This window comes from Rattus norvegicus, chromosome 7, assembly GCF_036323735.1.
Source record: "Rattus norvegicus strain BN/NHsdMcwi chromosome 7, GRCr8, whole genome shotgun sequence".
In the NCBI taxonomy this organism is placed as follows: domain Eukaryota; kingdom Metazoa; phylum Chordata; class Mammalia; order Rodentia; family Muridae; genus Rattus; species Rattus norvegicus.
In genome coordinates this window covers 117,879,021-118,021,058 of record NC_086025.1, presented here as the reverse complement: position 1 = coordinate 118,021,058, position 142,038 = coordinate 117,879,021, and the positions used below count along the sequence as shown (strand labels likewise).

Below are 142,038 nucleotides of genomic sequence, written 5' to 3'. Positions count from 1 at the left end.
AGGCCCTGGGTTCGGTCCCCAGCTCCGAAAAAAAGAACCAAAAAAAAAAAAAAAATGCCTGAGTGGGAGAAGGAGGCAGAGGTCAGCCATAGAGAGAAGGGCCAGTTGGGAATTACAGTTGACTGCCTCAACTTCCCCAATCAGTTTCTGCTGGATGTTGAGAGGGCCTAATTTGATGACATCCTCTCTCACTTGGAAGGCTCACCTGATGGGGTCTTCCACCCTGCCCCGGGGCTCTCTGTGGGAAGCCCAAGGCAGCTGCTTAAAGGGCTTCCCTAGTTGGTTTCTGATGGCTGTTTTGAGTGCCTGATTTAATGTTTTACTTTCTATCTGCCTATCCATCATCTCTCTCCTATCTGTCATTTACCTATCTGGTTATCTACTATCGACCCACCATCCATCCATCTATTTACCTATATATCATCTATCTCTCTATTCTCACCTATCATCTACCTATCATTTATGTATCTACTTACCTATTTATCACCTATCATCTACATCTATCTATCTATCTATCTATCTATCTATCTAGATATCTATCTAGATATCTATCTAGATATCTATCTAGATATCCATCCATCCATCCATCCATCCAGATGGATAGATATTTATCTACCATCCCTACTTACATACCTCTTGCTATTCAGTCTTGTGCTTGAGCTTGCTATCTACCTAATAAACCCACCATTCTAATGGTTTTTTTTAAAGATTGATTTTATGTATGTGAGTACACTGTAGCTGTCCTCAGATATAACAGAAAAAGGTATGGAATCCCATTAAAGATGGTTGTGAGCCACCATGTGGTTGCTGGGAATTGAACTCAGGACCTCTAGAAGTGCAGTCAGTGCTCTTAACCACTGAGCCATCTCTCCAGCCCAAACCCACTCAATCTAAACCAAAAGCAAAGATCATTCTCCAGAAGGCATAGAACAGGGACATGAAGATGCTCTCTGGGAAAGTGGTTTAGGAAGCTAGGTCAGGGTAGCCTTGTAACAGGCCAGATCCAGCAGCACATTTAACAGATGGGGAGACTAACAGTGGGAGATCAAGACTGAGCAATACACATGTCCTCAGGCAGCTCTCACCACCATAGTTTTGAACACAGTGTCCCCACCTCCTGAGACCCAGTGTCCAACCCCTCAATGTGACGTTACCCACATATCCATCCCCTGCTTCTCCTTTCACTCTGGACATTAACACTTAAGATTTTATTTAGTGTTTTCATGACATTGAACCAAGATGTCTTATTTCACATCTGGCCCAGTCAGAGCATAAATGCATTGCTGCCAACCACAGGTCAGGGCTGATGGCTTGGGGCCAAGGATCATTTCAGTCTTGGAGCTTGCTGGAGAACACCTCCGCTCTGTCTAGGGGTGGGGCCCGGTTCACAGATGAGTAGGAAGGTTCAGAGGCCCCCAGGGTCTTGGGGACAGCCTCCTGGGTGATCTGCGAGTCGTGTGTTGTTTCTCCATCAGAACTGCCCATGTCCCTGACACGCAGAGAGAGGAGAGCCAGAATTAGGGGGCAGAGCAGACTTCGACTTCTCCAGTCGAATTCTCAGGGCCCTAATTTAGACATTGCATTGCCTCCCAGGACATAATCTCAATAAGCCAGTATTTTTGGAGCTCTTGTTGTATGCTAAGCCTCGGGAATAAGGGAAGAGAAGAGTCACCCTTCTTAAACTTATATAGACAGTGTCACATCTTGAGCTGGAGAATTGGAGGCCATTGTTCTAAGTCCTCAGAGTGCCCTGATCATCAGGGGAGACAGATCAAATTCAAGAATAATCATTCAGAGAGGACAAGTCCAGGAGGAAGGCTTCCTGGAGGGGGAGGCAGATACTCTGATCCTGAAAGAGGATCATGGGATGAAATTCGAAGACTCTGCCCTGAATGTTACAATTGCCTTCATTTTCCATATGGGAAACGAGAACCTGGGCACCTTGTTAAGATCACACAACTCCAACCCAGCTAAAGCTCATCTCCTTCGTGGGGTGTTAGGACTGAATCCAGAGCCTCCTACATAGTAGGCAAGTGCCATACCACTGAGCTACACTCCCAGCCCGAGAACTGAGGTCTGAATGGGCCCACTGCCCACAAACTGGGATGCACTTGAGTCCTTCCCTCTCCTGGGCCCCTCCCGTGCCAGCTGAAGGACATGACCCTGAGATACCAAGGCTCTGCTTGCTCTCACCAGCACCATGGCAAGCAGCCCCTTGCTTTTACTCCCTGTCCTGTCTAAGAGGATCCGGCTGCTAAGTCTTTCCAGGGAGGGTGCCACCCTGTCTCCAGGCTCCTGCCCTCCCAGCTGGCAGAACTCACACAAAGCTGAGGATGATGGCTCCAGCGAAACCCACAAGCAGGAAGAAGGGCAAGGAGCCCAGAATGGATGTAATGACAATCATGCCTCCGCTCCGACGGCCCGGCCACGTGTCGATGGCCAAGTAGGGAGAGGCTGCAGAGGATGACAGCCCATTCAATCCCCCAGGAAATGCACCACCCTGTGTCTTCTCTCAGTGACAGACAAGGTAACCCCCTGCCTTGGCTGCCGGAATCCAGGGTGACCCAGGGGCCCCAGGGCAGTAATTGCTTTCCCTAGGCTTTGGCCCAGTGGCCCCTCCGCTTCTCATGCCTTCCCGAAGTCTGAGTGTTTCTGGTATCTTCCCCTTTTTGCATAAGGTGAGGTATTTGTCACTTCTGGTGACGTGGATGGCATGCACAGTCTAAACAAGATAAAGCTGGGCATGCAGCTCTCCAGAGGAGAGGTGGCTCTCCATTTTTCTGGTTATTGTCGCCCTTGGAAACAATGGGCAAGTCCTACAGTGAGCAAGTGATTTGTGGCACTACCAATGCAGATCCTTAGAGACCTGCCTATACTGAGTTCAACCCCACTCTGGTGCCCCAGGTCTAAGCAGTCCCATATGCACACTCTCCCCAGAGGCCAGGCCTTTAGGATGGAGTCCAGGAGGGCTGGCCCTGCTGCTGCTGTTAGGGAATCCCACCAGGTTAGTCAGGCATGGAGATGGAGGTACCCCCCGATCTGTGAGGGACATAGGCCAGGCTTAGAGCCAGAACTCAGTTCTAAGGATCTCACCCTCCACCACACACTTACGCCGGTTGGTCCGGATGGGATCCGACCATAGTGTCTGGTCCTGCACCAAGCCTGTGGACGTGTTGACCAGGACATACTTGAACCTGGAAGAAGATGGAGTAAGGGTGACTTTCGTCTAACCTGTGCACCCAGCCACAGGAAACAGAAGGGAGGAGGACCATGGAGGAGCACACAGGAAGTCTTCCAGGAGACAGCCACTGCGTGAGGTCAGGACAACAGAAGAATGCTGGACTTGACCACATATCCCCTGGCTTCTCCTCCTGCTTGGCTGCACCTGCTCTGGGAAGCCTTCATGGTTGGGGCTGTTGCTCAGCCTTCCTCTGGGGGCACCCACTTTTATTTTATGCACCTGTAACACCCCTGCTGGGTGATAATCCACAGATCCTCCTGGAAGCTCTGGTCCTTGGGGGTCACAAAGAGAATTAGAAAACCAGCCCGATAGCATCCATCACCAGCACCAGTTCCCTTGGATGAGGGATGCTTTAGGTGCAAGAATCCACAAACAAGGGCTGCTAATCGGAAGAGAGGACCCAGAGACAATAAGCTCCATAGCCCACTTAGGTCCCAGTCTAGACAGTGGACTGGACAGTCTGAGGACCAGTTCATCTACAGCCTATAGTTTAGTGACCCTTAAAATTAAATCCCCCTTCGGGAACTGTTCCTGTAGCTCAGTGGAAGGGCACATGTTCAGCATGTGGGAGGCCATGGTGCACATAAGGCTTTAATCCAGGCAGCACCTCGGGTGAAACCTAGCCTGGGTTACATGAAAGCCTGCCTCAAAGCAAAAGAGGGTGTGGGGAAGAGAAAGGGAAGGAGGGAGGGAGGAAAGAGGAAAGGGAAGACAGGATTCAAAATGTTTGCAGAGTAAGGTGCCTAGGAGGGCCCTGTTGGGTCTCTGGTACCTGCTGCAAACAAGGAAGCCCATCCTCCCTGATCCCTGAGCAAAAGCTCTGAGAAGTGTGGCTTCCCCCATTTTGGGTCTCCTGACACAGCTACTGACACCCACCTGTACTCAGTGGCTGCTGTCAGGGGTGGGTTGCAGAGGCCCTGGAAGTTGGGGTCCCAAAAACAGGTCCCGTTGTTGCCCACCCTGACTAGATATGCATTCAGGATCTCTGAGGCCTGGGTCACATCTCCAACAGCATCCAGGCTGGGCAAGTCACCACAAGGGGTCAGGTCAAAGGCCACAGCTTTATAGGGGCCGGACCTCCCACCCTGGGTTTGCCGGAACGTGGTGCTCAGCGGAGCGCCAGTGCTGTCCTGCACAGACACATTCCAGGAGATAGCTGTAGAGACAATACAGGAAGTCAGGACCCTGGTCACTCCAACTCAGCAGCTAACACTCACTCAAACACCTGAGTCCAAATCTGTCCAGGTTGGTGCTGGGCACTAGGGTGATTGGCAGGTGCTCAGCGGTAACAGTGCAGCTGGACCGGGAGCGCCTCACTGTGAGGTCCTGGATCCATCTCTCACTCACTGTCTCGCAGTGTCCCTCCAACTCAACAAACCGCTGCCCCCTGTAGCTGGCGGCCCTGCATCCTTCCCCCACAAAATGGGAAAGACTGCAGTAACACTTAGATGGGTTTGGCTGGACCCATATTGGGTCTCACGGTTTTGCTTTACTTCCTGTGTGACCTTGGACCAACCACTTGACATCTCTGGGCCCTGGACTTCCGGGAAATAGAAAATACCCCAGATTGGGTGCATGTAGGCTGTAATAGAGGCCCGTGGACAGGATGGAATGCTGGGAACACTAAAAGGCTGTTACTGGGTAGTTGGTCCCCAAACCCAGGAGCTCGTACCAAAGGGTTTTGGTTTGGGTCTCAGGGAGCAATCCTGAGGAAAAAAGACCTAGGCTCAAAGGCCAGTGAGATCAGAATGTAGCTGTCAGAGCCCCAGAAAGGGACCCCACCCTGTCTTCATCCCTTACTCCACCATAAAACCCTGCATACTGCTTACAGACAGTGGCTCTAAAGTGGGCAAGGCAGCTGGTACTAGGCAGGTACTCGGAAACTGGTGTGGCTCGCTCTCACCAACCTGTCAAGGGCAGTCTGGGGCCACAGCCACAGTGGAGTCAGCATGTGTGTGAGCAGTGATGAGCAAGGACATCCGAGACCTTCACAGGTGTGCAATATCCCACCCCCACCCCTTCCTCCTCCCTCTAGACTGTCAAGGGCCCTTTTGGAGGGAAGCAGGTTCCTTACCTGAGTCTACCATGGCATAGAGGTAAACCTCATAAGCACCACTGAGCGGCTCTGAGCTATCGAACATGCACAGAGGCTTCTCCAAGGCCACGGTGGTGAGGGTAGGGTTGTTGGTGGCAAAGGTCACACTGGCCAATTGGGGCTGGAGGTTCACAGCTGAGGAGGCAATGAGGGTGGGAGCTGACGTCTAGGCATGGGAGTCATTGAGTTCTTGCTGCAGGTCCAACACTGGGTTTGGTCCTCCCAATGGGCCATCCCATGAACTTCTCTCGGAGATAACCAGTGCTGGTCATCCTGGGCAGACACATGCCTACACCACCCCAGAGTCAGACAGCTGCTGCTCTCTATCTGTCTCTAGAAGGTCTCTCTGCCGCCCCCCCCCCTCCACGGGCCCTTCCCCCCTCCCCAAGTTCTTCTTTTGAAAGGTCTACCCTAACAAGCAAACCTCATCCGTTTTCCTTTCTCTCGGACCCTTTGCAGCTCTCCATTAGCTTCCATTAGTTTTCCTAGTCTCTCAGGAAAGACAGTGAGGTCCCGAAGTTCAGGGCTTTTCCTTGTCAGCTTCAACCCTTTCAGGCTTCCCCTCACTACCTGCCTCAGTCCCGGGATGAGCCATCATCATCCTACTCCAGGAACTTGCCGTTCTGGTAACACCCATCACAAGGTTGAGGCAAGCCCAGAGGTGGACGCTGGTATTCCCATCAGTTTCTATGACTACAGATGCTAATATCTGTGTCCCTAGTGCAGGAGCCTTTGGGGGACACACACACACACACCCCAAATTAGATTCCCAGTGCCACTCCCACTCTCCTGAGTGTCACCACTCCCCTCAGGCCTCCCTGGACACGACCCGGTGTTTTTGTCCCCGGCTTACTCCAGCCACACCGCAGGCATCCGAGGGCCAGCAGGGCCCAGAGCAGGAGCATCGCCCGAGATGAGCCTCTACAGAGCAAACAGCCTGCGAGCGAGCGTGCAGCGAGCGTGCACCTGGTCCCTGCTGCTCGGCTCACCTGCCACCAGCAAGGGCATGCCCCGCCCCTCTCGAGTGGACCAATCCGAAGCCTCTCCTTGAGATATTTGCATACAGACCAGTCCTAGGCTCCTTCCACCGGTGCTAAAGGACTAAAGCTCCGGTCCTTCTCTGGGTCTTCTGCAAAGTTCCTAAGGTGTGCTGAAACTCAGCTAAGGCTTTCACAGTGTTGTCTGAGCCAACCCAATCTTCGGAACCTCAATTCTATACTGTAGAGATGCTAATTCCCACAAGCACGAGCCCATCCTATGTGCCAGATGCTGATAACATTAACAATCATGGAAAAATGAAGTCCTGGATGCTGGCTCTCTCTGTTCACAGGCTGTGCAAGACAGAGGCCCAGGGAGGCAGAGGGAGAAGGAGCCCCTTCCTGAGAGGCAGTGGACAGTAGTGACGGTGGGCTGGAGTGCAGCTCAGTGGTAGATGCTTGCCTAGGCCAAGTAAGACCCTGGCATCTGAGGGCAAAACTAAAGGGGAGGGGTGGAATAGAAGGAAGCCTGCTCTTTGGTCCTGTACCTCTTCAGCTGATGGCTCCTTCAAGATGAAACTCTATCCAGCCACTGCTGTCAGAACTCTTTGAAGTAGATCATGAATGCAAATTTCACTGGTACTATGAGAAACACACGGTCCTAGAAATAGGGCTGATGCCCCGAGTATGCTCCGGGTAAAAAGTGGAAAGGTCATGGGTCCCCCAGTCAGTGGTGGGAATAGCAAACAAAGTTTTCCCATGAAGCAAGGTGTCTTGACCCACAGCAGAACTCCCTGCTGTTGAGTAAAGGGCATACGTATCTGTTATGGCCAACGAGAATGAGGGAGGGGAATCGTAAATTCACAGATGCTTTGTGGAAAGATGTCAGTCTGAATGTTCTAACTTGATTACAGAGAGAGAGAGAGAGAGAGAGAGAGAGAAGAGAGAAGAGAGAAGAGAGAAGAGAGACAGAGGGGATATTTTTAGATTGCCAGATACTATGGTGCTTCTGCTGCTAGGAACCAAAGAGCTAGCAAAAATGTGCCAACTTTTGATCTCTCTAAAGAAGACGATGCCTGCTATCATGTTGTCAGGAAGCCCTTAAATGCACCCAAGGCTCTGCGTCTTATCACTCCATGTATCCTGCAACACAAACGCCGACGTATTGTGCTGAAGAAGTGACACGCTAAAAGAAAACAAGGGGGAGGCTGCAGAATGTGCCAAGAGAATGAAGGAAGCCAAAGGAAAAAAATTCCAGGAACAAATCGCCAAAAGATGTAGGCCGTCCTCGCTGAGAGCATCTGCTTCTAAGTCTCAGTCCAGTCAAATGTAAGTCTTTAAGAGTAACAGATAAATGATCAGACCTTGGAAAAATGGAAAGAAAAGTGATGGGGTCCTCACCTAAATTAACCAGTTCTTCCCAGTGTCAGGAGTCTGTGCACCTGTCCAAAGGCATCTGAAGTCAATTTTATAGGTAAGACATAGGATGAAGAAGCATGGGCGGGGGACCAGTAAATCAACAAAGTGGGGAACAGATACCATGATCATCTGTGTGAAAACTGGATCTGGGTGAATTTGCAACCAGCTGTCACCCTTCTTAGAGAAGACCCTAAGAACACAGGTCCTGAGATAGATCCCGGGATTTCCCGAGGTAAGTTGTTGGTAGTGGGGGCGGGGGGCTGTCCTGTGGTATCGGAGCACTGAAGATGTGCTCACCAGAGAATGAGGAAGATTTGGAAGGCAGAAAGAACTCTATGGAGCAGAACAGGACAAGGAAGATGGGCCAGCTTGTAAAACTCTTGCCTTGTAAGCACAGGACCTGAGTTCAAATCCCCAGCACCCACGTAAAAAGCCAGGCACAGTGGCACACCTAGAATCCAAGGCTGGGGAGGCAGAGACAGTAGGGTCCCTAGGATTTTCTGACTCAGTCTCAAGAAATATGGTATAAAGAGGAAGACGCCTGATGTTGACCTCTTGCCTGCACATGCAAACATACATGTACATGCTTAGAACATACATGTACATGCACAGATAAATAAGCAAAATGATGTGGTTTTTGTTTTGGTTTTTTTTGGGGGGGGGGTTGTTGTTATTGTTGTTTTTGGTTTTTTACTTTTTTCTTGCCACTTAAAGAGCCTTGCTGTACCACTCCAACCCTCCAACACTCACCCCAGCAGAGAACAAAGTTCAAATGCTTACATTCTGAAACCCACTTCCTGTCAATGATCCCCTGTCCCCTTAAAGAGGGGCTAACTCCAGCCCAGGGAAGGGAAAGGCAGGTGGAGCAGGGCTTTTGCAATCAATTAAAGAATGGTGAACATCTGTCAAAGTAGCCAGTCTGGACCGGCTGGAAGAGGTGCCCAGCACCCGATCTGGGGAACTTTGAGCACAAAATAAACAAAGGCGGTACATATTTTACATTTCGCCTATTTGATAAAATGCAGGTCTGTGAGTCAATACTGATTCTGTGCAGAGATGTAGAGATACTAGCTTGAGGCAGTGACCTAGCTGGGTGTCACCAGACAGACAGACTGCAGTGCTTCCTGGACTCACAGCAGCAAGGACACGAAGGCACCTATGCAGTGTCCTGCCAGCAGCGTTTAACCTGGTTCTACTTGTCAGGAAGCAAACAGACAGACAGATTCAAACTGGGGGCCTGTCTGCCAAACAACAGGCCACACTACTTCGAAAGTATCTGTGTCCCAAAAGACACAGGCCAAAGCCAAGACAGAGCGGAGAACTGAGGCTGACTGGGGAAGACTGAGGACACGTAGCCCCCTACACACACAATAAACTTCTGGTTTATTCATCTAAAAACAAGCAGCCGGCCCAGGCACAGTGGCACATGCCTGCAGTTCCAGCACGTGGAAGGAGAAATCAGGAGAAGCTCAAGCTTGAGGCCAGCCTGAGCTACCTGAGTCTCCACATCCAAAGGCTGGGGCTGTAGGTCACTGGTAGAGCACTTGCCTAGCATCCATAAGGTCCCATTTCTGCCTCTGGTACCACACAGATGCACACACTGGTGCACACACAGATGCACGTTCACGCATGTGCGCGCACACGCACACACACACACACACACACACACACGCACACACACAGCAATGCACAGTGTACACTGTTATAATCACCGTAACAAGGAAAGTCCTCAGCATGTGATGCATATTACAGAGCAAGAGCGCATAGAACTTAAATTTCTGGGCCGCTGAGATGGCTCCAGCAGTGGGGAAAGATACTTGCTTCTAAGCCTGATAACCCAGAGTCTTTTTTGTTATCATTGTGTTTTGTTTGGTTTTATTTTTTCCAGACTGGGTTTCTCTGTGTAGTGCTGGCTGTCCTAGAACTTGCTCTGTATTCCAGGCTGGCCTTGAACTCAAAATCCTCTTGCCTCTGCCTCCCAAGTGCTGGAAATGAAGGTGTGTGTTATCACTGCTTAGCCAGATGCCAATATTCTAAAAGGGCTTCTGTCCTTCACTTTGACTGTAGGACCATTGGGACAATGGACCCCAAGAAATTGGAATTCCCCCAGGAGTCTCATGCTGAGAGAAGAGAACTCCTATTGTCTGGGCTGACCAGAGGTCACACTTCTCTCCAGGACAGAAGCTTCTAACTTGTCAGCCTACCTTACAGAGGTGACAGCAATAGACCAATGAATGGTGTGTGGGACCTTGACCCAGACTACTTATATCTGCGTAGCGTTGGCCTTAAACTCTAACCTTACTTTAAGACCCCTAAGATGAACCTGGGGCCACTGAATCTCTTTGTCCCTCTTTCCACTGCAGTCATGTTGAAAAAAATATGGGTTTTTTCTTTTGATATTAATTTGGCAGGTTTAAATGCCTTATGAATGACAGATGCTTGAATCTGACTTGTTGGGGCACAGTCTCTGTCTCCAAATCTACCTAGAAGCAGGCAAGTGATGTGAACCAGGCTGCCCTCGAACCCAGAGGGATCCACCGGCTTCTGCCTCCAGAGTGCTGGAATTGAAGGCACGAGTGACTAAAGGTGTGTGCCACCATGCCTGGCGTGGAAAACGACTTTTCTTTATTCTTGTAAAGATGTTCAATTTTTATAGCGTTGGTGTGGTTATGCGAAAGGCCACACATGTTGGCGGACAAGGGTGAAGTGTCCTGAGTCAGACCCGATGGGAGAGAGGATAAAGGAAGTGTAGAGCATTGTGTCAACAGTTGTAAATGGAGAAGACTTTGCACACTGCTGTTCTTGCAGCATTCCTTCAGGCTTGACATTTTCAGTGTCACAATGTTATGGGGGGAAGGGCTGGGCGCGCAGCTCAGTGGCAGAGCATTTGCCTAGCGTGTGAGACTCGGGGTTCACTCCCAGCAATTAAAAAAGGGGAGGGGTTGGGGAATGTCCTGTGCTCTCCCTTCTCTGGGGCTCAGTTCCCCTCTGTGAATGGGATGGGGTTGGACACCCCTGAGCTCCGACCTACAGGGTAGATAGTTTTCCCTGGACACCTAGAAAGTACCCAGTTTCCGGCGCTCCAGAGCGGGGATGGGGTTTCCTACAGGAGTTTTTAGGGGCCGACATTTCTGGCTTTGTGGTTGTTTGTGCACCTGGGCTCTTTCGGGTCCCCGGGGTTGATCTCACTGGTGAGAGGGAAAGCGCTTGTAACCCCCTGGATTCTCTAGGCCCTGCTGTTTCCTATGAGAAAACCAAACAGAACATCTTCTCAACAGCCCCCTTCGCCCAAATAAGGAGCGAGCTTTGGGGGGAAATGTTTAAATAATAATCCACAAAGGCTCGAGCATGCTCAGCAAAATAAATAAAGCAAACACTCCCCGGGTCTGAAATCAGGTCTCCTCCTTAAACCCTCCGGCTTTGGTGCTTGGCTGGGAGATTCAGCAAGTTCACTTGGGGGTCACCAGTGCGTGAGAGACTGATGAAAAGAGGATCCCTAGCCAAGTGCCGCTTAATGCCAGAGGGCCACAAAGTCAGAAAGAACCAGCCTCGATAACCCCCAAGCCCTTTCGTAACCACGCCCCTGTGTAAAAGGTTCAGGACCTTTCTGTAAAACAGTAATATCTTGGGTTTTGGGTTTTGGCTTTTGGGTTTTTGCTGTGTTTTGGTTGTTTTATTCCTAATTTGAGATCATCTCACTACGTAACCCTGGCTGTCCTGGAACTCTGATGCTGCCTCTGCCTCTTGAGTTCTTTGCATCCTGAGTCCTGGGGTAAAAGGTGTGGTCACTGTCACCCAGACCAGGCTTTTTTTTTTTTTTTTTTTTGGCTAGGCTTTTGTTTTTTCTGACAAATCCCAGGTCTCACAAGGCCTCAAACTCTGTCTGTAATGAAAGATGACCTTGAACTTCTGACAACTCACTTACTTAGCAGCTCGACTTAAATCTGGCAGGAGGTGGAGACCAGAGGATCACAAGTTCAGCCTGGTTTTCCCATTTTAACCAAAAACTCCAAGTTGTTGAACTTCACTCCTCTCAATCTGAATTACGTACCAGGATGCAGATGGCGGACTTCCTGAACCCGGGCCTCCAGAATCAGTCTGAGGGGAGCAGCAAGTTCAGTGCTGAGAAAGGTTTTAAGCCCAGCCCAGCCGTGAGCAGCCTCATTTGAGTTCATCGTGGTTAGTTTGTGGCATGGAAATGTTTGCCCCTGGACTGGTTCTCCAATAACCATAAAGACCTGCCTTGTGGGTTTTCCACGGTAGGGAGGCTGCGGTGGTGTTGTGCAATGCTGGCTTTCCGGGTTGCTCTCACCCTGGGCACATGGACGCTGTGGGACTTTGCCACCCTAAGACAACAAGAAGACACCTTGGGAAACAGGGATCCTCACTTCACACTAAGTGTACAGGACACTCAGAGTAGGGAAATCAAAAGGGCAGAAACAGCTGGTGGGTCCATTTGAAGTGAAACTTGTTTATACTCCTAATACCTTTCCCCTTGAATTCCTCACTGACTGAGCTCTTCCGGGAGATACAATCTTTCCAGTGTGTAGCATTACCTTCTCCCCAGAGGCCCCGTCCTATCAGTTCAGGACACAAAGCCTAATCTAGTGCATATCCTGGGGCTCAAAATTCCCTTTTTCTTATCATGGGCTCAGTTACAGAGCCCGCTGTCTTCTGCTTTGAACCCTAAGATAAACAGAGCATCTACACATGTAGGAGCCAGCTATGGAAGACATGGGCCTAGTGCCTCCTGCATGTCCTGATTCTCTGCTGAGCTCTAACTGTACTTCATAGAGAGAATAGACCATCCTGGCTTATTTCTTACAACCCAAGGGAAGAAACTCAAAGTCCCAGGCTTCAGATGGTCACGAGCCTTGCTCTGAATGGCTCCAAGTAGTTCTAAACAATCTCATCTCTCTCTTGGGGCTCAACCCTCAAAATACACCCACAAACTCTCTGACATCACGGTACTTAAAAACATGTGTGGCTTGGGCTGGAGAGATGGCTCAGCAGTCAAGAGCACTGGCTGCTCATCCAGAGGACCAGGGTTCAACTCCCAGCACCCACATGGCAACTCATAACTCTATAACTTCAGTTCCGGGGAATCTTACTCCCTCACACAGATGTGCAAACAAACAAAACAAAACAAATGAACATGAAATGAGAATAAATTAAAAAACAAAAGACAAAAACCATGTATGGCTCTTGCAGAAGGCCCCAATTCAGTTGTCAGCCATGAGACAGTCGGCATCTAGAGTAGGCGTCACTGTTCCAAGCAGCTCCTATGCGGGGAACTATCTCGCTAGCAGTGGGTCTTCATCCAAGAGCAAGAAGAGTCCCTCCAGGGCAGAGACAGGGTATTGTGACAGTGACCCCTTGTTCTGTGGGGTACGTAAGCTTATTAGTACCAGACGAGTGAATATGGGTAAGTAGGTGTTTTTTTTTTTAAGTTTTATTTATTATATATAAGTACACTGTCACTTTCTTTAGAAACAGCAGAAGAGGGCATCAGATCCTGTTACAGATGTTGTGAGCCACCATGTGGTTGCTGGGAATTGAACTCAGGACCTCTGAAAGAGCAGTCAGTGCTCTTAAGCACTGAGCCATCTCACCAGTGCTCTGAGGAAGCCTTCGTGACAAACCAGAAGGGCGTGTGGGTGGGGATCAGCAGGCTTGACTAGTGCCTGGTAAGCAGGTCAGCTCTTCTGGGTTAGCAGGGCAAAACTGGTTTGTCATCGACAGTAATGAAGCTTGCATCAGACATGACTCTGTCGTTATCTGAGATGTCTGGATGCCTGAGGGCCTGAAGCCCTTTCCTGACATTCTTTTCTTCCCAATCCACCATTTATCTCATCCCCAGGGTCCCACAGGCCCCTTATCCTGGCCCAACCCTAATTGGTCAGAGCCAAAAGAATGAATGAACTGATTCTCAGAGAGTATGAACTCAGACTGTGGCAGCATCCGCCGGGGCTGCACAGGTTCAAGACAGATGTGCTCAGCAAGCACTAAGATAGGAAATAGAGCCAGGGTCTCGCCCCTAACCAAGAAGCTGTGTGTAATTGATAACACCTGGGAAAAAAGAATTAGTTTTCCTCAACGGAGTATCATCAGGCTTATTAACCACACTTTAGGGGAGACCCATGCCGAGGAGTAGGTGGCCAACAGAAAATGAACTCAGTGGTATTTTGGAAACCATTTCGTGTCATTTTGCCTTGTTTGGGCGGGGCTTTTTTTTTTTTTTTAATCTTATTGGTCTTTTGCTTGAATATTTTAGTTTCTGTTTTTGTGTTTTTGTGGGGTGTTGTGTATGTTTCCTGTTTGAGTTATTTATGTATTTATTTGGTTGGTTTTGTTTTTTCAAGACCGGGTTTCTCTGTGTATTTCTGGCTGTCCCAGAACTCATTCTGTAGACAGTGGCCTAGAGCTCACAGAGATGCCGGCCTCGGCCTCCCAAGTGCTGGGATTAAAGGCCTGTGCCACCACCACCTGGCTTTTGTTTTTCCAGAGAAAGAGGATATAGAGTTGGGTGAGAGAATCTAGGAGGAGGGGGAAAGTGTGATCAGAATATATTGTATAAAACTTCTTTTCAGTTAAAAAAATTAAACAAATAAAATTTTCTTTGAGATTACAAAATGAAGATTATAGATATATGTATATATAATTATATTTTGAATTTTTTTAAAAAAGGAATTATTGCAGGTTCTGGGAGAAGCTTTCAGTAACCGCAGGAAGCAATCTGACTGCCAAATGATGGTCACCCTGGCTTCACGGGGTAAATGCCACAGTGACCTCTCCTCCACTCTCGAGAACCTCCCATCTGGTCTCTGGTTACTGCTTGCTTCAGTGTGTTCTTACCCGCAAGGCTGCTTTAGAGGTATAGCAGAAAGAGAAGATGGTGGGGTGTCCCATATGAGGCACCCCAGAACCTTGTCCATCTGGGGGCACTTCCTGGCTGTCTACAAGGGGCTTCCAGAAACCTCTACATACAATGACCCCCACCATGGTTTGAAGAGGAAACTGAGGCCTAAAGGGAAGACATGTCCATCCAGTTAGTAGGACTGTCACAGGGTGGGCTCATAACACGTGTTCTTGTGTTTTTACTACCGTGGTTAACCTCCTGCCACGTTCCTCAGCTCAGGTGCAGGACCGCAGGTCTGACTGGATCCTTTCTGATGCTGCCCTGAGGAGACACTTCCTGCTGTCAGAACACTCTGCCAGCTGTAGAACTAATTAGTTTTCTATTTCATGTCCTTGTCCTCAGTCAACCCTCTATGCCCTTATACACCTTAAAGTCTTCCCAGGCTGGCTCGCAAGGGTCCTAGTGCATGTTGTGGCTGAATGCATAAATGACCCTGGGAAAGTCCCCGCTCCTCCCTGTATTATGTCCTCATTTTGAAATGGCCACCATTTCTCCTTTGTGGCCTGCTTGAATGATAAAACAATGTATGGGCCTGGTGGTGCTTGCCTGTAATCCCGCACTGGGTAGGTAGACACAGATCCTATCTTAAAGAACAAAGCTCCATTCATATTTATGCAAGTAATCCTGATTAAAATAAATGAGGGGGTTTGGGGTGGAGAGGTGGCTCAGTGGTCAGTAGATGGTATTTCTCCTGCAAAGCACTGGGGTTCGGTTCCTAGCACCCACACTGGGTGACTCACAACTGCCTGTAAGTGAAACTACAGAAGGGCTGATGCCTCTGGCTTCCCAGGGCACATGCACTGAGATGCACACACCCATACAAGAATTTAAAACAAACAAGTAAGTAAACATAGCATTGCTGATGATGCCTTAAATCCCAGCTCCCAGGAGACAGAGGCAGGCAGATCTGAGTTTGAGGCCTGGTCTACAGAGAAAGTTCCAGGACAGCCAGGCTACACAGAGAATCTGTCTCAAAAATAAAATAGTGGATCACACATACAAAAACCATGAAAATTGGAGGGAGGTTTGAGGGGGGAAGTTTTAGAGGAACTGAGAGGAGATAAACAGTGTAATGGAGTGAATATAGTCAAAAGATATTTTACACATGCCAAAACAATACAATTATTTAAGTCTTTTAAAAATTGGTTTGTTTAGACCAGACATGATGGCAAATGTCTTTGATCTGAGCACTCGGGAGGCAGAGGCAGGAGGGTCTCCACGAGTTCGAGACCAGCTTGGTCTACATAGTGAGTTCTAGGACAGCCAGGACTACATAAAGAGATCCCCATCTCATTTTGTTTTATATACATGTGTGCTTTGCATATGGGTGCGTGTATGTATGCAGGCCACATGTATGTGTTGTGCCTGTGCTGTATGAGTGTGGGGACTGAACCCAGGTTCTCAGCAAGAGCAGCAGATCCTCTCACCTTCTGAGCCGTCTCTCCATCCTCGCACAGAGTAATTTTAGAAAACAAAACAAAACAAAAAGGTCACTGAACCAGTATGTAGGAAGTGTTCATTCCATGTGCTGGGAATACTGTTATTCACACAGTTCCGGAAGAGACCCAGCCCTTAGCACACTGTTACTGGAAGAGTCCTGTATCACATAATTACGCAAATGTGTGTAAAACCATAACAGGGAAGGAACAGGCCCACAGGATATCATCTGGGTTTGTCACCTTCAGTGGCAGGGCAGGTCCCCGAGGGTGGTGCACCTCAGTCTTCAAAGACAGCACCATGGCCCCTGCTTCAGCCCTAGGTTGTTTTCTGCTTGGGGTCTGTTTACAGAGTGCGTCCATCAGCACCAGGGCATCTGGTGTCCGGTCTCCCAGAGGAGAGAGAGCCGGTCATGAAGGTTGTCCGTGAGCTGCTGCGTCTGGAGTCACTTCAGGTCTCATGACCAGGCACCAAACTGCTTGAAGCAAACACAAAAAGTTAGTATTGGTGACATGACATTCTTGTTTGGGGGTGGGGGTGGGGGGGCTGTGGATGGAAGACCATGGATGGAAGGCAAAAGGAGAGGGGCAGCCCAGAATTCTACTTTCAATGTTCATTTTAAATTACTTATTAATTGTGTGCATATATGTAGATACCCACACAGCACAGCTCAAGCGGGTTGGCGAGAAGACAACCTGTGAAAGTCAATTCTCACCCTCCACACGTGGGTCCCAGGGGTTGAACTCTGATCATCAGGCTTGGCAGCAGTCACCTTTACCTACTGAGCTATCTCATTCACCCAGACCAGAAACTCTTCAGAGAACCTCCAAGAAATGTGACTGTAAAAGGACACAGGAAAGAGAGAGCAGGGAAGGTGCAGGCTGCGGTGGGGTTTTGGGGAGGCTCTCATGGGAGACTGTTAAGTGGTAGGAGAAGGGTTGGACTGGTGGTGGGTGAGGTTCTTGCTTATGGAGTTCCCCAAAAGGAGACAGCAATGAGGCTTAGCTCACAAGCACATGGGCTTGGGGTTCAACATGAGCTGAAGGGGACCCTCCCGGAGGCACAGAGCTGACTAAACAAGCTATGAACTAAGCAGGATTGTGGGGGGAACACGAGGCAACCTGAGAAGAGAAAAATTCTGGCCGGGCAGTGGTAGCACACACCTTTAATCCCAGTGTTTGGGCAGCAGAGGCAAAATCTCTGAGTTCGAGGTCAGCCTGGTCTACAGAGTGGGTTCCAAAACAGTCAGGGCTAGATAGAGTGATCCTGTCTTGGGATTAAAAAATAATAAAGGAAGGAGGGAGGGAGGGAGAGAGGAAGAGAGGGAGGAAGGAAGGAAGGAAGATTGATTCTGAAAGGCTGAACAAAAGCCCCCCAGCCCTTAGATCCTCATGTCCCACCCCAGAACCTGGGGTGCACAGAAAGGGCTTGGAGCATGCTCCAGACACAGATCTTTCCCAGAAACTCCTCAAGGAACCAGCCCTGTCAAGGCCTTGCTCTCATCTGCTCAGCGGATCTGGCTTCTGCCCTGCAGAGGGAAGAAGATCAAATTGTGCTATTTTAAGCCAGGAACAGCATAATGTCTGTTACAGTAGCTAGCAGGGAACTGAAACAGAAATCAAACACCTGCAAATGGCAGTCCTTAGCTCTGGGTGGCCCGGCTTTGAGAACCCTTTTCTTTTCTTTTTTTTTTTTTTCTCTTAATTTCCATATTTTCTAATTTTCCTATAAAACACTGTATTGCATTTAGTTAGTTAGTTTGTTTGTTTGTTTGCTTGTTTTTTGAGACAGGGTCTCACTGTGTCATCTTGACCTAGAAATATATAGACCAGGCTGGACACAAATTCAGAGGTCACCTCCCTCTGTCTCCTGGGTGCTGAAATTAAAGGCATGTTCTACCACACCTGGTCTCACTTTCTTTGTTGTTTTCGAGATAAAGTGTGGATGGTTCTATAACCCAGATTAGTCTGGAGTTCACTAAGTAGCCCAGGGTAGACTCAAACCCCAGACCATCCTGCTGGTGGGGCAGTGAGCCAAGCCCTTACTAGGCAACTACTCTACCACCCCGCTTCATCCTTAGACCTCTTACTATTTTTTACTTTTATTTTCAGACAAGATTTCTCTGTGTAGCCCTGGCCGTACTGGAACTCACTCTGTAGACCAGGCTGGCCTTGAACACATAGAGATCCTCCTACCCCTGCTTCAGGAGTGCTGGGATTAAAGGTGCGCCCCACCACTGCCAGCCTCTTCTTCTTACTTTTTATTTTAAGACAGGGTCTCAGAGGGGTTGGGGATTTAGCTCAGTGGTAGAGCGCTTGCCTAGGAAGCGCAAGGCCCTGGGTTCGGTCCCCAGCTCCAAAAAAAAAAAAAAAAAAAAAAAAAAAAAGACAGAGTCTCAGAGCACCCGACTACTCTTCCAGAGGTCCTGAGTTCAATTCCCAGCAACCACATGGTGGCTCACAACCATCTGTAAGGAGATCCGATGCCTTCTTCTGGTGTATCTGAAGACAGCTACAGTATACTTATATATAATAAATGAATAAATCTTTAAAAAAAAAAAAAGAAAAGGACAGGGTCTCACTAAGTTGCCCAGGCTACCCCTGAACTCAGTCTATAGCCCAGGCAGGCCCTGAAACTTTCACTCTGCCTCTCTAGCTCCCCCAGCAGTTGGGATTGTAATACACACCCTCTTGTCCTGTCCACATATGGTATATGGTATGGTATACTTGAGACAGGAGGGGACACTCAAAACTGAAGGTTCCTGGTCACCTGTGCCATACAAGGGTGCTGATCTGAACACCCTACCCTCATGACCTCCTCTAACAATGATTTTCCAGGGGTTCCATGTCCAACAACAGTCACACTGCTGCCAGGGCTTCAGCTCATGAATTTGGGGTCACTCACACTGCCAAAATTTGGGAGTGGAAAGATGACTCAGGTTAAGATAGCATATGGCTCTGACAGAGGATCCGAGCTTAGTTCACAGTGTCTTAGTCTGGTGGTTGACAATGGCCAGTAACTCCAGCTCCAGGGGAATCTGATGCCTCCAGGAGCTTGCATTCGGTGCACATACCCACCCGTGTGTGTGTGTGTGTGTGTGTGTGTGTGTGTGTGTGTGTGTCTGTCTGTCTGTCTGTCTGTCTGTCTGTCTGTCTGTGTGTATCTGTATGTGTATGTGTGTATATGTCTGCATGTCTGTGTATCTGTGTGTGTGTATGTTTGTGTTTATCTCTTAGTGTCTGTGTGTGTGTCTGTGTGTATATTTGTATATGTGTCTCTGTGTCTTTGTGTGTATATTTGTATATGTGTGTCTTTGTGTATGTGTCTGTGTCTGTCTGTCTCTCTCTGTGGGGTGTGCGTATGTGTGTGCCTTTCAGAACTTGGGCAGAGAAGGGAACAGTCTGGGAGAGCCAGCCATGATGACTCTAAGACTACAAGAAATTAAGCCAGAGCCCCAGACCTTGTGCCTATTATTTAGTGAATCTCTTTTATCCTCATGAAAGGAACTGAACTCTGACCCCTGGGCAGAGGCCTCTCTAGAGAACAGACCTTCCTCCCACCCCATGTGCTGTCAGTCAAGGAAAAGGCAAGGACAGCCCAGGACATTCCTAGGCATAGTTCTCAGAGTCCACAGTCTTCCCAGGTCCAAGCCAGTTTTACCCTTTCTCTCCCACCTCCCTGGACATCCCTGCCTTTTTAGTCCAAGATCAAAGCTAATCATCTAACCTTTACCTGGGAATCCTGGGGGTAGCTGTGGCACAGATAGGTTTTGACCATTTCCTATGGAGAGCAGAAGTTGGGGTTTGAGTCGAGACAGCCCCACTCCTGTCTTGACACAAGCTGCACTGTGCTTGTGTGAGCCAGGGGCCAGCACAGACCCGGGGCTGAGTGTTCTACACATTCAGACCCAGCCATGAGAGACAAATTGTTTCGGAAATGACAGGATACCTTCCAGCCTACACGTTACAGGTGTCCATTTTCACTACTCACAAATGCAGGACCTATTTCTCAAGTGAACCTTCCATGCCAGCAGGCAGAGCCTCAGTAGAATCAAGGGACCATCTGGATATAATCTAAGCAAGGCCAAGGTGGACACCCAGGTTGTTTTCAGAGCAAGCCTGGAAGCCTCTTTTTCTGAGCTCTGCAAGGCTAGTCAGCCCTAAGGAAGCATGATTAAGTAAGGGTTGTCAGGCACGGTTCCTCCTTTGTGAGATCAGACTGTTGTAAGCAGCTCCAGCACTCAAAGGTATACCCTGAGGACTGTGAATCATGATCCACTGTCCCTGAGAAGAGAGCAATGAGTGCTTGTGCAGCCCAGGCTGCCTAAACAAGGCCCATCGCAGGACAGGAAGACCCGCTGGGGACAGAATTCCTTAAAGAAAATCTGTGTTCCCGATTTGGGAATTGACAATTACTCGTGTTAAGGCGGGCTGAGAAGTAGAGGGTGCAGGAGGCTTGCTAGGAAGTGCTTTTCCTGCCTAGCGAGTCCCTGCGTTCCTCCCCAGAACTGGTGTCGAGCGCCCCCTGGCGGCGCTTTGTGGGCGCTGCAGATACAGAGTGGGCGTCTGTGTGCACCAGGGTGGTCGAGCCAAATTAATCAAAGTTTTTTTTGGTTTGGGTTTTGGCTTTGATTTTGGTTTTGGTTTCTCTTCCTCTCTCTTACCCTCTTCTCCTCCCTCTCTTTCTTTCTTTCTTTGTTTTTTTTTTTTTAGAAAGAACTTTTCAATATAAAGAAGCAGTTTATCATTGTCTTAAGTTTCTTTCCTGCTGTGATAAAATGCACTAACAGAAGCAACTGAAGGAAGGAGTAGAGCCTGTTTGGGCTTACAGATGGGAGATCAAGGCAGCAGGAGCTTGAAGCCGCTGGTTTCCACAGTCAGAGGAAAGCAATGAAAGCACGTGTGCATGTGCTCGCCTCCCCTATCCAGAGAACTCAGTAACAAGATGACGCCCGCAGGCACGGCCAGCTGCTCATTTCCCAAGCGACTCCAGATCCCATCAGGCTGACAGTTTACACTCACAAACATTTCATTTGTTTTCTAGTTTTTGTATTGTTTTGTTTTGGGACAGGTCTTTATTATGCAGCCCGGACAATCCTTGAACTAGCTCTGTAGACCAGGCTGGCATCCAACTCAGGGATTCCCCCTGCCTCTGCCTACTGAGAGCTAGGATTAAAGGTGTAGACCACCATGCCCGGGTGTTTACTAGATTTTAAGACAGGGTCTTAATGTAGCCAGGAACAACTGTAGAATGACCTTACCTCCACCTCATAAGAGCTAGGATTAAAGACTTGTGCCATAACACCCAGATTAACATATAATTTTAAAAATTGTGTGTGTGTGTGTGTGTGTGTGTGTGTGTGTGTGTGTACATCCATGTCCACATCACAGTGGTACACATGTGAAGGTCAGAGGTCAACTTCGTGGGCTCTCTTCTCTCCTTCTCAACTCTGAAGTAATTTTAGTTTGAGGCTGGAGAAAAGACTCATGGGTAAAGTGCTTCCTGCCCAGCATGCCTGAGTAGTCAAGAATGCAGAGTTGGGATGCTCCCCTAGCTTGATGATATAACGTCTGCTGGTTCTACAACCGGGTCACCAGCAGTCACCTGGATTCAGAAGAGCTGGCCCAGAGGCTTTTCTCAATCCCTGGCCTCTATACTGTTGCAAGCCAGCCTTTCTGTCCTAGCAAACTCAAAAGGATAGTTTAAGAAAAAACTGAAGTCCCGGGGCTAGAGAGACAGCACCGGTGTTAAAGCATGCACTGCTCTTGTAGGGGACTTCAGTTTGGTTCCTAGCACCCCTGCCAGGAGGCTCACACCCATCTCCAGCTCCAGAAGACCTAACAGCCCCTCTGGTTTCCTTGGCACGTGCACTCATGTGTTCCTACACCCAAACAGACACACACAGACACACGGTTTAAAATTATGCAAATGGATCTGTTTTTAAAAGTGAAGTCCCAGAGACTGCTCAATGGGTAGAGACACTTTCTGTTGAATCATGACATTCTGAGTTCAAGTCCCTGGGACCCATTAAAAACCCAGGCATGACCACTCAACCCTATAACCCTAGGGCTGGAGAGACAAAAGGATCACTGAGTTTTACTGCTTGCCAGCCAGGCTCCAGAGGGAGACCCTGTCTCACGGGAATAAGCTGGGAAGGACACCTGCCGTCCCCTTCCGGTTTCCAACCACAGGCAACAGATATGCAAATACACCCTTTGACATGTGTGCAGATCTAAGGACAATGTGTCCTTAAAGACAAGGAATTGGTTCTGTCCTTTTAACATGAGTGTTCCTAGGGCTGAACTTGGGTCATCAGGCTTAGTAGCAGGCGCCATAACCCACTGAGGTAACTTGCCAGCCCCTAAAACTTTATTTATAAGGCACTTAATCCAGTGTTTTGTTATAGCTGCCAATATGGAGTGAGGCAGCCTCAAGGCTGGCAACTAATTTACATTTTCACATTATATACGTTTTTAGGTATGGTTGACATAAAATAAGCTATACAATTTTTGAGTTTTTTTTAAGATTTATTTATTTATTACGTATACAGTGTTCTGCTTGCATATGGGACTGCATGCTAGAAGAGGGCACCAGATCCCATTACAGATGGTTGTGAGCCACCATGTGGTTGCTGGGAATTGAACTCAGGACCTCTGGAAGAGCAGTCAGTGCTCTTAAACTCTGAGCCATCTCTCCAGCCCAATTTTTTGAGTTTTATTTTACTTTTTTTTTTTTTTATTTCTTGGGACAGGGTTTCTCTGTGTAACCCTGGATGTCCTGGAACTTGCTCTGTAGACCAGGCTGCCCTTAAACTCAGGGATCTGCCTGCCTCTGCCTCCTGAATACTGGGATTAAAGACGTGTATCTGGAGTGTGATTTGCTGAGTTTTAATAAGAATAGGGGTTGGGGATTTAGCTCAGTGGTAGAGCGCTTGCCTAGCAAGCACAAGGCCCTGGGTTCGGTCCTCAGCTCCGAAAAAAAATAAAAAAAAGAATATATACATATAATATATACATTATATATCCCATGCACCCATAGTATAATGTATATACATATCCCATGAACCCATTATATGAACACACCAGCAAAGTAAAGTTAATCACACCAAAAGCTTTCTCCTGCCCCTTTGTAATCTAGTTCCATCTCTCTCTCTCTCTCTCTCTCTCTCTCTCTCTCTCTCTCTCTCAGACTCTGAATTCCAAGATTACAGGCATAAGCCACAATAGTGGACTTCTGTTCCTCTTCATCTTCCCCTCCACTGTCCCACCTCATCCCTGCCCTTCCAACTTCAGGTCTGCTTCTGTCCCTATAGGTTAGGTTGCACTTCCCATGATAAGTGTAAACAGAGCCCTACAGCAGGCTGTCATTCAGTCGGGGTCTGGCTTCTTTCACAGAGTGCAAAGGTTTGGAGGGTCATCCTTTTCGCTACATGATATCAATAGTTACATGATATGAACAGTCTGTTCCTTCTTATGGCTGAGTCCCATTGCACTGCAAGGTGACACAGTTGCAGCTGGTTGATTCATTTGCCTGTCAGAGAGGGACACTTCCTCCTTTAGCAGGTACAAGTGACACTGCTGTGCACATCTCAATTGCCTTGGTGAACCTGCGAGAAGAATGGCTGGGTCATGGGGCAGATATGTGTTTAGCTTCTTAATAAACTGGATCGTAGGCCAGGTTAGTAGCGTACAACTTCAATCCTAGCTCTGGGGAGGCAGAGACATGCAGCTAGCTCTTTGTGAGTTTGAGGCCAGGCTGGTTTTCATAGTGACTTGCAAGACAGCCAGGGCTACATAGAGAGACCCCCATCTCAAAAACACAAAATGCAAAACAATAACAAAACCAATGAAACCCCAAGTTGTTTTCCAAGTGCCTGAGCACTTATATCCCACCCGCCATGGGCGATAATCCCAGTTTGGCCCAGTGTTTTCCCACTATGGCTGGGATCTGTGTTTTGAAGGTTTGGCTCCCAATGTAGCAATGTCCACAGATGACCTTTGGGGAGATGACTGGATCATAAGGGCTCTGATCTCTCCCGTAGGTGGATCCAGTGATGGGGTCAACCTTTGACAGGCTGCTGTCAGGTAAAGCAACCTTAGGAGGTAGGTGATGCATAGGAGATAGTTGAGGGGGTACAGGTCCTTGTGGGCATTCCCTCGGGGACATTTTGTCCCCTGCCCCTTCTACTCGCTTTGCGTCCTGGTTGCTGTGAGGCGAGCAGACTCCGTCACACCCACTCACCACCTGACACTCTGCCTTGAATCCAAAGCAGTGAGTGGTGGGCGTGACCTCGGCAGCCACGAGCCAAAACAGACCTTTCCCCCTCTAAAGCTGTGTTCACAGGTAGCTTGTCACAGCCCCAGGAATCTCACGACACACCCACCCACAGTCTGACTTCTGAACGCTGTGAAGTGGGCGTATGGATGTGTCACGGACACAGCTCACTCCCTTCTAAAGGATGCTGAGTTTCTTCTCGCATGTTTATAATTTCTTCGTCTTCTTGGGGGCCAGTTTATTTGAGTCTGCCACTAGAGGACTTGTTTTATTCACAGCGCTGAGGGTGAAACAGAGAGGCACGTGCTCTATCGCCGAGCTGCACCTCAGTTCAGTGATAGTTTGTCTTGCTACTTTCTGCCTGTAAGGGTTCTTTCTCTAGTCTAGATTCTGCATTTTCTGTTTATTTATTGTGTGTGTGTGTGTGTGTATGTGTGTGCATGTGAACGTGCATATATGTGTATATGTGTACATGCTTCTCTCTGTGCAAGTGCATGTATGTATGTGTGCTTGCATGAAGGCCACAAGAGGGTGTTTGATGTCCCTCGCACACACACCTCTGCCTATTCCTTTGAGGCAGCTTGGCATGTGGTTGCTGGGATCCAACTCTGGTCATCATGATCACAGAACAAGAGCCCTGAACAGCTCAGTCATCTCTCCTGCTTCCGCCTCCTGGGTGCTGGGATGACTGGCGTGTACCACCATGCCTGGTTTATGAGGTGCTGGGAATTGAACCCAGGGCGTTGTGCATGCCAGGTGAGACTATACCCCCAAGCCCTGTCTCAATCCTGGAAGTCCTTTCTTATGTGGACAGTCACTCCAAGCTGTTCAGTGATACACTGTTACTTTCCCAAGTACAGAGCTTGGACACACACACACACACACACACACACACACACACACACACACACTTCATTAGTTCCATGCCTTCCTGACCCCAGCTCTTGGGAGGTAGAGACAGGAAGATCAGCAAGGTTCATGATCATCTTCTGCCAGTGACTTCAATAGTAAGTTGGAGGCCAGCCCTGGCTACATGAGACTTGTCTCAGAAACAAAAGCACCAGAGCCAAAGAACAAGAAAACAATTGACTGTGAGTAATCCTCCATGATGTGCCAACAGCAGCCTTGTTCCTAGAGATGTTTACCTTGAAGCTGGGCACTCAGGAGGCAGAGACGGGTGGATCTCTGAGTTCAAAGCCAGCCTGGTCTATAAAGTGAGTTCCAGGGTTGGGGATTTAGCTCAGTGGTAGAGCGCTTGCCTAGGAAGCGCAAGGCCCTGGGTTCGGTCCCCAGCTCCGAAAAAAAGAACCAAAAAAAAAAAAAAAAAAAGAAAAAAAGAAACAACAAAGTGAGTTCCAAGACAGCCAGGGCTACACAGACAAACCCTGTCTCAAAACAAAACAAAAACAAACAAACAACAAAACAAGCAAAGAGGCTTCCCAGAGTGATTGTCCATTTAGGTTCATTCATGTTCCTCCAGCACTCGCAGTGGCTAAGGACACAGCTGTGACATGTCTCTGTGAGTGACCCAGGAGTGCCCGGTGTGAACTAAAAAATCCAAAGAAAATCTGTTGGATGAGTTGTGTGGTACAGGCCCACTTGACCATGCAGACCTCCTCACTGGCTGCTGGATGGACTGTGCTGCACCAGTTCTGTCCTACCCTGAGGCTGCTGCCTCCTTCCTTGGGAGAAAGACCAGTGCCTAGAGGGTGCCTGTTGATTGGGTCCGAGAGTCCCCGTGGAGAGGTGCCCACGGGCTCTTAGCACACAGGAGAGGCCTCTCGAGGTCTTCACTTTTGACTGTGGCCAAAACTGCTGCTGCTGCAAGTGGACAGGAGGGGGCAGTGTGGAGGCAGGGCTGGAGAAGGAAGTTTGGCACGCACACGGCTTTCACTGGATGGCCACTCCCCTGGCTGGGATCCTGTCAATCATCAAAGCAATACTGTTACTAAAAGTTTTTTCCCAGAGGGAGATACAACCAGCATCTGCCCCTCCCTCTAAGGTCTCACCGATGCCACCAAAGTTCACTCTGGGACACCTATGGGTTTACTGGGCTTCCTCACAAAGCACAGGCAAGGGGTTGCTGGCAGAGCTGTGGGTGCTTCGGAGCAAAGGGCTGCACCTAACAGGATGATGACTTTCCCACGGTTAAATACATGGCGCCCCTCCCCCAACTCCCTCAAGACCCCGAAGCCGTGTGCAATTAAGAATTGGGGAATACAGACAGTTGTGAGGGATGGCTGGACACTCAGGTGCGTGTCCCATGACTCTCCCTGCTCTCTGTGAGAAATTGTTAATAATCCACAAGACCAGTTGTGACAATTTTTTGTGATCAGGCGTAGCAGAACTGAAGATGGCAGCAGGTTTGGAAGACAGGTCCTGCACAAGTTCCTGGTTTTGATGGCAGAGTTGAGAAGGGAAGTTCACAGTGGTTGGCCTCCTTTCGGGATCCGGGTCCCTCCCATCCCCCACCCTCTGTCCCATGTACCCCCCACACCTGACTCCACCCCCACCTCGTCTCATGTCCCCTCCCAGACCCCCTGACCCCTGAAACCCACTCCCACCCTCCCACCTCCCCATCCCCACTCCTTGCAAGGCTACCAGCCTTCCTTTGCACCCCACAGGTTTGACAGCATTTTATGGGGAAGAGGAAGCAGGAAAGAGGGCTAGGTTCAAAGCCTGAGTTTAATTAGCCTCTGGTTCCTCCTCAAAACAGTGGGCTGAGTCACTGGCACCAGCAAAATCTGGCTTGTGAAATCAGGTCCCATCTCTGCTGCCCAGGGTTGGCAGACAGATCCAGTCTGGCCAAGCCTTGGAAAAGTCTAGTACTGGCCAGAGAGCAATCTTTGACTGGTCTTTGGGAATGCCGAGGCCACCAGTACAACTGGAAGTTGTGGAGGGCCACATCCTCCAGAAAGTCTTCCTCCCCTGACTCCAGCAACACAGAGCTCTGCTCACGTCCTGCCTCAGCATGGGGCCGGTGGCCTCTCCTTGTACACTTGTTCATTTTCTTAGGAGAAGCACAGCCTGGAGCTTGTGAAGTTCCGGTCTGCGGTTGCAGGGGTTCAGGGGGACTCCCCCTTAATCCTCAAGAACAGGCCGGGAGGAGGCAGGCAGTGTGAAAGGAGAACAGCGAAATAATGATTTCTCTTACAGAGAATATGGAGGCAGAGTCTAGGCGTGCAGGGGCTGCCAGACATCCTCCCGTGGAGCCCACACACAGCCTTCGAGCTGCTATTCCTGTCCCGTTTTACAAAGGAGGGAGCTGAGGCTGAGCTGCCCTCCCAGTTGGGAGCTGACACTTCCCTCTTCCTCCTAGCAGTAGTGTGTAGGAAGAGGAAGCACTCTGGGTACTTCCTCCTTGACTCATGGGGAAACTGAGGTCTGTGGCAGGGAAGGGGTGGTCAGTCACTAAGCTTGACAGGCTGAGTCAAGACTTGAACCCAAGTCCCTGATTTTTCTTGTTCTCCTTTTACAGTCACCTCCTTTTCTGGCCCTGGTCCTGGCCCCAGACCCTGGTCTTGGCCCTTTGACCTGGTGGCTCCTAAGGGAACTTTGAGGAGGCTAAGGGCTGGTTTAGTGAAAGCTCACTTTAGCTTCTAAAGGTGAACGTGCCTTTCCCGATTCTTGTTCTTCCAGGTACGGCTGTGGTCCACACAGCCAGGGAGCCAGGTGTCCTCGAGACTATGGTCTTGGGGCTCCCCACGAGTGTGCCTCTCATACCTGCTAGAACGATATATCATTGCTGGCCTGTCCCTCTGGTGACTATCCCCACTGTCACTGACAGCCAGAGGGTGTTTCCATGATCCTGTGACAGTGGCTCTGGCCTCATCCAGTGTGGGGGTCTCTGCAAGTGCTGTGGCCGGCAGAGTAATGATTCCATTGAGGTAAGAAGGAAATCTGGTTCAACGTGACTTAGCTGGTACTGGTTCAAACTTCGCCAGTCTGACCCCAAGCTCTTTATTGCAAGCACATTTAAGAAAAGTACGATTTTGGGGGGGAAACGTTTCCTCCTAACAATGATCTCAAGAAAGTTTAAGGTGGAGCTACATCAAATCTTTTGCAAAGTACATGTGACCTCTTTCATAAGAATGTGGGTTCTATAGCTTAAGGATCTCGAGGAGGATCTGGTGTGGTCTAAGTTATCATAGAGGTCGCCAAGCTACAAAGTACATGTGACATCTCCCTTAGAGATGGTTTCTGTTGACCTGGAAACAGCACTCAGGATAAAGGTCTAGGAGGAAGAGTCTGGGATAGACGTAACAGTCTGACTGGATCTGTACGTACCCCGGCTCTACAGATAGCGCAGGTCACCAGGCTGTCCGCAACATCTGTACCCTGCTTGGTGGGAAACAGGTCTACAAACCTTCCATCAAAGAGACAAATCTTCGTGTTTAACATTCTGGGTTTCCCTAGAGCTTATCTGTGAGCACAAGGACCTCCTGCCCCTACATCCCGCCCAGGCTCACTTACCGCTCACTGATTGAACATGCATTTATGGAGGCTCATTGTGTGTCAGCTCCTCACACCCAAGAACTACGTTCTCCTGTACTCCAAATAGTAGTGTGGTGGCTTGGAAGGGCATAGGAGTTCTGGGCAGAAACAGGTTCTTAGGGATCAGGGAAGACCAGACCTGGAATTGAGTCACAGATTTTCAACACTAGGAGAATGGGGTCTGAACTTGATGGTAAGGAACTTTCCAGAAGGAGAAAATAACACTCAGAGTTTGTGGTAGGAGGGATGGCAGCCTGTGCAGAAGCAGATGCTGAAATAACAGGGGGGAGAAGGCAGCCTGCTCCAGAGCATCTAGTCCCACCGGCAGAAGAGGGAAGGTTTCAGATTTGGGCTTTAGAAAATTCTTTCTAAGGCTGGAGAGATGGCTCAGCGGTTAAGAGCACTGATTGCTCTTCCAGAGGTCCTGAGTTCAAATCCCAGCAACCACATGGTGGTTCATAACCATCTGTAATGGGATCTGATGCCCTCTTCTGGTGTGTCTGAAGACAGCTACAATGTCAAGACAGCTACAGTGTGCTCATATATATGAAATAAATAAATCTTTAAAAAAAAATAAGTTGGAGAGCAATAAAGGACACCCAAAATCAACCTCTGCCTGCTACATATTCATACATATGCACAAGAACACACATGAATGCACACAGAGAGAGAGAGAGAGGGAGAGAGAGAGAGAGAGAGAGAGAGAGAGAGAGAGAGAGAGAGGGAGAGAGAGAGAGAATTTTGTTTGTTTGTTTATCATGATGTTAGCAGGAGAGAGAGGGAGGTGATGGGAACATCAGAGTGACTGAATTGAGGAAACCTTGCAGTAGAGACCTGGGGATGGATGCATTTGACTTCCCAGATGAAACAGAGTCCGAGGAAGCCTGTATGGTGATGTGCACCTGTGATCTCAGTGCTGGGAAAGAGACAAAGGCAGGAGGATCAGGAGTTCAGAGTCAAGAAACAGGTTCTGGGGTTGGGGATTTAGCTCAGTGGTAGAGCGCTTGCCTAGGAAGCGCAAGGCCCTGGGTTCGGTCCCCAGCTCCAAAAAAAAAAAAAAAAAAAAAAAAAAAAAAAAAAAAAAAGAAAGAAAGAAACAGGTTCTGAGCAACTGGGATAACCCTGGGTCATAAGAACATCTGGCCAGGAAGCTGTAAGCGTACTTCCTGCCATCCAGTAAGCTCTTGCCCTTAGCAGATTTTTAGGGGAGGACAGAAGAGCCCTTGATAGGCTGGCTACAATCTGCCTACCCTAAGAACTGACTGGTTTCTTGGAAACCTGATCATAGACCCAGGATAGTAACATCAGGGGCAATCGGGATTATCCAATCTCTCACCTCACTGTACAGACAGTGAACGGAAGGCTGAAGGAGAGAGGTGGGTGATATGGTGCTCTCAGTTCAACCAGAGTCATTCCTTAAAACTCTCTAGATCCCTGGCCCCTCGAGAACTAGGAAAGGAGTCCATAGGCATTTGTCCTGACTAGCTCTTTGAGTAAGATTATTGCCAAACAGGTAGAGGTAACGATGGAACCACAGACATCACCCCAGCATACGAGGCAGACAATGAGGCAAGCCCCAAGCAGGGACATGAAAAACCAAGCAACTGTCCCATCGAAGTGAGTGGCTTGCGGCTGATTTCTGTTTCTGCTAAGCTTGGCTTCAGTATTCCAGAGTGAAATTCTGCAGCTGAGAGCGAGCGGGTTCTTCAGTGTGTTTCTATAAATGGAAGGCAGAGCAAAAGAAAAAAGACCCAGACTGCTTGGACAAAGGTGAATTCAGGATATTTCTAACGCATTTTTTTGCCACAAAATTAACATTAAATACAACTAAACACATTTATTGTTTTATAGACCTATACGTTAGGAGTCCTGCCAAGTGACGCTGGACTAACAAGCTATTTACCATTGTCAAGTCTTTCTGACAGATTTTGCTTTTTGTTTGTAAAAGTCTTACTGAGGCTGGCCTTGACCTCACAGTCCTCAACTCCTTTTATTTTATATACTTTCATGTGTTGTACATCACAGCATACATGAGAGGACGGTTCCCTCCATTCATCACGTGGGTTCTGAATGTGGAACTCAGATGGTCGCAGCCACATTAACCTGCCGAACCATCTCACTGGGATCATAGATGTGCCCAGGCAAGCCAGCTTGCAACTAAGCACACTCATATTCAACTTGATTTATTTAACATGAACTCAGTGATCAGCATCCAGACCAAGGAACACTGCTTTGGAGCCAGGAAAGTGTGGCTCGCTGGTCTGGTGCATAATATCCCATACCTGTTACTCAGCAGAGTCCCCATGTGGACACTGAGTATTACTGATGAGAGTGGAGAAAACCCAAGCAGTGTTCATGCATTTATTCAACAAATACATTCTGGCACCTGTCCTGGAGTGAATGCCAGGGAAGATGGAATGAACTGATTTGACGCTGGTCCTTCGGAGGCAACTGCGTTGGGGTCAAGGGAGAGGGGTTGTGAAGTGGCTAAGGACACAATGCTTTGGCCAAACTCCTCAGAAGGCTCCCCAGCGGAGGTGAGCCCCTAAGGTGATTATGGTGTTGGAGCAGCGAGGGTTTCAAGCAACAGCCTGGCAGTGAGGATGGGTAGACAGCGATGCGGTTTCCCTGGAAGCAAAGGCTACCACTGCCAGCTTCTGAGACCTCACACATGCTGTCTGATGGCCAGTCCCTTCCTCCTTCTCACAGTCAAACTTCAGCTCTCCACCTCAACCTTCACACTGTCCTCATTAACAGATGGGGGCCACAGGAGGGAAGACAAAGGCCACTAATCCCCTCAATGCACACAGAGTCCCTCCTGTGCTTGACTCAGAGGTTTCCAACCTGTGGGTCATTTCAATCCCTACTGTGGGGTTCAATGATCCTTTCACAGGGGTCACCCAAGATCATCGGAAAACACAGATACTCAGCTTATGATTGTAACTAGCAAAATTAGTTATGAAGTGACTCTGAAAGTGATTTATGGTTGGGGCTCACCACAAAATGAGGGAATGTACCGAAGGGTCCTGGCATTAGGAAGGTTGAGAACCGCTGCTCTAGAACCCTGGAATTAGACTCAGGTCCTACCCTGATGGTGTCGGGGGAGCGGTACAAATCTCCAGGTGAGCTTGAACATGTGTCAAAGCTGCCCATTTTTCTGCTCTAGAGTGGTTTCCACACCTTGTGGTCCCAACCCATCTTACGTACATACTACAGGGGCATTCTTCCTTGGCAGGTCTCTCTTCACTCTCCAATACACAGCCTGCATTTATTGGGTGTTGGGAATACAGCTGTCAGAAGCCAGGCCTGAAGAATACATAGTGTCTTAGTCCATTTGAGCTGCCACTGCAAAAATGTCACAGATGAGAGGCTTAAACAATCACTTCTCCCCATTCTGATGACTGGGAAGCCCAAAGGAAAAGGTGCTGAGTGATTTGGTCCCCTGAGACACCTTCTGTAGCTATGCAATGTGATGTCAGGAGGTGGTAAGGGTGCTATGCAGAGAAAGAGAACAGGAGGGACACTTTTTTTTTTTTTTGAGGAAATGTATTTTGAGGACACTGGGATCCAAAGGAGATAGGAGACTGAGGAGAAGGGTATCCCAGACCGGGTGGAGAGCCGGGGCAGACAGAACTTTATGCTTAGTATGACTGTAGGACTTGACACTAGAGATGCAGCTGGCTGAGACCAGCACACCTGGGAAAGGACCACAGAGTGAGTTCAGAACGCAGCTTCTGGTGGCTGCTTCCTGGATCTTCCTCTTTTAGCACAGGGATGAATGCCCAGCTGGACCTTGGCCTTCATTAGGATCACATGCAAGCTTTTTTTTTTTTTTTGGTTCTGTTTTGCGGAGCTGGGGATCACATGCAAGCTTATCTTATCCACCCCTGACCCCTACATACCTAGTCAGTGCAGCAGCTAAGACAGGGAGCAACTCTCCAACCCCTCCCCCTCCCCCCCCCCCCCGTGTACTGTGGAGGAAACTGAGGTTTCCCACTCTGCACCGTGGCCCCCAAGAGACCAACTTTTGGAGATGGTAACTTCTGCTGAGTTCCGTGAAGCAAGTTTTTTAGCAGAACCTACTTGGAAGGTTCAGACAGAAATAAGCAGAGCTGGTGTGCTGGAGGCTCCAGGGAATGAACAGGGCGGTGACAAAGCGCAAAATCAGTGAGGCATAGAGGGGGCGGCTCCGAGGCGTGACTCTACTGGAGGGAGGTGGGGGTGCGGGGTAGGGTGGGGAGAAAGTGGACTCAGGGTCGGGGAACAGGGGCAGTAAGGAAGGTCAGCAGACTAAGGAAGGTGTGGGAATGGGATGGCGAGAACGTCACGCGACAGGTTGGAGCGAGGTCGCGGTGGGCGTTTAAAGTTGGCAGTGGCTGGCCTCAAGGAAGTAGGCGGGGCCAGAAGAAGGGGCAGGGCCAGGGACGACTCATCGCCTTGGCCGGGGATCGGGGCGGGGTTTTAAGAGTATGAGGCGGGGCCCTTAAGTGTCGGAGGCGGGGAAAGGGTGGGTTTAGGGGCGGGTCCCCGCCAGGGGCGGGGCCTGGGCGGTGTCGAGTGCGCGCGGGCGGGCGGGCGGTGGCGGAGCGGAGGATCGCAGTGCTCGGCTGGGCTCCGAGGTCTGCGGCGGCGGCAGCAGTGGCGACGCGCACAAAAGCGGATTGTGGCTTCACTGGTGCTCGAGGCGAGCGGCAGCGGGGCACGGGCGGCGGGGCGTGTCGGGAGCCCCCGCGGGCGCGGCGCGGGCGATGAGCCGGGGCCCGGCATGGCCTCCGCGCGGCCGCCGGGCAGGGCCTGTGCCTCGGCGTCCGCGCCCGCGGGGCTCCGGCCTGGGCCGGCCGCCTCCCGGGAGCCCGCGGACGGCTGCGAAACGGAGGAGCGCTCGTTGCAGCACATGCTGCGCGCCATAGCCGAGGAGCGCGGACGCCTTAGCCTGCGCCGCGAGGTCTGCGGCCTGGGTGAGTGACGGCGCCGGGCGCGCGCCTGAGTGTCCGCGCGTGTCCACCTGCGCTCGTCCCCCTGTGCTCCCTGCCCTCTGTGGATCCCCACCGCCCTGGGCTCTGTCTCTCGGAACCCCAAGTCTCTGTGTTTTCGGTACCACAGAACCCCGATCCTTGTGTCTCTGCGTCTGTCTTCCTCTGACCGTCAGGATATCTGTCCCAGCTCCTTCTTCCTCTTCGTGGTTCTGTAACTCTTCTTCCTTCTCCTGGAAGATCTGGGGGCCCCACTGCTGCTGCAGAGAGTGTGGGCGTGAGATTTCGGGAGGCCTTTGAGTTCAGAGTTCAAGGCAGTGTGCTCTGACCACATCCCCAGTCCACATGGAGGACCGCGTCTCCCGATTGTTGTAGCCTTTGTCTTTATGCACCCAAAGGTCCTCTTGTCCATTAGCTCTATCAGGGACCTGTTGGACCTCTGCCCCTTGACCTCACCTACTTAGTACGGGAATCAGAGATTGCTACAGCCTCTCCGGGTGTGATTCTGGTCTAAGGAAGGAGTCATTCATCTGCTGGGTGGGGTGGGGGTGTCTTATTGTTTGAAAGGGCCAGGGAGGTGTGGGTGGGGTCGTCTTGGATGTGAGGTAATGCATTTGCCCAGACCCATGTGGCAGAAGCCCCTTCCCCTGTAGTCTTGGGCTTGTCATTTTCTCTGTAAGAGAGACCCCTCCCTTCTTCGTGTAAGGAATGACTTCATTCTCTGTTGTCGTGTCCCCTCACCCCCACCCCCAAGTCAGAGCTTGGGTTCTCTTTGAGGGAAGTAACGGTCTTCTAGATTCTGTCAGTGCCCCAAAGTAGAAGTGCACCCTGGTAAGGCCACAGTACCAGAGAGGGGGCAACGCCTGGAACTCGGGGTCCCTTGATAGGCCACGCCCTGGAGGTTCAGTGAGGAGCAGAAGTGAATTTCGATTCTTTTATTGAAGGAGAGTAGTTTAGCACCTGGCCTTCTTAGGCAGCAGGGTCTATCCCAGCTCACCTCAGTGGAGTTCTCTGGTCAGGCAGGTACAGCCACCTGGGGGAACAGATAAGGACACAGATTTTAGTGGGTTCTTCTCCAAAAAAGCTGTCCAGAGAATGGTTTGTAGCTGATTTAGAGCATCCTTATTAATGGACTCAGTGAATAGTATTTGAGCACCTACTGGGTGCCCACCTGTCAGGGCCAGCTGTCACCTGGCACAGAATGTCTGAATTGGGGAGGGTCTGGGCAACCATCTGTTGCAAGCCCCTCAGTTCTGTGACCTAAGTAGCTCCAGGTAGCCCCTTCACACTCCCCTCAGCACACACCTCTGTTGTCCTTGACCCCAAAGCACCATCACCCATGTTATGATATAGTCTCTACTCCTAGACAGCCTGCAAGGTCTTTCCCTAAGAGCAGTCAGTAATCCCGGTCGCTAGCCCTACCTAGGACTCACTACGTGCCAGGTGCTCTGTGCATGCTCTGTCAGTTCAACTCTAACACAGTGCCACTTTTGCCAAGCAGGAATATAATCTGTCAGCCATGAAGAGCCCTGTTCAGGGGCACCCGATGAGGAAGTGGCACAGCTGGCTAACCGCTGGCTAGTATGACCCCAGAGCTTCGCCACATCCCCAGCCAGGTCTGTTGTGTCTGTCACAGTGACCAGGCCATCACCTCTCCCAGTCTTCAGCCCCCACTTTATAAACCATGCTTCCTCCATTACCTAGTTCTTAGACTCTAGTGTTCCGACGTTCTGGGTGGCAGTGCATACTGGGGTTTCCGCTTCGTGGGAAGCTGCCCCGGCTCACTTGCTCCTCAGACACTGCAGGCTCTCCTTTGAGTCTCAGCTCCTAGCTATTGCTATTGACTATGGGTCATGGAACCCATCCTCCACCCCCGTCACACATAGCCCTGTCTCCTCTGTCCTAGACAGTTGGCACAGTTGTGGCATTGTAATGAGCTGAGTGGCTGTCCCTTCAGCCAGCCATCAAGAGGCACGAGGGTACTGCCCAGTCCTCGTGTTGGTGTCTAGCACAGGGACATGTACAGAACATGTGTTCAGTAAACACGCAGGGAACAAATGAAGCATTTCCCTGCGGCCACGCAAACGGTGCGGATGGCCAAGGTGCATGGAGCCTTTGCCTCAAGGGACAAGCCTGACGGGGACTTGGCTTGGAGTCTCGATTAGTTACTTTTTGAGCTGCTTTGATAAACTACCCAACAAAAGGGACTTGGAGAAGGAAGGGTTTGTTTTGCTGGAAATTCAATGATAGAGTTCATCAAAGTAGCTGGTGCTTGAGGCCACTGCTCACAAGACTTCTGCACCAGGAGATTAATAAATGTACACACAAACACACACACACACACACGCACACACACGCACACACATGCGCACACACACACTTACACACATACATACTCACACACACACACACACACACACACACACACACACACACACACACACACGGGCGCGCACACACACATACAAGCCAGCACTCAGCTCACGTCATGTTCTTTTGAGTCAGTCCAAAACCCCACTCCATGGGACGGTGCCACCCTATTCAGGGAAGGATCTCCCCAATCTAGCCTCCCTCAGAGGCTTGTTTCTTAGGTGATTCTAGACCTCATCAGGCTGATGGTGGATATTATTGGTGACAGGCCGAATGGGTGGCCCACATGCCCCGGATGGAGGAACTCAGAACCCGGTCAGAGTGCTCTAACCTGGCCTGTGGTCAGTCGTGCCCTCAGGAGCCTGTGGGGCGGCACTAGGTCTCTGTTTGGTTTTGCTTTGTGTTCGTGTTTTGTCCTCTGGATTCCACTTTGCCAGCCTCACCTCCCGGCTGTGACAACCTGTTGGGTGTTTGAATAAATGTACTGATTGACTCGAACCTAGAGCCTCGTGTGTGCTGAGTACTTGCTTAATCACTGAACGACACCCTCGGCCCTTTATAAACGAGTTCAGGTGTTTGAGTGAAGCTCATAACTCAGCTGTGCTGTGGCCTCGAAGGCTGTTGTTTTCCCCCAGGGGTGGTTCAGAAGGTGTCCAGGGAGCCTGGGAAAGCTGCCCTGACTGAATCAGTGTCTGTTTATGATGGGATGAAGCTGCTGGCCCCACCCACATAAGGGTGGTCACTGGGCCCCCCTGATGAAAGGCACTTTGTAGCTATACACCTGACTCTTACTCTCTCCCACAATGGCCCCTACAGTAGAAACATTTTTTCTTTTTTTTGAGCACTGGCTAAGTGCCAAGTCTCGAAGCTGGTCCTTGCTTCATTGCAGGACATGGTCTCTGAGGGGAGAGAGGTGTACAGGTAATTGCAAGGCTGCCCATGCAAGATTTTGATGTTTCCACAGGAAACTGCTTATGGCTCTGCAGTTCCCTTGGAGCTCTGGTCTCCCTGACCTGGGGTGAGTCAGATGGTTCAGTGTCCCTACATATGACACATACATCTAGAAGCCCTTGCTTCTCCTAGGAGTGGAGCTTCTCCTAGGCCCTGGGTGGCAACACAGGCTGGTCCCTTTTTTTTTTTTTTCCGGAGCTGGGGACCGAACCCAGGGCCTTGCGCTTGCTAGGCAAGCGCTCTACCACTGAGCTAAATCCCCAACCCCAGCTGGTCCCTTCTTAAGTAAGCAGTGTGCTTTATCAACCAGCATGAGTTCCCAGGGCCTGGCCCCACATCTGTTGCTTGCCTTTTTCTGTCTTGGCTGAGGCCTCTTTCCTGAGTGTTGGCTTGCTCCCTGGTAGTGGTGGGTTCTCCCTGCCCATAGTAGTGTGGTCAGGAGGAGTGCTTTGTGCTCACTCCTGTTTATTTTTTTAAAGATTTATTTAATATATATGAGTACACTGTCGCTATCTTCAGACACAGGAGAGGAGGGCATCAGATCCCATTACGGATAGTTGTGAGCCACCATGTGGTTGCTGGGACTTGAACTCAGGACCTCTGGAAGAGTAGTCATCGCTCTTAACCATTTATCCATCTCTCCAGCCCACCCTCTGTTTATTCTAAATGTGCCTAAGAGGTAGTTCTCATGGCACTGCCTAGGACACAGGTTTGGAGGGATAGTATTGTGCCCTCAACCACAAGGGTAGAAAATGTCCGGATGTATCTGAGTTTAGGCTCTGCACAGAGCAGAGGGCCGCCCAGACCTGTCCTTAGAATGCCAGCAGCTCTGCCAGGTTGGCACACATCGTTGCTTGGCTGAGGTGGACCAAGGAAAGGATCACAGACAAGAGCTAGAGTTGCCAGGCTACCCAGGGCAGAGGTCTGTGAACTGTATTGGTCTCTGGGCAGACCTGAGGCTGGAAGGGGCTGGAGCGGCTGGTGGGAGGAGCAGGTGCTGGGAAGCTTGGAGGGGGCTGTGAGAATTGAGGTTGGAAAAGTGGTTTGGGTCAGGTGTCTTGAGAATTTGGCACTTCCCAAGTCTGGCCTCTGGGAGTTGTGTAGGCGTGGCTTTGGGCCTGGGCAGGAGTTACCTCATAGAAGTCTGCGCACAGTGTGTGTGCCATAGGCCAGATGCATTTGCTGTTCCTTGGCTCCCGTAGGGGAGGCCCTGCCATCACCCCCTTCACAAGGTGGAAGCTGCGCTTCAGAGAGATGGGCTCTCTTGAGGTCACAAAGCTTGGAGTCCCGGCCAATTCCAGCTGAGGCCAGTAAGAGGCAACCTGGAGAAGGTTCAAGGAAGGTGAAGGAGGGAAGGACTGCTGCCAGCAATGAGTCCCTGTCCCACCATGTGGCAGGTGCTTTCTGAATTGGGATATGCTGCCCCTGTGGTGTTTTTCTAGGTAGCTATACCTGGGAGTAAGTCATGGCTGGGGATTCTGTGGGAGGTATGGCTAGAGGGAGGACCATGGAGGCCCTGACCAAGCACCACTTCTATGTAGAAAAAGAAGACATGGGATGGCATAGAAAAGCAGCAGGTAGGAAATGAGTGTGCATGGGCTCAGCCTAAGCTCTCCTGGGTCAGTGCAGGCTGAGCCCTGTGAGGATGTCTGTTGGGACATCTGCCCATGGGGTTTATTTTAGGATCTAGAGATAGGGTTGGTAAGAGAGGGAAGCGGTCCCAAGAGTTGGAGTGGGCTGGTGAGCTGAGGAAAAAGACTCTACTGTGACGGCTTCTTGTTCTGAAGTCCGGGCCGCTGTGCAGTCACTGGGAAAAGTCTCTCTTGGAATGACAGTAACCCGTCACTCCAGTGGCAGTTAGCTGGTTGTGGGCCAGCATGGTGGGAGGAAGTGTCTTTGTGCAGGCAGCAGAGCTGTTTTCGGTTCCTGAGCCTATTTTAAGGCCTGTGATTCTGGCTTCTGCTGGTCCCTAGAACCGGAGCAACTTTGAGGCTCCCGTGAGGTGGAAACCCCGTGCCTTCAGGGGTACCTGCTGGCTCTGGGCCTTGGGCCCTCGAGGCTGTGGTCACAGCTACAGGGTCGGCTGTAGCCAGGCTCGGCGACACCGGGAATGGGATATTGCCTTGCTCTGTGGCTTGAGCCATTTCCCACCCTCTGGCTTTCTGTCTTCTGTCCCGGAGGCTCCCTGTCTCCTGTACCAAGTTGGTCAGGCTCCTGGGTATCAGCTAAGTCACAAGGCTACTGAAGAGAAGCCTCACACAGGATACTCATTAAAAATCATCCTCCAAGCCACCAAAGAATCTAGCCAATTTAAAAGAGCTAATTTTCTGGGCATGGTAGCATATTTAATCCTGGCACTCAGAAGGCAGAGGAAAGCAGATCTTTGTGAATTCTAGACCAACCAGGGCTGTATAGTAATTCCCTGTTAAACAAATAAACGAATAAAATTGTTTTGTTTTTTTAAAAAGACAAAGAAAATTGACTAGGTGCAGTGGTATGGAACTATAATGCAACTGTAAGCCCAGAACTCTGGAGGCAGGAGGATCACTCTTGAGTGAGTGAGGCTGGTCCAGTCTACCCAGCAAGTTTTAGGCTAGCCTGGGCTATTTATGAGACCCAGTCTAAAAAAATATACATATACAGCACTACTCATAGTTCCTGTACCCAGAGACACCTGGCCTTCCAATTTTTTTTTCTTTTTTTTCGGAGCTGGGGACCGAACCCAGGGCCTTGCGCTTGCTAGGCAAGCACTCTACCACTGAGCTAAATCCCCAACCCTGGCCTTCCAATTTTTTCAAAGCCTTTAATTCTGTATGGAAAATTTCTTATTCATATTCTTCATTTGACACCCCTGAAACATATTCCCCATTGTTCAAACTCCAAATATTTTAAATTTAAAAACTCAACAACAGTTGAATGGCTGGGCCATAACTTACCTGATTAGTTTCATATTGTTAGTCACTTAGCCTAGCTTCACGAATAGGTTTCTGTATCGATCCTAGCAGCCTGGGAGGCCATTCTTAGAGTCTGAGGGCCATAGCTAGAGGACAGACGCTCACCAGACTCATAGGAAAATGGTTTAAACCATTGGCACAAAGCAGAAAAGGAAGGTGAGCTGAGGTGTGTGGGAGGAGCCTGAGAAGCTGCCCGCACTGAGAGGGGGTGTGGCCAAGGCACCTCGTTGGTCTGTGAGTCTTCAGTCTGTCTGCTACCTGAGCTATCCTTGCCTGAGGATCTCAGGCTTCCTCCTGCTTCTGGAGGCCCAGAACCCCTTGTTCCCAGCTAAGGACAGTGAGGTCTGGGAGCTGGACCTCTGAGCACTGTCCAGGCTGGCTCCCCATCCATGCCTGCACGTCCACCTGACTCTTCCCGCACTGCATGCCCCCCAGTACCCAGCAGCAGCTGCCCACCCCTTCTACTCCTGCTTACACCTCTCACAGCTCATCCAGGCAGCTAAGCGGGCAGCTTTGGAAGCCTCACCTCATTCCATCATGCTCCCTGAGAGGTAGGATGCATTCCACATTTTATAGGAGAGCTGGCAACAAAGGATGGGCCCATGGCATTGAGTGGTGTGTTGTCATCTTGGGTTTGCGTGCACTCAGCTTTCTAAGGGACAGAGTCATCAACCCAGTCGGAGAAGCTGCCAGGTCCCCTGGTAGACACACTGAGGGTAGGCTGCAGGGCTGTTTCACGATGGATTTGAAAGGCTCCTTGGCCATGTTCTGACTAGATATATCTTCCTGAACACTCCAGGTGTCCCTGCCCCTGGACTCATACCTGTGGCTTCTTACCAGGAACCCTTCCTCTGCAGACCAACTGGCTTCTGTGCTGAGCACACAGTGTGGGCTCATGAGGGGCTGGGAAGTACTTGGCCTGGGCTGAGGTACTGGGCTCTTAATCCAGTGGTGGTACTGACTCAGCCCCAGCTCCCCAGCCTGCCTCCCTGCCTCAGTTTACCTACTTATTGCCACACCGAGCTGGGTTCCCTGCCCACTGTGTCAGCTCACCTTTGCATGGGAGCCACTACTGGGAACATTGTGTGTGTGTGTGTGTGTGTGTGTGTGTGTGTGTGTGTGTGTGTGTGTATGTGTTTGCTAATGGAACCCAAGGCACTGTGTGTGTTAGGCAAATGTCTCATCACTGAGCTGTATTCCTCCCTCCCTGGGAACTTTAAACCCAATGTGCCCACTACCCTCCTTCCCCTGAGGCATGACTTTATTCCATGGGCCCTGGAGTCTCAGCTGTTAGCATGTTTCCTGCGTGATCAGGACAATACTCAGGGTTGGTGCCTCCTGATCTGTCCAGCTACCAACCCCTTCCCCACTTCATAGATGGGGCCACTTGCCACTGAGGCTCAGAGGTGGACAGATGCCTATGATGCTGCCCTTACATACTTGTCGTCCCCCTTCCTTCCATTAGTGGTCTTTACTCACTGCTCTTCCTGGCTGCCACCATTCCGAGGGACAGGCAATCTAGAGGCCCCCTCTTGGACCTCCCGTCCCATCAGGGTTGGATGGGTTAGCTCCAGGTGGAGCTCACGAGGGATGACCTTGCAGACATGCTCCTGGGCTCCTAGTTTGAGCCAGATAGCAGAATGTTCTGGAGACCTGGTATGCCGCAGGAAGATCTCCAGGTACAGACAGCCTCGCCTTGGCCCCAGCAGGGGTGATATGACAGGTACAGGAGGCCCTAAGGGGATCCCGACTGGATCATACAGGATGTGGCCATGAGAGCTGGCCCTAACTACTCCCTCCTGGATCCCATTGGGCAGGTGAGGAGACCGAGGCCCATTGGTGGCAGGTGAAGACCCCTTGCTTTGTACATGGGCAAATAAGGACCACAGTGTAGACACAGAAGGAGCTCCAGGATTCTACGAGGCCGAGTGGGGCAGGGATGCATCAGCTGGATGCTGTCCGACAGCTGTCCCTGGGGTACGCAGACATCGGGGTTGGGGGGAGGCTTGTTTAGACTTGTAGGTTTGGAGTTGCCTAGCCAGTGGAGGACCCCCTGCATAGTCCATGCTTACGGAACCGGCCCATTAGCTCACTGTGGCGTCCTCTTCCTGCTCAGTCCTCTTTTGTGTGGATATGTGTTTGTGTGGTTGTGCATACGTGAGCATGGATGCCTGTGAAGGTCAGGGGTCAACTGGAGGTGTCCTCCCCAGTCACTCTCCATCTTAGTTTCTGAGACAGGTTCCCTTACGAAACCTGGAGCCAGGTCTATAAGACACGAGGCCGGATTGGCTGCCAGTGGGCTCCAGGCATTTTCCTGTGTCTCTCTTTACCACTGGGGTCAGAACCTTCTATGTCAAGCTTTTACTTGGGTGTTTGGGATGAAATTTTCTCCTCCTCTCTCTCTCTCTCTCTCTCTCTCTCTCTCCCTCCCTCCCTCCCTCCCTCTCCTTCTTTCTTTCTTTTGTTCTTTAGTTCTTTCTTTAATACTTCCTCGTTTATTTACTTATTTATTTTTTTCAAGACAGGGTTTCTCTTTGTAGCCCTGGCTGCCATGGAACTCAGTCTGAAGACCAGGCTGGCCTCGAACTCGTAGAGATCCCACCTGCCTCTGCCTCCAGAGCGCTGGGATTAAAGCTGTGAGCCACCCCCCAGGCTGAAGCTCAGCACTTGATGCTGTGTAGAGAGCACTTTTCTGACTGAGCCGGCTCCTCAGCTCCAAACCTTACCTGGCAACGGATGACACAGACCGCGAGTTGGCTTTAGGATCTAGCCGCTTACCTGAGCAGGGGCTGTGGTATTTATGTAGAGCAGGCTGCCCTTGATCTTATGGCAGTCCGCCTACCTCATCCTGCCCAGGACTGGTTGATTATAGGCGTGAGCCACTGCACTCGGCCTTGAGGCTTTAAGATGCTGTTTAATGCTGCGGCCAAATGACTGGTGTCTGCTTGGAATGTGGCAGGGGCTGGAAGGGGAGCAGGTCTTCATCTTTGCTGAGTGGTGGTGCTGGGAACTCGAATGTTTGGGTGGGCTTTGAAGGTACACAGTACTTTCCACACTTGGCTGGAAGGAGAACCCAAAGCTCTCTTCTCTCGACAGCCGGAGACTGTAGACTGTAGGAAAAGCCTAACCTTTGCCCAGGGCCTCACCTGCGTGCACCTGTGCTCACCCCAGACTTGCTGTTACTATACTTGACGGCACAGAAGTTCAGTGATAGACAGGCTGTGACTGAGGTGGCTTTGGCCTGGGCTCGTGCCTTCTTCTAAAGCATTCCTTCATAGGTATCTGCAACAGCAGCCCAAGAGCCCTTTGTGCCCGTGAGAGTCTCACCTTCTACAGTTCCTGCCCATCCAGCACACATCTTTTTGTTTGTTTATTTTTCAAACAGGCTTTTAATGTAGCCCAGGCTCGTCTCAAACTCACTCTGTGGCTGAGGATGACTTTGGGCTTGTGATCATTCTCTACCTCTGGAGGGCTGGCATGACAGTTGTGACCTCTCACCGTGGGTTCTATATGTTGCCAGGGTGCAACCCAAGGCTTTACGCATGCCAGGCAAACACTCGCTCTACCTACAGAGCCATACATGACCCCGCCCTCCAGTGCCTATCTGCCTGCGTGGCTCTTGCTGCCGCCTGCCTTGTGGGTGCAACTCATAGTTGCTGAGCAGAACTGTGATTCCCTCTGCCTCCAAGAACGTGGAGAGGGAGGGGCCTGAGCAGGAGAACAGAGGGTGGCTTTTCACACCTGTGGTTTCTTTCCACTGCCCTGTGTCCTGTCCATGCCATTGTGGGACCTGCCCTGACATTGACTGACATTGATGTCATTGACTACTCTCTACTGATGTAGTCAATGAACAGTGTTTTCCCATCTCAGGAATATTGCATGAGATCCCAGTGTTGGAAGCAGGTTAACGCAAGAAAAGCACACAGGCTCATTGGGGGTGCATTTCATGTGACTTGGAGCCCCCCCCTCAAGGTGATGGGCTAAAGCCGTCTGTTTCATGCTAAGTTGGTTCGTGGTACAGTGTGGGGGCTCACACCTGTAATCTCAACAGTTGAGAGGCTGAGACAGAAGGATTACTGCAAGTGTGAGGCCAGCCTGGGCTACAGAGTGAGACCCAGTCTCAAATAAATAAAGCATATAATAGTCTTAGGGAAAGGCAGTTGGACAAAAGTCTGAATTGATGTCAGTAAAATGGACTCTTGGTCTTGGGAAGTCCTGGAGTATAGAGTGTGGGAAGTCAAGGGAGGGGTTCTGTCTGTACAGCAATGGAGAAGTCAGCCATGATGGGCGAGGTTCCTTTGGGGGAACCTATGCTTTGTAGGCAAGTCCAGTAGACTCACTGGACTCTGGTGGAATTGTCCTTGGGTTTGTTTTGGGGCCTTATAAGGAGGGAGTAGACATTTGTTTCCTCTTCTCTAGGGAGAGTTCTCACAACACCCTCTGTATGTCCGCAAGCCCGGAGGTGGCCTTCTTTGCCCCACGTACACTCAGTGATTCAAGCTTCTGTGATGTTGCTGTCTCCGTCTGCCTGGCCCACAGCAGCCACCTGTCAGCTGTGCTGGTGTCACCTTTAATGACGTCTTGAGGCCTACAGGGCAGCGAGCCTAAGACTCGTAGTGATCCCCTCTCCTCTTCATGACCTGGGGTTCCTGGGACCCCTCACTCTGATCTCCTTCTACCCAGATCTGTCTGTTGAACATCCTCAGCTTAAGGCCCTTCTGTGGCTTTTTCCTGATACTGCAAAAATTGACCTCCACTCCCTCCTTCTGTCGCCAAGGGCAAGATTCCTGCCACCAGGCTCCTGGGCCCTCCCCACCCCCCCTGCCCCGCCCCTTCCAGTGTCATGTCAGCTCGACTGTGCCCCTTCCTTGCCAGCTCAGGGGACAGTGCAGTGTGGTGCTCATTCCCACAGAGCTCAGAGTGAGGGATGTGGGACTGTATTGGTGTTGAGTTGGTGAAAGAGGCCTCTTGAGTAGAGAGGTGTCAGGTCTTGGGGAGCTGGGCTTTGACGAGGTAGCCTTCTGAATACAGCCACAGGAAAAGGGATTTCTTTGAGACGGACTACTACTGCCTACCTTCAGGGAATGAGGGGCAGACAAGAGCCTGTGGAGACTATGGAGACTGTGGGACTGGGGTTAGTTTCTTCCCCTCAACTCTGAGCTTCCTCTTCTGAAAATGAGGAGCAGGCCACAACAGCTGAAATATTAGGGCATGTGTTTGAAACCTGTTTCTCTCTTTGTCTCTCTCTCTCTGTGTCTCTCTCCCCGCCTCCTTCCCTCCTTTCCTCCCCCTTCCCCCTCAGTCAGGGTTTCTCTACATAGACCAGGCTGGCCTCAAACTTAGAGACAGACTGCCTGCCTGCCTGCCTGCCTGTCTCCTGAGTGCTGGCATTAAGGTGTGTGCTGCTGCCACTGCCACTGCCTCTGGAGCCATCAGTAATGCCATGTGTGTGCTTGGGTTCAGGGACAGCAGACATGAAGGAAGGCAGATGAGAGGCACACTTCCATCCTCTGCACCGTGGGACCGAGTCCGCTGTCTTGCCATCCTGAGAGAGCTGGGGTCCGCTGTCTTGCCATCCCGAGAGAGCTGGGGCTCCACATTTGGAGCCTCAGGCAGAGAGAGCCGTGGTTGGCCTGCTTGTGCTGCTGACTCAGGAGATCCTGATTCTGCCAGTCAGGGAGGTGGGCTGGGATTCCAGAGTATTCCTACCCCTCCCCGAAGTTCTCCTGGGAGTCCTCTCCCCACAGGGAGCCTGGTGGGATGAATCAGCCTCAGCTGGTGCTGCAGCTGTGATCAGCTGATGTCATCCTCATCCAAGGGCTGTGTCGGGGGAGCCTGTGTGCACTCAGGAGAGTTCCCTGAGCTCGCTGGAGTGCTCTGAGCAGTACAGACCTCTCCTTGACCTGTACATTCTGCTGAAATACTAGGACATCTGTTTGAAACCTGTTATGTGCCCCCTCTTTTCTTTCTCCCTCAGAGTTTCTCTGCATCTTTCTGTAGGGAGTGTAACCCCTGTTGGCACAAGGAGTGGATTTAGGGGGGTTGGGACAGTTGCTCAGACTCTCATAGCAGCCATCGGCAGGGACCTAACTCTCCTGGACTTGGAGCTGTGGCCTGTCCATCCTCACCCTTGGACATGTCTGTATCAGAGGGGCCTCTGTTGCCCTATTCTTTCCTGGGTGGCCCTCTGCTGGATTGGTATGCAAGGAAGTACCCAGCTCCTGGTTTCAGAGGGTGGGTAGTCCCGGAAGTGAGAGAAGAGGGATCTGAGAGAGTTGGCGATGGAGTGGCCATTCCAGGGGGAGGAAGTTGCTTGCTGTGGGCTGAGTGGGGGATGAGGAGCCTGCAGGAAGGACCACCCACAGTGGGAAAGGTGCGATTGGGTTTGTTTTCCTCCTAAAGTGGGGGCCTAGGTGACTGTGAAGTTAGGGAAAGGCCTGGATCTGGAGGTGTACCGAGTCCTTTTGTGTGATGGTTCCGTATCTGACCACATGGGAAAAGCTTAGCGTACTTGGGCTTCCAGAGCCTGCAGCAAGCTGGTGCTGGGCGCAGTGTAGACAAGAGACAGCTACATGGATGGAGCTAGGCTGCCTGGACCCTGGCCAGAGCCATGCACAGAGTACGGTGAAGAAATAAATGAACAATGAAGCGCACATCCCCAGCCTGGCTCCTGCCCGCTGCACCTGTCAGCGGGTGGCTACACTGGCTGGGGAGGGTGGGCTTCTGAGGGTCTGTGACTCACCTCCTGCTCTGTGGTACTGGAGTGGAAGCCAGAGGAGGGGAATAGTGACTAGTTCCCGAAAAAATAACCTCCGGCCTAGGGAGGCGGAGGTGCTGGGGTTGCTGGATCACAGAGCCCATTGGGCAGAGTGCCCTGTGAAGTGCTGTGGAACTAGTTTTGATGTGATCTCAGAGTGGGGGGTTACATCTAGAGACCACTCGGTTTGTAGATGGTCCCGGGAGCATCATGGCGGCCTGGCGGCAGGCTGTGGGCAGTGATGTGACAGGTGCCGTGCCATGCTGGTCATGTGGGTAATTTTGTGGCATTGCTGCTGCAGGGAAAGCATAAAGCACAGCTTTGTGGGAACTGGAATCCTGCAGGCTGCCCCAGAGGAAGCCCACACACTTGCAGGCATGGGGCAGGCAGCAGAGTCTGACATCAGCCATGACCTTGCTAGGCAGCCTGGACATCAGCACCTGCTTCCTAACTGAAGCGGTCTCTAAAGGCGTTCCCGGAGATCTGAGGATTTTTGTCATATTCTGGCCGATGGTGGTTTGGGCTGCGTGTGTAAGTTTGCCGTGGTGTCTCTGAGAATGCACCATATGTTCATATGTCACATTTGCCGACTGCCTACAGTGACCTCTGTCCAGCAAGATGCAAGGACCCTCAGATAGGAAGAAGTCACCATGACACGGCTGGAGCATAGGGCTGAAGGTGTGGCCTTGAGGGCAGATGCATGTGGCAGTGTTCTGATCCTGCCACAAAGCAGCAGTGGTAGGCCTGACTGTCGGTGACTCAGGCCTGGAGCCTCAGTTTCCCATCATGTGAATAAAGTCCTCGGTAGATGCTGTGACGATCAGAGTGGGCACTCAAAAGCGATCTAGCTTTGGGGTACAGATACTACTTAGCATGTCTGGAAAGGAGCTGCCTCTCAGAGGCAGTGTGGAGTTGGGGATGAGTGGGGAGACAGACCCCAGGAGCTAAGGACATCACTACTCTCACAGGTCACAGCTACTCTCACGGGTCACAGCTACTCTCACAGGTCACAGCTACTCTCACGGGTCACAGCTACTCTCACAGGTCACAGCTACTCTCACAGGTCACAGCTACTCTCACAGGTCACAGCTACTCTCACAGGTCACAGCTACTCTCACGGGTCACAGCTACTCTCACAGGTCACAGCTACTCTCACATGGAACAAATACTGCTGCTGAGAGAGGCGCGGCCTCTGTGGAGGTATTTGGTCAGGGGACTGGGTCAGGATTAGCTACTGCATTTGGGGAGTGCAGAGCAGATTTGTGGGTGCTGTTTGGAGTGTGTGGGCCATGTGGTGAGAGAGCCTGAACTTCCTGAAGAAGATGCTGGACCAGCTCAGCCTGATTTGGCCATCCGAGTCATCCACACTCCACTTCCCTTGGGATTGTTCATGTGGGACCCGACTGACCAGTTCTTCGTCCTGGGCCTCATCAGGACAGCCTGGCTTCCTGGGACAGCTTCTTTGTGCTTTGTGCCCCAGGGAAGGAGGGCCCTCAGTACCCAGGCACAAGATGATAAAAGGCCTATTGAGGCCACAGAAGCCTATTCATCCTGCCCACGGGACCAAGGGCCACCCTTGGACTCTTGTCAGAGACAGTCGACCTCCTGATCTCTGCTGTTGGAAGGTATCCAGAACCCAGCAGAGCCCACTGCTGACCAGGTGCACTCTGGACCTTGTCCTTGCAGCCACAGTTGGGTCCAGGCCAGGTGTTAGCATGCACATGCCTCAGCAGAGAGGCACGGGCTCAGTGCCCCCACCCTTCACCAAACTGTTTAGAGGTTTATCCTCGGAGGGTAAACACCAACCAGCAGCCAGAGTGCCCATGAGGTCAGCCCCTCGAGTTCCAGTTCCTCGCTGTGCTAGGCTACTAGGCTTTCCCTGTCCTCCCTGCCCAGGTTTTTCTAGTGGCCTTGAGTGCAGCTCCAGTTATGTCTGCCCACTCTTTGCCTACCTAGCTTATATAGTTCAGCCCTGAGCTGAACTCCCCTCACTGGAGAGCTGCTGGCAGCTAGACTAGGGTGTGCAGCCTGCCTGTCCAGCCCTTGTCCCCCGTCACCCTACCAGTGCCATCTGCCAGCACTTGGTACATGGTGTGCAGGTGCTTGGGATGCTGCACACCATGTAGGCTGGCTGCTAGGTGGATGCTGGGTTCCTAGTCCTGCAGGGGCCAACTGTGCCCCTGGGCAGCCTCTCCCTGTGTAGCATCCCTGCCTGTAAGTACAGCAAACCTGCTGATGGAATTGTGACGGGAGGGAAGATTAGCCTGGCGCATGGCGCCCAGCATTTAGGAAGCCTTAATTTGTTTATGAACACGTGACAGAAAACTGGGGAACAGGAGAGAGCCACAACACTACTGCCTTACAGAGTCTCACCTTCCAGTGCCAGGACCGAGTATTTACACTCTCACAACTGGCTTTTTTTTTTTTAAGATTTATTTATTTATTTATTTTTTTGGTTCTTTTTTTCGGAGCTGGGGACCGAACCCAGGGCCTTGCGCTTCCTAGGTAAGCGCTCTACCACTGAGCTAAATCCCCAGCCCCCTAAAGATTTATTTTTATTTATGTAAGTACACTGTAGCTGCCTTCAGACACAGCAGAAGAGGGCATCTGATCCCATTACAGATGGTTGTGAGCCACCGTGTGGTTGCTGGGATTTGAGCTCAGGACCTCTGGAAAAGCAGTCAGTGCTCTTAACCCCTGAACCTTCTCTCCAGCCCCATATCTGGCTTTTTATGTGGGTCCTGCTATTGTGGCAAGCACTTCACTGACTAAGCCATCTCCTTTTGTTTGATTTTTAAGTTAAGGAGTCTTACTGTGTAGTCAAGACTGGCCTCCAATTCTCAATCCCCCTGCCTCAGTTTCCCGAGTGTTGGGATCATATGTAGGCAACATGCCCAGCTTGTTTTTGGTTATTTTTCAGATCTACTTAAGATATAAAATTCAAAATATGTAAGATGATTTTTAAAAGATGTATTTATTTTTATTTTTAACATGGATTAGTGTTTTGACTGCATGTACGTCTGTGTGAGGATGTCAGGTCCCCTGGAACTGTAGTTACAGACAGTTGTAAGCTGCCGTGTGGGTGCAGTAGCAGGGAGGGCAGAGCTGTTCTTGAGGGCTCCATGGATAGGGAGAGTCAGCTGCTCACCAGGTGACCTCAGGGACTTCTTAGGATCATGAGTTATTAGCTAGAACAGTGGTTCTCAACCCCTGGGGTGCAACCCCTTTGGGGGTTGAACGAGGCCACCTAAGACCATCAGAAAACATATTTACATTATGATTCATAACAAAATTACAGTTGAGAAGTAGCAACACAAATAACTTTATGTTTGGGGTCACCACATGAAGAACTGTATTGAAGGGTCGCAGTGTTAGGACGGTTGAGAACCGATGTGCTAGAAGACTCTGGCTCTGTGCATGTGTCTTTGTAGGGATACTGGAAAAAGCAGGTTCAGTTGTGAGAGGCTGGGTTTGAGATTCAGCTCTTCAGTCTACCACCAAACCACAATTTCTAAGGCCTTGTGTTGAGAAAAAAAAAAAAAGAGGCAGGTTTAGGGCTGGGAGTGCGGCTCATTTGGTAGCGTTACGTAGAGAGCATGAAGCCCTAAGGGACTCATGGCTTCCCAGCACTGCGTGAACCCGATGTGCTGGACGCCTGCCTGTCTTGCCCACACCTGCCAGGTAGAGGGAGTTCAAGGTCATTTCCGTTGAGTCATAGCAATGTGAAGGCCAGCCTGGTCCACATAAGACTCTGTCTCAGTAAAAGTCCTATCACTGGAGAGGAGGGAGCAAGCTGATCTCTGAGTTCAAGGCCCATCTGGTCTATATAGCAAATTCCAGAACAGCCAGGGCTCTGTAGAGAGGCTCTGCTTCACTCCCACACACCAATGGGTGTGTGTGTGTGTGTGTGTGTGTGTGTGTGTGTGTGTGTGTGTGTGTGTATTAGTGTTTTGGCTGCATGTATGTCTGTGTGAGTGTGTCAGATCCCCTGGAACAGACTAAATACATATACATATGTGTGTGTGTATGTATAGATATAGAGATATAGATATAGTGTGTAGTCCTAAATTTGATATCTCTACCTCCCCTGCCCCTCCCCCCTCTCATACACACACACACACACACACACACACACACACACACAACTGTTTTCACACTGTGCTGAGGTTGACAAGGGGTTCTGAAGCGGTAATAGGTGACAGTGGTCACACTCTGCCATCATTGCCCTTCTCAGCCTCACACTGTGGACCTGCTGCTTCTGTCAGTCACTTCACCACAGTGATGGGTTGTGCCGTTTGGAAGCGCTCTCAAACCCCAAAGGGCCAGCGAGGAGCTGATTCCAATGCAGCCGTGCTAGGGTCTTTATTCAAGCTGGAGCTTGGGCAGCACCACCATCACTGAGGCAACAGGACAGGAGGGTGAAGCCTGGGCCCAGTTTCAAGCAAGCTTTTGTAGTGGAAAGGAAACAAGCCAGGGGCTTTCTAGCTCACCACACATCGGATTGGGGGCTATTATGGAATTTGTTACCCTTTAAAATGATTGGCTGGTGCTGAGAACCAAACCACAAGCTTTATAACTGTAAGTTCTGCTTTTCTCCTGATTGGTGGTTGTTAGGGAGTGACCTGGAGACCAGTGCTAGGTGCAGGCTTGGTGGTTAACTCCAGCTTTAAGATGAAGCCTGAACCCAGGATGGACTTGGCAGGACCATCTCTCAGATGCACAGTGAGGCAGAGAACACAAGGGTCAGAGAGGCCAGGCCTGGTGCTCACCCCAGTGTGCGACCCTCTCCCCACCTGTAAAGGACCCATCAGTTCAGGAGAATCAGAAGTTGCTGGGCAAGGAAAACAACTGGTCCGCAGCCCTATTTGGAGCTGACTAATACGTTATAATATTTTATGCCTTCCCAGTGAGAAATCAAGCACACAGAGGTTAAAGAAAGAACTCTGCAAGTGACCTGTTCTGGCTAATGTGCAGAAGGGAACTGGTTCTGAACGGAAATCCTTGCTTATTCAGGTGCATGGCCCCAACTTACACTTTGAGCATGCTCCTCAGAGACAGAAGCTCCAAGGTCCGGCTGTCTGGACAAATGGGGGAGATGTGCAATGTGGAAATACTGACATAGTTATCCCGAGACAGACTGCCTTTCCTGGGCTGTTAGCAGGGTCATCCTGCCTGGCTGGCGGAATTATATGCCTCCAGATACAATCAAGGCAAGCAAGTTTGCTGCCCATCCCTTATTACGTTAGCTTATTACCTCATTTCCTCTCCAGCTCTGCTCTTACCTAGTTATCTGTGGGTTCCATTCAGTGAGTCTGATGCTTGCCGCCCCTCATCACTGCCTTCACCATGGCAGGCATTGCAAAATGGTGAAAACCATCACCTGACAGATTCTCAGCTAGTAGTGAACAGGGTGGCAGACGCTTGGCTTCTGTGTCCCTCAAAGCTGTCTGAGGGAATGCTGGTGTCCACAGCATCACGGACAGATCTCAGAATTCCCTCCTAGGTCGGGGAGGTCAGGTTCTTGGGGCTATGTTCTGTGTTTGGGGCTTGGGCTTGAACGCTTCTGATATTAGTGAGCCATTCACTCATTGAATAAGATGCCTTAGACAGAACTCATCATCAAACAGGTTGTGAATTGATTGCTTGGTGGCAGTGTAACCTGAGTCACTCTCCTGGTCCTTGCCTGCCCCTGTAGGTCCCCAGGAGCAAGGAAAACTGACACATTGCTGCCCCTCAGAACGCCAGCACGGAGGCTGGAGCCTGGCGACTGGGAGCTGTCCGTGGTGCTGCTCCTGAGAGTGGCTCAGCTGCAGGCTGTGTCTGCCACCCTGAGGCTTGGGCTTCCTGAACTCCCTGAAACCTGCCCGTGACTGCAGGTCAAAAGCAAATAAGGAGCTGGGAACTAGAACGATCTATGCTAGACTGACAGCTACCGGGCTTTGACTCGGGATTTCTTGTTGGACAAGCTTGGGGGAAAGAAGGGAGAAAGAAACAGCAGGCCAATAAGAGTCAGTTGCCTCCTGTGTTCGTTCAGCTACTGTACCACAAGACAAAGGATACTGGGAGGCTGTGACCCAGTGACTTCATTCTGACTGTCCAGAGAGGCACGCAGGACAGCTGCATGCAAGTTCTTCCTTTGCCCCATGCAGTGGGAGCATCACAGTCTAGTAAGGAACTTTACCCCAGACCTCGCCATGGTTCTGGGATTGCAGGAGGTTACAGGAACAGTGTGTGTGTGGAACAGTTGGGACAAAGACCCATGTTGTAGGATTTCAATGCCTGCATTGCTCTGTGTCCCCAGGAGTTAGAAATTCTGTGCCAGACCTGTCCTGTCCAGCTGTGGGCATGGAAAACATCTCTGTGTCTGCTTTTCCTTCCCTGTGGAGAGGCCTCTCTCCCTCTCCCCACATGCTTATTAGGTTTGTGACACCAAGCCACAGATTATGGCAAAAGGTAGTTTGTAGAGAAGGAAGAGAGGTGGAGGGGCTGGCCAGTGCTGGCCAGTGGTGACCAGCAGCCTGTGAAAGTCACTGCCCCACTATTCTGTCTCTGCTTCTCCTGTTTCCCTGTGGTTTGTGGTGTAGTCAGCAAGACTTCAATGGAGTTTGGCCTTTTTACCCAGGGCTGCATGGCCCACGTTCCGTGTTTGTTTGTTATAAGGTGGAGTGACTGTGGCTGTGGCTCAGAAATAGAATGCTTGCTTAGCACAAATGAGGCCCCTGGGTTTGGTTCCTAGAACTTCGAGTAGACTAATAATCAAATAGTCTGCAGACATTTGGTGCAGTACACATACCGTAATTTACCTAATTATTGTACACATACCGTAATTTACCTAATTATTGGTGGTAATTACGGAGTCCTCCCAACCTCCTGAAAGTTGTTCAATTATTTGCGTTATTAGCGACACAGAGCATAGTCTGTTTTTGTTGCCCCTTTTGGTTTGCTTTATTTTTAGGTTTATTCATTTTTTCCTGTATGAGTATTCTGCCTGCATGTATGTAAGTGCACCATATGTGTGCAGTGCCCAAAGAGGCTAGATCCCCACGGTGGGCTCTGGGTCCCTTGGAGTGGACTTACAGATGGTGGTGAGCTGCTAGGTGGCGGCTGGAAACTGAACCCAGGGTCTCTGCAAGATCAGCAGAGCTTTTTACCTGCTGAGCTCTCCGTCCTTCCCCATTGCTTTATTTTTAAGACAACCACCTCTGCTTTGTTTTGTTTTGTTTTTGTTTTTTGTTTTTTTTTTTTTTTTTGAGGTAAGGTAAAATGGCCTTGAACTCTGGAGGTCACAAGTGTCACTGTCACACCCAGCATCACCAGCATCATCTGCCTTCACTCTTTTTTTCTTTTTCTGAAACGTCATGTGAATTTGATCACACAAAATTTAGTCTTGTGAGCCTGACTTGTGTACGTGGTAATTCTGATTCCTTCTGATCCCTCTGTGGTGCTCTGGGGAGTGGAAGTCATTGGCTGGCTTGGCTGTTTGTGTCTACTTTCCTGGCTTCCACTTTGGGGCTCTTAGGGAAAAACCCCCCGGTAAACGTGTGTACTAGTCTTTCTGTGGACAGTCACCTCATTTTCTAGTTGAATGTAGGCAGGCAGGACTGAGTGAAGACAGCTTTATAAGCATATGAAATTTTTAGGAAGGCAAATTTGTTCCTTGAAAAATACCACTTGGGAGCCTGGAGAGATGGTTCAACCAGTAAGAACACACAGCGCTTTCAGAGGACCTGAGTTCTATTCCCAGAACCCCTGTGGTGGTTCATAGATGGCTGTAACTTTAGTCCAAGGAATGTGATACCCTGTCTGTCTTCTCTGGGCACCAGGCATCCATGTAGTATCCAGACATACATGCAGGAGGAACATCCAAACACATAGAATAAAGTAAAGCTACCATTTAGGCCAGGCATGCCGGCTCACAGTCTACTCCCCTGCACTTGAGGGGCGAGATAGGAGGATCCCTGATTATAGAGACAAGTAGGGCAGGGAGGAGGCTTAGTGTGTCAGGACAGTGCTGATGGCCTGAGTGGTACCCTTCCCCACCCCTGTGGCCCACAGATGAAGAGAGCAGACTCCCACACATGTACCACAGCATGTACATACACATACTCATAAACATGCACACGCATAAGTAAATGTTAAGAAAAAGGTGATACCAAAGGGTAGAAGAAGGGACCCCCACATCATAAATAAGGGCTAGGGTTAAAGATTTGCTTGATGATTTTCAGGTGTGTGTGTGTGTGCGCGCGCGCGCGCGCGTACGTGCAAGCGCACGCATGGAGATGCAGGTTCCCACAGGGGCCAGAAGAGGGTGTGCTGGGTCCCCTGGAGCTGGAGGAAGAGGCAGTCATTAGCTGATTTATATGGGTCCACGAATCAAACCCCAGTCCTCTGAAAGAGAAATCGCTCGAGCTCCACTGTTGGAGTATGTGGTAGTCCCTGCTAGCCCCTCCCTGAATAAGGCCTTCCCAGCTTCCGCTCCTGGTGCCCTGGACCTGCCAGCAGCCTGCCCACTTGGCATCTGTGGCTGGTTCCTTTTCAACAAGTTGTTGAGCACAGGTTCCCCAAGGCCTGAGTGTGGCCGTCTTGCAGATCAGTGTCCGGCTCTGGGACTCTAAGCACATCCTTGAGCCTCTTCTGACATTTGAGTGACAGGATTTACTGGAGCGGTCCACAGATCTGCCTAACGGATTTGTGGGTAAGGTCAATGTCATTGTTTGTTGATGGTTTGAGTTGCCTGGATGCCCTGGAAGGCACTGTCAGGTGCCCTTATGGTCCTGGGGATGGAGCCCCTGATCTTGCCCATGCTCAGCAAGTGCTTAGCCTTCAGTCTCAGCACTCAAGTCCCACAGCCATCTGTGTTTAAGAGGAAGGACAGTGCTTTCCTCTGTGACTGACATGGCTGCGACATGTCACAGCCCCTGCTGGCCAGTTCCTGCCTCATCTCCCAGTGTGTACATAGTTAGGCATTGCAGGGTGCAAAAGGGGGGCAGGGAGCTCCAGTGCCGGTGGGTGTGCCTACTCTGTGCTGTGAGCCTGCCCCCACCTTCACTGGAGGCTGGCAAGGTGTGCTGACACCCCCTCCCCCGCCCCAGGAAGGGGTGGACCACACACTGCGGTCAGAGGACACAGGCTCTGGTGTGGCTGGCGCCTTCTGCTTGCCATCAGCCTCTGGTCTGGCCACTGGTGGAGGGTGTCGTACAAGGCAGACCTTCCCTTCAGGAGCAAGGCCCTAGGACTAGGTCTCCATGGTTCCTGGGAAATGGGGAAAGAAGGAAACACAGGGGTTTAAGGAGTTGAGCAGCATGGGGTGATGATTGATCTATCTAGGGCAGGGGTTCCTCAAGCTGTGGTGACCCCAACTGTAACATTATTCTTGTTGCTATTTCATAACTGTGATTTGCTGTTATAAATCATAATGTCAGTATCCATGTTTTCCAATGGTCTTAGGAGACCCTTGGGAAAGGGTTGTTCGACCCCCCCAAAAGGGTTGTGACCCACATTAAGAACCACTGATCTAGACAGGTGAGGGGCTGGGGAGGAAGTCCCGTGTTTGTTGACCTGGTCTGTGCTAGACACTGGCTATTCTAGCTGGGAGCCATTCATCTTCCTGTAGCGAAAGGACCTGTGGCTTAGGAGCTTAGCTACCTGTCCTCTCAAGAGGAAACCCAGAGGACAGAAACGAGCAGTTTTTTGTTTTTCTTCTTCTTCTTTCTGGTTCAGAAAACGATTTCACATTTCATTTATCACACAGAAATACCATTTTAAATAAAAAGCAGAAGCAATCAAACGGGAATCAATCTGGCACCCTCTCAGGGCCTTCCTGTCTGCAGCTAAGATGTGCTTGCTGGCCCTTTAAGTTGGCTTCTCCTTGGGATTGCCGCAGCCTGAGGGGGGGGCTAGGGATGTCTGTGGGTGAAGATTTCCCCAGCAAAGCCTTTCTCCTTGCAGCTAGCCAGCCAGTCAGTGACGTCCTCACAGCTCCTAGATTTTCCTTTTCCCCAGGAGCTGCTGATTCATCTACTGGCTGAAGTCAGCTGGCAGTGGGGGCCTGGTGTCCCTGGCTCTCAGGCTGCCGCTGGGTGGAGTCCTACTCTGGGGAGGCATCCCCAGGCTATGTGATGCCTGTGGGTAGGGGCGGGAGGCACCAAGGGAGAAGGGACAGCGCATCCCATCCTTGTCAGATCTCTGACCAGAAATGCAGGTGGGGAGGACCAGGCTTGGCCAAGGTCAGAGCCAGGGCCAATGGGGCCCCTTCTCACTCCTCTGGCCCCCTCCTTTAGGTTGCTTCAAGGATGACCGCATCGTCTTCTGGACGTGGATGTTTTCGACCTACTTCATGGAGAAACTGGCCCCCAGGCAGGACGACATGCTGTTCTACGTGCGCAGGAAGCGAGCCTACACAGGCAGTGAGAGCACTGCGGACGGGAGGAAGGTGGGTAATCCCCCGCCGCCCCACAATCCCACCTGTGCCCTGAACCTCCAGCAGGCCCCCTTCCCCACTGCAGCACTCCAGCTGCAGGGGAACCGTTACTGAGCAACCAGCACAACTATTTGTTGTTTGCTTTTGCTATGACCCCAGAAGGCAGTGACTTTGGCTTTGGGAGGCTCCGGGTTCCACTGATGTGGCCAGCCTGTCAGAGCGAGTGAGTGAATGGGAGCTCAGGGCTGTGAGTCCCGAGTCCAGGGCATTCTCTGGAGTGGGCAGGGCCGTGACTGAATGGTGGTCCTGGTGCTGGGGTTGCCTTTCTCTGGTTCTTACTGTAAACTAGGGAATCACTCAGGGCTTGGCCTCCTGAACTGCAGCATCTGGGCAGCTAGACAGACGGAGGAACCGGATGAGGTGAAGCGAGTCACCCAGGTGCCTCATGGGGTAGTGTGGCGCTCTCGAGACAGATTCTTGCACGTGCTCTTCTCTTCACGGGATTTTTAGTGGTTTATAGAATGTTTCAGTAGCCCACGTGTTAAACATGTTTGTCTTCAAGGACAAAGAGTGGTCAGCTGTGAGACCTGAATAGGACTTACAGTCTCTGTTTCCAAGCATCCCGAGAGCCCTAAGACTAGGTATGGCTCACACACGTGAGTCCTGGGAGCCCTTTCCTGCCGTACAGCCGCGCATCGACAGAAAGCATTTGTTATGAGTGGACACACCTGGGTGCTTGCTGCAAAGGAAGCCTTTGGTGCTTTCCTTCCCAGGCTGGCGTGGGAGGGGCCAGCAGGAGCTCATGGACCACTGGCCAGAGGGGTGTAGGACCTGGAGAAGTGGGTGATGCTTTGGACTGTACGAGGGCCCGGAAGTGACAGGTTCGAGAGCGGGAGATGCTCTGTGGAGGGGCTATAGCTGAGACCTGATTGGTGGGTTCATCTGCAGCTCTTGCTAGTGGCACCAATGAGAGGCAGGAATCTTCTCAAGCGGGAGGCTACCCCTGGGCTCCTCAGTCCTGCCCCCTACACCCTTCCTGTGTGATATGCAGTTCGAGTCCAGCTCTTCTGATCAATAGTACAGCTGTGGCCCAGACCCACACATCTCTGGGGCTTACAACAGACGGTCTGTAAGGGCTAAGCCCCCTGTCAAATACATAGAGGCTGGGATGTTTGCGGTTGATGTGACCACATGTGCTGTCGGCAGGAAGAGACAGGTGCTCGGAGCCTCTGTGCTCTGGTGAAGTAGCCCCAGTACACCCTGGGTGTGGGCACCACATTCATCTGATGTTTACCTCCGGGAAAGGCCCCTGGAGCAGTAGGACTGTGGACCTCACCTCTGGCTCCAGAGGCTCCATCGTGTCAATCTCAGGACAGGCACATGTGAGGCACTGTTGTTAGAGTGGATCTCGTGTGGCAGATCTGGGAGAGATCAGGGTGTGGGGGACAGGCCTATGTGTGCTGTGTGGCCGGCTGGAGAGGAAAGTGAGCTGCATAGATGACAGCATTTGGGCAGAAGAGAAGTGCAGCAGGAGCACTCCTTGGGAAATGCAGCCCTGGGCCTGAGATGGGGAGTACAGCAGGAGACCCTGGGGCTATGTTGCAGCACTCGTGAACACTTAGTAGGTGTTGAGGTCAGTGGAGCCAGCCTGAACCTAACAGGGGCACCAAGTAGCAACCACATGGAAATGGCTCTTTCCCCAGCACTGACACAGAAATGATTCAGGCTGGCCACTGTCTTTGGGAAGCCCTCACTGGGCAGACAGCTAGCATCCTATAGTGGGGACCACAACAGAGGTGACATCTGTATACAGGGTTGTAGAAAAACTGCTCTAGGGACACACCCTGGAGCTGGTCTAGGACTTGCATGGTCGGGGAGGGGAGCCTGGCTCACTTGACCCAGGATGGTGCTATAACTTGAGTGAGTGACAGTTTGTGACATAGTCCCAGCCGAGCACTGTGACCTCGGAGTGATATGTGCAGGGAGAAGTCACCAAGTGTCAATGGAGTCAGACCAAGAATAACCAGTCTTTCTGCTTAGATGGCTTTGCACAAGTGTTGGGAAGTGGGGACCCATCCTCTCCCTACCCCACACACATCCTATTTGTGCTTGGCTGGCCTCCTGCACTTCTGAGTGGATTCCAGGGGGGACTGGATGGAATCTGGTACAGGACTTGGAGGGCCAGGCCTAGGATCAGGCAAGGCTCAAGTCCACCCATGCTGGATGTATTTTCCAGCCTAGCAGTGTATAGTGGGGCCTGCATGGGGCATAATGGAGGTACAGCTAAGAACCCCAATCCACCAAGAATCAAGATCCAAGGGCTGGGGAGATGTGGACTCATATCTGCACAGTAGGAATGTTCTGCAGCACCGACCACCTCCTACCCTTTCTCATCCTGCTTGTACTGTTGTCATGGCAACCGACTAGGCTCCTTGCCTAGCAGAGGAGGGTGGGTGGGCATGGAGTGCGGAGTTCCCACTCCCTGCTCCAGGATCACCTTGGGGATCCAGACCTGGTTTCACCAGTGTGCCCCGGATTCTCTGCACCATCTCCTTATGCCACCAGGGAGGACAAAACACTCCCTGTTCTCAGCAGCCCATTTTGTCTTTGGCAGTGTGGACACTGGCATTTGTGTGTGTCTCCGTCTGTGTTGGTGGCCTCGTATTGATACCCTCAGTCGTCCTAGGGCTCAGACCGCACTAAACCCACTTGGGAAACAGAGCTCAGGAGCTGGGGGTCCTTCTGTCCCACACCATTCAGTCTCCTTGGTAGCTTTCTTCTGTGTCTGAGTCAGGGTCCCACTACATAGCCCTGGCTGTCCTGGAACTCCAGATAGACCAGGCTGGTCTCAAACTCAGAGATTGCCTGCCTCTGCCTCCTGAGTGCTGGGATTAAAGGTGTGCACCACATTCAGCTGGTGGCTTTTCTGATTGTGATACACATGCAAAAGTGTCCAGGTTGGTGGCCTTTTTGTCTGTTTGAATATGGGGTCACCAGCCTTCAGACCCAGAGGCCCAGCCTGACCAATGTGCTCAAGGGGCCTTAGTCTGCAGCAGGCAGCTCTCTCCCTCCCTGACCTCAGCTGGACTTCTGCCACTCAGGTGGGTCATCCCTGTCTGAGCTAACGGGCAGAGCTGCAGTGATCTCCCGACTGCTTCTCAGTCATCTGTTTGGGGCCGTGGCTGTTGACATAGGTGGCTGTGATCTGTCAGTCTGGTTGCTGTGTGCTGTTTCTGAGTGGTCACGCCACCCACCTGCACTCCCGTGTGTGGGCGTCTGAGCAGCTCCCTGTGCATTTTGGGGATACGTGGAACCACCTATACCACTGTCCTGCTGACCTACCCACCAAGGAGTGCAGTTGTGCCCTAGGTATTCCCCACCCTGCATTGAGCCAGGCACAGATGAGCCCTGCCTGTGTGGGTTCTCCTGCAGGAGGGTAAACAAAGTGAGTGTGAAACACTGAGCAGCCAATCAGAGGAGTGGGGTTCCACCCAGGCAGGCAGCGTGGTGGCTCCCCACTGAGTTTGGGTGATTCCCACAGAAACACAGACAGTGGAGGGTAGGAGTCCCATCCCTGTGGTATATCCCATCGCACAGGGGCACCTCTATGTGGAGCCCAGTTCTACCTCAGCTGCACACACACTAACAGGTCTGTGTCCCTGCAGGTGGCTTCAGAGCTACCCAGCAGGAGGTGGCTGTTATTTCCTGGAGTTGAACCTGCAGGATTCCTCCTGGGTCCAGTTAGGACCCTGGGCTCAGGACCCCTACAGGACAGACTGCTTCTGAGTTCTTTTTTTTTTTTAAAGATTTATTCATTTATTTCATGTATATGAGTACACTGTAGTCTCACCTGTGTCCTGTGCCACAGGCTGAGGCTGAGCCTGAGGTGGAGGTCGAAGTGTACCGGAGAGACTCTAAGAAGCTTCCAGGCCTGGGAGATCCTGACATCGACTGGGAGGAGAGTGTCTGCCTGAACCTCATCCTGCAGAAGGTATGGGGCGGGTGATGAGGGTTGCCCATGGGCCAGGAGATGGCAGTCCCTCTCTGCCCACCACCGACTGTGTTTTCTTCCAGCTGGACTACATGGTGACCTGTGCTGTGTGCACGCGTGCTGACGGGGGTGACATTCACATCCATAGGAAGAAATCGCAGGTGAGCCCCTGCCTCCCGCCAGTGGTCCTCCCGCTAGTGGTCTTCCCATCATCGGTCCTCCGTCAGCAGTCTCTCCCATCAGCAGTCCTCCCGCCAGCGGCCCAGACTCTCCAGCTCCCTGCTCCTGGGACATTTTACTTTCCCACCCAAGTGAGGGTGATTCTAAGGCTTTCAGTCCTGGGCTTGCACCCAGCTCCCCTCAAGACTCCTGTAGAGCACATCCCTGTCTTTGGACTGAGCACCAAGGGCCCCTGGCCTGTGTCTGTGGTAGCTCTGGGCCTCCATCCAGGCCATCTTCTCAGCCTTCTGTCTGCTTTCTTTCAGCAAGTGTTCGCCTCCCCCAGCAAACATCCCATGGACAGCAAAGGAGAAGAGTCCAAGATGAGCTACCCCAACATCTTCTTCATGATTGACAGCTTCGAAGAGGTAAGTGCTCACCACAGGCCGCTCTCCCCTTCCACCCCTTGGGTGCCAGGCTGAGAAGACCTTCCAGAAGACATGGGCAGCAGGAGCAGGGAAGGGTCTGGATGACAGCCAGTGGGGCTCCCCACTTCAGTGGCTGACATAGACAAGTGTGTTCTTGCCTAGGTTTACTCATCTGTACAGTGAGTGTCATGACCTCCTGACCTACTTAGGTGTCAGGGTTGATGCCCCGAGGACTAGTGAGTGGGAGTGTGCTGCCTGACCAGGAGTCATTTGCTGCTGGGAATGACTGCTTCCAGCCTGCCCAGGGTGTTAGAGAGGAGGGGCCTTCAGCTTTATGGCCAAGCCTTTGGAAATTCCTGAGGCTCAGGAAGTGAGGTGGTCCCCCTGGACTCACACTGCACATATATCTTCTCTGAGTCTCTCACCTTGAAGCTCACACCTGGATGTCAGGTATGGGAACAGCACCTCAGAAAGTGGACAGGATGTTGTCACACTGCCTGTGTCCAGTTACTGCCAGGAAGGCAGTCACATTAGTTTTGGACAGTCAAGCTCTGAGCAAGGCGGGCCTGACTGGGCTGATGAAGGAGATCCCCAAGTGCCCCATAGTCCTTGTAGCTTGAATGACACTAGGAAGTCAGATGAGGGTCTTGCCAGTGGCTCAGTGTGGGGCAGGGTCTCTTTTCCAGCCCCAGCTCCCTGCTGCTACACAGCCCTGCTCCACCATGAGGCTGTTCCTACCTGTGCCAAAGACTGAAGGAGGGGTGGTGGACAGTGGATGACTGTGGGCTGGTGGCCTGACCTGTCCTCAGTGTTCTCTCTGTACATGACCCCCTTTCTCTTTGTCCTTTCTCTGGCCTCCTTTCTCCTCCCCAATCTCTTTTTCTTCCCCAGCTCCCTGTCTCGAGACATTTTAACCCCATGTACCTCAAAATCTCCATCCTTCTGCCTCTGCCCCTCTAGTACCAGGATTACAGGTTGCCCCACACTCTGTGATTAACACCCTCCCCCTCAGTCAGGTCAGGGTGTGGTGTGGGTGTTGGCACTGACTTTGATGACATCGCTGTCTCTTCGTCCCCGCCCTCAGGTGTTCAGTGACATGACAGTGGGAGAAGGAGAGATGGTCTGCGTTGAGCTGGTGGCCAGCGACAAAACCAACATGTTCCAGGGTGTCATCTTTCAGGGTTCCATCCGCTATGAGGCACTCAAGAAGGTGTACGACAACCGCGTGAGTGCAGGGCCACCGAGGGGTGTGTGCCCTCCCCCAGGCCTACATCGATGAGACTGCCCCATATCAGGGCACCTGCTGCTCCTGCAGCCACTCTTGGGGGCACAGTCTCCCTTGCATTCTCCCTTTCATCCCAGTCCACCCGTGTCCATCTGAGGTGCAGGTGGGGACTCCTCCTTCCCCTTGTGTCCTTGTGAGGTGCCAGTCAGTGGCACATTGGCTCTCTTTTACCACCAGCCCCTTGCTATCTGTGGCCTAGTACTGGACACACTCCCACAACTAACCTTGGATTAGCCAGCTGCAGAAGGAGCCTTGATACTCTGGCCACTCTCCTACAGCGGGTGCTGTCAGGCTCAGGCCAGAGGTGGAGGAGCAGCCCTGGCCTGTAGTATGGGTGTTCAGGGCGGCGAGACAGCCTTGGCCCTGGACTGCATGCCTACTGGACTGCTTGTTGGGCTCACGGGGTTCCCTGTGGCTTAGATGCCTCAAGATGGCCTTAGAGATGGTAATACTTAGAGAACCTGTGAAGTCCGTCCCACGGCTCTGACTGAGGCCATGTCCTACCTGCCCAGGTGAGTGTGGCTGCTCGCATGGCCCAGAAGATGTCATTTGGCTTCTACAAGTACAACAACATGGAGTTTGTGCGCATGAAGGGGCCTCAGGGCAAGGGCCACGCAGAGATGGCAGTCAGCCGAGTGTCCACTGGTGACACATCCCCCTATGGGACTGAAGATTCAAGCCCAGCTTCGCCCATGCATGAGCGGGTAAGGGCTGCACAGCCGGGGGAGGGGCCTCCTGTTTCTTGGGTTCACTTCCGGTGGCACCTTCACCCCACAGACCCCAGGTGAGGGAGATCTCACTGGCTGACCTCCACTGCTGATGCGGGGGCTGAGGCTTAGAAAAAGGGGTGCCTTGATGGAGGTCATCCAGCAGGTTCATACCCAACCATGTCTGATCCCTGAGCTGCTGCCTGAGGCTGAGTCTTAGGCTTCTGAGCAGAGGTTGACTAGGATCTGGGCCTGGCGACTGCCTGCTTGGACCTGCAGTGCAGCTCTGGTCACATAAGCTGTTCTGCAGTGAGCCAGATAGGGATGAGGAAGAGCTAGCCCCCATGTCGTCACACAGGGCCAGCAGCAAGCATGCGACTCGTTTGGGGGCTCCTTATTTGTTTAGGGTATTCCGTCTATTGGCAGCATCCCAAGGGCAGGTGGACGGATTCGGCCCCTGCTGCAGCTCTGAGGGCTCAGCAGAGGACCTCAAGCTTTGCTTTCTCTGAGCTCTCTCACTGCCTACTGGGGAGCTGAGGTCAGTGGCCGTGTAGGAGACCCCAGACTCAAGCGTGAGACGGGCTCTGCCCATGGAGTCAGTGTTCAAATGCCACTCAGAGTGGCCTGTGAATCAATCAGCCCTTGTCCCAGAGACTGGGCAGCCGCATTCTGGGCCCTGCTGCTCAGGTGTCCACCTCGGATGAGTCTCTTTCTCTCTAAGCTTCTGTTTCTCATTGAGAAGTGAAGTATGAACCTGCTTCCTGTAGTGTGGGGGCTCTAGGCACACCGCTCACAACTTAAGGCCTCGCATGGGGCGTGGCCCTGTGAGGCATCCCAAGTGGCAGCCACAGTGGTTCCTTCCGCACCTGATGAGAATTGACTCAAAGTGGGATGGTGCCTGACTGGCTGTTGCTTGTGTTAGCTCCTGGGCGCCTCCTTTTCTTTCTTGTGGAATCATTTACAGTTAGTGTGTTTTATAAGCCAAGCAAAGCCAAGAAATACTGGGGTTCTGTAAAGTGTTGGCCACTTCAGGAAGGAGCCTTCTTGCTTTTAGAAAGGTGGTAATGTGGATTCTGAGCTCCCAAGTGACAGCCAGTTTATTCCCCATTTTGTGTGGCACTGGGACGCTGGAGTGTGTGCAGATATGGCCCAGGCTGGCACTACTGGGTACTGTCTGCTGAGTGCCCACAGTTGAGCCCCTAGACTCACCCACACCTTGATTTTTCTCATCTGCCGGTGAGAATGACTGAGAGGGATGAGATGGCCCTAACCGTACCCTTCATAGCAGGGAGGTTGTGGAATACTGGAGCCATGAGGTCTCACAGGACCCAAGCCCACATGGCCCATGTCCGCACTGTGGCTTGTCTTCTTGTCCTCAGGGGTCACCGTAACCAGTGTACAAGAAATGCAGACTGTGTGTATTGTGGTTTCTGGTATTTGTTTTTTATCTTTTGAAAACTTCCCTGGCTTGAGGGAGGACCTTCTGGAGCCCAGCAGCCGCCGGGACTTTGGTGGATGTCGGAGCTATGACGGGAAGGCCGATGGGGCCCTGAAGTCTCGGTCCCAGCTCATCTTGCTGCTCCGATTCTTGTTTGCATGGGGAGGAGGGAGGGGATGGGCCAAGTTCCCTATGCCTGGAACGCCCTTCCCCCCCTTCTTCACCTGGCGAACTCCTACTCGTCCTTCAAGACCCAGCTCAAGCAGCAACCTCCTCCAGGAAGCCTGCTCTGATTTCATGGGCTGTCTGTCCCTTCTTCCATTGTGCTTCCGTGTCCTGTGCTTCCCTTTCTGTCTCAGCGACCAGCATGCGTTCTGTGGTTGTCACCTGAGTCTGTCACCCCCAGCAGACTGTGAGCTCCTTGAGGGCAAGGGACCTATGTCTTATGCCTGTCTGTGCCCAGTTCACCCTCAAGTGAGTGTGGAGACTTGGTGGCTGGGACTGAATGTGCTTGGAAGGGAGGAGAGATACGGGCAGAGAGCTGCTTAGCCTGGGCACTTGTGGAAGGGGCTGGGCACAAGAAGGAAGGGCCCAGGGTTGACCTGGGGTAGTCCCGGTGGCTTTACGCAGGTCAAGGCTCCCGTTTGTGTGCCCTCTCTGCTCAGATGTCACATGAGCATCAGGAGCTGCTGCACTAGGGCATGGCTGGTACAGCATGCCTGGGCTTAGACCACACCAGCAGCCTGTCACTGGCATTTAAACGCCCCTCTTTTGTGCCAAGATGTGGAAGAGGGGCCCTCTGTCAGGTTTGTTGGCAGCCTGCTCCCACCTTAGGCAGGACTGGTTGCTGGGCGTGTGGCCAGCCTCTAGTGCCCAGCATCCCCTCAGCCAGGCCAGCTGAACCTCAGGCAGGGTCAGCGACTATAACCAGCCTTGCTTGGGCTGGCTTTGTAGGTGGGATCCAAGTGGCACTGGGGCCTCATGGCAGTGTTCCTGCTGCTTTTGTGACTTGGGCTCCTTGTCCCCAGGTGACCTCCTTTAGCACCCCGCCCACCCCAGAGCGAAACAACCGGCCTGCCTTCTTCTCCCCATCCCTCAAGAGGAAGGTGCCACGGAACCGCATCGCAGAGATGAAGAAATCACACTCAGCCAATGACAGCGAGGAGTTCTTCCGAGAGGATGACGGAGGAGGTGACCAGCCTTCCCCGTTGTGCTCCTGCAGAGGAATGGCCCCTGTTCTGGCTTGCATTCACTCGTCTGTCTGTGTGGCCACTGGTCCTGGCAGTCACTCACTAGCACTTAGAAAGCCACAGACACTGGGGGTAGAGTGCCGGCACCAGGATTCAGGGGTGGAGCTGTGTGTAGATGAGGCAGGAGCCTGCCTCCAGGAACCCTGTTCTCAGGCTGTCCACCCACCTCACATTCAGGGGCTCTGTTCTTCTTCTTCTGCTTCCTGGGCCAGCTTTGCCCCTTCTAGAACCTTCTGTCCTGGGTAAACCTCAAAGCTTCTCTATTGCCTCTGTCTCCTGGTCTCCCATGAGTCACTGGGCTCACAGATCCTTCCCTGTGCCCCCTTGCTTCCACCATTCACCTTCCTTCCCAGTGGTTGTACAGCCGTGGGCAGGACGCCTCAGTCTTGGACCAGGGAAACTGGGGTTGGTGGGCAAACTGGCCACTCTCTCAGTCCTGTGGAAAGTGGGGTTGGGGGGTTGGGGTGGCCTTCAGGCCTGAGTTGGGAGTTTCTTGGAGGAATGTCCGGCATCTCTCACCATCCCCAGCACAAACTTGGACCATGCTGGTTCCATGTGCATGTAAAGTGGATGGGAGAGGGACGGTTTCCCTGGGGTGAACCCTGAGTACTTTCTGGCCAGGCCCATTTAGGGGTGGGCCCTGGCAGACAGGAGGCTCTGAGGGCCTGGAAGCAGGGCTCTGGGGGGTGTGGGCATTGGTGAGGAACATCTGTGAGTGTGGCATCATCTAGAGGAGTCATGGTGTCTGGGTGCCACCTCCCCCATGCTCCCTGGCACATACTGGGATACTGACCCTCTCCTCTCTTCTCCAGCCGACCTGCACAACGCCACCAACCTGCGGTCTCGGTCCCTGTCCGGCACAGGACGGTCCTTGGTCGGATCCTGGCTGAAGCTAAGCAGAGCTGATGGAAATTTCCTTCTCTATGCACACTTGACCTACGTCACTTTGCCGCTGCATCGGATCTTAACAGGTACACAGGGCAGAGCCCTCTGCAGAGCCTCCCTGTTCAGGCTCAGCAGGATGGGGTTTCTGCAGCCGCTGCCTCCCTCCACGTGGATCCCCATGGTCCTCACTGGCCTCTGATGGTCACGGTCGGGTGTTGTCTCTGGAGTCTCTATGGGGTCTTGTTTCTCTTGGCCTCTCCATCTGTGCTTCTCCTTTGCTGGCACGGGAGGGTAGGGTGGTGATGCTGTCTGCAGCCTGTGAGGTCCCGTCAGGAACGGTGGGTGTGTGTGGTGACTGTGGCTCCCTCCCAAGAGTGTCCTCACCCCACCTGCCTCCCTCCTGTCACCCTAGACATCCTGGAAGTACGGCAGAAACCCATCTTGATGACCTAGTGTGTGTGGAGCCTGCACGGAGCCCCGGCCCTGCCTGGCCCTGGGAATGCTGCCAAGTGCCTACCTGTCACCGCCAACCGGGGTCTTCTGTGACAAGCCAGCACCGGAGCTACAGCCAGGCAGGGCCACTCGACTCCCGGGGCCAGGGCCGACTCCATGAACACCAGCCCAAACTGAAGTGCCTCGTCCGTCCTCCTCCCTCGCTGGCTCTGCTCCCACCCTGTGCCCGCGCTCAGCCCCCTCTCCTATCTCTGAGGGCCTTCTGCTCCCAAAGAGGGCCAGAAACACCAAGAGATCATAGAGTGTGGGGGCTGCCAGCTTCCAGAATGTTCTTAGACCTCCCGACCTCGACCCCCATCCCCCTGCTGGGGCTCTGTGCCAGGCCACTGTCCACGCATCCTACACAAAGCCAGTTGAAGATTTTGTAATGCAGTACTGACGAACTTCAGCTCCAGAGTCAGTCCCAGCCTCGTTCTCCCATAGTTCTTGTCACAGTGGGTCCCAGCTGGGGGTCAGGGGACATGAGCTGTTTGTCTGCTGGGAATACCTCACCCTATGCCCAGCTCCAGATTGGGTCTCAACCTCCAGCTGGGCAGACAGGTCCCGATCCCACAGAATGACCTTTGCTTCCATCCAAAGAACACCGCCAACACACACACCTCCGACCCCGAGACATCCTGCAGCGATCTCGGCTCTCCGGAGGGACGCAGAATTCAGTTCTGAAGGAAAGTGGGAGGGTACTTCTGCTGAGGGATGTCTGATGGGGACCGGGGTGGAATCCTTCTGGGAAGGTTGTAGGCAGAACCACCCTGAGCCAGAGCTTAGAGCGAGGCTGGTGCTGTCCCCTTTGCCCCGTGCTTTGATCAGCATGCTGGGCTTGTCTTCAGCCTGGCTTCCTAGGCAGAGAGGAGACCAGGCTGCTCATGAGTCTGCATTGTCCTCGGTGGGTGCAAGTGGCCATGTGGGTCATCAGCCCAAGCCTCACCCTGGCAGTGTGCTCTAGCTGAGGCCTCCTCTACCCAACTGGAATAAACTGGAAGCTGGGCCTCCTGTTGCTGTTGGGGTTAGTGCCCCAGATCCAGAGAACTCAGCTGTGGATGTAGAGTTCAGCCCCTCGGGGCTGGAGAGCAGGCACGGGAGCATGGCTCCCATCTGGTTCCATTCCTTGGTCTCTGGGAGTGGGCACTACTTGGGGTTTTCCCTAGATTTTGTATGTTGTTATTAAAAGCGAGCTATTGCATTTCATTCTGCCTCAGTTTGCCCACCTGTAAAACGGGGCTGATACCACCTACCTCACTGAAGTCTCCAGGGTTCAAGTGCATGGCTGGGTCAGTGTTTGCTCACCTGTCATTCTGCATGGCTCAGTTGGGTCTTAGCAGTGGCTGTTAGGTGTCGAGGAAGCTTGCCTCTCCTGCCTGCTCTGAAATAACTCCTTCCAAAGGGACAGATGATTAGTGCGTAAGCTTAGACAGGAATATTGTGCTGTAACCTGGGTCCCGATTCTGACCATCAAAGCAAATTCACATCCTGTCTCGGAATGCCAGAGTACCTCAGGCTTATGGGTGTGGTCCTTCAGTCTAGGATAGCCATTTCTCCTGTAGAATGCTGTCCCCATAGTTGTTTCTAGAGAAGTAACAGACCTGCCACTTGAGGAACCTGGCCATTCTGTGGTCTGAGCACTCTGGATTTCTAGCTTAAGGGAAATACAGCCAACTATGTCTTCTGTGGAAGACTGAGGCTGTCTTAGACTCACTGCAATTCCATGGCTTCTCTTCTGGGGATCCCCTCTACCAGAGCTCAGCCATACTCTTGGCTGGCCTGAGTACAAGCTCTTCCCGGGCTATAGACGGTAGAGTGTGCCATGCAGCCTGTCTCTGCGTGGCACGTGAAGCACACTGATCTGCTTAGGTACCGTCACCCCCTTTGTAGAGGGGGAAAGCACCCCAGAGACTGGACAGTGGCAGGAGGCAAACTTGGTCCAAGCCCCAGTCTATGGCTTGAACCATTCGGTCCCCGCGTACCCAGCCAAACATTTATTTGGTCACAATTCCCCTTTCTCCAGAGGGCACTTTTGAGTTCCAAACAAGTTCAGAGGCCCTGAGAACTGGTTAGAATTCTGACACCAGAAGGTCAGACATGGTGGTGGCACAGGCATGCAATCCTAGCACTGGAGCTGAGGCAGGAGGATGGAGTTCCTGGACAGCCTAGGCTACCTAGCAAAACCCTGTCTCAGAGTGACAAAGGACAGCAGAAGTACCCAGAATCCTCCTGGGGTTGACAGTTTGGCTTCTGGGGCCTTCTTTAATTTTCTTGGGAACATGTCTATCCTTACGCAACACAGAGTGACAAGGAGCTACTGGAATTCAAATGCAGCTGTGTTCTGAGGAAACTTAGATGTCAGTCTTCAAGACACTAAGAAAAGAGTGCTGCTTGCTTTGTGTCCCTGGGAGGCGGCATTCCAGTTTCTTCAGTGTCTGTCCTGCCTCCTGGGGTCTTGCCGGCACCCCGCCTGCATACAGGGGGCAGCCCAGGCTCCCCCCCGCCAAAGATTATTACAACACAGGCAAAAAATAAATAAGCTAGGTGTGGTGGCAGCCTGGTCTACATTGCAAAGTTTAGGACAGCCAGGGCTACATAGTGAGACCCTGTCTTAAACATTTTTTTTTTCATTAAGACATCCCAGCCCATGTATTTAGTTGGTCCAGTCTATTTCTACATATATCCATATATTGACAGTGTCATAAGTGATTTTAAATTTCTGGCCATAACTCTAGATGATTTGAGTTTTAGGTCGTTTTTCATGTTGGCTGTCCTTTCCCACTTTAAAATCTTTGTGTCTTAACATCACACAGCTTCCCTGTTTGTTCCCTCACCTCTGTATCATTAAATAGGACTGTCCCTGGACACAGCCACCCTAAAAGATAAATAGAACACTCAAAAGGACTTGAATTCGCAGGCACCATGGGTTCACACGTGCTTCACAGAAGTTGCTGACCCTGGCACGGCAGGTCCTGCCTCATGTGGCTGGGCCTGAAGAAGGCCTGGGGGCTGGAGACCACCTATAAATATCTTGAGCTTGAACAAAAGTAGCCTTTTAGGGCATCTGCATTAGCCCTTCCAGGGAGGTAGCCAGAGTGCTGCCCTGTCCCTCTTAGGTGAGAAGTGGTGTATCTAAAAGGTTTTCACTGAATAAATACTGACACAAACCTCCAAACCCTTCTCTGAGCCCCTGGGACAGCCACTGGCCACTGTTTGAACACCACACAAGTTAAGTGATTTGATGGCTTGTGGCTGGCGTGGAGATCTGAGCTCTGTGACAGGTAGAGCCCCACAAATGGCGGAAGCCATGGAGTTTGGACAGTTTATCTGATTCCAAGGTGATTTCAGGCCATGAGCTGTCAATAGGATTTTTTTTTTTTTTTGGTCTGTTTTTGAGACAGGGTCTTCTGTAGCCCAGGCTGGCTTCAAACTTACTGTACATCAGAGGGTGATCTTGAACTAATGAACCTCCTTCCACCTCCATGTGCTGGCATTAACAGGTTTCTACCACCCTGCTGGCTTTCTGCTGTGCTAGGAATAAAACCCAGGACTTTGTGCTACTGGGCAAGCACTCTTATCGACTGGGTGCACCCCTCAGCTCTTTCTTACTTTCTTTTGACCTCAGCCCCTTCCTTTGTAGGTCAGGAAACTTAGATGCAAAATTATTGTATGAGAATTTACATAAATGGTTTTTTTTTGCTGCTTCAAAACTTGTGATTTCTATAAAAACCATTTCAATGAAGACATGAGGTAGCACACATCGAATGTGCTAATATGCAAATTTTGAGTGGCTTTCCATGAACACCTGTATCCAACAGAAAGCCTCTCAAGGCAGGCGCTGTGGTGCCTGTTGACTTTATGATTTTGTTTGAGACATTGCTTCACATTTTAGAGACATTTAAAATGAGTTTTCTTTGAAGTGCCCTGATCTCTATGTTTCCTTTAATATACATGTTTCACGTTAATACAAATAGCAGACCAAGGGTATGACCTTGACTTTGATATCATTATGAAATGGTACCCACTGGGGCGGATAGAAGCCGTCTTACACACTGGTCTGTGAAGACCTTGGGAGGGGGATCATGACCACCCTAACTACAAGTGTGGGCATTTCCAAAGCTGATCACACGATGCATTTTGGGCTCATTTCTGTGCTCCCATGAAAATACACCCTGGCAGTGTTTGGACTCTCAAAAGTTTCCTAAGAGAACCCCCTAAAACCATCACATTAGCAGGAAGATGGCTGGGGTAGATGGAAGTTGGAAACCTAAATGGGAGTTTAGAAAAGATCCTGGCAGGCATCTGACTGTCCTTGTTGCTGAGCAGCTCTGAAAGAGGGGCTGGTGAGCAGGCAGAGTTGGGGTGGGGTGGGGATGAGGATGGGGGTGGGAGCATCTGGCTAGCTCGCTCTAGAGCTTGTAGTCATCACATCATCTTTCATGCATATGGGTTTCTAAAACATGCCAAATGATTACGTCACAAAGAATAGGGCCTAATATACCGTATACACTGGCGTTAGACCTTCTGTGGAGATGGAGAGGACACAGTAAAGAATCAGTCACTACCCTAGAAACACCAGTCCAGGAGGGTTTTTCTGAACTGGCACCTCCAACTACAAGGAGGTGGGAGGAGGCAGTGGCTTGGCAGGTAAACCATGTCCCCTTGCTATCCACATCAACCACTGGGTAGCCCTTTCAAGTGGCCTGAAGCCTCTGTCCTGGAAGCTGGCTACAGTGCTGGCCTTCTGTTTCCCAGCCGCTGTGGGAAGGCAGTTCTGCTCTCAGGTCTTTTATCCTGATTCATTCATACCTTTCAGGAGTCGCTGTTGGCCTGGAAGACAATGTTCCCCGGAAAGGAAACCCTTCCAGAACACACGTGGAAGAGAGCAATGTAAAATAACTCCTGTAGCTCACTGTACATACCCATGTCAGCTGGAGACATCAGGCTTTGTGCTTGTTAAAGGGACAGAGGGCTGGGAAGAATGAGGAAGGAAACGCTTGCTTTGGGGATGGGCCATAAAGGAAAGGTTCCTGTTCTTAACAGTGTCACCCACTTGCCTCCTACAGCCTCATGTAAGCCAATGGGCCACCAAACCTTTTCTCCTCTATGTGGATGGCTTTCATTTTGGAATCTGACTTTAATAAAGCAATTAGGTTGCTCAGTTTGAAATAACCATTGTTTCTGGTGAACTTTGATTATATTTTGAATAAACAATTTTACTCAAAAAACAAGCCAAGTTCAGAAACCAATGTAGTTGAGTGATTCAGTGGGGATGAGGGAAAGGGCCATGTGGCTCTGGTCCCCCAACAAGCCATGTCACCCCAGTTTGTCAGAGCCTGGGATCTTCAAAGGGAAGGTAAACCCACTACATCCCTTCAGGTTCAGTGACAGAGAGATTCGACAAGGTCATGTGCAGAGGTTGGCACAGTTCCTGGGAAAGTGGTCACTGCTATTTCCTCTGAGGATGCGCTAAAGGGCGTGACTGTATCTGGGAGTCACAGGGAGGGAGCCTGCCAGCCACTGGGGCTGTGTGACGGGTCATCTGTTCACATATGATGGCTAGTAGTGTGACTATACAAAAACCACCATATCAAATAAAGACTGGGCCTGAGGTTTTAGTTCAGGGGGCTTAGGGTGGGGGCCCCAAAAGCTGTCAGTTCTGGTTTGTACGAACCTCTGGTACTGGGAGACCCAGGGTTACCCTGGGAGTCCACACCAGATCAGTCTGTCTCCCTAATGGCTCAGGGATAATCTTGCTCTTCAGCAAGCACCTATAACTTATGAATCTCACAGTTCAGAATGCTGGGGACAGCCTTTTGTCTTTTTTTCCCTAACCAGGAGAACACCTTACAACTCAGATAATGAACTTCAGAATCTGAACACAACTCCAGTGTATCACGGAATGGACTAGAACTTGGTATAAAGAACTTACTTCTGCAGGAGAAGCTAACCTTCCCCAGCTGTAATCTGTCTGAGGCTGGAGGACTGACTGCCTAGAACAAAGCTCTACACCCAAGTGTAATCCAATGCAGGCAGCCATGGGCCAAGCTTCAAGCAGCTCACCCCACACCCCATAGTCGGCTGGTCAGTCCCCACTTTAGATCCATCTCTGCACACTACTGTGTGCTGCTTCTCCCATTGACCTGCCGGGAATATCACAGGAACAGAACAGTATCCAAAGCTGGTTTTTAAACTTTCCATTTATTCACATTTCATGGATTGATACACTTCCTTACAGGCTCATTCAAAAGCTAACACACACTGAGATTACACTGCCTGACAATTCAAGTATTTCAGCTATAGACAAGTTCCTGTTCAAAGTAGAAAGCAGATTATTCTATGTGATGGCTAAGAAGTCTTACGTCCCCCTTACAAATCCGAAAGGACAGTCCTGTCCTGTGATTGCTTCTGGAGAGCACTCTGGCCGGGTACAGAGCACGGGGCTAGAAAGATGCCCTGAAGAACTCCCAACCTCACCTACAAGTGACAGAACAGGTCGTTTCCTTAAACCCCCACTCCAGTGCTCTAAGTGGGTACTCTGCAGCCTCAAGGGGCTGTTTCTCATCTTCAGAAATAGTAACATAATGAACAAGCTGGCAAGAACAGCCTTAACGTTCAAAGGGTAGGGAAAAGGGCTTTCCCTGACAACAAGGTAGAATTTCCCCTCTATGCCATAAGAGGTATTTTTGGCACACAGCATGTAAAAAATAGAATTTAGAGCTGAAATGGAAAACCAGAAAATCAGCCCACCAACAGTCAGACCTGCCATTGACACCGCCACAGCCTGTACAGTGTGTGGCTGTCTGAGGAGGACAGGGCAGGGCTGGGAATGTGCGAAGTGTGAGACACAGTGTGGGAAGGCCCAGGCTTAGCATCTGCTAGATGCACCTGACCACAGAGAACACACTTCCTTCAGGTAAAGACACTTTAGATTTTCAAACTGGAGACAAACAACTCAGTTCTTATTAAACACACAACAGGCACGTTCCTAACATGTTAAAACATAAATGAAGTATAAGCCAGGGGTTGGAACCAGCTACAAACACAGTGGAGGAAGGACAGAGAGCCCTCCAGGGGCCTCCCTGTGACACGCAGACTTTACAGTGACTCCCACACTCAGGTCAGATGCACTGAGCTAGCTCCTAGAGCATAAAGACAAGACACTGAGTTACAGGCACACCACATACCTCCCCTGGAATTCTTGTTTCCAAAAGTGTTAAGTCTTTAGCAGCAAACTCTGCTGGGAATGTTAGAAAAAGAAAGCCACACTCACTAATTTACAATTAAAATTGGCTGGAGAACTTCAGAAGGCAATCCAGTCACGACCTTTTTTGCTTTTATTCTTTTGGTAGATATTCAAGGCATGGGCAGATGCTCACAGAGCATCGCCACCACAGAGACAAGTTCCTGACAGTGCCCGTGAGTCTGACGCCTGTCAGCTCCACAGGCACGGGGCTGCACAGCACTGTTCTGAAATGCGTCCCTCATTTCATCTTTGGGAAGCTGGGCAGACCCAATGCGAACAGGCCGGGCCTGTGGTAACAGACGCAGCAGCTTGCTTGCTAGGAACCAATTCTCCATGCTAAAGGCAAACAAACGCACAGCACCTCCCTAGATCCGCAGCCCAAGCAGCAGACAGGCATGAGCAGACACACGCCGAAACGCTCAGCAGAGCGCTGTCACCCACCTCAACAACAGGCAAGCAGCTTTGGGCTCAGAAGGCCAAGGCAGGTAGATCTGAGTTCAAGGCTAGCCAGGGTTACATAGTGAGACCAAGGCCCACGTGAAAACAAGTTAACCAGGTTTCATCCCACCCTGGCATTGCAGCTTTAAGACAGCAACTGTGCCACCCAGTTTTTGTGACTGTTTGCCCAGGTCAGAACACACAAGTGTGAGCACACAAGTGTGCACCCCTGGGGACTGACCTGAGCCCTCAGACAAGATCTGGCCCTTAGTGTCAAATGGTTTTATGAGAAATGAAAATGACTTTAGACATCAAACTTTTATTTTATTTTAGGGGGAGGGGTCCTACTGCGTAGCTCAGGCTGTTGTGAACTCGCACGGTCTTCCTGCCTCAGCTTTCCGGCACTGGGGTTAGGAGGGAGCCGTGACCAGCTCGTCAACAAACCTTGCATTTAACTGATGTCTGGCCTTGAGAGAATGCTAGTATCGGTAACCTCACCGCTCTCAAGTGGCATGAATGGCGTGTAGAACCATGGCTCTCTTCCAAGTGGGCAGACTCAAGAATACCTCATCCGTAAAAAGGTAAAAATGAAATTGGGCTTTTCAGACGCTGAATAACATGCTGCTGTCTGAAGTCACAGGCCGAATGAGCCGTCTCCACTCCCACACTCTTCCTTCTCACGAGCACCCTCTGACAGGGCTCCATTCAGATTGTGACCACCAGGTCCCCAGGGCACAAACGGCCACGAGCATACAACCCTTTTCAGCACAATTTCACTTTTTTCTTTTAAAATAAAGGCTTGTTTGTGGTATAGAAATGATATTTTAAAAATGCTACCAAATTTGTGCTTTTAATAAAATCCATTATTCCTGACAGCCCCCATCCATGTTAACTAGGGAGGTAAGCAAGTAAGAGCACCTCATGGATAAACGACAAAACCCAGTCTATACCTCGCCAGCTCCCCGACAAGCCACTACCTGCCCTCTCTTCCCATGGAAAGGCAGTGCCTGGTTCAGTCAAGTAGTTCCAGGTCAAAGGCCAGCACCTGTCAAAAACAGGCTAAGGACAGAGATCCCCAGGACCCACAGTTCCGCTCAGAAGGAAACAGAACAAGCGCGGTTACAGTGTGCCGGTGTGGTATTTGGCAGGAGTGCTAGTCACGGACCAAACAAGCCCACAGGAGGGGAGCAGGCGTCTTCTGGAACTCTGTGGACACTGCCATTGAGTCTCCCAGGGCAGGAAGAGAGTGGCACCCGTGGCTGCCTGAGGGAGCCTTTGGAGAGCTAACTGGTACCCTGATTACAGTCCGTAAGAATCACTTAGGTTAGTTTACTCAATGAATCGACATTAAAAAATCTTCCCAAACTTTTCACTCCAATGTATTTTGCTTAGTTCTTAGGAAGGGAGAAGAGCTTCGACACACTGAAAGGATTTATTGGCCTTAATCTTCCTCACAAAAGTTTCAAGTTACCTAGAAGTTCTCAGAATGTCACAGTACAAAGAGGAAAGAATGTGACTAAGTTTAGGGGCAAAGGGAAGCAGCAACATGGTGACGTGCCCTGGTCAGCCTCAGTGCTCAGACGTCCTTTTTCTGCAGTAAAATCTTGTGCAACTCATCGGCATCCTCGCTCGTCTTCACCCGAATCAGCATGGTGACCGGGAGAGTGGGCTGCTTCTCATCAAGTGGGGGGTTGGGGACACAGACGATAAGGACATTGTTCTTCCCTGTCCGGGTGCACGGCATATTGGGTGGGATCAGAACATTCAGCAGAATGTTGCCTTTGAGTAAACAAACGAAGATATTCATCAAAACATATCAAATAAATATAAAATATATCCCGAAACTGTAGGATTCTATAAGATGCTAAGATTCAATCCTGAAGCAACTTCTTAATGTGTTAAAAGTTATAGCCATAAAGGCCTCCATTTCTTGTATTGGGAATGTGGTAAGCTGGGGAGCTGGAGGTTGCCAGGCACCAAAGGAGGGTGCTTCCCACCTCTCTTTCTGCACGCACTCCAAAATCTGAAGCGGAGCCTTGTCCAGCTTCTGGTGCTTACAACCTTGTAACTGCATGTGAAGAGGACACCCAAATCTTCACCCTTTCATGGGACTTAAGGATGAAACAAGAGTTCCTCACCAGCAGGTGCACACCAGGCTAGTGACATCAGAATGATACTACCGTAGTTAGCTGGCTGAGTCACAGGAAAGAGAACCCCAGGAGTGTTTTGGGGTTGCCTGGCAGAGCCTCACTACTGACTACATGCTATAGGCTCACTGCAGTCAAGCTACTCTTTTATTGAGTTGCTGTAAGGGACAGACAGCTGGTGCGGTGAAGGGAGTGTTCTTGCTCTATGACAAGCATCCCTAAGGCTGGGAAGAGAGCCTCATTGCTAAGCATCCAAGCACAAGGACCTGACTTCAGATCCTCAGAACCCATGTAAGAAGCTGCGGAGAGGAGCTGGGGATTTAGCTCAGTGGTAGAGCGCTTACCTAGGAAGCGCAAGGCCCTGGGTTCGGTCCCCAGCTCCGAAAAAAAAGAACCAAAAAAAAAAAAAAAAAGAAGCTGCGGAGAGCAGCCCAGTCCTGTGGTCCCATCCCAGAGAGGTGGGGAGGGTGGGAATGTGGGCTATGGCACAACCAGGTGGATTCCTCAAACTCACTGGCCAGCCCACCAAACTGATCAATGAGCTTCAGGTTACTGAGACCTTGGTCCAAAACTAAAGGTAGAGAGAGCAGCTGAGGAATGAGACACGACATTCTTGGGCCTACACAACCCAGCCCTCCCCTCCACAAAGATCCCTTCAAACAGAAACCTACTCTGTGCTCAATAAAGCAACCACATGCACACCCACCCCCTCCACCATGGGAAACAAAACCCTTTGCAGTACTTCTCATCAGAGCTTCTAACACCACACCTGCATCGTGCTCCCAATACTCAAAACCAAGTCCATATCAGGAACAGAAGATGAGTCTGGCCTCATGATCGCTCATAAAACAAACAAACTAGCTAACAAACTCCTATTATTGAGCTCCAACCTACAAAGAACTGCAGTGCCAGGATAAGGCTCGCTACACAGGGCACCGTGACCTCTGCACCCACCTAGGTTGGTGTCTGCCCGCACCAAGAGCTGGGTCTTCTGAGTCGCTGTGGGTTTTAAATGCAGGGTCCCCACACCCTTCTCTTTAAATTCATTGTCTTTCTTGTAAAATAGTTTACATCTGTGGGAAAACAATAGACACGATTAGGCATTCAACAAGTCAGTTTGCCAACCACAACTGTAGTGCGTAAAGAGGATAAACCTTCTTTACTGGACTGACAACATCTGGGTAAAACTAAACAAAACAGTAAGATAATCTAGTGAGATATTCTAGAGTTTACCTTCTCACCCTTAACTTTCTTTGTAATGCTGGGCAATGTTAGGCAAGCACTTTGCTAGTGAGGGCAAGCACAGTTCCCCACAAACCCTCTGTAAAACCCAAGACCATTTTTCTTCAGTCAGTCAACATCTCAACCTACCCCCCTTCCCACTGCCTGCTCTCATATGCCCTGTGCTGAGTGGCACAGCAGAGTGGCTCTGCACAATGGGCACGGAACCATAAGACTGCCCTGCATCTCTCCACTCTGCTGACCCCTCCCCCTTACTTTTTATTTTTTCAAATTCCCTTCAGGCCTTCAATTTTGATCCCCTAAGACCCAGAGATCAATCTGGAGTAGGGTGTAGCTATGGATAAAGTAGTACGCTATTCTCCAAGCCTGTACATTACAGGCAGACCCTTAGGTTATTAGGAAAACCCTGCCAGCACTCGGGGAGTGCAGGCAGGTGGGTCTGTGAGTTCAAGGCCAGCCTGATCTACAGCGTGAGTTCCAGGATAACTAAGGGCTACACAGAGAAACCCTGTCTCGAAAAACCAAACCAACCAGCGAACCAAGTAGAGCAGTCACTCTTGCTGTTGCAGTTCTGTCTGCTTGGCTTAGCGAGGCCTGCAGTATCCCACAGCCCCACTCACTTTTTGGAGTAGAAAGCATCCTCTTCCTTCACTTCAGTCACCACCACCTTGGGTGGCTCGTCACTCTCCTCTTCTTCACCATCTGGCAGAGAAACAACTCCGAGTCAGAAGACGCGTGCTCCCCATCATCCTGTACACCAGCCCGACCTCCACGTAAGCTAGCAAGTGCGACTGCGAGTTTCTTACTGTTCCAGGGGAAGGGGCAGCTGGGTTTCTTTTGTGAAATATTTATTTAGCCTGAGCGTGTGTGCACACAGATGTGTACTGTGGAAGTCAGAGGACAACTGTGGGATTTGGTTCTTTCCTTCTACCCTGTGGGTTCCCAGCATCAAAGTCAGGTGCTCCGGTCTGGAGGAAAACATCTTCACTTGCTCACTTTTCCCTCTATCCTAAAATACCTTGTCCAAAGCCCAAGAATGAAAGGCATCCTTGCTTACGGCATTCACCAAAACATCCTAAGTACAAAATTATCCACACTTGGGTTGCCCAGTGGAGAAGACACCCAATACCACCCCTGCCAGTGTTCTTGTGTCCAGAGCATGCTGTGCCCAGGGATAAGCAGCATCAACAATGACCAAAAGAGCAAAAATACGTTCTTAAAGGTCAAACTGGTCAGAAAAATTGCTCCAAAGAGTCGTCTGAACTGTCTAAGGGTCAAGGACCTGGTGCTACAGGACCTGCCTCACAGAGAGCAGCAGGAAGGGCACATTCACTCAGGAGAGCCTCAGCCACAGTGAGGAGCAGAGATAAGGCTGACAAACAGGAAGGATCCCCTCAAAGAGAAAAGACAGCTGTGTAAACCTGCCAGACTTGGATCAAAGACCCAAACTAAGAGCTGGGTGTGGTGGGGCACGTGGGAGGCAGAAGCAGGCAGATCTCTAGGACAGCATGGTCTACAGATGAGCACCAGGTCAACCAGAGCTACACAGAGAAACCCTGTGCTTTCTGTCACAGCAACAGAAAGACTGAACTAAGGTCCAGCATGAGGTACCAGGATGCCCTGGCAGGATTACTTAACTGAGGCACTCAGGACTGGAGAAGGAGATCCTGGAAGGCCAGAAACTTGCTGTTTGAACAAGTTCCAAGTCTTTCTGATGTTAAGGTGTGGTTATCACAAGATCGAAACAGGGTCTGATAGTGCAGACTGCAGTACTAGGGCATGATATAAGCTGCCTATAGTTCAGGATACTCTTCTTACTTAGAGGCAGAGGAGAAATTAAAGGGCTCCGATTGGACACTGGCAGCTGAAGAGTTCAGGCAAAAGAGCAGTGGTGCTTGGTATTCAAGGGCAGCCTGGACTACATAGCAAGTTCTAGGACAGCCAGAACTACAGAGAAAAATAAAAACAAAACAACCTGTCCTTCAAAGTAGAAATCTAATCCCTCAGCACCCTCGTCACAGTGCAAGAATGCAATTGTGCAGGCACGGCGAGGGGCCGCTGCACCGGACAGTACACGTGCTAACAGCACACCCATCACTTTAGAAAGCTTTGCTGGATGGAACCGGTCCTGAAGTGTTATACAGGACACACACGAGTACTGTTGTACCAATAGCTCAAAGGAAACTCAGCGAATGTGCCTACTGCCAAGAGCTGCCACACTGACAGGTCCAGACAGTGCTTTGTATTTACCTCTGCACTCACTGCTGCTGCCTCCTGCTTGACTCTCGGATGCTTTAGCAGAAAACGGTGAAGAGGCTGCTTTACTCTGGGCAGCATCTTTACCAAATAAACTAGAGTTTCCAGGAGAGAATGAAAACCCAGTTAGGGAGCCAGAGCTTAAAGAGCCCAAAACTGAGCTCTCAATTTTCTTGCCAAAATTAAACGAGGCACTTGTTGCTCCTTGTGCTGCGTCCGATTTCTTTTCTGCTGTAAACTCCAACTTTTCAGATGTGTCCTCCGCTTTGTTGCCATGAAATGAAAATGGTGAATCTTGCTGTAGTTTTGTTGAACCAAAAAGGGAAGGAGGCTCCATTGCAGCCGTCGCCCTGTCTGTCTGGCTCTCTGAGCTGCTGCTACCCCCATTCTCCAGCTGCTTCTCGATCGTCGCTAAGTATCTCTCGTAGTCTTTAAAAATGGGCGTCAGGTCACAAAGTGGGTTTGTGTTAACATGCTTCACTATCCAATCCCGGACAGAGCAGTTCAAGCCAGCCAACTGCTTATGATAGGTATTCCCAGTGCAGGAGGTACTGGAGGCTGGGCCGGAGGAGGGCGGCTGATTGCTGCTATTGCATTTAGGACTGGAGATCTTTTTATCCACCAAAGTAGTAGGGCCATTCACAGCAAAAGAACCTGTAAGAAGTTAATGTTCAAGTACTTTAAAAGCTGGTTTGATTAAATAAATCATCTAAGGATTGATTTGTTTTTGTTTTTAATGTGTCTCTACAGGTCTTGCTACATAGTCTCAGCTGAGCTGGAGCCTGCTGTTCTACTCTGGCTGCCTAAGCTGACAACAGTGCCCGCCCCCAGGCTCAGTTACAGCTGTGTTTCCACACTTCTACCATCATGCTCTGCACTTCCTGTCACCAAGCTGGTGTCCATACACTAATGCTGAGGAAATGAGTATCTAGCAAATGGGTACCAAGGTACTTGGAAAACTCTGCTTAGTAAACAGGCCAGTGGGTGGTGCGTGAGGCCATCTGGCACGTGAAGCCAGAATCAAGAGAATCAGGAGTTCAAAGATCCTCCCTCTACACAGCTAGAGGCCTTCTTGAGCTCCTATAGCTATCTCAAACCAACAACCACCATACAACGTACACTTTGAGAATAGCAAAACACAATCTAGGCAATAGGATCGTTTCTAGGATTCAGTTCTCTATGCGAATTCCAAAAGTTCCCGATTAATTAATCAATCCAGAACAGGGTTAGGTGTTCAGTATTTCCTGTTAAAATGTAGATCAGGGAAACTGTCTTCAAAGACAGCATCACCCCAGTTTCCAATGGACATTGTGGTGGGAGGTGTACTGAAAGCCCTTGGTGTGCATGAACCAGGAAGGCACACTGAGTCTACAAAGTGCTTCCTTGCCAAGAGTCAATTCTGGGGTCTGGAGGTCATGAACTTGACACGGAAGTCACACAGCTGTCAATGGCAGAGCTGAGAATACAATTGCTGTGTCAGATGCAGAGGTGCGCTCTGCGACCCACTCACTCCATGCATCTCCCCAAGTCCCACCCTTTCACCCGCACATCCAAGGACACAAGGCTAGAAACATCTCACCAGCTGGGTCTGGTAGCCCACACCTATAATCCCAGTGTTGAGAAGGCTGGAAGAGGAAGACTGAGTTCAAGGCCAGCCTGGGCTACATTGCAAGACACTGTCAAAGAGAGAAAAATATAACAATCAGGTAGCAAAGTTCTCTTTCAGCATCAATTTTAGAGAGGGCTAGAGAGGGAGGACTACTCACCAAAGGCTGCCTTAGGCTCCGCTGCTGTCTTTGCACTGGAGAAGGGCGTGGCACTGTCTGTGCTGTTTCCATTTGTCAGTCCTTCCAGAGGCTTCCCTCCAGAGCCACCACCAAATCCAGAAAACCCTCCTCCTCCAGAAGGCACAACCAACCCTTTGAAACCTTTAAAGGCTCCTCCGCTATCAGACTGAAACACAAAGAAAGCACACTCAGGGAAGCAGACCCCAGGGCCAGCAGTGCTCAGGCATGGCTGACACTGGACAGAGAAGCTACTAGCATAGGCCAGGCAGGAGAGGAAAAGAAGGTGCCTCTAAGGACAGCTATGTCACAGCTGCCTTCCTTCCTCAAACAGCCAGAAAAGATGGCACTAAAACAAACACAGCAAATCCATGTGCCTACTACCGAGTTTCAGAATAACTGAAAATACTCCAGTACAAAAAGCCTCATGCACCTTTCCAAAGGACATTTGCCTAAAGAAGCTTTAGAAACATGAAATCAAACAAATTAAAAATATTTAGCTTAGCATGGTGGCTCAAGCCTTCATCCCAGCCCTTGGGAGGCAGGCAGATCCCTAAGACCAGGCCAGCCTAGTCTACAATGTGAATTCTAGGACAGAGAAATCCTGTCTCAACCCTGTCTCAAGACAAAAGAGAGCACAGTTCACCTAACTTCTTAAGAATTTTGGGCTTTCAAGCTGTTCTTAGCGTACAGAACTCCGAGGAGACCATGCTGCATGTTCTAGCCATCCCATCAATAACGCAATCTAGTGCAGTCTGTTTTTCTTTCCTTGCTGCTTCCTTATCCCTGTCTTTAGCAAGCTCCTCCCTTGGCTAGTCTACTCAGTCAGCAGAGATGCTGTGAAGCACTCATATTCCTCGTGAGAGTCTAGAGTACTGTGGAGAAAGGTCTCTGCTGACTGACCATGTAACTTTTCTGAGGCTGGGGAGATGCTCCTTGGGTAAGAGTGCCTGCTGTGCAAACATGAGGACCTGAGTCAGAATCCCCTGTTCAAAGAGAAACTGTTTGAATGGAACATGGTGCACAGAGCAGGACAACAACTGTAATCCCCTGGCCTTCATGCAGTGCAGGAACATGCGCATGCACCCTAAAAGTTTAACTTGCCATCTTCTAAGGGAGTGGTTAGGCCAATAAAGCTCCACCACTTTCCCCAGAATGTAATGTTCCTATGTAAACAGCTAGGCAGGAAAACCCAACCATGTCTACTTAGTTTTAATGTTTACATTCTTTTCAGTGTTTTATTATATTAAAGATGTCAGGGCTAAGGACTCAGCTCAGTGGATAAAGTGCTTATCATGCAAGCAGGAGGACTGAAATTTGGACCATGGAACTCAAGGTTCAGCAAGAGTCCAGCCTCAATAAATAATGTGAATAGAGATCAAGGAAGACACATGTCAGCTGCAGACCATTACACACACAAACACATGTGCCCATCGTGTGTCCACACATACAAGCAAGCACACACACAATATGTAATATTTTTGTAACATAAACTTTAGGGGACTCATGCATATTGATCAGAGCACTTGTAGAGTTGGAAGTCTGCATTAAAGCTAGCAGGCACAAACATGACAGTCTATAATACATAGGTGTACATTTTTTAATGTACCAGCTATACTAACTCCAAAGTAGAGTTCCCAAAATAATGAACAATAATCACACACACATGTATGTACACACACACACACACACAGCTAATCCCTCTTCATTTCCTACATAACTCATGTCCTGGTTTTTGTTCTTTTGTCAATTTGACACAAGCTACAGTCATCTGGAAAGAGGAACCTCAGTGAAGAGGAGGCTGTAGGCAAGTAGTGGTTCATTTTCTTGATTAATGATCCATGTGGCAGCATCACCCCAGGTGTGCAGCACAGCATGCCGAGGGAACTGTGAGAATCATGACAGTAAGCATGCCTTCTGCTTCAGTTCCTGCCAGAGTTCCTGCCCTTCCCTCCCTCCATGACGGACAACTGCAAGCTGAAATAAGTAAGTTACTTTATCTCATGGTGTAGCAGACACCCTAAGAAAAACATACCAGTTAGCCTTAATGTTAGTTTTCAAAAACAGTTTTAATCACACCTATAGATTTTCAAATGTTTATATTTATAGCAATAAAATAAGGAGGAATGAAAAATCTTAATACTTTTAATTCTGATGCTTCTGTTTATGACAGAGTATCAGTTATCAGGCTGGCTTCCCACTTACTATGACACTGAACTGCTGAGCCTTCTGCCTCCACCTACTGAACTCTGGGTTTATAAGCATATACCACCACACTCAAATAGATTCTACTCATACACTCTGCCAACTGAACGACAACCTCCCAGCCCCTAGAGTTTCTGATCAAAATCTAAAACCTGAAAGTAGGGGCTGGAGAGCAGCACGTGGTTAAGAGCACTTATTGCTCTCCCAGAGGACCTAAGCATGACTCCCACCACTCCTATCAGGCGGCTCACAAGTCCTGTAAACTGAGCTCATAGTTCTGAGACCCTCTCTTCTGGTCTCTGTGGTCTCTGTGGGTAGGCACATACACACATAAATACAAATTAAATCTTTAAAAAAAAATGTAAAATAGGCTGGTGGATCTCTGAGTTCAAATCCAATGGAGTAAGTTTAAGAACAGCCAGGACTACACAAAGAAACCCTGTCTTGAACTGTGGCCCCACAAAACAAAAATAGCAAAAGCATTAAGCCCAAGTAGATGGATGTTTTGCACAGTTAAACAGTTTTCCAAGCAGAGGTAGCTGCCTTTAATCCCAGCACTTGAAGGGCAGAGGCAAGTGGATCTCTGAGCTTGAGGCCAGCCTGTACCACACCTAGTGAGTATAGGACAGCTAGAGCTACAAAGTGAGACCCTGTGTCAAAACAAAAACCAAAAACATACCAGATGACTTACAGACAAGCTATGAAACTGTATAGAGCTCTTCAGGGCCTTTTGATTCCGCACTGGATTTAAAAATTATATAGTATTTATTGCTACTTTAGAAACTGCTGATGGTAAATTATCTAGCTAAATTTTAGAGTGAATGTGATACATCCATTTTTTCCTCCTCAGACAGTCTCACTATGTAGATCATGCAGGCCTTGAACTCAGATCAGCCTGCCTCTGCCTCCCAGTGCATGTGCTACTATGCCTGGTTTGACACATCCACATTATTTCTATTGCCTAGATCTATTTCCTATAGTATTTGAGAAAAGCCTGTTTGTTTATTTAGGTAGATGGTATGACATTTAGGTTTTCTAATATAAGTTCTGATTAAAACACAATGCTAAACCTCAATGTGAATTTTAACTGTTCTATATATAACCCCTTTCCTGGCCCACGGGCACTGACCTGCTTTTGCCCTTCTACTCACCCAAGTTTTAGCTCAAGATGTACACCCAGGCCCACCCAATGTTTTGACATGACAGCATGAGTGTTGCATCTACAAACTTCACCCGAAAACCACACAAGTCAGCCTCCCCATCACACACGAAACCTTTCGTTTTAAAAAAATTTACAATTTTGTGCTGGGCTGTGCTATCCTGGGCCACATGAGCCTACTGGCCAGATCTGCTACTTTGTCACTGGCCTTCACTTACTGAACAGCTAGATCCCCTCCTGTCACAGCCATGCGCACACATCACATGGCTCCTCTCATCTATGCCCACAGCTTCAGCCCCGTATCACGCTGTCGATTCCCAGATCTGCGTCTACTCCTGCCTGTGCTCATTTCTGTTCTGCCTTCCAGAGAAGTACAAGCAGCTGTCATAGGACTCCAACCAGAGTCATTTAATTGGTCTCCTCTATTCTCCCACTCTCAGTAAAAGGAGCCATTGGACGAGACAGCTTCCCATCCACCTAGCCAATCATGAAGTACGGCCATCTTCTTACTGCAGACCCACTCCTGCCCACTGTTCCCAGCAGCATGGTTCCAGGGAGATCAGGGCTGCACAGGAAGTGCTCCTCTAAGGCAGACATAAATGTGAACTTACACTAGACAGTGCACTCTGAATGCACCCAGGGTATTACATGGAGTTTCCTAAGAACATGTCGGCTATACAATTGTTTCTCTGCTTTGAGGTACACAGTACAAATAATCTGAGCAAACCAACTTCACTTCTGTAATGTGTCATCAAGTCAGATGACCTGAAACTTCACTCCCAGGGACCAGATGCTGGAAAGAACTGATTCATGCAGTTGTTCTGACCTCCAAGTGTGCACAGTAGGCACACAAGCTTCTATACATACACATATTTTTAAAAAAGGTGCATGGGGAGAGCGTTTGCTGTATACATGCTCTGGGACTGGAAAACCATGTCAGTAAGACATCACAGCTGCAGGAGGCACTCACTTCAAAGCCAATATTCCTACGCTTTGCCTTCTTCACGGCTCTGTTCTTCATGACTTCCTCACTGGCCACTGAGAATGTTCCCATCTGCAAAGAAACAAATGAAGACAGCAGAAAGGTAAGGCCAAAGGAAGATTAAATGCTAAACACGAACACTAGAACAAATTTATCTTGTATTTGACTCTTGTATTAAAAGAGTTGACTTAACACATTAAGAAACATCTCACATATATCATCTACCTGTTTCTATAGATTCCAATCAAGTCAGGCAAGTAACGAGTTTTCCGGAATCTACAAATCCAAGTTCCAACCCAGAGATAAGAATATGCAATTTCTGAAAAGATGAACACCGCTAGATCTTGGTACAAAAAATACTCATAGCTGGCGTCCTCAAATATCTTATACACAGTCTCTGAAACCAAGCGTCTTACTACCACAGCTTTCAAAAAAATTAAGTTGTTGTGGATAGCATCCACATTTTTCTTTTGTAGAATTCCTGTTGTACATGCATGAGCTCCACCACTGAGCCATGGCCTTCACTCACTGTTCTGAAGAGCAGACCTGCCCACCTTGCCCACTGTCCAAAAGGCCAGATGGCTAGGCCATACAAGCCCCTCATTACCCGAGCTCTTCCACAGTGTGCTGAGTGTGCTAATCATACTCACCTAATCACTGTTTGTGGAAGGTCTGTGTTTCACTTCATCTACTCCCTCACCTGCAGGGCTAGAACTAACTGAACAAAATTCTCACCCAGCCAGAAGTGCCAGCTCCCACCCAAAGCACCTTTACACAGGAAGCTGAAGCAGCTGGATTATAAAGTGAGACCATCTCAAAAACAAAACTAAAGGCCTCTTATATTTCAGATCATGTTAACATTAAAAGGATCCTCATCCCCAGAGCAAGGACCATCTGGCTACACTTACATGTAACAAACTTCCATAGTTGTCTCAGTAGAACCTGCCCAAGTTCTTTCACTCCTGGATACTTTAGTAACAAAGTGAACCACTATATGGTAGTCTAGATCTTACTCTACTCCAGGACTGTGTTTAAGACCAAGGTAGGAAAAAAAGCCATACCTAAAGATTCAGTTAAAGAACAAGTTGGCTAGAGGTTCTGTAAACACATTATCACATCAGTGGTTTGTCTCCCTAAACATATCAGCATATCTATCAGTACCAAAAAAGGAAGACACCAGCCTATGAATAAAGCTGCAAAACACTTTACTCCTTGATTCCTTCTTCCCTTTGCACCAGCTGTGTGCTACAGAGCTGGAGTCAGCTTTGCTGGGGATCTGCCTACTGAACTAGCCTAGGAGTATCAACTCACTCAAGAGACCTAGATATGGGGCTGGAGAGATGGCTCAGCGGTTAAGACCACTGACTGCTCTTCCAGAGGTCCTGACTTCAATTCCCAGCAACCACATGGTGGCTCACAACCATCTGTAATGGGATCTGATGCCCTCTTCTGGTGTGTTTGGAGACACCTACGGTGTACTCATATAAATAAAAGAAATTAAAGAAAAAAGAGAGAGAGAGAGAGAGAGAGAGAGAGAGAGACCTAGATATGCAAAGATTTCCTGACAGAAGACAACTTTAATTTTGATGGCAAAGAAACTACTATTTCTATTAATAGTGTAAATTCTATTAAATCACTGTGATTGCCAGGCACAGATTTAGCATTGGGTAACAGTAGGTCAGGAGAAGCATTGTAGTAAGGAACTGTAGAGAGTAGGCCAAGGTGAGAAACCACAGCCCAGGAACTCTAGTCATGACTAGACATTCAAAGCACAGTAGAGGATGCTGTGTGTGACTCTTGCTTCTACAGACTCATCACAAAATTGCACTAATAGAACAGCAATACTCACTCACAAAGAACACATTTCTACAGCAAACACCCACAGCTCACGAGGAACCATCGCCTCTCCCACTATGTTTTCTTGAAGGTTTTTTTTTTTTCTTTTTTTCGGAGCTGGGGACCGAACCCAGGGCTAAATCCCCAACCCCTTCTTGAAGGTTTTAAAGTTCTACCATATTCTTCACCAAGAAAGTAACATGAACTTAGACACAGCAAGAAACCACAAAGGGAACTGCTCTGTACCTCTTCAACTTCATCTTCTTCATCCCAATTCCTATCTGTTAATTCCTTCTCCGCAACTCTCTTCGCCATTTTTGTGAACCTAGATTACAGGAAACAAAAATAAGATGTTTGCTTTTCTACACCATAACTGTTACAAATAAATTTTTGCTGCGGTTTTCATTTATTGTGTAATAAAACCATAAAATAGAGACGTTTAAGAGAAAGCAATTAACATGTTTTAAGCAAATGAGACTTGGTTAGAGGATTTGGCTCCAAGGGAAGGAAACACAGTAAGAAATCCATGAAAATATGAAGTTTGGGGAAGTTAATTTTACTTTTCTAATTAAAAATTTTTATTACGAGTAATTAAAAAATGCTAGTCCAGCATAAAATCTGGTAGGTGTGCTCCTGATGCTAATGAAAAGTGCTTCAGTGAGAACTTTACAATGGGCCATGGGCCTCCAGTATCAAATCCTCAATGCAGACCTCAAGGAGCAGGCAAAGACACCTTAGGGACACTAGCACTCTTTCTGAACAGAAAGCCAACTCCATCCAGAAAACTAAATCAAATATCTATTGAGCTCTCAAAATCTATAGTATTTAAGTAGCATACTGTATGTACATAAAGACCTTAAGTCATTGTAAATATTCTTGCCATAAACATTCTTAATATTTAAAAGTTAAAGATGATTCATGAGTTTATTCTTGGGTAAGGATTTTAATAATGCCTCAGAAACACTTTCGCTACACAAGTAGTTTGCTTAAGGCTACAATTAATAGAAATGTCTCCCAATTAGCATTTAATTGTCCTGACTTGCATATTGTACAAAGCTAAAACATTCCTTACATTACTTAAGACATTTTAAAGGCTATGGATGTGGTAGCACCTGCTTCAGATATACAGCATCAAGGCTGGTGAGATGGCTTGGCAGGTAAGAGTGCACTGCTCTTGTAGAGTTCATGTTTGATTCCAAGTACCCAACAGCAGCTCACAAATACCTGTAACTTCAACTCTAGGGGCATCTAACTTTTCTGGCTTCCACAGGCGTGCAAACACACAGAACAACAGCAACAGCAGCAGCAACAACAGTAGTAACAACAAGGGCCAGGCAAAGTGGCACACACCTTTAGTCCCAGGACTCAGGAAGTAGAGGTAGGTGGATCTCTGTGAGTTTGAGACCAGGCTAGTCTACAGAATAAGTTCTAGGACAACCAGAGCTATTCCAGAAAAAATGTTTGCTTTTCAGAACTAGAAATAACAGGGGCTGGGAAGAGAGCTCAGCAGTTAGGAGCACATATTACTCTTGCAGAGGACCCAAGTTCAGTACCTAGCACCCATGTCAGGCTGCTCATATCCCTGTTGGAATTATACATACACACAGGAAAAAAAATTAACCCACACAAGCTCTGGGGGCTTGGTTCTAAGCACTGTTTGGTTTCTTCAGAGCAGCTGAAGCAGCAGGGATACTTGCCCAGGCTGGCAGTAGGTACTCCTTCCTGATTCTTTCTCCGTTCATTTACCCTCAGCACAGCATCCCACCAGAGTAGGCCTGGAACAGTCACTAACTACAAACTTACCCAAAACTTAACCACAGCAGATTAGCAACTATAGAGTAAGTTTCAAACCAGTAAATTCCAAAGCCCTGCAAAATCTGATGTGCGGGGTGGGTGGGAGTGTGGGGAGTGAGAGAGTGAGAGACAGACAGAGAGACAGAGACAGAGACAGAGACAGAGAGAGAGAGAGAGAGAGAGAGAGAGAGAGAGGAGTGAGTTTGTGAGTGAGTGTGCGTGTATGTTGTGCCCAGCTTTTGATATTGATACATCCCAACCTTTTACATTTTTCTCTTATAGGCATTTTTTTATTACAAAATGATTTTTAAATCGAAGATTCTAAAATATATAGCATGAATTTTAATAAATACCAGTAACTGGGAACCCTCTCTTTATAACTCCTCCCCGAAACGCTGCAAAATTAATATTATCAGAAATAGCATTCTTTACAGAACTGTTCACAGGTAAGGTCTCTGGATCGCTAGGGAAACTTTTCTAATCATTACCTAACATCACCACCAGAGGGCAAAAGGGGCAAGCAGTGACCTGGTTAGATGTACTGTTTTAAGATGTGGACAAAAGGAACGGTGGAAAACCAAATGGTACTATGTGAAATTTTAACATCCAGCTTAGACTTGAAACTAGAGAGCAGACTGTACCTGACAGACTAACTGCCATTTCACACCTACTCAGATAAACCAGAGGGCAGGGATTTTGGTTCTGTTTCGTGATGACTCCAAAATTTTCCAAACATATCTGGCTCATAGATGACAATCTGTTGTTGAATCAGTTGTCTGAGGCATTACTTATTTGAGAAAATACAAGATACTAGTGCTAGCTTCCAGGACAAGCTGAGAGATCCTGGGCAAATGAGTTTGGTGAATGATTATGTGTGGGGCAGAGGGAGTGCTATGAAAACTTAAAGAAGGCATCGCCTAGAACAGTGGCTAAAACAGAGACGTGTCTTGTCAAAATAATAACCAGAAAAAATATATATATACTATTTTTACCCCCATACTCAGAAGTTGTAGAGTGGGAAAACAAAGTAACTCGAACTACAGGCTAAACTTTTAAAACACATTTCACCAACCTGGGTGATGGCAAAGTGAGGCTGAGGCAGGATGACAGTTTGAGGCCAATCTAAGCCACAGGACAAGTTTAAGGACAGCACAGGAGATACACACTTAAAAGAACATCAAACACCTTATTCCACATTCCATAGTTAATTTTCCTCTTTTGAAAGGAAAAAATTTTTCTTTTATTTTTTTCTTTTAGAGCTGTGGGGACAGGATCCAGGGTCTTGTACGTGCTAGAGAAACCTACCAATGTGTTACCGGGAAATTTAATTCCCATAACAAATGAGTTACACCAGCTGCCCGGAAGAGTTTGCCAAATGTCAGCGTCTGTGGGTAAAATGGCTCCATGAAATGCTTTCATGATATGAAGCTAGGAAGTTGCCAGTGGGGGAAAATACATTATTCACGAACGGCCGCTTCGGGTAATGTGCACACCAGGTACAACCCTGCTGTCAGAGATGAATTTCACACGAAAACACTAGGAGCCGATCGAGATCACTATAACGCCCCGGAAAGCCCAAACTTCAAAACTTGCTTTGGACGGACCCGGGTGACCAACGGCCTAGGAATACCGTGAGTGCATGCACCGGGCCCAGTCGGGAGACAAGTGAGAGATGAAGGCCAACCATGGAGGCCCTGCCGCCGCCGCCGCCTACCTCCGCCCGGGTCGAGGCCCGCGCCTAGCCGAGCCCTCCAGTGGCCAGGCGGCTCGCCCGGCAGGCCTGGCCCGGCCTGGCTTCACAAACAGCCCGCCGCGTCGCCAAGACCGCCGCCGCCCCGCCCTCCCGGCCTGCCCGGTCCTCACCTCCTAGACGGCCGCCGCAGATCACGCTGAGTTCCGGCGCCGCGGAGAGCAGGGCCGAGGCGGCGGTCGCGGCCGCTGGGAGATTCCGGTGCGTTGAGCGCCTTCAAGGACTTCGTGATCAGCAGGAGTCGGGAGCCGCGTGTCTCTGAGTCCGAAACTGAGGAGAAGAGACATCCGCTCAGCCTGAAGCTGCTACTGAACGCTGAAGAGAGCGCTCGGGGCCGCCATTTTGCAACTCGAATATACCCCTCAGAACCAATCGGAGAAAAAAAAGGGAGGAGGCAAGCAACGCCCTCATCCAGCTACTGCGCAAGCGCGTCGGAGCTCACCCGCCCGGACCTCTTCCTGCGGGCTGCTGGGTGTCACGCGACGCATGCGCAAGCCCGCCCTGGAAACAGTTGCTGGGAGGAACGTCGGATCTCGCGCGTGCGCGAAAGGGAGTGCGGGCTGCCGGCCTAGAGCCAACGCCACTGTCTGCGCGGGTTAAGCACGTTGGTCACGTGTCGACCGCCATCCCGGTTTGAGGAAGTTCGCGCGCCAATCGCTGCTGAGACACTGGCGGGAGGAGTTGTGGTCACTGACTTTGGAGGACTCCGATAGTGTGGTGGGTGGCTGAGGAGGCAGGCCGTGAATCTGAGGGAGCACGAGGCGTGTGCAACGTGATTCTCACGTGGATGGGCCTTAGGGAGGGTGGATCTCAGCCTGCGGCTTGGAAGCTTATGGTGACTCTTCCGGATATGGGGCTGGAGAGCCCTGAGGGACGGACCCAAGAGTCATCCACCCCAATTGCTGCCTTGTGATAGACGTCCACAGATTTCCTCGTTGGGAGCTGTAAAGGTGAATTAAATTTGCCCAAGGCTGCACGGCCAGTTAGGGCCCACAGGAGATGAAGTCCCCGGAGGGATTCTTCACTGCGGGATGAACCACCTGCGTCCTGGATCAGGACTCGCGTTTTTTATGCTTTTGGCTGACTACAGCATTATCAAGCGGTTCAGTTGTTAAAAGAGGGATTCCGGTTGGGTTCACATTCTTCTGATTGTGAACCAGAATGTCAGACCCATCTTTAGCCATCTAGAAACTGCTCTCAGAGAAACTAGCATTTCTAGAGCAATAGTTCCTAACTCTTGGGAAAGGGGAAAAGGGGTTCCAAGGAGAAATCAAATCCCTTATTTTCAGGGTGTTTTATCTGTCAATCGACAAGAACTACAAAAGGAGACTGGCTGGCACAGTGGTAGACTACTTGCCTAGCACATGGAGAGACCTAAATTCAGTCCCCAGATCCAGCAGAGTGAAAGAAAAAACCGGATTGCATTTAATTCATTTGTTCTGAATTCAACTGACTGCCAATTAAGTGTATTCTGAAAAATTGTGTTAAACATGCAGATATTTTTCTTGTCCTTCTCTACACATTTCAACTAACTAACATCATATTTGGTAATATACTCCAGAGATAATTTAAGTATCTGAAATCAGTCAGGTCATGGGGGTTTCCAACTAAAGTCACAGTTACTGGAAGGCTGAGGCAAGAGGATCAACCCAGGCCAGCCAGAGTAACAAGAAGATTCTCTCTCATTAATACAGACCAGACCTACAATCATAGCTATTCAGACAGTTGAGGCAGGAGGATCAAAATTTTAAGGCCTATCTGGGCCTCAGATAAAATGATGCTGAGCATGCCTGAGCAACTTAGACCTTCTTTAAAAAACAAAATACAAAAATGGCTGTGCATAGTCCCAGTACTTGAGAGTAAGAGGCAGATCTCTGAATTCCAGGCTGGCTTGATCTCCGTAGTTCCAGGACAGCCAGCACCACATATTGAGACCCTGAATCAAAAAAACAAAAAACAAAACAAAAAAACCACAACCAAATAAAACTCAGAAAGGATTAGCGATGTAGTTCAGAGGTATTTGCCTAGCAGCCATGAGGCCCTAAAGCCCTAGTACTGCAAAACAAAAACTAAGTAAACTGAAAGTAACCCACCCCTGTGATTCCACTACTCAGTATTAAGGAACAAAAACCTAGCTGAAAGCTGGATTCACTGGAGTGAGATGTCAGTGTGAAACCTGCCTGCATTCTTTCAGGTTATAGGCAGTTTTAGTAACCTAGGAACTGGGACAGGATTGCAAGTTAAAGGCCTTTCTCCAACAGGAAAACCAAGTTTTTCTTACACGTGAGTACTGTGCCACTAAGTAGAAGAGCCTTGAGCAGGCAGGAGAGATGGCTCAGTGTTAAAAGCATTTGTTCCTTCAGAGGATCCAGGTTCAATTCTCAGAATTCAAACACAACCCTCTATAACAGGATCCCAGACCTTAACACAGCGGGCTCCATTGATGACAGTGCCATTCAGGCCAAAAAATTCAGCAAACAGTACCACCACTTGCCTAAATGAAAAAGACCAAATCCATCAGAGGCCATAGTTCCATAGTCTCTAAATGTACTAACCTTGCTTAGCTGAAATATGTCAACCCAAAATATGTTTTTGTGCTTAGCTCACCCTGAGTAAGACTTAGGGGCTACATCAGAATTCCGAACACCCAGTGAGGTCACGGGTCTGCTAATAAAGACTTTCTATTGGCTTAAACCCATGTCTTCTCTGGTGGATACACAACACTGGAAGTTCAAAGCATTCATATTCAAAATTGAAATTTGAAAAAGAGACGACTTGACTCATCTTAAGATTTTGTATCTGCAGTCATTGTGAACACATAAGCATTAGGGAAACCCAGAATGTTTAACATACAGGGTTGTCTCTTCAAAGACAGATCCTTCGGGGCATCTTTTTGTGTTCCGTGTCCTGTAATTAAACTCTGGGAAACTACAACAGCCCAACCCAGGATGTTTAAGTTGCCCAGATTCAGTAATGAAAATGAGTCTCCCTCACTCCTGGTAAAGACCTGACCCACTAACGTGTCTACTGTGGGTGGAGGAAGTACAGAGTAGGTAGTACAAGAAGGTTGTTATTAAATGAGGTCACGTGACCTTACAGAAAAGAGGTTTGTAACTGACGTGAACATTTTTGTCCTGTTAGGAGCATGTTTGTGCATACAGTAAGCAGATACTGTGTTTTCTCCCATTTCTTTATCATGAAACGTAGAATCTATTAAGAGGTCAGTGGTTGTGCCTCATAAATCTATATTACCATATTTAAGGTATAGGACTAATCATTCTTCTGAAGACTTTGCTACCTGAGCCCTTGGGAGACCAGAACCTTACATTCAAGATTGTAGATGCTGGGCACAAGAACTATAGTATTTTGTGTTTTCTTGGCTGGATTTTGATTTTTCTTCAGAGTGGTTGTTTATCTGCTATATGCAAGTATAGAACTTGGTTTTGATAGATTTGTAAAGACTTTGGGGGCTTTAAGAAATATTTTTTATATGTGTCTAAGCACGTTTGTACCACATGCATGCAGTGCCCTCAGAAGCCAAGTGTATCAAATCTCCTGAAACTCGTTATAAACTTTTATGAGACATACCCTTGTCTCCACTCCCAAATTACTTAATACTTTTAAATTTTATGTATATGTTTTTTGTCTGAATATGTCTGTATACCACAAATGTGCCTGGTACCCTTGGAAGCCAGAAGGTGTCAGGTTAGATCTGCTGCAACTGGAGTTACAGATGATTGTGAGCTGCCATGTGGGTTCTGGGGACTGAACCCAGATCCTCTCAAAAAGCAGCCACTGCTCTGGACCACTGACCCATCACTAGCACTGATACAGGACTTCTTAAAAAGCTGACTACACTGTACATTATGAAGTAATAAACATGAAACTTGGAGACTAGAGGTGAAGGGTATGGTTTTAAAGTTATGTGTGTGCTTGTGAGTTTGACACAGCATAGGACCCCCTGGGGAGAAAGCCTCAATGAAGGCTCGTCTATGTCATGTTTACCTGTGGGTACATCTGTGGGAAGATCCACCCTAAATATTGGGGGGTGGGGGGGTAATCGTCTGTTAGTTCTCTGATAAAACAACATGGAAGCCAAAGGGTTTTGCTCTTGCCTGCTTGGCCTTCACTCAGTGCTGAATTCATCTGTTGCTGCTGATGATCCTTTATCTGACTTTAGACCAGCTTCAGGCTTCCAGTGTTGATGGAAGGCCTGAAGCTCCTCAGGAATCCTCCAGGCCTTCAGCACCAATATAGGACTGCTGAGGTAGGTCCCCAACCTTTGGGCCTGAGCAGATACCAGGTTTGTGGTCTTTGAAATGTGAGACAACTTGGACTACTCAGACCATATTGTGTAAGCTATTTTCTCCACCCTCTCAGCTGTCTTCCACTGGAGAGCCCTAAGATTGTATACTCCTGTCCAAGGGTCAGCTCCTCCTCCCTTTGCTTTGTGTAGCTCCTGGTTCTGTTCCTAATGAGTGACAAATGTGACAAAGGACTCTTCCCCTACTTGCCTTGACTGACTCTTATTTATATAAGCTCTTAAATGGAGAGAATTAACTTTCCCAGCCCCTGAGCTTTTGTCCCAGAACACATGAGTTTTGAATGTGAACTTTGTAGATGGCAATATGCCACAAGGTCAGAAGATTGGATGCTCCTAAAAGGAGAGGTTGAAGACAAAAGCAAGATACTAAAGGCCAGTTCTTGAGAAGGTAGGAGGGGTCGAAAACCAGGCCCTCACGGATGCAGAGGCATTTCCTTAGGAGAGAGGGTGGGAGAAGCTCGGGTCCTCCAGGAACATGAGAGCCACCACATTTCTTTCCTTAATGCCACCGTCCCACTGCTCTGCTCATTTCATCTTGTCACATGCTGTTCTTCCTCATGCTAGACACTGGTATGGGCTGGTGATAGACTTGAGAATGAATCTTGAGATTCTCATAAACACGGAGGGTGAACTCTGTGCTAAACTATAGCATTCAGTTCTCATAGCTCCAGGAAGGAGGGAGTAATGTGATTCCACAGAAGAGGGAATAGAGAGGACCTCTCACTTAAAAGAGACAGTGGGCCTGAGGTGAGAACCGAGAAAAACGATCCTGGAGACTGCTGTTGGTTCATGGTGGCAACAGACTTGTTCTTGTTCATAAACCAGACATCAGAACACAGCTGGCCAAAATAGCACATGTGTGGGTTCCACCAGTATTCCAGACACTCCTGACTTAGTGCTGTTTTCATCTTATCATTGGACCCACTCCACTTTCCAGATTCAGCCCCTTGGCTACAAGCTGGGCTTCCCCTTCAGAACCCAGCCTGTGCACACACACTCTGCCTCTGCTGCAGAGCTCCCTCCATGTTCATATAACACCTTCTGATGATGGTTATTTTGGTTCATCCCAAAGTAGGGAAGGAAGGATTTACCATAATGTAGGAATTGAGTGAGACTCTTAAAAAAGGCCCACAGAAAAGAGACCTTTTCCAAGAGCTTGAGCCTGCTCTCCCTCCAACACCAGGTCCTAGATTTGTAGCCAGATTCCTTTATGGTGTCTTATGGTTTAGGATATTAAGAGGCTCAAAATTCAAAACCTCCTCCATCCTCTGTGACTGCTGCCACAGTCTTCCCATCATGAGTGAAAACATCTCTACACTTATAGATGCTTGGGGGACTAACTGTCCTCTTAGATCCCTACATCTAATCAGTAAATGTATACATTCGCTCTTCCAAGGCACATGTGTCCACAATCCAGCCACATGCCAGTTAGTGTTAATTTGGCTAATGATACTTAGAAATTTTCATTAAATACTAGCCTAGATATTGCTGTGAAGGTAATTTTATGAGTCAGTAGACTCATAAAAGCTGATTAATGGGTTATTAATGGGTTTTATTCACTGTTTTGGAGCCACCTTCCCCCCCCCCCAAAAAAAACACCTGACCCCCTCTGAAGAAGGAATTTCTCAAGCTAACCACCTTCAGACCCCATCTGCAATGTCGGCTACTCCCTTCTGTCCAGCCTGCTATCCTACCCTGCAGACTTTGAACTAATAGCTTTCCCAACTTTATGAGTCAGTCTCTTGAAATATTTCTTTAAAAAAAAAAGAAAAGGGGCTGGGGATTTAGCTCAGTGGTAGAGCGCTTACCTAGGAAGCGCAAGGCCCTGGGTTCGGTCCCCAGCTCCGAAAAAAAAGAAAGAAACCTTTTTGATGGCTACAGTCCTTGTTTCTATAATGTCATATGGTCATTAAGGTTGTTAGAACTGCCTTTTCCTGATGCTTAGTCCAGCTGGCTGTGAGTCTTCACCTGACAGGATGACAGGATGGGTTTGGACCATTTATTCTTCTGCCTCAACTGGGCTGTCTAGCTCATTGCTGAAGCTCGACACTTGACATTGTGATCCTGGCAAGTGTGCTGAGTGGCCCAGTATCCAGACACTTCCTTGCCTCCAGCTTCCCTTTAGTAGTGGGCATCTGTCACCAGACAACACAGTAATTCCCTTTGCCAGTTTTTTCAGAGCCGTGCAGGACCTAAAATGGCTGAGCACTCTTAGTTGCTGGTTGAATGAAATTATTGTTTCCTAGTAGAAGGATCCAAGCATCTTACCTTTGGCACAAGACTCCTGGGCCAGCAGAGCATAGCTTACCGGGACAGGAAGCAAAGAATCTTGCTAGTCACTAGGGTTAATAGATAATAGTGACACTCGTTCTCACCCCTTGCTTTCTGAAACCTAGCTACTAGATCACACAAGGCTGCTAGCACCCCTGTTGGTTCTGTTTCTGTCCGCTCTAATGCAAGAGCAGGTCTTTTTACCACCTCTGTTGTCATGTGCGCCCTGCCACTAACCTCTGTCTAAATCATTGCCAAGGGTTCCAAAGCTATGAATAAGTCAGTGATTGGCCCTTGAAGCATTTGTGAGTTTGTTTGGTGAAAACATGGGCAGATTGGATTTTAGGCTAAGGCAATAACACTGTGGAGAGTTCTAACAGGTCAGCTTGCTATCTGTGAGGAGAGGGGAGAGAACAAGTTAGGTTATAATGTTGATGAGGGCTCCTGTAAGCTTGCTTACTGTGATGGTTTGAATATGCTTGGCCCAGGAAGAGGCACTATTTGGAAGTGTGGCCTTGTTTGAGTAGGTGTGTCACTGTGGGCATGGGCTTTAAGACCCTCATCTCAACTGCCTGGAAGCCAATATTCTAGCAGCCTTCAGATGAAGATGTAGAATTCTTAGCTCCATCTGCACCAGGCCTGCCTGGATGCTGCCACGTTCTGGCCTTAATGATAATGGACGGAACCTCTGAACCTGTAAGCCAGCCCCAATTAAATGTTGTCTGTATAAGAGTTGCCTTGGTCATGGTGACTGTTCACAGCAGTAAAACCCTAACTAAGACACTTACATATTTTATTACTAGTTCAGAAAGCTCTGACTGGGTATCAGAAGTGACTTTGGTGTTATTTAGATAAAAGATCTTACTATCTTTCATGGTACCAGAAGATGTTATACAGGTTTGAGAGGCAGGGAAGGAGCTGCCCAATCATTTTACCCAGAGGTGACCCCTACAAACTACTATTCCAAGTCACCAGGCAGTATCCCACTGATGTAATAGTGGGTGACTGTTAAGGGGGTATCTCCATTCTTAATTTGAGGCACGCTTCACAAAAAACGGAATTCATGCTTTATGTTGTAAACCCAGGCCAAATCCCATGGCTGAGGATGTCTTAGGCCCTAGGGGTGAGCATACTATACCACTGTTGTTAGCTAAATTGCCATGATGTCAAGCTGCCTTCTAGATACTTATCTATACACATAAACAAATGCTATTCCCAGCTTCTTTTTGGTTTGAATGATGATGAATGCAGAGATGCATGGGTGCTCAAGGTGCTGAGAAGGGTGAGGACTGAATTTTCTCCCCAAACAAGACACTTGTGCCACCCCCACCCCCCAAGACTCACGTCTGGTTGTAGAAGAGGGGACAGCATGGAAGAGCTGGAGAATAAGGAGAAGGCACTGAAATGCTGTCTTCTGAGCATGGCCTCACCGAAGCTGAGGCTGCTTACCATGGGCTAGCACAACACTGGGACTGTCAGCAGGCAATTATAGATTGGGGTGGGACTGATGAGCCTTCCTGACGACCTATTGGATACTGATGGATTTTGAAGGTAAGGGAGTTACTGTTTTCAGCTAGCCGAGGTGCCTGCCTGGCTGTAATAGTTCTAAGTACATAGCTATCCTGGTTAACTAGACCATGAAAGACATGCCTATGGGAAGAGCGTATAGAGAAGGGATGGAGGGCCAGGGATTATAATAGGGGAGTGTGAATAATTGTGGTGCACTTTATACATACACGACATGGTTAAAGAGCAAATTTAGTAAAAGCATTCTTTAAGCATCTTAGAAGGCTGGGGAGATGGCCCAGTCAATAGAATGCTTGCCCCACAAACAGGAGGACCTGAGTTCTAATTCCCAGTACTCACATAGAAACAGGCATGTCTTAACTCTAGCAGTGGTGAGAGGCAGGGCAGAGACAAATGAAACCCTGGAGCTTGCTGAACAGTCCAGGCTAGCCAAACAAATGAGCCCAGGTTCAACTAAAAGCCCTGTCTAAAAAAAAAAAAAAAAAGAGTGCATAGATATGGTGCAGTGAGGCATCTCAGTGAGTAAGGCACTGGCTGGCAAACCCGACTGAAGTCTTCAGTTCAACCCCATGTGATAGAACTGACTCTAGCAACTTATCCTTTGACCCCCATGGGTTCACCATGGCACGTGTGCATACGTACACATGGTGGGGGGTTAATTTTAAAAGGCACAAAAAGCAAGCAGTTGGAGTATGATGTGACTGAAGGGTGGCAGCAACAGCAGTACACCATTATCCTCATGTCTGCTTATTCTGAGAATGGTTTTCTTCCTTTGGTCTGTATATAACAAGGGATCCTGACAGTGCGGAAGGTATCCCAGAAGCTACTGGCATTTTCCTGCATCTTCCTGCTAGACAGCAGCCAGCCTTCACTAAGCACCTTCCTCCTGTAACCAGGACACTCATTTGAATGAGGAAAGGTTTTCTTCTGTACGTGTATAGAATACACCAAGTGGGAAGGCACCAGGGAATCTCACAAACGGTGGGCCACAGGATCATGGGGAGAAGTAGAGGTGGGATAAATGTTTCCAAGTGTTTTCACCCTCTCCTCACTAAGGTGTGCAAGGCAGTTGAGTTTCAGTGCTGGGCTGGGTATGAAGCCCAGTTGGTAGAGTGGTTGCTGCGAGGCATAAAAGTCCTGAGTTTGACCCAGGACATAAACCAAGCGAGTGGAACACACCTGTAATACCACCACTTGGGAAGAAAGAGCTGGAGGATGAGAAGTTCAAGGTCCTCTTGGAGCTACATGGTGAATTTGAGGCCAGCCTGGGACTCATGAAAGCCTTTTCTCCAAAAGTAAAGCTTCAAAGCCAAAAGTGTAGAATACTACGACAAGCAAGATGGAAGAATGTGATTTCCAGAGCCCTTTCATTTGGAGGTCACTTGCTGCTGTACACATCACCTTTGACAGGACCCAGGATTTGAAGAAAGAGATGCTTGGCTGCTAAGTGTGTATCAACAGAGTTTAAAAAAAAAGGGTTCTTATACACTGACTCTTAAAGGGTTTGCAGAATTATGATATCATCCTATCTTTGTGTTCCAGTCCAAGACCATAAAGACCTTCATATACACAGCAGTTTCCACATAAGCAGAGCTGGTAGTGAGGGTGCTCCCAAAGCTATTCTCTTCTGCTGATCCAACTGGTCGTTTCTAAAGCTGCTTCTTGGCTGTGCTTGCAATCCCCAGCTGTCAGTCCGTCTACTCCCTCTGGTGTCTTCATGTTGAAGTCACCCAGATCACCTAGATGCACAGCACTGAAGCTAATTAATGTGCCCTCTGGCTTACAGCACGCTACATGACCTATGACAGGTGGCAACACTGACACACAGCAGAGTCCAATTTTAAGCAGCTAATGTTAGGGGGTGCAGAGGTCACTCCATGTCTGGAATTTAATTTTGATGGTCGATCCCATTGCTCGACTTCCTTGCCCTCTCTCCTGCTCTTGATGGGCTATTAGCAGAAAATATCCTGTGGCTGGAAGAGGCTTCTGCATTCTGTTGCAGTTTTCTTTTTCTCCCTTGTACAGTAGAGGAATGGCGGTTGTGTGGCTGTTTTTGTAGAAGCAGTTCTTCCTGGGTTGAAAAAAGCCATATAGGAGTGTCATTGGAACAAGACTCTCATATAAAAATCTTAGGTGTGGAGAAGAGTATTCTTTTTTTTTTCTTTTTTCTTTTTTTCGGAGCTGGGGACCGAACCCAGGGCCTTCCGCTTGCTAGGCAAGCGCTCTACCACTGAGCTAAATCCCCAACCCCGAGAAGAGTATTCTTAAAGGCGGCTTGTATCAGACCCACCTCCTTAGAACAGTTGAAAAAGCTGATGGGACAGGAAGAACACCTGTTTAGAGGCACTGACCAGGCAGCCAACGTGTTCTTTTGCTACCCACTTTAGGTGTCAGCTTATCTGCATTGGACCTGGAGGCAGAGGGAGGAGCAGTCTAGAGTCCACACAGTCTCAAGATGCTGGAGAACCTGTAGTCTACAGCCACTAAAACAATCACAGTGAGATAAAAGAGTGAATGCGAAGATGTGGATGCTGGTTATTAAAAGTGAACAAGAAACCAACTGTTCGTGACCTGTTGCTCAGTAGAGCCTGACTTCTCTCCCCCTGGACAATGACTCTAAGAGAAAGCAAGTTCTATAGGCTTAGATTTTTCAAGACTTACTTTAATAAGGGTACTTAAATACTTTAACCTCCACTCTAGACCATCACCCACCAGAGGTAGAGGAAAGGGAAGGTTAACAGGACAAAGGGGGATGTGGATCTGTTTAGAAATAGTTCTTTGAGGTGAATCCATTCTGTGTTGTCAGGATATCAGCAGTTCAGTTCACACAAATCAACAGTGGAGTTTGATTCAGAGGAGACTTGCAAGGCTCTGCCAATTGGCCTGAGTCTGTGAAGTGCCAAGAAGCCACTGGAACAACACCAGAAGTTCTTTGGTGTGTTTCTACAAATTCACGGCAAATGATGATCAGCAAAGAGTGGCAAGGCAACTGAATACCACACAGCATCATCAACAAAGACCAGCATCAGCAAAGCCCAACAAAGACCAGCAGAGTGGCAAGGCCAACCAATACTACATAGCATCATCCACTGTCTGTTGAATAGTCTTTATACCCTTTCCTAACATCCGTGTTCTCTCAAGCATCTGCTCTAGCAAAACATCACATGCCCCTTTCCAGACAACTTCCAGAAAACCACCACAGGTCTGTTCTTAACAAAACATCCTCTCATAAGACAGTTTCCAGAAAAGCATCATGTGACACAACTAAGTCTCCAAAGAAACCAGAAATTTCCACTTCAAAGTTCTAATCAGAAAGTCTCCTGCTGAGCAGGGAATTTAACTGTACCAGTAGAGTTCTGTTTCTAATCTTATGCAGCCACCATGATGCCTGTGTCTCTGAGAGGTGCAGCTTGTGTCCCCGGGTGGGGCACCCTCTTCCTGGACAGTTAACTCAGACAGCCACTGACAGTTCTGCTCTTTATCCTTTTCTGTTTTGTGTGGTCACCAATTCTTTAGTCTGCTCAGCATTCCTTCAAACAGCACAAAATGTGATTGATGTGGTTTAAGTGTGTTTGATTACAAGTCACATCCCAGTCCCATGTCCCCCTAAGTCTAGAGTATGCTTTCATGGTAGAACTGGCCATGCATCTCTCTTTGTCTAATTGCATCAAGTTCTTGGTTTGAATTGGTAATCATGGGATGTTTACACCTCAATAATTCTCAGTGTTATTGCCATAAACGTTTACCAGCACGCACTGCCTGGGCCTCTTGATTGATTTTTGGCAGTGTGGTGGTTTGAATGAGATGTTCCCGAGAGACTCAGGCACTTGAACACTTAGTCTCCTGTTGGAGGTACTATTTGGACAGGCTTAGGAGGTGTGGCCTTGCTAGGAGAAGTATATCACTGACTTTGGGGTTTTAAAAGCCACAGGCCATTTCCAGTTGGCTCTGCTTCCTGCTTGCAATTTAAGCTGTGAGCTTGCAGCTTTGGCTCGTCACGCCTCCCGGCTGCCATGCTTGCCTACAGAGATGGAGGTGGAGTCGTATCCCTCCAAAACCGTAAGTCCAAATAAACCCTTCCTTCTATAAGTTGTCTTGGTCGTCATGTTTTATCACAGCCACAGAAAAATTAACACAGAGAGACACCACAATTTTGGATCTCACATTTATAGAAATTTCTTGATCTTCCCTGCAAGCCATCAACTGTATCATTGTTTTAGAATTCTAAAGTAAATTTAAAAAAAAAAATCTTAAATAACTTCGTTTCCTTTATCTCGAAGGTTAGGGAGCATCTTAGTTTTGTCCCAGGCACCAGGCAATGCTTTAAGAAGCCTAAGAATAGCCCAAACCCCGTGGGAGAGAGACCTCACCGCCTGATCAGGTGGGCACTCCTGAGGCTGCAGAGCGGAGGAGACCACCAACACTGCCCACCCCTGCCCACATCCCTGGCCCAAGAGGCAACTGTATAAGGCCTCTGGGTTCCCGTAGGGGAGGGCCCAGGAGCGGCAGGACCCCTGCGCCTGAGACACCGCCGGAACCTGAAGGAAACAGACCAGATAAACAGTTCTCTGCACCCAAATCCCGTGGGAGGGAGAGCTGAACCTTCAGAGAGGCAGACACGCCTGGGAAACCAGAAGAGACTGCACTCTGTGCACATCCAGACGCCAGAGGAAAACACCAAACGTCATCTGGAACCCTGGTGCACGGAGGCTCCCGGAAAGAGCAGTGCAGATCTTCCCGGTTGCTGCCGCCGCGGAGAGGACTTAGGCAGTACCCCACAAGCAAACTTGAGCCTTGGAACCACAGGTAGGACCAACTTTTCCCCTGCAAGAAACCTGCCTGGTGAACTCAAGACACAGGCCCACAGGAACAGCTGAAGACCTGTAGAGAGGAAAAACTACACGCCCGAAAGCAGAACACTCTGTCCCCATAACTGGCTGAAAGAAAACAGGTCTACAGCACTCCTGACACACAGGCTTATAGGACAGTCTAGCCACGATCAGAAATAGCAGAACAAAGTAACACTAGAGATAATCTGATGGCGAGAGGCAAGCGCAGGAACCCAAGCAACAGAAACCAAGACTACATGGCATCATCGGAGCCCAATTCTCCCACCAAAGCAAACACGGAATATCCAAACACACCAGAAAAGCAAGATCTAGTTTCAAAATCATATTTGATCATGATGCTGGAGGACTTCAAGAAAGACATAAAGAACTCCCTTAGAGAACAAGTAGAAGCCTACAGAGAGGAATCGCAAAAATCCCTGAAAGAATTCCAGGAAAACACAATCAAACAGTTGAAGGAATTAAAAATGGAAATAGAAGCAATCAAGAAAGAACACATGGAAACAACCCTGGACATAGAAAATCAAAAGAAAAGACAAGGAGCTGTAGACACAAGCTTCACCAACAGAATACAAGAGATGGAAGAGAGAATCTCGGGAGCAGAAGATTCCATAGAAATCATTGACTCAACTGTCAAAGATAATGTAAAGCAGAAAAAGCTACTGGTCCAAAACATACAGGAAATCCAGGACTCAATGAGAAGATCAAACCTAAGGATAATAGATATAGAAGAGAGTGAAGACTCCCAGCTCAAAGGACCAGTAAATATCTTCAACAAAATCATAGAAGAAAACTTCCCTAACCTAAAAAAAGAGATACCCATAGGCATACAAGAAGCCTACAGAACTCCAAATAGATTGGACCAGAAAAGAAACACCTCCCGTCACATAATTGTCAAAACACCAAACGCACAAAATAAAGAAAGAATATTAAAAGCAGTAAGGGAAAAAGGTCAAGTAACATATAAAGGCAGACCTATCAGAATCACACCAGACTTTTCGCCAGAAACTATGAAGGCCAGAAAATCCTGGACAGATGTCATACAGACCCTAAGAGAACACAAATGCCAGCCCAGGTTACTGTATCCTGCAAAACTCTCAATTAACATAGATGGAGAAACCAAGATATTCCATGACAAAACCAAATTTACACAATATCTTTCTACAAATCCAGCACTACAAAGGATAATAAAGGGTAAAGCCCAACATAAGGAGGCAAGCTATACCCTAGAAGAAGCAAGAAACTAATCATCTTGGCAACAAAACAAAGAGAAGAAAAGCACACAAACATAACCTCACATCCAAATATGAATATAACAGGAAGCAATAATCACTATTCCTTAATATCTCTCAACATCAATGGCCTCAACTCCCCAATAAAAAGACATAGATTAACAAACTGGATACGCAATGAGGACCCTGCATTCTGCTGCCTACAGGAAACACACCTCAGAGACAAAGACAGACACTACCTCAGAGTGAAAGGCTGGAAAACAACTTTCCAAGCAAATGGTCAGAAGAAGCAAGCTGGAGTAGCCATTCTAATATCAAATAAAATCAATTTTCAATTAAAAGTCATCAAAAAAGATAAGGAAGGACACTTCATATTCAGCAAAGGAAAAATCCACCAAGATGAACTCTCAATCCTCATCTTCGGTTGGTTTATATACAAGTGTGCAATTTCTAGGCTTGAAAGTAAAATGATGCTATCTGGTGCTGGATAGAGGAGCCTTATTTTTTATTATGGCAGCTTGCTATTTTTGTAACATGGTGATTTGGTTGAACACAATAAAGTACAGTAGTAACTGATCTCCCCTTCTTCCTGGATGAGTGAGGAGATGATTAAATGTTGATGTCAGCATCCTTGAGCATATTCAGATGAGCTTCTGCTCCTGTGGAAAAGGATGCTGTGTTTGATTGTGGTCCGAAGCTTTGAAGCACTACTTGGCATCTCCTTCCTTGGAGGTCTCACTGTTTAAACATAACAGATTTGATAGCTTGGTAAGGTGAGGTCCAGCTTGTCTCCACTAGGTCATCTTCATGTGAATCCGGTGGTTATACGGTTTTGTTCTAGGGATATTTCATTTTTTTAATAACGGTTTTAGCTGACATTCATGGAGAGAATGAATCCTTAGAACTGTGCCACTAGTGAAAGGAAATCCTGTCTAGAGTATGTTTCTTTACAAAGCTGTGTCACACCATCCTTTGGGCCCTCTGCTGGAAAAGTAGAATCAAGTCTCAAATAATGCCTTTTAAATTGTATCCTCTAGTATTATAGATGTAGGACAGTACTGTATCATACCTCTGTGGATGTAAAATAGCTTGTACCTGCTTTATGATACGTAGTAGTGACTATGCTTTATCAGAGCTGTTTTTAATGATGTTGCTCAGAATGTTTTCTTTCCAGATGATGATTGAGAAGCTAATTTAAAAAAAATGGTGCCAGGTACCACAAGAGTAACAGAACTGTGCTGTTTTCTCGGGTTTTGTTTTTTTTACTTTTTTTTTTAATGGAGTGTGCTGGATGTCTCTACAGTTTTGTTCAGATGACTGCAGAACCTGGAAAAGCTGTTGCTGCTGTTGATGCATAACACACTGCTATTATTGGTCTTTTTATATAAATATAAATATATATATATATACAGATATATAATTTGAATTTTTTGAAACTTTAGCTGTGCTGTCAACTTTGGAAAAAAGTATCCCCGTTTACTGTGTTGAGTTGGCACTGTACAGAAATTAACAGCCATATTGGTCTAGGAAAAAAAACTCTAAAATTAGTAATTAAATCCCAGTGAAGTAAAAAAAACAAACAAAAAAACAAACAAACAAACAAAAAAAAGAAGCCTAAGACTAGTCAGTGACAAGGGAAGAACTAAACATTTTGTTATCTATCTGAAAGGCTACACATGCCGAATCTGGCGCCCTCACCTGCAGTCTGCATGACTAACTTCTGACAGCAGCACTCAGTTCTATCACTAGGAAACACCTCTAAGCGAAACTAAGCACTTCTGCCATCAGGTGTTACTACACACCCTCGTTACCTTTCTGTTCAGCAACATTTCTAGGGTTCGTCCAGGAGGTTGTCATGTTCAGAATTTATACCAAAACTAAATTGTGTCAACTGCTGTGAAGACAAAAAGTCTGAGTTCGTGGAATATGAATGTTGCTAAGAACTCATGGTTCTGTTAAACCTATTTATACCGGAGTGTCTCATCACTATTCTCATTAGCATATATTGAAAGCCTAATGTGTGGGGCTGAACGTTGGCTCAGAGGGCAAGAGTCCTGGCTGCTCTTCCAGAGGACATGGCTTCAGTTCTCATCACTTACAAGAGGACCCACAACTGCTTGTAACCCCAGTCAGGGGGATCCAGTGCCCTTTTCTGGCCTCCACAAGTATTGCATGATATAGTGCACATATATATCACTATATATGCGCACTGTGTATGTATGTGTGTGTATAATATATATATGTATATATATATATATATATTCAGCTGAATTCTAGACACCTCCAAATCATGGGTAATGATAAAGCAGCCATTCATTCACCAATCATCTACTCCATTCTGGGCACTCTCTATTCTTGTTGCTGTCATCCAGTGAAGTCCACCTTCACTCCCTCCTGTCACACACAGCCTTAGTCCCTGGGGCTCCATGCCCACTGTTGTTCTTGGTGCTATCAAAGTCTTCATGGATCATGTTCGCCCTTGGTTACTCCTTTCATCGTACCTTTCCTCTGCTGTCTGCCCTAGAGCCTCTCTGGATCTGCAAGACATCCATGTGCTTTACCACACACCATTCCTCGGCACCTCTCTCCCTCTCATCCCTTTGCTCTCTGACTGTCGCATCCAGCTGCACCTCATGGAGTTCCCGGTTTCTTGACCCTGCACCCACCTCATTTTGATTTTTTTAAAAAATTGTCACTCTGAGGCCCAGTGTGGTGGCATCATCTTTAATCCCAGCACTTGGGAGGCAGAGGCAGATGGATCTCTGTGAATTCTAGGGCCAGTTGGTCTATGGAGGGAGTTCCAGAACGGTCAGGGCTCTCTAGGAAGACCTGTCTAAAAATGAATGAATGAATAAGTAAATAAATAAATGTATGGCATTCTGGGAGGGGGCTGTGCATATCTATGTAAACATGTTTGTGCATGTGTATGCATGTGTAGATCAGAAGTTAACACCAAACATCTTCCTCAGTCACTTTCCAGCCTTCTTTTTTGAGATGGAGTCTTTCACTGAACCTGGACTCAGTGATTGGATAGGCTAGCCAGCGAGCCCCAGGGCTTTTCTCCACCTGTGCATATGCCTTCCCAGGATTGGGATTTCAGAAGTGCGCCACTACCCATGGCTTTTTGTGGGGGTGTTGGGGATCTGTCCTCCTGATTTTAAGGCAGAACTTTATGGATGGACTGAGCCCTCTCCCAGCCCCATTCATCCCTCTTTTTGTTTATGAAGATACAGTCCCAACACTAATTGTTCGAAAGACTCTTCTAACAGTCCTTGCATACTTGCCAAAATCACTGGCTGTGAACAGGAAGTTTTAGTTCTTGACAGTCAATTCTATTCTGTTGATGTGAATTCTTGGATGAGTAACCACACTGTCTTGGTTACCTTAGTTTGTAATACAATTTGGAATTCAGAAACGAGGTCTTCTGAGTTTGCTCTTTTTCGTCTCACAAATTTTAGGATCAGCTTGTCAAATTCAACAACAACAAAAAAAGTAACTGGGGATTATTGCCATCAAAACAATTATAAATTTTCCAATATGAAGAACTTTTCATTTGCTTGGGGCTCTTGGTTTGTTTTTCATTCTTCATTCCTTTCTTTGTTTCTCTCTCTCTCTCTCTCTCTCTCTCTCTCTCTCTCTCTCTCTCTCTCTCTCTCTCTCTCTCTGGAGTCAGGGTTTTATTATGTAGTTCTGGCTGGTCTGGAATTTGCTGTGTAGACCAGGCTTGTCCTCACCTGCCTCTGCCTTCCAAACGCTGGGATTAAAGGAAAGCACCATCTAACATAGCTTTGGTTGGGTCTTTCATTTTTATGAAGAATATTTTGTAGTTTTGGGTGAACAGCTCCTTTCTTCTCTTATTCAGTGCCATCCTAAACCTTGTGTTCTTACTGTAGCTGTCCTCACCAGACTGCCTCCTTCATCCCAGTTTCACAGCCTCACGGGAGAAGCACAGTCAGACTAGATCCTGACCTGACAGCCTGGAACTCTGTTGAATCCGATCTCTGCTCCACAATAGTTGTCAGTCTCCCAGTGTTTTCTGTACCCAGTCACAAGTCCTCTCTGTGCCCCGTGTCTCTTGTCACTATCTCCTCACTGGCAGACACTCCTGTCTTGTTCCTGACCCGAGATGGGTTTTTCAGCCTTCTGTTAGGAAGTACAATGTAACCAGCTTTTCACGGATCATTTCTCTCCAGTTGAGGGCATTCCTCTCTACTTCCGGTTTGCCACGTGCTTTTGTGACAGGCTTTTAGAGTTGCCAAGTGCCTTCTCTTGCTGTGATGATCTTGTGGGGTTTGTCTTTTATCCTATTACCTTGGCGTATCAGAATTGATTTTCGGATGCTAAGCCAAATTTCCATCCCCGGGATAAGACTCCTTTGGGTTCCAGGACAAATCCACTTGGTCACGGTGTGAATGCCTCCCTATGGGTTTCTGGACAGTCTGCTAGCATTTTGCTGAGGATGTCTGCACAGCATTCAGAAGAGATGCAGGGTAATAGTTTTCTTGTGTTGTCTTTGTCTGAATTTTGGGTTCAGAGTGACACTTGTCTCTCGGAATGAGCTGGAAGCCCTGTCCTGATGTCACGTTTAAGTGCTCGAGGCCAGATGTACAACTCGGCATTAAATATATTCATAGTGTCATGCTAGGGTCTGTGAATATAGACCCTCACAGCTATCCATGTCCAGAACCTTCTGGTCTCTCTAGTGATTTCTGGTATTACCCATTCCCTCTCTTCCCCAGCCTTGGCAGCCTCCAGCATATTCTCTGGCTCTTATGAATTTTCCCACTGCCTTTCTATGTGTAGCTGCACAGCCTTTGTCCTCACGAGTGTGTGCACACATATGTTATATACAAGTATATACACATAGGATCAGAGGTCAGCGTTAAGTGTCTTCTCCCATCATTCTTCACCTTATTTCAAAACAAAACGAAATAAAAACAGTGCATTTGGGTGACCCATAGCTAGACTGACCAGCCAGGGAACTTCTGGAACCCACTGTCTCTGCCCTCCCATTGTTCCCGATGGTGATGTAGTAATCCTTAGCTAAAGCTGTTGCCATCTCGTCTCAAATATCAGCTAACAGGATTCAACCTCTATTCTTCTTTCTACCTGTCTGTCTGTCCTCCTTTCCATCTTTCAGTCCAGCCGCTTCTGTGTACAAGAGCCAACCCCATGGCTTGGTAAAAAACTAGCACCTACTGGACCCGATTCCCCGCGACACTGCCGGGTGGCAAAGACTGGGCATCTATCATCCAGCTGACCCCACGGCCCAAGCTTCTCATGGAGGGTTTGCTGGAAACCAGGAGGCAAACCAGTAAGGTTTTGTGAACTGGAAACTTCTGGTTTCTTTGCAAAGTCAGTTATGTCACACGGGTGACAGGATGTTTTGCTAATACAGACACGTGAAAGGACATGTAATGTTTAGAAGGAATATAAATATAACCCCACATACATTAGAGGCTTGAACATTGGTTCGCTTTGCTCTGCCTCCCTCTTTTTCACTAATGACACGCATGTATTGGTTCACCTCATATTGTATTGTTGAACTCTGCTTGTGATGACACCTTAGAGAGAAACTTGCCAAAGGACTTCTCCAGAGGTTCCTGCAGCTCCTTGCTGCTTCCATGGACTTGGGCTGGTTGGAGAGCCTCGAGGTCTCTTCTGTATTGAACTGCAGTTTCTGATTCGTGTGTGGTGTCTGTCGAGTGGGCTGGACTGCAACTTCTGTCCATTCATATTTGGTGTTTGCTAGTGGACTGGATTGAGAACAGCAAAGATTTGAATTGCCCCAAAGAACTATTTCTAAACAGGTCCATTTGCCCCGTATCCTAATAACCTTTCTTTTCCACCACCTCTGCTGGGTGGTGGGCTGGAGGAGAGGTTGAACCCTTATTAAAGCAGGTTGAGAAAAATACACATCAACAGTTTTGGAGGGTTCAAGTAGATCATCAAATTAGCTCATTTCCTTCACCTTCGTCACAGTCTGAGGGCTTTTTCAAGAGCCACTGAGGGGTTCCAGGGGTTCCAGAACCTCAGTGGACCCGAGGCTGTCTTCAAGGGGGACTCTCTATCCTCTCATTAGTGTCTAACCCATAGCCTCCCTCTGGTCTGAAACTCACCACACACGGGTTTCCACTCGCTGGACTGGTAACCCAGTCTTCTATGGGAAGTGTATATCTCTCAGAAAAGACAATTAAGTTAGCACTGAAATAAGAATTCAGAGCCAAGCATGGTGGGACACACTTTTAGTCTCGGCACTCTGGAGACAGAGGCGGGCTGATCTGTGTGAGTTCGAGGCCAGCCTGGTTTACAAAGTAAGTCCCAGGACAGACAGGACTGTTATGCAGAGAAACCCTGGGAGGGTTGGGTGGTTAGGGAGAATTCAGTTAGGGACTAGGTTGGGGGTGGTTGTAGCTTATACCCTGTAGTTTATATTCTCACCAAGAATATTTATAGGTCTGGAGAGATGACTTAGTGAGTAAAGGTGCTTACAGCCCAGCCTGATTGATCCCTCTCTTTCTCTCAACAAATATACTTCTTCAAAATTTAAGTGGCAGATTAAATATCAGTATACATTTAACAATGATAGAAAGAAACAGACCCAAACAGGACCAGGCACCCCTGGTAACAGGTCTCAAGACTTGTGACCAAGCTGGCGCCTCTGTAACTTAGAGAATCAGTGCCTTGCTTTTCTGGGCCTAAGAAGATGACAGACTGACCTCTCCTCAATTCCAGTCACTGGGCCCACCACCCCGGCCAGGGTGGGAGGCAGCTTGGAGTGCTCTGTACCTTTTACTCCCAAGCCGATTTCTTCCTGTTCTTCGTTGCTTGATGAATCTGCATCCTAATTAAGAGCTGTTGCTTCTCTCTCAGCAGCTTAACCTGCTGACGAGAATTATGACAGAGTTAAAAATGAGCGATTGCCGAGATAGACTAATTACGTCTCCCGGGAAGAGCCTGAGATATTTAGCGTGTCTCCTCCTCCTCCTCACCTTCCCCTGAGAGTAGGTTTGCTTTAATCACTGCTGAGGAAAGCAAGGTGTGTTGCCAGTTCTGTTCCCCGGGGCTGGTAAGGGGAAAAGTCAGAGGAAGGGCTCTGTCAGTGGAGTGCCTGACGGCCTTTGAAGGGAAAGGGACAAGGCCATGTTGTTCTCTTCCTTCCGTGACACGCATCCCAACACCTGCCTGAGGGTACTGAGGCAGAATCAGACCATGACATCAAAGCTTGGAGTACCATCCTTGGTTTATAACCCCCCCCATTGTTCTGGGATCTCTGGACTTTGTGTCATTGCCAGTGGCTCCATTTTTGACATAGTTCATAGTGGAGGAAATCTAAGTCACAGTTCTTCGTGATAGACTGATAAAGGGCTGCAGGGAGAACAGTGACAGCAGCCTCCTCAGTTTATCCCTTCGGAGATTCGCATCAAGGCTGTGCCCTTCCCAGGGCAGCACACTCTGTAGCTGGACATGAAACCCCATAGATCAGAGTCATGGGAAAACTTAGCTGTTGAATGATGCAGTTATTACCTTTTAGAGATCCTTATGGGAGAAGTATTTTAAAATTTGTTAAAATCCATAGTTCAGATTCATAAGAGGCCTCTAGGTAGAACTAAGAAGGGTGTGTGTATATTAGTCCTGTATGTATATATATGTATGTATGTGTGTATGTTTATGTATGTGTGTGTATAGGTATGTATATGTGAAGCTGTGTATGTATGTGGGTGTGTCACATACAGTATGTGAATGCATATGTGTGTATGAGGGTATATGTGGGGGAGAGTGTTATGTGTGTTACTATAGTTTATTTTGCTATGGTGTGTGTGTGTGTGTGTGTGTGTGTGTGTGTGTGTTTTAGGGTTTTATTGCTTCAAAGAGATACCATGGCCAAGGCAACTCCTAGAAAGGAAAACATTTCATTGGGGCTGGCTTACAGTTCAGAGGTTTAGTATAATATCATCATGGCAGGAAGCATGGCAGCACACAGGCAGACATGGTGCTAGAGAAGGAGCTGAGAGTTCTACATCTTGGTTGGAAGGCAGCAGAAGGAGATTGTGTATCACACTGGGTGTAGCTTGAACATAGAAGATCTCAAAGCCCACCCCCACTGTGACACACTTCCTCCAACAAGGCTATACCTCCTAATAGTGCCATTCCCTGTGGGTCAGGCATTCACACACATGAGTCTATGGGGACCTTTTCTATTCAAACCACCAGTGTGTGTGTGTGTGTGTGTGTGTGTGTGTGTGTGTGTGTGTGTGTGTTGCTATGGTGTGGATGTTCCCCAGATTCATGCATTGGAAACTGCAGTGGTGCTGGGAGGTATGGCTTCATGAAGAGGGTGCTGGTCGGGAGAGCATAGCCCGTGCATGAAAGGATGAAATTTCTCTGCAGAGCATGACCTCTAAAGCAGGAGCTGCTCCTATGCTTTTACCTTAGCACAGGCTCGCAGACTTCTCCATCAACCTTCCAGTGAGGTTAAAGAAGATGGACTGAGGGGCTGGAGAGATGGCTCAGTGGTTGAGAGCACTGACTGCTCTCCCAGAGGTGCTGAGTTCTATTCCCAGCAACCACACGGTGGCTCACAACCATCTGTAATGAGATCTGATGCCCTCTTCTGGTGTGTCTGACAGCTGCAGTGTACTCATATAAACAAAGATAAAATAAATCTTAAAAAAAAAAAAAAAAAGACAGACTGAGACATCAAACTCAAAGTCCAGAGGTCACAGGTGTCAAACAGAGCCAACCTCAGTAGGGAGAGAGATGGGAAGTTAGAGGGACCATTTCATCGCAGGCCCCTGACTGAACTGTGAAGGGCACAGGCTGCCTGTCACCAGACCGGCTGTATTGTTTCCAGGGAAACAATTTTAGGTGAAATGCAGATTTTAAGTGCTAACTCAATCAGTCCCCTGAGGACTCTCGGTCCCAAGCTACTTGTTGACTTTCCCTGCTTATGGCTACTTGTGTTTTCCACCCTCCCATTAGGAAGAAAGGGAAGTTTGAAAGGCTTGAAAGGGTCAGTCAGGGTGAGCTCAGGGCTCAGGTTCTAGTGACAAACCCAGGATGGCCTCCTTTTTATCTCTGTTCGTTTTTCATCAGCAGACAAACTGTCCCTAGGCAGCCAGAAAAGAAGCAAACATTGTATCCCGTAACCTTTAACGCCCCCTGTGCCTGTTTTTAGGCCTTTTGTCCCTGCTAGCTTAGCTGCTTGTGAGCCCACCTAGACTAGGGAGAAATAGGGACATCTGAGCAGAGTCGCAGAGTGGGAAATGGGACAAGTAGCAGTGGCCGATGGAAAGAGAAGGAACCCGGCCAGGGAGGAAACAGGAGGCCTAGAATGCTGAAGGTTAGGCCAGCCTTTGCTTGCAGGTAAGGTTTTAGGAGATTCCAGGTCATCAAGTGGCTTTAACCCCCTACTCATGGGACAGGACACAGGACTCTCTGATTCTCAACTGTGCCTTTCTCTGTACATTCGTGTGTGTGTGTGTGTGTGTGTGTGTGTGTGTGTATGTGTGTGTGTGTGCATGTTTGTATATCAAGTGTGAGCGTGTGAGGGTGAGTTCACGTGAAGGTCAGAGAACACTCTCATGGGTTCTTTCACAGCCAGTGGACAGGGTCTGGCTGACCTGGAACTCACCAAATTGGTGAAGTTGGCTGCCCCAGAGCCCCAGAGAATCTTCCTGACTCCACCCCACTGCCGGGATAAAAAGCCACTACTCCTGACTCTTTTTTTTTTTTTTTTTTTTTTGAATGTGGGTAGGACTCATGTTCTTGTGTTTGTAAGGCAAGCACGTTACTGACTGGACTCTCTCCCCAAGGCCCCACCGCTGCACGTTTTAATAAAATGTGTGGGGTTTGGTGCTTGCAGCCAAGACCACCAGGACCTGAATCTTCTTACCAGAGTAGACGAAGTTGGTGCGGCTTCAGAATTTGCTTCTTGAGATCTGGTGTTGTTGTTGTTGTTGTTATTATTATTATTATTATTATTATTATTATTATTATATCATTTTGCGTGCTCATTACAGAAAGCCTGAGAAATGCAAAAAATTAGAAGTCATTCCTGCTGCTGTCTCTAGGAGGTAGTCACACTGACAGCCAGTGTCTTCTCCCTTCATACCTGGCTCTGTTCACACTGTCTGCATAGCCTGAGTCGATGTCTCAGTGTTCTTGGTTGGGAAACCGGAGACAGGGCCCACAAAAGTGTCTGCCTCGAGATAGGCCAAGCCAGCCTCTGGAGCTGGGTACAGCTCTGTGCTGATGCCCCAGGGGCTCCCACAGAGGGATTAGGAGGGTGACAGGGAAGGGAGCCAGGTGGATGCTACAATATCGTCAGATGATCCACCCACTGTAATCCGAACCATTTTTCTTGAAGACCATAGCCCTGTGGCTGCACCACACAGTGAGAGCCAAGATTGGTTCCAGCCATGCCCGGCTTTTTTGGCCCTGTCAGTCAGTGTGATACGGTAGGAGGGGCAGGGTGCATGCCTCCAGAGCTAACCGTCTGGGTTGCGTCCTCTTGCGTCTCCTTTTCCTAAGTTACCACCGAATGAGTGAAGATGGTATGTGAATTCCATGTCTCCCAGACAGAAACCGGTGAGCCCCGGGCAATGGCTCTGCTCCATACTCAGCCTCTTCTGAAAAGCACTCTGGATATTCTCCATGGAGCAGAGTGGGTCCTGGGAGGCTATTTTCCTCCATCATGTAAATCCGTGCCTAGAGAAGTTTCACACCGCAGATTACACAGTCAATGACCAAAATGATTCTTGCCGCTATCACCGTCAGTCGTGAAAATCACACACGCCACTTTGTAAAGAAAATAATTTTTTTTTCTCCTGGCAGCTAATAATAGCTTTCTGGAGTCATTAAGACCTCTACAGTCTGTCCAGGGCTTGAGAAGGGGGGGAGTGGAGGAGGTGAGAAGGGGGGAGCTCAGCCTTGCACAAAACCCAGCAGGATGGAAATTGGCAGGCAGCTTCCTGGAACTCCAGCCTTTAACCACTTCTGCACTTAATGGGCTTGCAAATATCGCCCCGCCCTCTTCCCCATCTCTGTTGACAGAGATGTGCGCCTTCTGTGTGGCTGCCATCCAGCCCCCACGCTCAGCAAACTCTTTGTAATGCCCCGAGGAACGGCAGGCCTGGTCGGTGCACACTGTACTACTGCGAATGCCAATCCAGCACACAGCCAGAGGTTAACTCGACAGTGCCGTTTGGTGAACGATACTTCTCCTTTGTCCCTCTGTCCTTAGCAGGGACAGTGACAACTTTGTTGGTGATAGTAACACTAGCTAGAACGTACTGGGCACGAGCTGTGGGCCTGGCAGCACTTCGAATGAAACCCCTTTCTGAATCCTTCATATTAACCAGTGTTGTTCAACAGTGAGCCAAGGGAAGCCCCCTGATGTCAATTCCATTCTGCAAATGGGGAAACGGAGGCAGGAGATGTTAAATGGTATGCCCTGTCTATGAATCTAATGAGAGAAGCAGAAGAAAGGTCTAGACCCACATCATAGTCCTTGGGAATCCAGCATACACAGCAGACTAGGGGCCTCTTCAGATGTCATAGTAACTGGCTTTGAACTTGTTTCTCCACTGGGAAGCTCAGCTCCCAGCTCCACTGATAACTTTCCTGTGTCTCAGAGCTGAGAGTCATCCCTTATCCCCTGCACATTTATACGTGCTCAATTCACACTTGATGCCTGGCACTGATACCACCCCACCACCACCTTACCACCACGCCACCACCACCCTACCACCAACCATTTTGATTTTATTTCACAGTGACAAGCCCTTCTTTGGGTCTCATCTGTTGGATGGAGTGTTATGGCCTCACCCGAGACCCTGGTGGAGTGCTGGAAATATGGAGCTATCTGGTCAGGAAGAGGAAACTAAAAGCAAGCTTCCAAGGCAGAAGGGTGTGTTGACAGTCACACTGGGGACTTTGGACTGGGAAGTGTACCTTTCATTTTTTCAAACGCCTATTTTTATGATGGTTCTTAAACACTGTAACCTCCCTTTTAGCCCACCTCCCACCAGAGGTAGTGGGAAGGAAAGGATACTGGGGAAGTGGACCTGTTTGGAAAGGTTCTTTGGAGCAACTCCTGTCTGTGTTGTCTGGAAATCGGCAGTTCAGTTCATAGAGAGTGGTACTATTAAAAGGTGTGGCCTTGTTGGAGGAAGTGGGCTTTGAGGTATCAGATGCTCAAGCCAGGCCTTGTTAGTCTTTCTTCCCGCTGCCTGTGGATCCAGATAGAACCCTCAGCTACCTCTCCAGCACCCTGTCTACATGCCACCATGCTTCCCACTATGACAATAATTAGATTAAACCTCTGAACTGTAAGCCAGCCCCAATTAAATGTGTTCCTTTCTGACCATGGTCATGGTGTCTCTTTACAGCTTTCCACTAAAACCCTAAGACACTGGGTTTCCCCCGGAACACATGATTTTCTTGCCCCAGCTTCCCCAGAGCTGGAATGATAAGTATTAGCTGTCACACCTATTAGTGTTGAAGGATTCATGCCTATTTTTCCATTAGAGATACACAATGCCGGGATCTCCTTTGATGCTATTAATCAGGTACTGATTAATGTCAAGATCTGTGAGTAACTGGTGTTACGACAATATTTTATCATTCTTTTGCTGCGTGCCCTCCTCCTATCAAGAGATGGGGCCTTTGGGGCTGGAGAGCTGGCTCAGAGGCTGAGAGTGTCCACCGCTCCTGCTGAGGTCCAGAATTCAGTTCCCAGCATGCGCACTGGGCAGTTTATAACCACCTGTGACTCCAGCTGCAGGGGATCCAATACCTTCTTCTGGTTCCTGTCCTTGTGTGCACATAACATAACTAAACGTAAAAAGTTAAAACGTTTAACAAAGAGATCCCTCCCTTCATCCTGTTCGGTGACCTGGCGGTAAGGTCGGTGTAGGAAATGCCCCATTCTTTCCCTCTTTCTCAAGGTAACATGAGTCCCTTTCATGTCCCAGAGGTGGCCATGTACCTTCCTGTAATTATCACTGTGAGCTCATGAGCCCATGCATATTCCCTAGGTCTCAATCTACCACCATAATTCCCTTTTGTCAAGGTTCAAATTGGATACTCCTAGCTAGCGAGGAAATTGTATGAGCTCCTGAGTCCTTTTGGAGAACCTTGGAAGACATTCAGCAGTTTCCTGGCTGTCTCCTGTGACAAAACATTTCACACTTCTCTTGCATAGTTTTTTATTTTTCTTCATCAGCTATTTCCCCAAGAATACCTCTATTTTTTTAAGTAGAAAATGAATTTGAAGTCTGCAGTCCAGGCTTGAACCCAAGGTGCTCAGTGCGGTGTTAGTCAGTTTGCCAGGGTTCAGTTCCTTCTCAACATTCAGGCTGAGGTCCGTGTTTCCGTCAGAGAGAGACTCAGGGCTTTGTGATTGCTCTTGGCCTCTGAGTTACATGTGGGTTCAGCCAGTTTCCATGACCATAATGAAATGCCTGAGGCAGGCTAACTTAGAAAGAAGAGCGTTTTGTTTATTTCAGTTACTGAGACCGCAAGTGGAAACGTGGGATGCAGGCTCTGCTGAGGGCTGCTCCCCCAGGCTACTTAGGCCCTTGGTGGAGTGCAGTAGAGTGGAGTGTTCTAGATGCGGGGTTCAGCTTGCCAGCTCTCAACAACCTCTGTGGGAGCTGACTAGGGCCCCAGATGCCCAGGGTCTCCTGCAGATAGCACTAAAGCCCCTCTCTTCATTTAACTAATAGCCCCCTCCCCTGTCTCCTTCCTCTTTCTGGCATCACCACTTCCTGCTATTTCTTTCTCCCTGGCAAACTTCAGTGCTACTTTATGTGCTTCTCGATTTAAAAAAGAAAACCCTTTTCATAGTGTTAGGGGTTGACCCCATGCTAGGCAAATAACTCTACCACGAAGCCATATCCCCACATCTATGTATTTTATACAAGTGTCATCCCACAATGTTTGTCCCTTTGTGTCTGGACTCAAGGTCCATAGAGGAGGTGTCAGAATCCTCCCCGTTTAAGGCCAAGCACCATTCCTTGTGTGGATGGCCACAGATGCTCATCCGTCATGTAAAGGCATTCATCTAAGTGAGACTCCACCTTTTGGCTGCTGTGACCAGTGCAGCTATGCTCACAGGCTTTCCCGTTCCTTTCTCAACAGTCATATAAATCCTTCTGTTCCCAAGCCCCACCTCCCTGGCCACAGCCCTGTGGCCTGCCTGTCTTTGGAGCCTCTTATTTGAGGTCTTTCTCCCTGGGGAGAAATGGCTCTGGCCATTTGTGTCCTTCCCAAACCCCAAAGCCCTGAACTGCACGCCTCCCGATCACTAGATGGCGCAGGAGAGCAGCTTGGATTTGGCCTCCTCGAGGAAGCTCTTTCCTGGGCTAGGAAAGGATGCTCAGACCAGGTAGGGTGGGGTAGCTTTTCAGTGTCCCTGTCTTGGATCATGTGACCTTCCAACTTGACAAGGGTTTTGGATTTCGAATGCCTTTATTAAGCAAGCTCTGTACTCTGGGTAAGAGCAGAATAGTTCTGGTGTTAGAACACCCAGGAGGGAACTGCAAAACCCTGAATTAAATCTTGGATCCATCGACAAGCTATTTGGGGTCCCCTCCACCTCCATCCCTCTTCCTGTAAAGGTCACTGTGTCACGGGGTCAGGTTCCTGGAGGTTGGTGAAGGGTCTCTTTTCCTGAAGCCTTCTGCCCTCCCGGCTTCTTACAAGGACACTAATCCAATTTGACAAGGGCTCTGCCCTTATGATCTCATTAAATCACAAGTATCCCTGAAAGGACCCTCTCTCCAAGTGTGGGGAGATTTAGTCTCAACAAGAATTTTAGGGATGACACAAATATTCTGTTCCTAACTTCTCACAGTACAGGGGTTCAAGATACTCTATCCTGAACTCCCTGATCTCCCTGGGGACAGCCTCCCTACCAGTTCTAACAAACAAAGCCCCCTCATATAGAACACTTGAGTCCCATACAGACTCTCCTGCCCCTTACTTCTGGAAAGACCCCTCGCCTGCCATCTGTCAGGTCCAGCCACAAACCCACCCTCAGGGAACTCTTTCTTTATAAAAGACATCCATTATAGATACTAAATATGCAGTTTTGAAATATATTATTTGGACCTCAATTAAGTTTGTTTTTAACTATTGCCTTGGACTGAACAGATGGCTCATCGGCTAAAGCACTCGCCACACAAATATGAGGATCAGAGTTTGGATTCCCGGAACCCACACGAGTGATGGGCAGGTATGGTGGGCCACCTGTCATCCCAGGACCTGGGAGGCAGAGATGGGCTGGCTGGCTAGCTGGCTGGACTGGCCAAATCAGCAAGCTCTGGTTTCACAGGAGAGGCCCTGTCTCAATGCATAAAACAGAGAGTGATTGGGCAATACACAGGGCATGTACACGAACATGAGCACTTGCACACATTTGAACACACATAAACATGCACACACGCACGTGTGTGCGCGTGCACACACACACACATCACATGCAAAATAAAAGCTTATTCTGTTTGTTTTATTTCCTTTCCTTTTGCCCATCCACTTTAACTTTTACGTTTGTGTGCTTGAGACGGCCTCTTGCTGTGTAGCAAAGACTGTCCGTCTCCCTTCCTTAACTCCATGCTAGGATTACAGGTGTGTGCCGCTGCACCTGGCTCTTGTGGTTTCAGGATTCCTTTGTAACATGAGCAGCACACGGTACCCACTAACATTATTCAACCTGATGAGCCGAAGCAGGTGCCTTAGCTTGTGAGCCTACTCCAAACTGCGGCGGGACACCTCCACTTCCTGGCTTCTGAAGCCCCCTTTGGTCCCTCCCTCCTGCTGCTCTCAGTCCCTCAGCTCTGGGATGCTTTCTGCCAGCCCCCATTTGCTGGCATTTTCTAGAATTGCATATAAATTAAATCATACTAGCTGTGACCTGGTGTGTAATTCCGTCTATTCGTTCATCCAGCATCCCAGTGTCTAGACACCGTCATTTCTTTCCCTATTTGCCTGTTGATAGACTCTTGGGTTGCTTTCAGTCCAGGATTAACTGGTGTAGGAGTAACTGTATAAATGTGTGGAGATATTCGGGGAGCACACTTCCCTCATCCTCAGGCATCTAGATGTGAAGCAACCCTCTGTGTCAGGGATAGTGGTACATGCAACTGTCAGTCAGACTTCCTGTTGTGAGGAATGCCTGAGAAAAGCAATTTAAAAGGTGGAAGGGTTATTACTTCAAAGCTTTCAAGGAATGGCCCCTTGGCCCTGTTGCTTTGACTGAGGTGATGCAGAACTCTGTGGAGGTGGAAATGTGTGGAGGGGCAGAGCTGCTTACCTTACAGCAGCCAGGGGGCAAAGAGGAGGCACAGGAAAGAGGTTAGGGGTGAGGTACCCTTCAGAGGCACCCCAACCTTACCCAGAGACCCTCTTCCTCCACCTTCCAGCTTTATCACACCCACACCATCACCCCATGATCCATTCAGATTTTGAACTCATTGATGAATTAAACCAGGGCTTAGGTCAGAAATGCCCTCTGATATGCAGTGACCACAACTCCACTTTACTAATCTAGATGCCTTTCAATTCGGATGAGTTGAGAAGCAAGATTAACTATCGCATGACCTTTCTCAGAAGCTGAGCAGTGTCCAAAGTGGAGAATCCTGTGACCAGCAACGGCAAGGGGTCCATCTCGCCTTACCCTCAATATTCTTGGGATTAGCTTTTACATTTTTCCATTATAAATTTCTTAGAACTGCATTTGTGTGTATGTGTGCGTGTGCATGCATGTGTGTATGTGCGTGTCCATGTGCCTGTGCTGTGTGTGTCCAAGTGCATGTGAGTATGTGCACGTTCTCTTGTGGACACATGTCTTCCCCATAGTTTGGTGCTTCCTGCTTCCTACTATCTCCGTGGCAAACAAGGCATCCTTTCAAGTGGAAGTGTTTCCCTCTGAGTTGACCCTGTCACCAGACTTGGGATTTCTGAAAGGTAGGGACAGACTCCTTTACTCTGTGTCAGTGCAGCAGGGCCCGGTGGGAACCCAGAGGAACTGCTTTAACTCTGTGGGAGCTTCCTCAGCTGGAGGCTGTGTCTTTACCTGGCACATGTCACTGCTACCCCCTCTCTTTGCCTTAGCCATGTGTCTGGGAGGAATATGCCCACCACTGTACACGATAAATGGAAAAACGAGAAGTGTGTCTTTCCACTGAGGTACACAAGTTAATGTGTAGGAAGGTCTCAGAGGAGAGTAAAGTACCTGGAAGAAAATGTGTGTAGATCTAAAGGGAAAATCTAAAGACTATTTGCTCCTCTTAATGTCGTAGAATCTAATAGGCACTGATTATATTAACATATGAGAATTCTGTGCCCAGGAGACTGCAGTGCCCCGAGTACAAATAGATTTCTATGATTAATTTTTAAAAACACTTTTAATGGAGCTAATCCAGTTACAGTGAGAGGAGATAATGTTGGCCGCCGTCCAGCAGCTGGCGAACACGCTGCGTCCGCCACAGCGGGTTGATCGCACCTTCCCAGTCAAGCCCGTTTTTCAGTGGCACTTCTTGGATGGGGACTTTATAAAGCAGATAATATGCTTTCTGTGGGGTTTGTTTACGTTTATTTTTATTTTATGTGTATGAGTGTTTTGCCTGCATAAATTTTGCCCTGGTGCTTGTGGAGGCAAAAATAAGGTATCTGATCCCCTAGAACCGAAGCTAGAGATGGTTGAGTCACAGTGTAGGCTCTAGGCATTAAACCTTGGCCCTCCCATAGAGCAACAAACACTCTTTTTTTCCCCTCCCCCGGAGCTGAGGACCAAACCCAGGGCCTTGCACTTGCTAGGCAAGCGCTCTACCACTGAGCTAAATCCCCAACCCCAACAAGCACTCTTAATGGCTGATCCATCACCCAGTCCCATCGTCTGGTTTTTTTTTTTTTTTTTTTTTTTTTTTGAAGCTGGGGACCGAACCCAGGGCCTTGCGCTTCCTAGGTAAGCGCTCTACCACTGAGCTAAATCCCCAGCCCCCCCATCGTCTGTTTTTGAGAGAGGATTTTGCTTTGTAGTCCTGGCTTGCCTGCTAGTCACTGTGTAGCTCAAGTTGACTTCAAACTCAAGGCAATCCTCCTGCCCCAGTCTCTCAAGTGCTGGGATTGTAGGTGTGGGTCAACAAGTCCAGCTACTTTCTTTCATTTTAAAAAATTACACACACACACACACACACACACACACATATACACACACATACACATATACACACACCACATATACACACACACATATACACACATACACACATGTATACACACATATATATACATACACATGTATACACACACATATATATACACATACACATATATACACACATATATACATACACACACATGCACACACACATATATATACACACACATGCACACACACATATATACAACACACACATATACACACACACACACAGACAGATATATATGTCATATAAAACATTGCTATTTTAAATACTTTCGATGGAATTGCGTCCCTCCAAAATGGACTGAAGAGATGGCTCAGCAGTTAAGAACACTTGTTACTCTTGCAGAGCACCAAGGTCAGATGGTTCACACTCCTGTACCTCCACCTTCTGGGGGTCTCGCTTTGATGCTATCTTCCAATCACCTCAGGTATCTGTGTTTAAGTGTATGTATACACAAAGGCATATGCACATATGTATAAAAACTAAATCTTTTTTAAATGCACACTGAAGATCTGACCGCCAGTGTGATTATATTTAAGGATGGGACCTCTCAGGGGTCATGTCAGGTCCTATTCAGTACCGATGGTCTACTCATTAGAAAGGTCACAGGGGGGTTGGGGATTTAGCTCAGTGGTAGAGCGCTTGCCTGGGAAGCGCAAGGCCCTGGGTTCGGTCCCCAGCTCCGGGAAAAAAAAAAAGGTCACAGGGTGGGCTGGGGAGATGGCCCTGGTGGGAAAGTGCTTGCCTTACAAGCATAAGGACCTGAGTTCAGTCTTCACAACCCATGTGAAAACGCCAGGTGTGGAGATGGATGCTTGCAACCTCAGCATCAGGGAGGCAGAGACAGGAACATCCTTGGGGCTTGCTGGCCAGCTAACCTAGCTATATCGGTGAGGTCAGGCTAGTGAGAAGGACAGTTTCAAAAAGCAAGATGGATGCCATCATGAGGTATGGACACCTGAGGTTGTCCTCTGTCATCTAAATGCACATACAAACATGCACATGTACCCATAAACATGCATGTACCTGCGTGCACTCGTGCATGTGCGTGCGCGCGCGCACGCACGCGCACACACACACACACACACACAGAGGATGTTTGGTTAAATTTGAATATCTTTTTTGCTTATTTGTTCGATTTTTGAACAGGGTTTCTCTGGGTAGCCTTAACTGCCCTGGAAATCATTCTGCAGACCGAACTGGTCTTGAACTCAGAGATCTGCCTGCTTCTGCCTCTGGAGTTCGCCTGGCACTAAATTTGAATTTCTTACACACAGTGAATGATTTTTGCATATGTCTATCCCTTGGGATGTTTGAGACACACACAGACCAACCAACCCATTTGATGCTTCTCTGTGGTCAGAATTTCCTGGACATTCTGTATTTTGCCTGTGACCCCATGCATGAGCCCTGAGGCTTTACCCCCTTCAATGCACTTAGCTTTAGTCTTACAGACACTAGGGCCCAGGGAATAAGACTCGCAGTCCTGAGCTCTGTCTAGCTCTGTAACTCCTTACCCAGTGCTCTCCAGCCATCCCTGCTGCCTCAGTGGAGGCAAGCCTGGGGCATCAGGCTGTCCCTCTGTCTTTCAAAGCTGCTCCTCTCTGGATGACAGTTTTGCTGCTGTGGAGGGACACTGTGGACAACTCCCTCATGGAGAACAAAGGACAGCACATGTCAGTGAGAGGCACCATCTGACCCCGTAGCAAACTCTTGATTCAACTCTCCAAATGGCGCCTCTCACCAGGACCACACCACACAAGGACTAGGAGTGCAATCAGTGTTGTTAGATGGAGAACTCTCAGCAGCCCCTGGCAGCCCCGAGCTGCCTGCCTGATGCTCATCTGAGAGACGAGCACAATTCAGCATCTTAGAACCTTCAGCCCCAGTAAGCTCTTGCAATGCCCAGAGCCATAGAAGATTTCTCTCCAGTGGCCTTTCTCAAACACACCTTCAATCCCAGCACTCAGGAGGCAGAGGAAGAAGGATCCTCTGAGTTGGAGGCACCTTGGTCTACAGGGTAGACCTCTGCAGGTACTGCATGCATGGGGTGCACAGACATACATGCAGGCACTCATACACACAAAGGAAGAAAGCATAAGAGTGTTTTTTAAATAGACAGCATACTGGTCCACAAAACGAGTCAGTGAGTTTCTCATTTATTTCTAAAACAAAGTGCTATCAAACTTGATATCATACCAGATATATTTTTGGCTATGGTTCAATTAAAGCAGAAACCACGAGCATAAAGAGAAAGAGGGTGTCCTACTCAGCCTCCATGTGTAAATGTAGAAGGCGAGATGGCCACAGAGATGACCTCAAACTCTGTGGTGGCAGCATTAACAAAGGAAATTGATTTCAAGGTTAGTTATATTTAATTCCTCGTGTGCAAAGCATTATCTGTTCGACACGCAGCCCGCGCACGACCCAATGAGGTTTGCAGAGATAGCTCAGTAGGTGGTGCAGTCTACATAGGTGGGAGGGGAGGCCGGCATTCTTCCCAGGTGTCCTTTCATTTCTGTTACTTAAAGAGAATGCAGTTACTTGGGTCACAGTTCCAGGTTACAGCCCACCCACAATCGTCTAGGTCGTCTCATAACAACTGACATAATCAAGACCCATAGCCATGGCCAAAGTCTAGATAGTTATGGAGAATCTCTTCCCAGGTGATTCTGTGTTGTGTCAAGTTGACAAAACCAACCAACACACGAGGGTGGGTGGCGTGCACTTTTAGTCCTGGTGCAAGGGAAGCAGAGTCAGGCAGATCTTGGCTCACCGGCCAGTCAACCTAACTTATTTGGTTGGTTCAGCAAGAGACCCTGTTTCAGAAAACCAAAACAAACAGAAAACCAAGGTAGACGGTTTGATAAACATCACCCAAGGTTGACCTTGTATCCACACCTACACAGGAAGAAACTATTAACAAGATTCCCCTTTCAGCACTGGGGGATCATACCCAGAGCTTCATAAAGCTTCACACGTGCTAGGCTAGGGCTCTGCCACCGAGCCACACCCCAAGCTAGGGAGATTTATACATGTCATTAGACAATATGGCAGTCACAGATGACGAAGATGTCTAGACAGTTGTCAGTAGGTGGAGAAATAGTGAAGAAATGAAAGTCCTTTTGAAAATTAACCTTGCACCCTTGTGGCTAAGCCATTCATGCATGGCTCCTCAGCTCAGACTGTGGCTCATCTGACCCCGTGGACTGGATGTAAGGAGTCTCTCAGGGACTGGGACTCATGCTGAGAACATCCCATAATTCCTGTCCTGTTGCCCACTCACAGTCATACCCAGTGTAACATTTTGATCCCATCGTGATTAGAAGGCTCATAGTCTATGTCGCCAGTGACACGGGAGCTGTCTTAGCTTGTGTAAATGTAGTCTGTGACACCAATGTCCTGACTGCATTTCTCAGGATGGGCGCCCTTTATCGAGGAACGTGTGGCTGTATTTACCAAGGACCCATCCTCCTCCTCACCTCTTGCTCTGTTGTAAACTCATAGCCTCTCACTAAGCCTCTCTCTTGGCACTCAGAGAATCCGAGTACTGCTTCTAACTGCTACAGAAGGGGACCTCAGGCTGGACCCTCTTACCTTTGCAGGGGTCTTTCTGAATCACCAACCAGAGAGAGACTCCTCAAAAGCGGTTGCTGGGTCATGGGAAAGTCCCCTTCCACCTCTGCAAGACCCCTCAGCGTGAGACCAAATTTTGCTCGACCAGTGTGGTCTGGCAAACAATGAGGGGTTGAGGGTGCTGCTTTCTGAACTGAGTTTGGCTGCTCCCTTTGCCCCACTTCCATTTTGTTGGGATTTTGGTTTTGGTTTTGTTTTGCGGTACTGTGGGTTGGATCCAGGGCTGCAGATGCACTCTCGCAGGAAGCTACATCCGTATCTCCTCTCTTCCATTCGTCTTCTTGAACTTTATCATTTGCAACCCCTTTTATGGCAAAAAGCACTAATAGTAATCTCTCTGTGTCTCTCTCTGTCTATGTCTCTCTCTGTCTCCCCCTCTGGAGACACGGGCTTGCTATGTAGCCCTGACTGGCCCAGAACTCACTCTGTAGGCCAAGCTGGCCTCAAACTCTCAAAGCGTTTGCCTCTACCTCCTAAGCTCTGGGATTCAAGGCATGCAGCACCATACTTAGCCAATAGCCAATGATGGTTAATCTTGACTGCTGTCAACTTGACAGGATCTAGAAGCACCTAGGAGATGGAGGTGACATAAGTGCCTATGACAGAGTCTCTGGATTGGGTTAAAATTAAAGTAGGTGAACTCATCCTAACAATGGCAGCACCAACCCACGGTTAAAGTGCCAGGATCAAAAAAAGAGAGCGAACTGACTCTGTTTGCATTCCTCTCTCTGGTCCCTGACTGTGGAAGTGGCCGCCATGCCTTCTTCGTCATGATGGACAGCACACTCACACTGTGAGTCAGAATGATTCTCGTCCTTCTGTTGCTCTCCTCTGGTGTTTTGTCACAGCGGCGAGACGAGTATACAAGGCAAGTCTCATCAGCACTTCTGCTTCCCCCCAGGTCTGGAGAGTTGGAAGAATGGAGTTTAGAAGTAGAGGTACTCAACTGTGCTAGTCCTTCTGTCCCCAGGAACATCTGGCCACTTTATAGACGTCTGCCGTCCCAGTTGGGCAGGGGAGCTGCAGGTAGAGCCTGGAGATGCTGCTCCCACCCTTGGTGCCTAGGACGTTCCTACCACAAGGCACGATGGTTCCAGCCTTGTCTGTTCCAGTGCTGAGTCCCGACCTTCCTATTCCTTCAGCTGCTCTCTGGCTAGTCTTGCTCTCAGCCTGGTGACAGCCTCATCTCCTTCCCCTTTCCCTTCCTCCTCCCTCACAGGCTTGCCTTCATGAAAGGGCATCAGGCCTTGCTGAGACTGGATGACCACCTGTCCACGGCCCTCTTCCTCTGCTCCCGCTTCTGAGAGAGTCTTCCTTAGCTGAAATATCCACGGTCCCCAGGATAAAGCACATTTCGTGTTCACTGACGCGGAGCTCAGGTATTACTCCAACAGCCGTCCCTCTGTCTGTCTGTCCTGGCCCAGGGTGATGCTGGCTGGAAAGAAGACCATAGTGAGGCTCCCGCCAGCCATCTGAGTTCAGGCTCCATCAGACTTAGCCTATGTCATCCCCACACCTCTGTGGCTTATAGCAACCATCCCGATTCCTTGGGACTCAGGGGCTCTGTTGGATGATTCTGTCCTGGCCAGGCTCTCCTGGATATCTCTGAGCAGCTACACTGCAACTGCACACAAAGCTACGCTCATCTTTTCCTACCCTTCATACCTCCAGTCCGGGCTGGGACAACTGGGCTATCTTTTTCCTGATGCCTGCTGTGTGACTTTAAACAGGCCTCTTAACTTCTCTGAACTGAATATGATACCCATCACAGATTATTCCAATGGGAGTGGCATAGTTAAACTGCCAGCTTGGAACTAACACAGCCACTTCTACAGTCAGGTGGCCTGCCCACCCCCAAAAGAGGAGTTGCAAGCATTATCCTCATTAAGAGGGGCAGCAGTATCCCTGTGTGTCTTGGTTAGGGTTTCTATTCCTGCACAAAACATCATGACCAAGAAGCAAGTTGGGGAGGAAAGGGTTTATTCAGCTTACACTTCCACATTGCTGTTCATCACCAAAGGAAGTCAGGACAGGAACTCACACAGGGCAGGAAGCAGGAGCTGATGTAGAGGCCATGGAGGGATGTTTCTTACAGGCTTGCTTCTGGCTTGCTCAGCTTGCTCTCTTATAGAACCCAAGACTACCAGCCCAGGGATGGCACCACTCACAAAGGGCCCTCCCACCTTGATCACTAATTGAGAAAATGCCTTACAGCTGGGTCTCATGGAGGCATTTCCTCGAGGGAGGCAACTTTCTATGTGATAACTCCAGCTTGTGTCAAGTGGACACAAAACCAGCTGGTACTATGCCAAGAGAAACAACCCAGATGGAGGTGAGCAGGATGTTACCTTCCTTATCCTGTAGTTAAGGATTATATAGGCAGTTCTGGGAAGATGGCTTAGTTGGTAAAGTGCTGTGCTTTGCAAGTTTCAAGTTTGATCCCTAGAACCTGCCTTTAAAAAGCCAAATGTTGAGCTCCAGGCCAGTGAGAGTCATTTTTAAAAAGAAAGAAAAGAAAGGAAGGAAGGAAGACAGACAGAAGAAAGAAAGGAAGGAAGGGAGGGAGGGAGGGAGGGAGAGAGAGAGAGAGAGAGAGAGAGAGAGAGAGAGAGAGAGAGAGAGGAGAACTAACAGCAACAGCAGGTGGAGGTGTTCTCTTGAGAAACAGTTCCTGAGGTTCTCTTCTGGCGTCCATACAGATGCATGCACATGTGCACAGACGTGTGTATCTGTGTATACACAAGTTTGCATCACACACACACACACACACACACACACACACACACACACACACACACACACCCCTCAGAGGCAAGAGTGGCACCCAGGAGGCTAAGGCAGGAGAATTGGTACAAGTTTAATGCTAACTTGAACTCCATAATTGAGTTCCAGGCCAGCCTGGGCTACACAGCAAGAACTTGCCTCCAAAAACCAAACAAAGGGTCAGGAGCAACAGCTTAATAGTTAAGAGCACTTGTTCTTGCAGAGGACACAGGTTCAATTCCCAGCGCTCATATGGCTGCCCTTGACCATCCATGATAGTGCCAGGGGAATCTGTTACCAGGGGAGCCATCACTCTCTTCTCACCATCACTTTAAAGTAAATTTAAAACAAACAAACTGTAGGATGATGTCATACACAGGTACAAGATAGAACGAGGCCTGTCATTGGACGAGAAGGAAGGATGGGCAGGAGAAAAGTTTTAGGAAGAGGAGGAGACTGGAACAGGAGGCAGGGAAGCCGCAGAGAGAGCATGGAGGCTGGTGTTAAGACTCCATGCTGTACCTTTACAGGTTGTTATGAATGTTCTTAAGGGATGGATGTGTACAGGGCTTCGTATGTTTAGGTGGGCAATTATATCTTATCAATTGGATCAGAGGTTATTGTGTTGTGTGTTCTTTCATGTAGAGGTTTAAGTTTAAGAGAGTGTGCGGCAACTAGAGACACTGGGCCACCATGGAGTTGGGATGTGTGTGTCTGGCATGGTGGCAGCCTGCCTTGGGAACTAGATGGTTAGAGAGATTGCTGCCAGGCTCAGAGAGAAGCCATGAGCAGTGTGATATGGGATGGAGCGGACAGAGCGGGTGAGAGACTTTGCTGAGTGAGATGAAGACACCTACCAGATACCTTGGGGCACTGCGGTGCCGGGTCTAGTGCAGGGTAAAAGAGGCTTTTTTTAAAAATAATTTTACAGCAACAACAAAGAAGCAAACAAAGTCCAAAAGGGGAACTCCAGAGGGAGATCCACTGGGACGTGTGAGTTGATTCTTAGAGCTGAGAGTGATCACCCTTCCGGGAAGTTCTCAGCATGACTGTGCCTGGCTGAGTCACTGAGTTACTGATACTGTGTGTGTGTGTGTGTGTGTGTGTGTGTGTGTGTGTCTGTGTGTCTGTGTGTGTATGTATGTATGTATGTGTTTGTATGTGTGTGTATGTCTGTGTGTGTGTGTCTGTGTGTCTGTGTGTCTGTGTGTCTGTGTGTGTTTGTATGGGTGTGTGTGTCTGTGTGTGTGTGTCTGTGTGTGTGTGTGTGTCTGTGTGTGTGTGTCTGTGTGTGTGTCTGTGTGTCTGTGTCTGTGTGTGTGTGTCTGTGTGTATGTATGTATGTATGTGTTTGTATGTGTGTGTGTGTGTCTGTGTGTGTGTGTCTGTGTGTGTGTGTCTGTGTGTGTGTGTCTGTGTGTGTATGTATGTATGTATGTGTGTGTTTGTATGGGTGTGTGTGTCTGTGTGTGTATGTATGTATGTATGTGTGTGTATGTCTGTGTGTGTCTGTGTGTGTGTCTGTGTGTATGTATGTATGTATGTGTGTATATGTATCTGTGTGTCTGTGTGTGTATGTATCTGTGTGTCTGTGTGTGTGTCTGTGTGTCTGTATGTATGTGTGTGTATGTGTGTATGTATGTATGTATGTATGTATATGTGTGTATGTGTGTGTATGTATGTATGTGTGTATGTATGTATGTATGCATGCATGTGTGTGTCTCAGTCCGTAGCCCAGCCTAAAGCTTTGCTTCAGCCACAAGCTGCTTCCAGTTTGGAAAGGGTGTTTGGCACCAGTGTGACTAATGACTTGTACATTCTCTGTGTGACAACTGTAGAAAATAAAGAGTATGGCGTCATTTGAAGCCTTTAAAGGCTTCATTGCTCTGTACCCTGTTACTAATCCCCTCCGCTCTGCCTCAGCAGGACCATGCACCAGGCAAGGCTGTGTATTCCACAAGCATCATTTCACCTATCTCGTGCAACCTCCTCTCTCACTCATAGGCTCAGACAGGTGCTAAGACTTGGCCAGAGTCCCTCAGTACATTGTGGAAAGCCTCTATTGGAGCCGACCCCAAGCTCAGTTCAACCTCCATCCTTCCCTGCAATGGTTCCTGTGAGCGGTCTCCTTCTGTGACCTGTAAAGATAATGTGTGCCCTCAAGCTAGGACAGAACCGGCAGTTAAAAGGATGGCTCATTTAACTAGAAGAGTTTCTAAGGAGTGACAATATATATAAGATATATATAAATATATATAAAATAACTGGAGAGATGGCTCAGCAGTTAAGAACACTGGCTGCTCTTGCAGAGGAACCAGATTCTGTTCCTAGCACCCACAACCAGCTGTAAACTCCAGTTTCAGGGGATCCAATGCCCTCTTCTGATCTCTGCAGGAAACAGGCATATTTGGGAACATGCATGGTACAGAGCCATAAATATAGGTGGGACATTCATGTACGTAAAATAAGTCAACCTAAAAACAGTTCCATTTTTTATTTGTGGAGGCCATGTGGAGGTTAGAGGACAACTTGTGGGAATTGTTTCTCTCCTCCCACCAGTGCTCTATCCACCAAGCCATATTGCTGGCCCTCCAGCTCTCATTTTATATGGATCTAAGACTACAACAGTGTTGACATAACCTAGGTTCAGAGTAAGACCCACCCTAAAAACAGCAGAAGCGACTCAGGCTCAGACATCACAAGGTACAGACCAACTTCTGATTGTATATACCCGGTTCTTGGTCTTACTGGGGACTCTGCTGGCCTGCCAAGTGCTGTTCAGCTGTGACAGCACTGCAGTTGCCCAAGCTGCATCGCTGGTGCCTGGCAGAGGCAGACCAGGCTTCCTGCTGCCATAGGACCTTTAAGGGCACATTACCAAATCAACGTTTATACCGTGATGGTGCCCTTAGTGGATGGGTACCCTGTGTTCTCAGTGGATGGGCACCATTCAGGTTTCACAGAGATATCAGTTCTTGAGTTCTAGATGCCTCCCGTGAGCTCTCCCTCTGTCATCTGTGCCATGGAGAAGAGGAATCTTGAGGTCCGGGGTGGTCTTCTCTGTCAGATTGATCTCATTCCCTGGTTTGAATGGACTCAAGTCAAGTTTTAGGGGACTGGAGAAGAGTTTTGGGTTGACCAATGCAGAGAAGGGGACAGAGAAGGGGGCAAGAGGAGATCCTTGGGATAGGCTTCTCTGGGTATGCACATGGCAGACAGCCTAGAAGTTTCTTGGACAACTGTACTGGCTATTTCTGTTGAGGCCTGCCCTGCTAGCATACCTGTAGCCATTTTGTCCCACGCCTGCCAGCTATTTCATATTGTTGCTGTAATATGCCTGCCTGTCATTGACACAGAAAAAATAACTTGACACAGAAAAAGGACATGCTGACCACATACCCCGTTATGTTCTATATGTTATGAAGTTTGTTAATCTTTTTATTAAGATTTATTTATTTATTACATATAAGTACACTGTAGCTGTCCTCAGACACACCAGAGGAGAGCATCAGATCTCATTACAGATGGTTGTGAGCCACCATATGGTTGCTGGGATTTGAACTCAGGACCTCTGGAAGAGCAGTCATTCAGTGCTCTTAACCACTGAGTCATCTCTCCCTTGTTTGAAGTTTGTTAATCTTAAGAAATTAATTAAAGGTCAAATATGAACTATTATGTTTAAAATGGCTTGAGTCAGGACTGACCACTGGGCAACACTTCTAGCACCTGCATATGCGCTTGTCGTGGTTATAAAGTGGCCCTGAAAAATGTCCAGTGCACAGCTTTGAGGTCTTGACTGAGCTCTTGCCCTGGTCGATCACTCTTAAAGGTGTGTGTTTAATAAACCATCCTTGTCTGACTGAGATTGGTGTTGGTGTGGTCTGTGGCGTGACTCCTGGATACCAACAGTATCCTCAGGAGAAGGATACATGAGATTGCTGCCCCTGTTGGGTCCTGTAGGCAGCTGGGATCAAGAAGTGTTTGTTTGTTTACACAAGGTTTCACAATGCAGTCCTGACTAGCTGGGAATTCCCTATTTAAACCTGCTGGTATGAAACTCAGAAATTTGCCTGCCTCTGTCTCCCAGAGTGCTGGGATTAAAGGTTTGAATCATCTTCCTGTCTGCATAGTGTCCTCATAATCTATCCTCCTCTCCAGTGTCCCTTTGGTCCACCCTTCTGTCCTCATGGTATTTTTGAAGTCTGTCCCAATGGTTCTCAACCTTCCTGATACTGCGACTCTTTAATACAGTTCTTCATGCTGTGGTGATCCCCAACCATAAAATTATTTGTTGCTACTTCATAACTGTAATTTTGCTACTGTTATGAACCATAATGTAAATATCTGATATGCAGGATATCTGGTGTGCAACTGCAAGGGGACGAGACCCACAGATTGAGAATGGCTGTTCTAAGGGGAGGTGAATACCTCTTGCAAGGAAGCTCCTTGGGCTCAGAAAATAAACAACTCAAAAACTTCAGGAACTCCCTGAAACTGACCTGATTCACTAGGTTTCGCCTTCCTCAAGCTTATCTAAGCAGTAATGACTGCTGAGGGGACTCAGTCAGCTGAGCTGCCTGGAAGAGGCTCAGACCAATTGCAGACGCCCCAACCTGTTGTGCCTCCTGCTGGCTGAACATTATGTTTCCATCTTTGCGTGAGCTGTCACCCATGCTGGGGTAGGCTTTGGCACAGTCGAAAATGCCTTTGAGTCATTTCTGTGCCTGTGGGTAATTCCTTACTCCCGCAAGTAACACTCAAAAAGTTCACTGATTGACCAAGTTGGACTTTGGTGTTGCCTGTACTTTGGGGAATAGACATTTGTTCTCATCTCCCGGGAATAGTGTCACACAACAGTGGACAAGCAAGCAAGGTCCCAAGCCACATCACTGTCAACAGAAACCTCATCTCTAGCCACAGACAAATGGCTGCTGCTTCATTTTGCTCACAGGCTGCATCGCCTGGGCCCATGTTTTTCTTTCTTGGAAAGTTTGGGTGGTGGGCGGTGACATTTTCAGCTGCTATTTTCGCGCATCATTCTTAGTCACTGTGGGCAGCTGGAAGCCAGCAGAAAGCCCTCCCATCACCCAGGGATGGATGGCTCCTCCCCACTCCCCTACCTCCAGGAGAGAGTGGCAAGTCCCCATGCCAAGCCCCACAAAACAGAGTCATGACACCTTTCAAATGAAAGAGAGCTACACGTAGGCTTCATGATAGACCCCAAGTCTAGAGTGATGCCCAGCCTTTTTGAAGACGTTATAGGATCTATCTGAGCCATCTAGAACATTCTTAAGACTAGAAATAGCAAGTATGGGCCTTGAACATTCAAAATAGATGCTCAGAGACTATTCCCTAAGGTCTGTGTCCAGAACTAAAAATGACCCCTCGAGCCTTTAATCCATTCATTTGGACCTGATTTCATAACCTTGAGCTTCTCACTTATGGTAGATTAAAAGCAGTAAATTCTAGGACCGGAGTGATGGCTCAGTGGTTCAGAGGGTTTCCTGCTCTTTCAGGAGACCTGAATTCAGTCCCAGCATCCATTCGTAACCTCCCGTTTCTCTAGCGCTGAGGGATCTAATCTCCACTTCTAGACTCCGAGGGCAACTGCGCTGATATGTGTATGCCTGCACACAGACATGCGTACATCCCTGCAGAAATAGAAATAACAAAAATAAATATTTAAAAGCAACAACTCCCTAACATTTCCATTAGCTATTAAAGAATTTCAGAGAAGGACAGTGATGAACCCAGAGGTCCCAAGTCTCCAGAATCTTTAGCCTAGTTGGCTGGCCATCTAAGCAGAATTTACATGGTGGTTTCCCACTTTGGTGCTGAGCAAACCAAACCTTTCCACAAGCATTAGTTTTATTTCAGGAGCTGTCTTAGTTCCTTTCTTATTGCTGTGATAAAACACCATCATCATCATAACTTAGAAAGGAAAGCATTGACTTAGGCTCATGATTTCAGAGGGTTAGAGTCTGTGACGGCAGAGCAAAGGCATGGTGGTTGCAGGAACAGATGAGAGCTCACATATGATTCCTAAGTTCAAGACAGAAAGACAGACAGACAGAGGGAGAGAGAGAACATGCACTGGAAATGGTATGGGCGTTGGATACTTTAAAACCCAACCAATGACATCTCTTCACAAGGCTACAACTTCTAGTCCTTGCCAAACAGTTTCACCAACTGGGGACCAAGTATTCAAACGCATGGGCATTCTCATTTAAGCCACCACATGCTACTCCCTGGATACCATAGGCAAGCAGCCATGTCAGAGTGCATAAGACATTTAGTCCAACTTAGTCCCCAGAGTCTTTCACATTCCCAACACTGTTTAAATAGTCCAATGTTCAAAGTCTCTTTTGAGACTAAAGCAATCTTTTCATTGTAAGTAACCCTCTGTACAATCAAAGAGCGGTTACATACTTTCAACATACAATGGCACAGAATATCTGTTACCATTCCAAAATGGAGGAATTGAGGAATAGTGAGGAAACGGTGGGCCAAAGCAAGACTGAGTCCAGCAGTAGCTTCATGCCAAAGGATTTGGATGGCTCCACCCTTCTGGTTTGGCTGACTGCAGCACACCTCTCTCTCTTGGGATGGTTCCAGTCCCTGTACTGTCTCCTTGGCAGATACCCCATAGCTTCAGCACCTCTAACATCATGGGTTCTCCACTGCCATCCAGATGCCTTCACATTCACAACTTGATACAATGTCTTCTCAAGTATTCCATGCAAGGACTCCCCTGCCACCCACCTGGTCTCAGTGGATATAACCAAGTGTGTCACCGAACTGTTCTGGGTTTGTCATCTGTGAAACAAAGACCCTTCCAACCCCCCATCCCTGTTCATTAACATATACTCAGCAAGTACTATCTGCAGGGAACTATTATAGAGCCCAGTGTTAGAGAGTTTGGGGCAGGAAGATGGATGAAACTCAAGGAGCAGATTTCAGATGACAACAAAGGCTGAGAAGGGTAATGTTGGTTATCAGGCAGAGTGGCTCAGTGAGGAGGGACTGTCACAGATTTACTGGTCAGCGAAGCTTCAGGACTTGCAGGCTTGGCACAGCCAAGAGGAGGAGGATGAAGGAGAGTGACATTGTAGACAGACAGATGGGCTGCAGGACACAAAGTGGACAGGAGAATGGACTGCAGGATACCAGAAAACAACAAGATGAGCCAAAGGGGCAATGGAAGAAGGACGGACTGTGGGGACACTGTGGGGACAGGAAGATGAACCACAGAGACACTGGATAGAAAGATAAGGTGCAGGAAGGACATGTGGACCAGAGAATGACTATGGGACAGTCAGTTCTCAACCTGTGGGTCATGACCTCTTTGGGGGTTGAATGACCCTATCAGATATCCTGCACATCATGTATTTATATTACGATTCACAACAGTAGCAAAATTACAGTTATGATGTAGCAATGAAGTGATATTATAGTTGGGGTCATCACAGCATGAGGAACTGTATTAAAGGGTCACAGCATTAAGAAGGCCAAGAACCCTGCCTTAGAACATCCCATGTCGGTTGGGGATTTAGCTCAGTGGTAGAGCGCTTGCCTAGCAAGCGCAAGGCCCTGGGTTCGGTCCCCAGCTCCGAAAAAAAAAAAAAGAAAAGAAAAGAAAAGAAAAGAAAAGAAAAAAAAGAAAAAAAATCCCATGTCTTAAGGAGCCTCCCTCCAAGATGGACAGAGTTATCTAGAAGGAAACTGCTATTCAACACCTACCAACAAGTGGGTCCCTGTATGGGTTTCCATGGCAGAAGCCTAACCAGTTCCCCTCAGCTAGGAAGACAAACCCAGCTGTCACCCTGGGGACCTGTAAGCTAGTAAGTAAGCTGCATCATGTTCTTTGAAATCCACCACACTTCCATTTCTAGCTGATGGAGTGGAGACCATGGCAGCCCAGGCTGATGCATTCTGGGGAATGAGATATTTTGCCTGTCAGCTAACTGGCCACCCTGCTGACTTTCTGTCTTAGTTAGGGTTACAATTGCTTTGACGGAATGCCATGACCACAGCAAACGGGAGGGGAAATGATTTATTTGCCTTACTTTTCCACAGCACTGTTCTTCATCGGAGGAAGTCAAGACAGGAACTCAAACACAGCAGTAACCTGGCCACGGGGACTGATGCAGAGGCCGTGGAGGAGTGCTGCCTTCTCCTACCTGTTTTCCTCATAGCTTTCTCAGCCTGCTTTCTTATAGAACCAGGGACCATCCACAATGGGCTGGGCCCTCCCTTGTCAATCACTAACTAACAAAGTGCCCTACAGGCTTCCATACAGCCCGATCTTATGGAGACAATTTTTTTTCTTATTGAGGCTTCCCCTTCTCCAGCGATTCTAGCTTGTGTCAAGTTGACATAAAAGTAGCCATGACACTTTCCTGGCTTTTCCTTGTCTGGGTCTTGTCCAATGAATGGGAAGCAAGAAATCCCTTGCTCCCTGTAAACCCCCCCCCCCGAAACTCATCTGACCTTGGTAGCCATTGGGGGGCAGCAGATTATCCTGCAGCCTCCCTTTGGTTGGACAGCTTCCTCCTGATGGGAGGGGAAGGCTCTTAAACTCACCAGAAGTATAACTGACAGAGGAGGAGGCTCTGGAAGCTTGCCAGGTCCCCTGAAACAGTAAAGCCCTGTGACAGGGAGGCATCCGGTGGTTTAGCTAGCTGCCTGCATGCTGGGTAGGGAGCCCCAGGGATGTAGCTTTATGAATTCCACACCTTAAGCTCAAGCAATCATGTCTTGGAGCAATAAAGAAAACATCTAAGTATCCTCATGGTGCAGATGGATATCCCAGGAACCATGTTGCCTGGAAGTCAGATGGCTCTGTGCTCAGTTGAGGGAACTCCTGGGGTGGATAAAGCCAGTTAAGGAGAACATAAGCCAAGACAAGGACACAGACAGAATCACTCTCTTGTATTAGAACAGACACACCTGGAGGTTTGTGTGTGCATGCCTGTACAGGTCAGAGGTCACGGTCAGGTATCTTTCTCTAGTGTTCTCCACCTTATCTATTTTTTTAGTTAGGGTCTCTCGCTGAACCTGAACCTCACAATGTGTGACCAGGTGGTGGTTACGGTGCTTGTGGCTCCTTTGTGGACACTGCCCATCCAGGCTCGTGGGGACAGGAGTCTGAGTGCCAGGTGGATGAGGGACTAGCGCAGAAGGCAACAGGTGCTGGAGCCAGCACTCACCAGCGAGATTGTGGTGTGGGACTGCTCTGTCAACAGCAGGGTGCTATTTATACAACTCTGTGGTGATTCATGTCTTCTGCTTAAGCACGTCAGTGTCTTTAGAGCACAAAGCATGGTATTTTAAAACGCTTTTATGAGTGGGGTGTGAAGGTGGGCTTGGGAACCTGCTGTTACACCTGGGCCAGAGCCCAGAAGTGAGGCTCCGGAATTCCTGAACTGGAGGATTATGTCACAGAGCCACAACACACACACATACACACTCACACACTCACACACTCACACACTCACACACACACACTCACACACACTCACACACACTCTCACACACTCACACACGCTTACACACTCACACACTCATACACACTCACATATACACTCACACACTCACACACACACACACTCACACACTCATACACACATGCATACACACTCACACACTCACACACTCACATACACACTCACACACTCAGACACTCACACACATATACACTCACACACTCATACACACATACACACACACACTCACACACACACGCTTGCGTCTTATGCACACACACCATGCACCAAAACCCAAACAGTCAAAAAACAACAACAAAAAAGTCACAAGTCAGGCTGGAGAGAGGGATCAGTGGTTAAGAGCACTGACTGCTCTTCCAGAGGTCCTGAGTTCAATTCCCAGTAACCACATGGTGGCTCACAACCATCTGTAATGGGATCTGATGCCCTCTTCTGGTGTGTCTGAAGTCAGCAACGGTGTAACTCACATATATAAAATGATAAAGTAAATAAATAAAATCTTTAAAAAAAAATCACAAGCTGGGTGGTTGGCTTGCTCGTTGCTCCATGTAATCCTAGCTGGCCTGAACCTCGCTATGTAGACCAGGCTAGCCTGGAAGTTGCAGAGATTCACCTGCCTCTGCCTCCTGAATCCTGGGACTCAAGAGTGTGCCACCACACCCAGTTAGTACAGTTTCTTTAAAGTTACCTTCTGATGTACACATCTCATCCGTGTGAGCCACCTCGCTGGCCGCTCCACACCAGCAAGCCAGTTTTCCTCTGAGGAGATTTGGGTCTCTTTGCTTCCTAGTGTTATTTTTGGAGCGCCATACGCAGACCTGCTTCAGAGGCGCTCATTCTGATCTCTGTGTTTTTCTCTGGTATAAAAAAATCAGTTTGTCGCTCAGTCCTATAAATACACCTTTCCCTCAGCTTCCGGGACTGCACGTGATGAATCTAACAGACTTGTATCTTCCTCAGCG

General features: G+C 48.8%; 3 protein-coding genes, 1 long non-coding RNA gene and 1 other non-coding gene across 6 annotated transcripts; 2 read left to right on the top strand and 3 right to left on the bottom strand.

The window, feature by feature from the left end:
- Nucleotides 1–1,193: 1,193 nt before the first annotated feature.
- Nucleotides 1,194–12,161, bottom strand: Upk3a (uroplakin 3A). Of its 2 annotated transcripts, none has more exons than XM_039079296.1 (6): nucleotides 11,784–12,161; nucleotides 5,316–5,471; nucleotides 4,118–4,397; nucleotides 3,112–3,194; nucleotides 2,322–2,454; nucleotides 1,194–1,489 (listed from the first exon to the last, which is right to left on the bottom strand). In XM_039079296.1, the coding sequence occupies exons 1-6, from the start codon at nucleotides 11,962–11,964 to the stop codon at nucleotides 1,330–1,332; spliced, it is 993 nt and encodes a 330-aa protein (XP_038935224.1). In that variant the 5' UTR covers nucleotides 11,965–12,161; the 3' UTR covers nucleotides 1,194–1,329. The 2 variants fall into 2 exon arrangements, with proteins under 2 accessions (XP_038935224.1, NP_001123979.1); NM_001130507.1 differs by lacking the exon at nucleotides 11,784–12,161 and adding an exon at nucleotides 6,190–6,269 and having other exon boundaries at nucleotides 1,196–1,489.
- A 3,944-nt stretch (nucleotides 12,162–16,105) lies between these two features.
- On the bottom strand, nucleotides 16,106–17,938 carry LOC134479760 (uncharacterized). Its single transcript, XR_010053453.1, has 3 exons — nucleotides 17,252–17,938; nucleotides 16,804–16,927; nucleotides 16,106–16,563 (listed from the first exon to the last, which is right to left on the bottom strand). It is a non-coding gene; the product is annotated as an uncharacterized LOC134479760 (long non-coding RNA).
- A 15,519-nt stretch (nucleotides 17,939–33,457) lies between these two features.
- Nucleotides 33,458–73,161, top strand: Kiaa0930 (KIAA0930 homolog). The gene is made up of 10 exons (NM_001271047.2): nucleotides 33,458–33,814; nucleotides 57,142–57,293; nucleotides 61,150–61,272; nucleotides 61,356–61,433; nucleotides 61,758–61,859; nucleotides 62,944–63,084; nucleotides 63,657–63,848; nucleotides 66,318–66,480; nucleotides 67,352–67,510; nucleotides 67,837–73,161. The coding sequence occupies exons 1-10, from the start codon at nucleotides 33,751–33,753 to the stop codon at nucleotides 67,875–67,877; spliced, it is 1,215 nt and encodes a 404-aa protein (NP_001257976.1). The 5' UTR covers nucleotides 33,458–33,750; the 3' UTR covers nucleotides 67,878–73,161.
- Nucleotides 65,423–65,542, top strand: Mir1249 (microRNA 1249). Its single transcript, NR_037390.1, has one exon. It is a non-coding gene; the product is annotated as a microRNA 1249 (primary transcript).
- A 2,742-nt stretch (nucleotides 73,162–75,903) lies between the features above and the next one.
- On the bottom strand, nucleotides 75,904–93,177 carry Nup50 (nucleoporin 50). The gene is made up of 8 exons (NM_012991.2): nucleotides 92,869–93,177; nucleotides 89,458–89,536; nucleotides 87,364–87,447; nucleotides 83,012–83,198; nucleotides 81,240–81,899; nucleotides 79,610–79,691; nucleotides 78,702–78,820; nucleotides 75,904–77,379 (listed from the first exon to the last, which is right to left on the bottom strand). Exons 2-8 carry the CDS (start codon nucleotides 89,524–89,526, stop codon nucleotides 77,177–77,179), a joined length of 1,404 nt encoding a protein of 467 aa, NP_037123.2. The 5' UTR covers nucleotides 89,527–89,536; nucleotides 92,869–93,177; the 3' UTR covers nucleotides 75,904–77,176.
- Between the last annotated feature and the right edge of the window lie 48,861 nt (nucleotides 93,178–142,038).

Bases quoted from the DNA above. Each gene is read 5' to 3' on its own strand.
- Upk3a (XM_039079296.1), bottom strand. From the start codon at position 11,964: ATGGTTATTGGAGAACCAGTCCAGGGGCAAACATTTCCATGCCACAAA. The intron at 5,472-11,783 runs GTACGTAATTCA...TTGCCTCCTCAG, and splicing joins AGTCCGCCATCTGCATCCTG to CTGTGAACCTCCAGCCCCAA. The intron at 3,195-4,117 runs GTGGGTGTCAGT...ATCTTCTTCCAG, and splicing joins ACAGCAGCCACTGAGTACAG to GTTCAAGTATGTCCTGGTCA.
- Kiaa0930 (NM_001271047.2), top strand. From the start codon at position 33,751: ATGCTGCGCGCCATAGCCGAGGAGCGCGGACGCCTTAGCCTGCGCCGC. The intron at 61,434-61,757 runs GTGAGCCCCTGC...GCTTTCTTTCAG, and splicing joins TCCATAGGAAGAAATCGCAG to CAAGTGTTCGCCTCCCCCAG. The intron at 61,860-62,943 runs GTAAGTGCTCAC...CCCCGCCCTCAG, and splicing joins TGATTGACAGCTTCGAAGAG to GTGTTCAGTGACATGACAGT.
- Nup50 (NM_012991.2), bottom strand. From the start codon at position 89,526: ATGGCGAAGAGAGTTGCGGAGAAGGAATTAACAGATAGGAATTGGGAT. The intron at 83,199-87,363 runs GTGAGTGCCTCC...TTTGTGTTTCAG, and splicing joins GTAGGAATATTGGCTTTGAA to TCTGATAGCGGAGGAGCCTT. The intron at 77,380-78,701 runs GTGGGTGCAGAG...GTTTACTCAAAG, and splicing joins GCGGGCAGACACCAACCTAG to GCAACATTCTGCTGAATGTT.